The sequence below is a fragment of the Schistocerca nitens genome, chromosome 2 (assembly GCF_023898315.1).
Source record: "Schistocerca nitens isolate TAMUIC-IGC-003100 chromosome 2, iqSchNite1.1, whole genome shotgun sequence".
Classification (NCBI taxonomy): Eukaryota; Metazoa; Arthropoda; class Insecta; order Orthoptera; family Acrididae; genus Schistocerca; species Schistocerca nitens.
In genome coordinates, this window is record NC_064615.1 from 32228639 (window position 1) to 32372817 (window position 144179).

At 38.9% G+C, this 144179-nt stretch overlaps 1 protein-coding gene across 2 annotated transcripts; it reads left to right on the forward strand.

Annotated features, from left to right (window-relative positions):
* The first annotated feature begins 1205 nt into the window (after positions 1-1205).
* LOC126235692 (DNA excision repair protein ERCC-6-like) lies at positions 1206-120836 on the forward strand. 2 transcript variants are annotated; one of them, XM_049944433.1, is made up of 19 exons: positions 1209-1851; positions 15358-15565; positions 16498-16673; positions 29564-29818; positions 37334-37446; positions 42121-42276; positions 49046-49196; positions 54272-54424; positions 54770-54897; positions 63697-63854; positions 63953-64150; positions 65976-66269; positions 77089-77226; positions 94741-94851; positions 95139-95342; positions 95473-95643; positions 106122-106878; positions 111459-111663; positions 119360-120836. In XM_049944433.1, exons 1-19 carry the CDS (start codon positions 1511-1513, stop codon positions 119826-119828), a joined length of 4386 nt encoding a protein of 1461 aa, XP_049800390.1. In that variant the 5' UTR covers positions 1209-1510; the 3' UTR covers positions 119829-120836. The 2 variants fall into 2 exon arrangements, with proteins under 2 accessions (XP_049800392.1, XP_049800390.1); XM_049944435.1 differs by lacking the exons at positions 111459-111663; positions 119360-120836 and adding an exon at positions 109807-109942 and having other exon boundaries at positions 1206-1851.
* Positions 120837-144179: the final 23343 nt, after the last annotated feature.

Below are 144179 nucleotides of genomic sequence, written 5' to 3' on the forward strand. Positions count from 1 at the left end.
TATTTCCGTTCACTGCACTTCGCTTTCGCAATACGGTACTTCCCCTAGTTCTACAGCCACATACACCACATACGGAATACCAATGCTCACGGGTAATGTGTCAGCAGAGACAGACGACAGGTGATTAGACGAATAGCGTTTGAAACGTTAGGCAGTTTGTTGTGGAGCCATTAGAGAAAAAGATACACTAGTTGACAGTTTAATTACTGTGATGTCTGTTCTTTTGTTCAGAATGAACGAAATATTGATAGCCTGTGGTGAATGGTGTAGGAGTTTCGGAAGCGATATTCATTTCAATATGGGATTCGCAAATTGTGTCGTGACTCTTAGAAGTGAAACTCATATAGAAAAGTATAAAAGCTTTTCAGCGCTCAAAGCTGCAGTTCAGCAGTCGGCTTCGAAAACGCAAAAAAAGGTAAGTACATGTTTCATTCCCCTTGGCAGCAAGGGGAGTTCCTTTTGTTTCATTCAGCTACGCTTAGGTACTGTTGTTTTTCCGCTGTGAGAGCAGTTGTTTTCTGTGATTTTACCACATCCACAGTTCTGTGAGAAACAGCAGATAAATAAATAATAAAATGTCAGTGCCAAATTTACTATTGCATTACGTTAGCATAATGAAAACTGCAGAACTTCATGTTCTGATGCGTAAATTGCGATAATAGGGTATCCAATGAAGAAAGATTAGTTTGCTAGTGGTGATCGTACTCGAAAGCAGTCTGAATGAAGTGTGAGCAAAACGAGAAAGCAGAACTTCTGTTGTGGCGCTTGAATGTTCATTTCGGAAAAAAATGTCTCTCCTACTTCGAAAAAGAAAAAAAAAAGAACAGGTCTCATAGTTCGAAAATTACAATTACTACATTTTATGAAAATCCAATCATATTACCAGAGATTCAGAATTAATGCGAAGACCAGAAAAAGTTTGAGAAGTTGGAACAGCAAAATCAAGGATGCTGATATCGGGTAACTGCAATTCTCTGTCTCCACAATATATAACTCGGCGCAAACTTTAATTGGGATATGGGTGTTGCACTAGCGATATCATGTATAACAGAAACGCAAGAGTATGCCTACTGGTAGTATTTGAATAAAAACTTTGCTATCCACAAATTTAAAAGATTTCGTGACATTGCGAAACTCCGGTGTCAAAGATTATACAGATGCAGCTCAGTGTAGTCAACTATAGAGTTAAGATAAATAAAGTTGTGGCAGGTTAAGAGCAGAGAAGTGGTTGTTGGCAATTGTTGTTGTAGTTCATTGTTAATGCAGCGCATTATGTATGATGTGTGATCAATCACAGTGTACCTAATGACTTGTCACTTCGACTTTTAGTTTATGTTAACCATTCTATGACATGCAGCCGAACCGTAGCAGTAAGGAGCAGTATTTACAGTATTATTCCAAGCTGCTCATGCATTTTCATTATAGTTAGACCTCTTAGGTTTCCACAGTAAGTACATTTTTGTGTCATTAAAAATTGTTCATTGAAAACGATCATTGGCATCGCCACACAATGGATCCTTTTGAGAGGATTGAAGCAGAACCAGAAATGAGTTCAGATGAAAACCAAGGAAGAAATCCAATGGAAAATGACAGCTCCCTGGATAGTGCACCGATACCTACAGTAGGGGACGTTAATTTAGACAAATTTATGGTAAATATGGCTGTGATAGACACTGTGCCGGAGGAACAGCAGGATTCAGAGCTGAAGGATTTAGGTTTGTCAGTTTACGATCAAGAAACTTTTGAAAAAGGAATTCTTCAGCAAGTTGACCGAGCTGTAGAAGATCAGAAGCGGAAACATGCGATGGGAAAAGTGGAAAAAGAACTAAAAAATGTGTCTGATGAGATTCAGTAAGTTCTAGCACAATAATTTTCTATCTTTTCGGTTGTATCTGTTCACTTGCCACCCACTCCCAGTTTCCATCAATCTCTGCACAGTCCCTCATTCTTATACAAAGGAAGAACATGTTGGTACCTAAATACGTTTAGTTTACAAAATGTTTTGATTGTGTTGGCAGTGCTAGACATTTTTTCTCCTGCAGGTAAATATTAACCAATCGTTTTGTCTTGTAGTAAATCTTACATTATATCTACATGGTCACTCTGTAGTTCACACTTTAGTGTCTGACAGAGGATTCATTAAACCACTTTCAGATTATTTCTCTGCCATTCAACTCTAAAATAGGACATGGGAGAAATGAACATGTAAATTTTTCCATGAGGATACTAATTTCTCTTATTTAATCAAGATCCCCACCTACATAGGTGGGAGTGACAAAATGTATGGGCAGTTGGAGAAGATTGTCATCTGGTGGAAGTTATTCACATAGTTTTCCTACACCTTTGACTGTAGGCCTATAGTGAGGAGATTTATATTTTTTCTATAACGTCCTCATTGCTTAAAAATATGTTAATCTAGAGCTCCCCTGGGCTGCTGTTGAATACCTTGAGCAGCTTTTCGCCAAAAATTATTTGTACTGTTTCAGGAACAGAATAAAGTTTTAAGTATCTTGTTGACAATTAGCCTAGTTGAACATAGATATAAAGGATTCTGCATGAATCATTCTATTGTAATTAGGATATGGAAAAGTGTATAACATATAATATTAGATAAATGCTACAGTACTGTTTTCTTCGTGTAGCCTAATATAAAGTGATTGAAATGATTTAGGAGTGTGTGAAGAATAGAAAAAAAGACAATAACACACAAAATAATAGAAATCAGGCATAAGCTTAATAAAGCTATGGTGAAAATTTTTCACAACTGAGACATAATTTCAAGTGTTTTTAAAATATATCCACAGGTTTGGGTAACAGGTATTTTAGCGTTGGTGTTGTGGGCAAGAGAAATGTTGCTCATACCCTGCCAGTGACAAGAGTCTTGTTCCACCATACTAACATTCATGAACATCTAGTGGCTATAAAACATATGTTGAGTTGTAGAACATTTCAATAACAACTACATCACTCTCAGAGCAGATATCAGCCAAGTGTAAAGTCAGTGACATAAGTGATCATTGATTAAAAAAAAAAAAAAAGTGATAGGCCATTGGATTTCATACTCAGTTATCCAACATAGAAACTCATTTGTAATGTATTAATAGAATGTGGGACCACACGTCCAACCACTTTGTGATCGTTCAGTATCAGATGTCCTTGATATGCTGTTAGACATTACAACAAGGATTTCCTCCTATGAAAGTACGATAATGAAAAAAGCAAAGCAGCAGCATTTGCTGTTAAATGAAGTAAAGTTGGATTTTCTTACTAATCACTCCCAACCGAGCATACAACTTTATTCCCATTATGTGTGATCAGTTTGATCAGAGTTGATAACGTGACTTGTATTATTTCGTATTTCCAATTTTCTTTCTTTCTTTGTTTGGGTCATTGAAGGGCCATGCACCAATTTTGATGCTTCCTTCTTTGTTGTTTTTTCTTTTTCCTCCATCTTTTCACTATGTGTCCTCTTTCTTTCCTTGGACCATTTTGACCCTGTCTTCTTCTCAATCTTTCCTTGGAATCCTTCCATTTTTAACACTTTCCTCTTGAAAACCTCTCTTTCTGTTGCATCTTTTTCACTTATGTTGTTTCTTTCCAAATCTTTCCTAAATTCTTGAATCCAGGCTATTGTTGACTTCTTGTTACAAAGATATTTAAAAATCTTTTTGGTTAACCTGTTTCTGTTCATTCTGTAAAACTGTCAAAAAAATAGCAATTCCCGCTTTCATAGTTTTTCATTTACATTTTCTATGGTGCGATAAATTTCTTCATTGCTTCTTAATTTCCATACCTGTGTATTTTTTGGTGGCCCAAGTATTTTTCAAATGATTTTTCTTTATCAGACTTCAAGTTTGTGTAATTTGTAGTTCAGTATTAAACATTCCCTTGCATAAAGGCGTTCTGGTTTTACTACTGTGTTGTAGTGCTGTATCTTCAAATTTTTAGACAGACGTCTTTTGTTACCATTTATTACCAGACCTTCATCGTTCACCAGTCATGGCTGGACAGACTGTATCAAAGTTACAATCAGGTGGTTTACAATGTAATGAATTACAGACAACAGTTCCGGCGTCTCGGACCAGGGACGGCTGTATGTGGAGATGTCGTAAGGATAACAGGTCAAGGGAAGTGTTCGATCCCATATGATATTGTGTTTAGTGGTATTTGGGGAGTTTTGTGATGTCGGTTTTTTTCGTTGTTTTGCGTGGTTTTGTATGGGGGTGGGTGTCTAAATTTGTTTATATTTAGTTTGTCCCCACCCAAAAATCCCCTATTTCCCATGCTTGTCCCGTTAGTGTCATTAGGCTTTTTGTGGAACGTGTGTGTGTGTTTGTTTTTCGATGTATTTTCATCCTCATAATTTGTACGTAACAATTTTATATGCGCCATATTGGAATCGTGGTTTATGGTCGTTTCCGCCATATTTGTGACATCGTGGGTCAAAGCAGACGGGCGGGATCGGACGCTTCTGTATTTCCCAATATGGGATATAGTGACCCTGTCTTCTTCTCAATCTTTCCTTGGAATCCTTCCATTTTTAACACTTTCCTCTTGAAAACCTCTCTTTCTGTTGCATCTTTTTCACTTATGTTGTTTCTTTCCAAATCTTTCCTAAATTCTTGAATCCAGGCTATTGTTGACTTCTTGTTACAAAGATATTTAAAAATCTTTTTGGTTAACCTGTTTCTGTTCATTCTGTAAAACTGTCAAAAAAATAGCAATTCCCGCTTTCATAGTTTTTCATTTACATTTTCTATGGTGCGATAAATTTCTTCATTGCTTCTTAATTTCCATACCTGTGTATTTTTTGGTGGCCCAAGTATTTTTCAAATGATTTTTCTTTATCAGACTTCAAGTTTGTGTAATTTGTAGTTCAGTATTAAACATTCCCTTGCATAAAGGCGTTCTGGTTTTACTACTGTGTTGTAGTGCTGTATCTTCAAATTTTTAGACAGACGTCTTTTGTTACCATTTATTACCAGACCTTCATCGTTCACCAGTCATGGCTGGACAGACTGTATCAAAGTTACAATCAGGTGGTTTACAATGTAATGAATTACAGACAACAGTTCCGGCGTCTCGGACCAGGGACGGCTGTATGTGGAGATGTCGTAAGGATAACAGGTCAAGGGAAGTGTTCGATCCCATATGATATTGTGTTTAGTGGTATTTGGGGAGTTTTGTGATGTCGGTTTTTTTCGTTGTTTTGCGTGGTTTTGTATGGGGGTGGGTGTCTAAATTTGTTTATATTTAGTTTGTCCCCACCCAAAAATCCCCTATTTCCCATGCTTGTCCCGTTAGTGTCATTAGGCTTTTTGTGGAACGTGTGTGTGTGTTTGTTTTTCGATGTATTTTCATCCTCATAATTTGTACGTAACAATTTTATATGCGCCATATTGGAATCGTGGTTTATGGTCGTTTCCGCCATATTTGTGACATCGTGGGTCAAAGCAGACGGGCGGGATCGGACGCTTCTGTATTTCCCAATATGGGATATAGTGAAAGAGGAGACTGGTAGAACCAGAAAGGAACAGGAGCAAATAGCATTAAGGGTAGATGACACATTAGTAACCGATGGGCATAGTGTGACAAATCTATTTAACAAGTACTTTATATCCGTTACTGATAGATTGGGATTGTCAGGATCAGTACATAATGCCCTTGAATATCTGTAACTAGCCTTTACAAATAGCTTCAGGTATATGAATATTTCACTCACTTCACCAAAAGAAATAACTTCCATAATAAAATCTTCAAAAACAAAGCATTCTAGTGGTTGCGATGAAATATCAACAAAGTTAATTAAGGCATGTTCTTGTGAGTTTAGTACAATTCTAAGTTACTTGTGTAACCAGTCAATTATAACTGGGACATTTCCTGACTAGCTAAAATATGCAGATATTAAGCCTCTATTCAAGAAAGGGGATAAGACCGATTTCACTTTTGCTAGCATTCTCAAAAATTTTAGAAAAAGTAATGTTCAGGCAGCTTCTCAACCATCTGACCACAAATAACATATTATCAAGAACATAATTGGGACTTCTGAAGGGTTCTGATATCAAGAAGGCTATTCACACCTATAGTGAAAATGTACTTAATTCATTAAATAACAAATTACAAGCAGTAGGTATTTTCTGTGATTTGTCAAAGGCATTTGATTGTGTGAACCACAACATCCCTTTAAATAAATTACAATTCTATGGTGTCAAGGGCAGTGCTGCAAAATGGTTCAAGTCATTCCTCGCTACCAGGAAACAAAGGGTGTCAGTGCAAGGGACTAGTGAATTAAGTCATCATCAGAATGGGAAGAAATTACATGTGGTGTCCCACAAGGATCCATCTTAGGGCCATTGCGTTTTCTTGTGTACATTAATGATCTCTCATCAGTTGCACTGCCAGCAGCAGAGTTCGTTTTGTTTGCAGATGACGCAAGTATTGCAATAAATAGTATGTCGAGTGTAGTTCTAGATAGATCTGCTAATGATATTTTCATAGATATTAATAAATGGTTTAAAGCCAACTCACTGACATTAAACTTCGAAAAGACTCGCTATATATAAATTCCTGGGATTACAACTTGGTAATAAATTCATTTGGGAGGAACACACCACAGAACTGCAGAAACGCCTTAACAAATCTGTATTTGTGTTTTGAGTGTTAGCAGTCATAGGCGACATAAAAATGAAAAAGCTTGCATACTTTGCCTACTTTCATTCCATAATGTCATATGGTATAATATTTTGGGGTAACTCTTCAAGTAAAACAAAAGTTTTCAAAGTCCACAAGCGTGTAATACGTATTATTTGTGGAGTAAATTCACAGACGTCCTGTAGAAACCTCTTCAAAGAACTGGGTATACTAACTACTGCCTCTCAGTATATTGACTCCTTAATGAAATTTGTCCTAAATAATATATCTCTTCTTCCAACAAACAGCTCAGTTCATACATACAATACCAGGAACAAAATTGATCTGCACAAGGACTTAAAAGCACTTACTTTAGTTCAAAAAGGGGTCCACTACTCAGGAGACCGAGCGAGGTGGCGCAGTGGTTAGCACACTGGACTCGCATTCGGGAGGACGACGGTTCAATCCCGTCTCCGGCCATCCTGATTTAGGTTTTCCGTGCTTTCCCTAAATCGCTTCAGGCAAATGCCGGGATGGTTCCTTTGAAAGGGCACAGCCGATTTCCTTCCCCATCCTTCCCTCACCCGAGCTTGCGCTCCGTCTCTAATGACCTCGTTGTCGACGGGATGTTATAACACTAATCTCCTCCTCCTCCACTACTCAGGAACACTCATCTTCAATAATTTGCCAGCAAACATAAAAAATTTAGTTACAAATAAAGATCAGTTTAAAAGCATCCTGAAAGACTTACTAGTGGCCAACTCCTTCTACTCCATTGACGAATTCCACATCCACAAGGATCTCCTCAGCACAGATCTATGGAATGAAAAACTAATCTAATCTCAGGTAATGTATATAGACTATGTCATGTTCGCTGTGTCCATTCGCTTTCTTCATAGTCAAAGAATTTATAGTGGGCATTGCTTTAGGCCTTCAGCAATTTGTTTCTTGAAGTTGTCCAGTGGCAGGGTCTGCAATTCAACAGGTACTTTGTTGAACATCCTCACAGCATCACCGGAAACCTTTCTCTTGTTTTGGACAGTCGGCAAGTTGGTAGATTTATGTCTTCATTGCCATGGGTATTATGTTTATGGATGTTATGCCTCTTGCTGTAGGTGTCTAGGTTTTCTCTTATGTGGATGAGGCATAATAATACTTAGTGGCTATAAACAGTCATTATTCCAAGTGTTCTGAATAACGGTCTGCAGTGCTCCTGGCTGCTGCACGATGTAATAATTCTTATCGCCTTCTTTTGCAGTAGCAGCACATCCTTCCAGCCTGCCGAATGACCCCATAGCTGTAATCCATACAAAATGTGGCTATGGAACAAAGCATAGTAGACAGTTATCAGAAACTGGTCTGTAACACTTTCTTAATCTTCGTAGAAGGTATATTACATGAGAGAGTTTCTTGCATATGTGCACAGTGTGTCCATTCCATGAGAGTTTGTGGTCTATTGTGAAGCCTAACAGTTTCACAGATTCTATATGTTTAGAGTATGTGTTTTTTCTAAGGCTACATACCATACACTGGGTATTTTCTTCGTTTACTTTCATCTTGTTGGGAATGAACCACATTTTAGCATTTTCGAACTGTGCATCAGACTTCATAACTGCTTGGGCAGAATTTTCCCCTTTAGCAATAAGAGTGGTGTCATCCACCAATTGTAGTGTCTCACCAACTTCACTTAGATCATTTACAAAAATGAGGAAGAGGAGTGGGGCTGTGACCAAACCTTGTGGCCCACCGTGTTCTACCTTCTGTTCCTTGGAAGTTGCTCCTTGGATTGAAACAATTTGCCTTCTGTTTCCCAAAAGACTGAAGTGTAGCTAGGGCTGTACCTCCCACACCATAGCATTTTACTTTTTTGAGCAAGATCTTGTGGGGGATGCAGTTGAAAGCTTTGCTTAGGTTGCACAGTGTGAATGCCACAAACTCTCTCTCCTTGAATTCTTGCATTACTTTTCTTAATAAGTCTAATGGTGCTGTGATACAGGATTTTCCCTTCTGGGACCTGTGTTGTGCATCTTTGAAGAGATTGTTTTCTTTAAAATAAGTTAGGATCTGATCTTTCATGATGAATTCAATTACTTTTGGTAGTACAGGAATGATTGATATTGGCCTAAAACTTGACACATTGTGTGGGTTTCCTTTTTTGTAAACTGGTACTGTCCTTGCAAGTTTCAAGAAGTCTGGGGAACCTCCTGCAGATAGGCAGTTGTTTATAGCTGTTGCTAATGGCTGTGCTATTTCTCCAATAATTTTCTTTAGGATAGTATGGGACATCCCGTAGATATCTTGACACTCTGAAGTTTTGTAAGATTTTACAATTTTCACTATGTCATTTGCAGTGTTTTCTATAACTTCGATAAAGTAGTGATTAAAGTCATCAGGACTGCAAACATTAGAACATTTCGAATGGAGCTGCTTTGCACGGATTATAGGCTTCTCTTATGAATCCATCATTCCCCCTCCTTTTAGCTTCTCTACTTTTTTTCTGTAAAATCTTTTCGCATCTAAGTAATTGCTGTGTAACAATTGTTTACCATTTAGATCTGTGGCTGCTTTGGCACAGTCATTCCACATTAAGACAATGTTTTGTTGTAGACATTCCTAGTTATTCCATAAGCTGTCTCCATTTTATGTACTCTTTCATCTACAGCGATTTTTTTCTAAGCTGTTTTCTTGGATCATTTCTCCCAGATATGTAAATTTATTTATCCTCTTTATCTGGCCAATATCCGTTGTTAGGGATTCCGGAACATTTTTTATATTTGTCATAAATTTTGTTTTTTCTACAGATATTCTTAAACCTGCTTTGTTGGCTATTTCTCCTAAGAGATTGATTTGTACTCCAGCATTTGTTAGGTTTTCAGAAAGACTGGCAAATCATCTGTAAATGCTGAACAGTGAATTTCAATACCTTTATTTTAGTTCCCAGTCTGATTGGTGGTAGGGTCTGTTCCTTTAGTTTTTGTTCCCATTCTCTTACTATTATCTCTAGTATGCAGTTAAAGAGGAGTGGAGACCGGCCATCACCGTGCCTTACACCTGTTTTATGTTGAATGCCTTCGATATTTCACCCAGTTTTATTTATTCTGAATTGCTGATATATTTCTGTAAAGTGGTTATGAATTTGTTGCCCAATGTCATTTTCGCAGGAAGTTGTTAAATTCTGTGTCATTAATTCACTTAGAAATTAGATATCTTTTCACAAATGTTGTGTCCCGTTTCCTACCTAGTCTTCCATTAGGTTTGTATTTTTATTTCAATTATTTGCTGTACACTGTCCAGCAGTATTTATTTTGTTAAGTGGATTGTGCACTTTTGCAATTCAGAAGAGAATATTTTCATCTTGAGACAGTATTTTGAGAGAACCAAACTTATGCAGTTTGGGATGTTTGCCACTTACTTTGTAATACAGTGTCACCATTGGCACACCAAGTATGATTGCGTTAGCTGTTAAGGTCAAGCACTAAATGAAACACACTATGTAAAATTTCATCTGGTTCAGCCAGGTAACATGTGAAAATGGAGTCGACATTGGATAAACTAATCAGCGTGCCCAGTTTAGTATGTTATACTCTTAGGAGCGTCCCTCATTGTGTGACCTAAAAGACAATGAGTGCTAGGTTACTTTGCAAATTTTCCATCACATTTATTTTACGGGGATGGGCAGTGCAGCTAAAGTAAATAAATTATTTATTCAGTGGAAAAAAAGCAGTAAGAATATTCTGCAATGTAGATAAGTTGTAACATGATTTTTATTGGTGATATTAAAAATCAGTTTCTGCCATATTGTGATTTACACAGCCACAATACAAGACACAAAAATAATTTTCATGTAGAGACTCCCCCCCATGAACCATGGACCTTGCCGTTGGTGGGGAGGCTTGCGTGCCTCATCGATACAGATAGCCGTACCGTAGGTACAACCACAACGGAGGGGTATCTGTTGAGAGGCCAGACAAACGTGTGGTTCCTGAAGAGGGGCAGCAGCCTTTTCAGTAGCTGCAAGGGCAACAGTCTGGATGATTGACTGATCTGGCCTTGTAACAATAACCAAAACGGCCTTGCTGTGCTGGTACTGCGAACGGCTGAAAGCAAGGGGAAACTACGGCCGTAATTTTTCCCGAGGGCATGCAGCTTTACTGTATGATTAAATGATGATGGCGTCCTCTTGGGTAAAATATTCCGGAGGTAAAATAGTCCCCCATTCGGATCTCCGGGCGGGGACTACTCAAGAGGATGTCGTTATCAGGAGAAAGAAAACTGGCGTTCTACGGATCGGAGCGTGGAATGTCAGGTCCCTTAATCGGGCAGGTAGGTTAGAAAATTTGAAAAGGGAAATGGATAGGTTAAAGTTAGATATAGTGGGAATTAGTGAAGTTCGGTGGCAGGAGGAACAAGACTTCTGGTCAGGTGACTACAGGGTTATAAACACAAAGTCAAATAGGGGTAATGCAGGAGTAGGTTTAATAATGAATAGGAAAATAGGAACGCGGGTAAGCTACTACAAACAGCTTAGTGAACGCATTATTGTGGCCAAGATAGATACGAAGCCCACACCTACTACAGTAGTACAAGTTTATATGCCAACTAGCTCTGCAGATGACGAAGAAATTGAAGAAATGTATGATGAAATAAAAGAAATTATTCAGATTGTGAAGGGAGACGAAAATTTAATAGTTATGGGTGACTGGAATTCCAGTGTAGGAAAAGGGAGAGAAGGAAACATAGTAGGTGAATATGGATTGGGGCTAAGAAATGAAAGAGGAAGCCGCCTGGTAGAATTTTGCACAGAGCACAATTTAATCATAGCTAACACTTGGTTTAAGAATCATGATAGAAGGTTGTATACATGGAAGAACCCTGGAGATACTAAAAGGTATCAGATTGATTATATAATGGTAAGACAGAGATTTAGGAACCAGGTTTTAAATTGTAAGACATTTCCAGGGGCAGAGGTGGACTCTGACCACAATCTATTGGTTATGACCTGTAGATTAAAACTGAAGAAACTGCAAAAAGGTGGGAATTTAAGGAGATGGGACCTGGATAAACTGAAAGAACCAGAGGTTGTACAGAGTTTCAGGGAGAGCATAAGGGAACAATTGACAGGAATGGGGGAAAGAAATACAGTAGAAGAAGAATGGGTAGCTTTGAGGGATGAAGTAGTGAAGGCAGCAGAGTATCAAGTAGGTAAAAAGACGAGGGCTAGTAGAAATCCTTGGGTAACAGAAGAAATATTGAATTTAATTGATGAAAGGAGAAAATATAAAAATGCAGTAAATGAAGCAGGCAAAAAGGAATACAAACGTCTCAAAAATGAGATCGACAGGAAGTGCAAAACTGCTAAGCAGGGATGGCTAGAGGACAAATGTAAGGATGTAGAGGCTTATCTTACTAGGGGTAAGATAGATACTGCCTACAGGAAAATTAAAGAGACCTTTGGAGATAAGAGAACCACTTGTATGAACATCAAGAGCTCAGATGGAAACCCAGTTCTAAGCAAAGAAGGGAAAGCAGAAAGGTGGAAGGAGTATATAGAGGGTTTATACAAGGGCGATGTACTTGAGGACAATATTATGGAAATGGAAGAGGATGTAGATGAAGATGAAATGGGAGATACGATACTGCGTGAAGAGTTTGACAGAGCACTGAAAGACCTGAGTCGAAACAAGGCCCCCGGAGTAGACAACATTCCATTGGAACTACTGACGGCCTTGGGAGAGCCAGTCCTGACAAAACTCTACCATCTGGTGAGCAAGATGTATGAAACAGGCGAAATACCCTCAGACTTCAAGAAGAATATAATAATTCCAATCCCAAAGAAAGCAGGTGTTGACAGATGTGAAAATTACCGAACAATCAGTTTAATAAGCCACAGCTGCAAAATACTAACACGAATTCTTTACAGACGAATGGAAAAACTAGTAGAAGCCGACCTCGGGGAAGATCAGTTTGGATTCCGTAGAAATACTGGGACACGTGAGGCAATACTGACCTTACGACTTATCTTAGAAGAAAGATTAAGGAAAGGCAAACCTACGTTTCTAGCATTTGTAGACTTAGAGAAAGCTTTTGACAATGTTGACTGGAATACTCTCTTTCAAATTCTAAAGGTGGCAGGGGTAAAATACAGGGAGCGAAAGGCTATTTACAATTTGTACAGTAACCAGATGGCAGTTATAAGAGTCGAGGGACATGAAAGGGAAGCAGTGGTTGGGAAGGGAGTAAGACAGGGTTGTAGCCTCTCCCCGATGTTATTCAATCTGTATATTGAGCAAGCAGTAAAGGAAACAAAAGAAAAATTCGGAGTAGGTATTAAAATCCATGGAGAAGAAATAAAAACTTTGAGGTTCGCCGATGACATTGTAATTCTGTCAGAGACAGCAAAGGACTTGGAAGAGCAGTTGAATGGAATGGATGGTGTCTTGAAGGGAGGATATAAGATGAACATCAACAAAAGCAAAACGAGGATAATGGAATGTAGTCGAATTAAGTCGGGTGATGTTGAGGGTATTAGATTAGGAAATGAGACACTTAAAGTAGTAAAGGAGTTTTGCTATTTGGGGAGCAAAATAACTGATGATGGTCGAAGTAGAGAGGATATAAAATGTAGACTGGCAATGGCAAGGAAAGCGTTTCTGAAGAAGAGAAATTTGTTAACATCGAGTATAGATTTAAGTGTCAGGAAGTCTTTTCTGAAAGTATTTGTATGGAGTGTAGCCATGTATGGAAGTGAAACATGGACGATAAATAGTTTGGACAAGAAGAGAATAGAAGCTTTCGAAATGTGGTGCTACAGAAGAATGCTGAAGATTAGATGGGTAGATCACATAACTAATGAGGAGGTACTGAACAGGATTGGGGAGAAGAGGAGTTTGTGGCACAACTTGACCAGAAGAAGGGATCGGTTGGTAGGACATGTTCTGAGGCATCAAGGGATCATCAATTTAGTATTGGAGGGCAGCGTGGAGGGTAAAAATCGTAGGGGGAGACCAAGAGATGCATACACTAAGCAGATTCAGAAGGATGTAGGTTGCAGTAGGTACTGGGAGATGAAGCAGCTTGCACAGGATAGAGTAGCATGGAGAGCTGCATCAAACCAGTCTCAGGACTGAAGACCACAACAACAACAACAATGTAGAGACTGCCTATCTAGGTTCCATGTATTAACAGGGACAGTAAAACATGATTTTGTTCATAGCTGTAATTCGGCAGCTGTAAAATATTTCAAAAAAAAAAAAAAAAAAAAAAAAAAAGTTACTTGTCAGCTGTACAGGAGAATCTTTATCTGGCTCAGTTTACCGGTTTTGAAAGAAAGTTTAAACTGTCATCTTCAGAAGTGAAAGAGGCTCAGATCATTGGAAAGGCAATGTCAAAATAAGAATTGGGCAGTAGTAGCTTTTGCTACAGAATCAGTAAAACAAAGTGACATCACAAAGAATATACGATATTCCATTCGGAGTTGCCAGTAGTAGCGGTCGTGTGTATAAGGGGTGCTTGTTTGTGTGAATGTGTGTTCCCTTAGGTTTTGGCCAAAAGCTACAATGTGTAACAGTCTTATTGTTGTGCATATATGCAACTCAACGAGTCATCTTTTACACTGAGTAGCAGTCTATCCTTTACCTAATATTGTTGATATTCTAGCCTGAAGTTTCTACTTTGGCCATTATCAGTTACCTTCCTGTCCAAATCACATAACTCGTCTACTAGTTTCAGTGTCTCATTTGTTAACCCAATTCCCTCAGCAGTGCCTAATTTAATTCGACTATATTCTGTTACTCTTCTTTTACTTTTGTTTTTATTCATCTTAACAATACATTTTGAAGACACTATCCATTCTGTTCAGTTGATCCTCCTGTTCCTTTGATATCTATGATAGTATTACAAAGTCAGCTACAAACCTCAAAGTTTTTATATTTTCCCCGTGAACTGAAATTCCAGCGACTGGCAGACAAGGTTGAGAAAACCAGCCTTGTGCATGAAATTTCAACGAAGCTCACAATTAGCAGCATTTTCTCCAGAACTGATTGTGGCCTTTCGCTTGTTAGTTGAGTGAAAGGACTGAACCAGAGACTTCTAAAGTTCAGTGACAAGCTAGGCTGTGACTTCCTGGACTTGTGCAATAGGGGAATCCAGCAAAGAACTTCTGTAGTTTATGTGCCATCTAATCACCTGCCTACATGTCTTGCCCAGCTCCATTAATTAAAGTCATAATTATGTCTTCTACTCAGTTTGTTTTGTAATTGTTTACAGAATGCCTGCGGGCGTTTCTGAACTGGAATGGAGAATATTGGGATCGTTATTACAAAATACCACAGTTGATTCCTTATCTCTTCCTGGACTGTCTTACAAAGTGTTCTGCCTCTGGTGAGCACCCTGAGAGAGGGAGTACTACATACAGGCAATGGACTAACATCCAGGTTTCACAGGTTCAAATCCCTGCCTATCTATCCAGGTTCATAGGTACTGGTGCATATACCACTCACATATGAAAGCTGTTGCTGAAAATTCATTCCCATTTTTTCCCATTCTTGTCCATTCCAAGCCTTGGCTCCATATCTGAAGACCTCATCATCAACAAAATGTTAAACTATTAACTTGCCTCCTTTACTCTAATGACAATAGGGTCAATAAGGTATAAGAATCTAGTATATGTGTGCACTGATACTACAGTCTGTGGAAAACTGTGTATTATATTTTTATAACATGTTTTAGGTCCCATGAACAAACCATAAGAAAGAATGAAACATTGGCTAGAGCATTACTTGCTGCAGGAGCCGAAGGACTCCAACGGAGTATCCTTATTAGGAAGGACACAGAACTGAAACAAAAGCAGCTCAAAGTTCTTCATGTAAAGCAAACAGGTTTGGAGAAGAAGAGACTACAGCTTTCATTGCCAGAGACAACTGAAGACAAGTTGGAAGTGAGTTTAGTTTTTAAAGGCAAATTTGAATTGGCCTTAAAATCACATATACTTTCTTCCCTGCAACATTTGAACAGATGGTTTTGTGCCTGAACAGAAACTTATCCATAAATTTCATGACATCAGTGTTTATTAAATAAAATACAAACTTTCTCTACTGTCAGTTATTTTTATTTACTAAGGAGAGACTCCATTGTTAATGGTAGTGTATGTACCACCAACTGTTTTGATATTTTATTTTCATGTAGGTCTTCTTTTCTGTCTGTTTCCTTTGTATTCAACATATTTATTTTCCCTTATTAGTAATTATCTTTTTTTTTCATTTTGAGTTTTTTCTGTGTGTCTCTGTTTCATTTCTTGATTGGTTTACACTCTCCTTTGGCAGGCCATTGTTGGGAAGTTCCTTACCATTTCTACTGAATTTTGCCCTCTTCGTGCTTTCTTCATCACATTATTGATTGATATCCACCAGTAACATTGGTTGAAAGATCAACAAAAGTCCAGTCTAGAGTTGTAGTGTAGATTGTTTAAAATCTTAAATGTAATGGTAATGAGTAACATTTTGTAATTCTTGCTCAAGTGATTACAGTTAATGATCTCTCTCTTATTTCTTATATGTTCCCCTGTCTACAGACATAATGTATTATTTTGCAAAACAAAACGGTGGGAAGCTATGAACAGCACAGAAAACAGTGGATAATTGTATTTTGAATAGCCTAGATTGTAACTTTCTAACTTTCATGCAAGGTAGAGAAAAAGAAGATAGTTTATACATTCTGTTTTTCTTTGTTTACTAGTTCATACTCTTTGTTCTTGCATGGAAGTAGTGTGATTCAGTAACTAAAAATACCATACATGTATTGTATATTAAGAAAAAGTTTTTGATACACATGTGATAATGTTCAACAGTTGCCTTCTTTTCTTTCACATAGAATGTTTTGTCAGGCGAGGATGATGATGATGATGATGGCGATAACAGACACTGCAAAGGTCTGGCAGATTTATTGGGAAATGATGGTGGGAGAAAAGAGACAGAAATGGAGAAAAAGATTCGTCTTGGTGAAATGACTCCATTTGGGACTGTTTTAGGAAATACTGGTAACAAAAGGTAAGTTCTTAGTGTTTTCTCATTTGTCTGTAATCAACCTCGTTTGATACTGTCAACTAATTTTTGTGTATTACTCTTGTCTTTTCTTTGCAGGAATAAATTACAACCCCAACATTAAGTGGGTATTCCTTTGATTATACTTTGTATCTTCCTTTGATTGCATTTTATTAAGACAAGGAATGAAACACATTCATTGTTTTATCTTCTGTCTCTGTTGCTTGAAAAATTGTCTGACCTCCAGTTTTCTGCTGTTGTATCTACTGCCTTCATGTGTATGTTCTTGTACGCACAGCACTTAAATTTGGAAGACTTTTAAAAATGGCACATTCCAATCCCAAAAATGAAGTAGTGAGAGCTACAGAAAGGAATAAAACGACAAGATTTTTTAATCAACCAAGATTGTACATTGTAGTATGGACAAATGGAATGTAATGGGTGAAGGAAAACATAAAAAATCATTGCATTTAAAAGCAGCCAACAGATAAAAGATAAGGGCACTTGTTAAATGGTGAAAATGTCTGATTAAAATATAAAATGAGCTACATTTGATCCTCTATAATTATTTCAAATATTGCTGTCCTATCAAAGAAGTTCAGAAGGTGTGAACATGTCAGACTGCTGATAATGCTGGGTTGAAACCTTCAGCAGTCTGATTAGGCATTGAAAGAATATAAAGAATCTTAGCCTCGTTTATGAAGCAGTAGAACTGTGTAATTTATTGAAATACAGTTTAGCCTCCTTTTATGTTCCCATAATTATCATTTTCCCACTGTTTTCAACATATTTTAAATGCCCCCATTAAGTTTCCTATGTTCACAATATTAAATATGCACCCATTTATGCGTTAACATATTTATGATTTTCCTGCAATTTAAGCTCTACCAAACATTGTAAGTGGAGGAGCAACTGTCACAAACATAAAATGATGCTGACATAGTGTTGGCTTACAAGAAGTGTTTACAAACGTTACGCAGTTGAGATTCTCAACACCAGGGCACTCTACTCAGCAGACCCAGATCTGTAAAAGTTTGAATAAATTGTGCTTGCACTCACGCTGTTGCCTGGCTGTACTCGCCATGGTGGCGGGTGGGAGTAATTAGGTTTGTTCCAATAAAGATATCAGATGGATCACAAAGTTTTCAAATTGTGTGTAATGCTCATGTGCTGCTTAATGACATCTTTGTGTCACATCAATGTGTAATTTGCCTGTTTTGTTCTTAGGACACTTGCAGCACTGTTTCTGGTTTAAATAATGAAACACAGCAACAGTTATGTATTTTTCATTGTTTAAATAATGAATGAAATTAAGTTAAACATTTCTACTTTGCGGATTGTTACCATTTCCAGATACAACAATGGCTAAACAAAGCACATATTTCTGGTAATGTTTATTAAGTCCTCGGTGAGTATTTTGATGCCTGTTGTGTACATATATCGTAAACTGTGAAAATGAAAATGGGGGTGGGTGTGGGGTGGTTCCTGTAAGTAACTTTTATTGCTTAAAATGTTACCCTTGAGAATCAAAAAGCACTGTGTTTGTTACCAGTAGGTGTGACGAACACACAGGTTATGGAAATGCTCCATGAACTCAGCTGGGAATCGATAGAGGGAAGAAGACATTCTGTTCAGGAAATGCTATTGAGAAAGTTTAAAAAATCAGCATTTGTGTCAACATACCTCATGAAAGCACCACCAACAAGAGGTCTCCAGCAGTATGATTGACTTTTAGAAACTAATGATATGGTGATGTAGGGTAAGATCCCAGGTATCACACTCTGCAGCCATTCACCCTGGTGTTCCCTCATTTGCAAGTAATTGATGATGGAAAAAAAATTGGAGATGTGTGACATCAGCAGTGTTAAAAAAGTTGCATTATATAGTCTGTCTGTGTGGTATAATGGATATGATAACAGCTTCACATGCAGGAGGGAGTGTGCTTGAATCTTATCATGAGCACCAATTTTTTATTTTTTTTATTTTTTATTTTTTTTTAAATCTTCATCAAAATGTTTTGATTATCGGGTGTTGTATGGAAGCATGTAGACAGCCGTTTTCCCTCACTCCATTTGCAAGTGAAACAGGAAGGGATTGAACAGCTGTAGTACATGTACATCTGTAATCTGCGAACACTGTGAAGTGCGTGGCAGAGGGTATGTTCCATTATAACAGTTACTAGGGCTTTTTCCCATTCCATTTACATACGGAGTGCAGGAGGAATGATTGTTTCAATGTCTGTGCATGTGCTGTAATTAATTGTGTCCTCACAGTCTGTATGGTAGTAATTTGTAGGTAGTTGTAGTATATTCCTGGTCTGATCTTTTAAAGCTAGTTGTTGAAATTTTGTATTTAGACTTTCTTGGGATAGTTTCTGTATGTCTTCAGTCATTTCAACATCTCTGTGACACACTTCTGCAGGTCAAACAGACTTGTGACCATTCATGCTACCTGTTTCTGTATATGTTAAATATATCCTGTTGGTCCTATTTGGTACATGACTCAAACACAAGAGCAATATTCTAGGATGGGCCACACAAGTGCTTTATAAGAAATCCCCGTTGTAGTCAGATTGCATTTCATGAGTATTTTATCAATAACTCGTAATCTGCTCCATGCTTTACCCATGACAGCTTGTGTTATCATCCCATTTTATCTCCCTGTTGTTAACTGAGGTATTTGTATGAGTTTACTGATTTCAGCTGTGACATAATGGTATAGTATTCATAGGCTACTATATTTTTTAGTTTTGTGAAGTGCACAGTTTTAAATTTCTGAACTTTCAAAGCAAGTTGCGAATCTTTTTAGCACTGTGAAATCTTATCAACATCTGACTGAGTATTTGTGCAGCTGCCTTTGGACTGTACATCATCTATAAAAAGTCTGAGATTACTATTAATATTGTCCATAGGTTGTTAAGGTACAACATGAACAGCAAGTGACCAGACACACTTATCAGGGTACACCTGTAGTTATCCAAATGATTGTCCTTGTGATAGTAAGTGTACCAGTGGTACTGAATCAAATGCTTTTCTTAAATTGAGAAATACTGCATCTACCTGACTGCCTTGATCCATGGCTGTCAGGATATTGTGAGAAAAGTGCATGTTGGGTTTAACGTGGTCAGTGTTTTTTAAATCAGTGCGGGTTGGCATGGAGAAGGCTGTTCTGTTTGACACATCTCATTATGATTGAGGTTTGAATATGTTCTAAGATTCTACAGCAAAGGGATGTGAAGAATATTGGATGGTAGTTTTGTGGATCAGTTCTGCTACCTTTCTTGTGGGCAGTTGTGACCTGTGCTTGCCTTCAGCTACTGGGCATGGTTTTTTGACCGAGGGATTTAATGTAGATTGTAGTTAACTTGGACACAAATTGAGTATAGAATGTGATGGAGATTCCATCAAGCTCTGGAGCTTTCTTCAGTTTTAAAGGATTTCAGCTGTTTCTCAACACCACTAACACTAATATCTATTCCATCATCTTTTCAGTGCTACAAGGATTAAATTGGGGCAATACTCATGGGTTTTCCTTTGTAAAAGAACATTTGAAAATGGAGTTGTGCATTTTTGCTTTTGTTATACGGCTGTCAATTTCAGTTCTGCCCTATTCTTGAGTGACAAGACAGTAAATTTGGTACCACTAACAGCCATCATATATGCCCAGAATTTCTTTGCATTAACTGACTCAGATTTCCAGCTAGATAAGTTCATTAACTGACTCAAATTTACGGCTTATCGCACACTGCTGTGCAGCATCTTTTGTCCATTAAACTCACAACTCGCAAATCCTGATTCTCATAGGTGTTCAGATATGTATATATCTGAGTGATGTCTGTTCTGTTGAACATGTCCGGTCACTTGTGATGACATGACTGGTACATAACGTGTAAACATGTAATGATGGAAGGGAAGGATAGGGAAAGGATGGGTGGGAAACACAAGGCATTGTTGTAATGCAATGCCGAAAGTTGAAAATTTGTGCCAAACTGGGACTGGAACACAGATTTACAGCTCCTCATGACTGACTCAAATTTCAAATTTATCACATGCTCTATTGCAGCATTCCCAGTTTATTAAACTCACTGTGTGGAACGTTGGCACCATCTTTTCTTTACGAGAGCCCCAAAACTATTTTTGTGGTCAGCCAGGAAGCGATGGAGAACGTACTGACCATAGTTTCCAGTGTGCAAGTCCATGTTCTTCTTTTGTTCACTGAAAGAAATATTTCTACTCTCTGTTTACTCAGCAGGATCAGAAACTATGATTATAAATGAAAGTTTAGAGTTCTATCTGATTGATATATTTGATAAAAATTTCACATGCACAACATATATCATAAACAGCACTATGAGCATTTCGTAGCCTCAACTTCCTATGGTAAGTTCCCAATAAATAGTCTTTCACCCTGTCTTATAATAAAGTTAATTGCTCGCCTCAAAAGAGGAACATAATCCCACCACGTCAAGCGGTTTTTGGTGTACAGTCCTCGTGAGTGCAATTCCTATTTGTATCGAAACCATGCATTTAGTAGCAGCACGGTTGTGATGTCATCCAAGGCAGCGCATAAGTAGGCGTTTTCACTGACGCGGACCTTATGTAGCTGGGTGTCAAATGAAGTGAAGTGAAATCTAAATGATCCAGTACGGTGTACAGTCCTCTGACTTATCTTTATACTCTTACTGAACAGGCTTTTAGGACCAGCCTGACGTCACTCTAGGCAGCACATAAGCCGGCATTTGACTGACGCATGTTGACTGATAGTGGGGTGCGAAGTGAGTCGTCACTGCCTCTCAGGTCGTATTTATATATGGGCACAGTGGACGGCCGAAGGGAACACCTGCCATCATCCGCTATATCCCCTATTAGCAGCATCTAAATGGCCGCTTTGTTGGACACACATTATTTTATAACGCTCTCATGAACCAATTTAGAATCTTCTACAAAATTATTTAATTGGCTAGATAAAAAATCTACTCACCAAGTGGTAGCAGAACACACACAAAATAATGTTGTAATTGGCAAGCTTTTGGAGACATTGGCTCCTTCATCAGGCAGAAAGGTTGAAGGGAAAGGAAGAAGGGTGAAGGAAAATGACTGGAGAGGTAGGGGTAGGTTTCAGGAAAGTCACACAACCCCGCAGGTCATGGGAGACTTATCGTACGGGATGAGAAGGAAAGACTGATTATTGGGGACTGCATTGGACGAGATTTGAAAACCTAAGAGCTTAACGGTGGAAAACAGGACAATATGCCAGAGAGAGATTACTACTAAAACATCATGCATGAGTTAATAAAGAGTGAAAAGCTAAGTGCATTGTAAGTAACAGAGGTGGGAGGGGGTGGTGAAAAATAGATGAAATAGGCAATGAAAGATGTAGAAAACTAAAACAGAGTGAGGCAAAGAGTAGTTACAGTGAAGAAATCCTGAGACCGAAGAAATTAATGTAAATTAATGCCAGGTGGGTGGCAAGAACCCTAATTGATAATTTATTGGTAGTCATGCCGATGTAGAAGTGTTTACATAGTAGCAGGTATATGATGTGTCATATTACTGGTTGCTCTCCCTTCGATAGTATATGTTTTACCAGTTACAGGGCTACTATGGATGGTGGTAGGAGGGTGCATAGGGCAAGTCTTGCAGCGGGTATTGTCACTGGGGTAGGAGCCATAGGATAGGGCAGGGAGATAGGTGCAGAAGGAGCATAGGGTCTGACAAGAATATTGCAGAGATTGGGAGGGCAACAGAAAGCTGTTCTAGGTGTGGTGGGCAAAATTTCAGACAGAATGGATCTCGTTTCAGGGCATGATTTTAGGAAGTCATGGCCCTGGTGAAGTAGCTGAATAACACATTCCAGCAGACCGGGATAATACTAAGTCACCAGTGGCATGCTCCGAAGCTGTTTTTTGGAGGGATCAGCAGTAGCACGATTGGATGTGATAGCACGGTAAATCTGCTTTTTAACTGGGCTGGTGGGATAATTACATGCAGTGAAGGCTGAGGTGAGAATGGTGGTATATAATGTAAACACTTCTACATCAACAGGACTACCACTAAATTATCAATTAGGATGAATGGGCATAGGCAGAGGGTGTATACTGGCAGTTCGCAATATCCTTCTGCAGAGCATGCTCTGCAACATGACATTTGTGACCTCTGCACCTGTTTCACCTCAAGAGCCATCTGGATTCTTCTCCCAGGCACCAGTTTCTCAGAACTCCGCTGGTAAGAACTAGCACTACAACAAGTCCTTGGTTCTTGCCACCCACCTGTCATTAATTGACGTTAATTTCTTCCGTCTCAGCATTTCTTCACTGTAACTACTCTTTGCCTCACTCTGTTTCACTTTTCTACATTTTTCATTGTCTTTTCCATCTATTTTTTCACCCCCCCCCCCCCTCCCCCTCCCACCTCTGTTACTTACAATGCACTTAGCTATTCACTCTTATTAACTCATGCATGATGTTTTAGTAGTGATCTCTGTTTTGCATATTGCCCTATCTTCCACCTTTAAGCTCTCAGGTTTTCAAATCTCATCCAATGCAGTCCCCAACATTCAGTTATTTCTTCTCATCCCGTACGATAAGTCTCCCATGACCCGCAGTTCTGAGTGACTTTCCCGAAATCTACCCCTACCTCTCCAATCCTTTTCCTTCACCATTCTTCCTTTCCCTTCAACCCTTCAGCCTGAAGAAGGAGCCAATGTCTCCGAAAGCTTGTGTGTGTTCTGCAGCCGCTAATCTAATTTAATCTAATCTAGATTTTTTTATCCATCCAATTAAATAATTTGTCAGTAATTTGTTGTTTTCATTGTTGTAATGTAGTATCTTTGTATTTTTTCTAGGAATGGAGTTAAGTTGGCTTTAATCTCAGAAAAAGTTTTAGCTTGACTGCATTTAAGCTTTGCCATGTAGAATTTTTGAATGGAGCTGACAGTAGAACATGACATCTGAACCACATCTTTAAGAGACGTTGTATCAATTGTTATTTACATCAAAGTCTTGAAACTTGTCATACCTTCATTATTTAATAGATGTAATCAAGTGCTGTAGTTAAAGCTCTCTATCTTTAGTATAACTGATACCTAATCCACTACAAATAAGGAGGTTTTTGTTCCAAATTTAGTTTTCATTAAATTACTTGAAAACTGTTAAAGGTAGCCTAATGGGGTCCCATAGTTAAAGTCTTTATATTGAACTGAAGCTTCATAAAATTTTTCATATTTCGAAGTCTGATATTTAGTGCCTTCAATTTTTCGTAAAAACTCCAGTTTTGACCAAAATATTGTTCTGATCAAGTTGAAACTTGAAACAGTTGATTTTGACATGCATTTGCACATTCTGACCAATTTTTGGCTTTCTGGCTTTATTATTTAGTACCACTTATTTTTTTCTTAAAACAATGTATCTAGGGAAAGATATTCATCTGATCACTCTGAGATTTAACAATTTAAACATTGATATGCTGAAGCATATGTTGACAGAGTTTGGAAAAGCAACTTTAATTTTTTATTTCATCCTTATATTATGGTGCAATATGTGTACTCTTAAGCACAGGCGCGCTATGATGACATGGTGCTAGTAGCAGTGAACTGGGCTACGTCCTGGCACACCCGCTCAACTCTGTATCTCTCAAATGATACACCGCTTGTTTCACCACAACTGCTCGCAAATCCTGAGTCCCAGTTCGGATGATATTTGCATATTCGCACTGAAATAGGCAAGGAGCCGTCCCTCCCTTTTTCATAAGTGTACATAATTGGGTGTGTCCATTCTGTCAGACATGATCAACAGAACAGACACCGCTCAAATATATACATATAGTAATGTTTCTGTGAACGTCATTCACACCTACCAATAACAAAATTGTAGTTATCCAAATTGATTGTTGGATGGTTAAAGTCTCCTCCAATTGTTCCAGTATGGTTAGGGAACTTATGAGAGAGTGAACTGAAGTTTTGTCAAATGTTTTCATTTATCAGGCAGTAGACGTGATAGTCAATCTCTCTCTCCCTCCAAGTTCAATTTACGTAATATGTACCACAGCTGTGGACGTGTCCAAAAGAACAGACACCACACATTCATATTAGATTCAATTACAGTGTTATGCCTACTGTTGATATTGAGTCTTGCCCAGATAATCTCAGAAGAAGGTTCTATTTCTATTTCGGTGGATTTGAGTTTCTTGTCTTGTAGGACAAACATACTACCACCATTTCCGTATCCTTTCAGCATAGGCTTAAATTTTCCCCGAAGATCTCCAGTGTGAGCTTCAGGTTTTAACCAGCTTTCTGCACCTAGTATTGTGAGATCTTCAGTGCTTTATAAGAGAGCTTCAAACTCTGATGCTTCAGCAGTTAACCAGATTTTGATATTCTCGCCTGTGGGAGGCAATTCTTTGGATCTTCACTAATAGTTCTGAATTGTCTTCTGTAGCTGTCATTGTCTGAATTGGATGGAGAGAATCACCTAATCAAAAAAAATGAAAAACTTGTGTGCACCCCACACACAGCGAGTTACTTGGATACTTACATACAACTCTCAAGCCTGTGACACAAGTCTAAGAAGTCACACCCTAGCTTGTCACAGAGTTGTCACAGTGTCTGGTTCAAGCCTTCCACTTGATGCAGAAAATGTGTGTGTGTGTGGGGGGGGGGGGAATCTGTTCTGGGGACAATGCGGCAGACTGTGAGATTTGTTGCAGCTGTATGAGCAAGGCTGGTTCAACCTTCTCTGCTAGTCGTTGGAATGATCCAAGTATGATCTCGGGTCCCAGACTGCAGGCATTGTTTATTCCCATGTGCATCACAATATGAAATATTGCACACAGTTCCCACAGTGGCTGCCGCAATAGCCGTTTACAACATGCTCCACAACATTCCCGCAGGTGTACACTCTTGAGTGCATCTGGTGTTCCTTCACATCCCTTGCTGCCATTTCCCTAAGGGGTACCATTATTCTCTGTAGTTTGAACTGCTGACGATTTATAGACCTCTGCCTTTAACACAAGATGCAGCAGGTTTCCCAATAGGTGAATCGAGTCGCAGTGGGCTAGTTGTTGTTTCAGTGGAAGACAGCACCTCAGATGTGTTGATTAATTGGATGGTTGCAACATCCTGAGTTCTTCCTGATCTGTTTACCCTTTATAGGACACCTAGACCTATGTGATAGTTACATTCTGGCCCGGCCTGCTGGAGTTGGCGGTCATTTGTGCATGAGATGTTTGCTTTGGTGAACGAATGGTGTGTGTTTCTCTTTTTCTGATGAAGGCTGTGGCTGAAAGCTTTGTGTAAGCGTCCTTCAATTGTGCCTGTCTGCAGCTTAACATTTCATCTTTATGGTAAGTAGCAACTCATTTGCAGTTAAGTGGACCAGTAATGATGGGTCATTTATTTCCTGCAGGAGAAACAGTATCGACAAGAGAAGGTAATACTTGAGGTACCTTTGGTATCTCTGATAAAAATCTCTCTCTAATGACCTCGATGTCGAGATACCTTTGGTATCTGTGGTACAGAATCTGTCTTTAATGATCTCGATGTCGATGGGATGTTAAACCTGATCTTCCTTCTTTTTTTCTGGTATAAAGTTCTTGGTAACCCTCCTAACACAACCATTTGCAGCAGTTTCTAATCACTTGATAGTAATCAGGATGTTTTCCGGTTGCTTACAAACAGCAACCAACTCATCCACTGCCTAAGGACGACAAACACAGTGGGACTGAATTATGGCTTGGGCAATATTTTCCAGAACAGTAAACAAATAACATGCCTGGTGGAGTATTTTACAGATGAGCAAACTAGTAACTTTATATTAAGCTTGTTGATTTCTCTTTTAATTTATGAATTTGGTATGGTACAAGTATTACAAACAGTCTTTTGAAACATAAGTGACTTACAGCCAAAAACAAGATATCTGCTAAGATAACATTTTTCAGGTTATAGTCACTAAGAAAACTTGACAGTAGTATTATTTATGATAACTGTAGACTATGTACACTCATGTTAAAGAAGAGAACTAATGTAATGCAATATGTTGCATATTTAGAGTAATTGTAAATCACAAACACCAATTTATTATGAAATAGGTTGTGCAAAACACTTGTAATGTATGAAAATCTTTGCAGGCATGTGGAACTTCACAAAAATATACCTTTTTCTCATAAATACATAATTAAATTACGGAACTGTTAGTTGTGAACAAGGATACTGCGGCCAAAGTTCCTGAAAAGCACAGTTGAGCTCGCAGTGGACATTATAATACTGTTCAATATGTCATGTTCCTGAAAAGCACAGACTATGTTTGCAATGTTTAAATACTAAATTTTTGATAAAATCAACACGAAAAACAACTTTAAATTTTATGTTGTGTTTCTGTACCACAGTTTTCAAAATGAATTTATGTGGCGCACGTGATTTTACTTGAAGACAAAGGAATAACAGAAGTCTGTGTATATACACCAGTATAAATAAACAAACATGCAAATTGCATGAATTTTGCAACTTGACTGATTTTGTGTCCTCTTTTACACTAGTGTGCCAAAGATGAACACTTCATTAGTACACCTCACAAGTACAATGTGAAACGCGGAGTACACTAAACGCACATCTGCTGTGGCAGCTAATGCAACATACTCTCTGCCCTATAATGTATGGTGGCGTGTGGAGTATATACTTAGATGTGAAACTACCAAGAACATTAAACTGGCTAAAATTATACTTCGAAGCTAACGGAATGAAAAATTTTAATAAACAAATTATTTCCCCTCTTCATTAATTACCTCCAAATGCTGGAAAGATTAAAAGATCAAATCATTGTATAAAAAGAAAAACCAGCAAATAATTTCAAATTATATACTAATATTGTTAATCAATACCTTAGTTAGTAAGGTATTTGAAACTCTTATCCTGTCTCAGTTCATTGCTTTCATGTTAATAGACTTCTGATAGTCATAGCATAGATTTAGAAAAGATCTAAACATTGTTATAGAAAATAAATTCTTTAGTCAACCAGAAATACAGACAGTAGGTGTATTTTATTGACATGGCACCTGTCAGGTAGAAGTGTGCTGTGGGTGTCTTAATGTGCATAACTGTCACAGTCACTGAAGAAGTTCCGCGATTGAGTGTATTCCTGGCATAAAAACCATGTCAACACAGTAACTATGTGTCAACTTGAACTAATAACCGTAAAAAACAGATATGTATTTGAGCAGTAGTGTTTATAATGGATGAGTAGCTGTAGTATGTTTTGAAGAAGAAAAAAATTTGTGCCAAGTTTGTCTTGCGCACCTTAACTCGAAAGCAAAAACCATGATACTTGGGCATCTGCCATGATTTCATTGATGTGAAACTGTGGACAATTCTGGGAAAAATTGTCATTTATGATAAGATAAAGTTTTCAGTACTGGTATTATTGTTCTCTGGTATTATTGTTCTCATAGTTGTTTGGATCAATACAGGCAGGTGAGTACATTTCAGTTTTTCTGAGAAACGCTAAGAGAATATAAGAATGTAAGTGAGAAAGATTTCTTAGTATAGAAAAACTGTCATGACTTCTACAGAACATTGGAGTAAGAGTTCTGAACCTTATACATCAGCAGGTGTAACACTCCAGTCTATTTGTCATGCAACAAATGTAGATGATAGGAGTCCCAGCACACTGTATTCAGGTGACACAATTCAGCCATACAGATCTGTGTGCATATGTTTGTATGTATATGTGTATATGTAATCTAGCACAGAAAAAAATTTGTCCAAAAGTTAGCAAAGTTTTCAGTATTATTTATGTGCTTGTCAATGACGTAGTGCCTCTACTATTCAGCGAGTTGTTACCTTCATTCTTAAATTATTTATGGTCTACCAGGTCTTCCAATTACCATAGCTGATAGTTCCTCAGAACTCAAAGCATCTGAAAGTGTTCATGAGACTCGTGGGAAGGTAGTATGTTTTAGCATCATGTTTGATTTAAGAAAAGCTGCTTTTCCAGCCAGCTGCACATGCACTTGATGGTTTGACATTAGTACACCCATGTCAGCTAGGTAATTATCATATTTCATGATGTTTATAATACAGTACATTGATGTCTATAGTAAATGAAATCAATCAATTTTACTCATACGCTGAAGCAAACTTGTCCATTTGTTGTTTTGGGGGGCGGGGTGGGGGGGGGGGGGGGGGTCCAGTATTAGATCTGGGGCTGAACTTCTGAATACTGCAGCTTTCAGTAAAAATATATTGCAGTAGTTTTACGTGTTTTGTTTGAGAATACTTCACTTTAGTGACAGGTCTGCATGTACCAGAGGGGCACACTGATTTAAAATTGGGATCGCCTACAGCAAAGTTCATGAGTTTTATTTGTATTAAAAGCTTTTCATGGGTGAAAACTTACGTAGTTGATAGTTCAGTATCTTTTAAACAATTATTAAAGGTATTTGAAAATCTACCTTTGTAACTTATAAAAATGGTCTTTATATCACTGTGTGTGTTTTGTTTTACTGATATAAAACTTCAGTGGTCTTAAATAAAACATATTTAAAATTTTGTTTAATTTTTGCTTCTAAAACAGTTTGTTTTAAAATATAATGAGAGATGATTTTTATTTACATCATTTTTTCTATGATTTCCACTCACATCTAGAAGTTTCATCTGCTTGCACATTTCCTTTGTATTCTTTGGTAGGGTCTTATTGTTCAACAGAAGAATTAAGCTTAATGAAATTGAAACATAAAATAGATTAAATAATTGGCACAGTTTAGAACATTGCACCTGAATCAGAATCAGTAAAAATGGTGTTTTCTGTTCTGTAATATAACAGCTATATAATCTAGATGTGGTATGAATTATTTTTTTATATAAACACTTTCTTTTTGAAATATAATCATCCATTGTATTTGTCACAGTGCGCCACGAGTGGATCAGACACTCTCAGAATTTGAAAAATATCTTGAGGCTCAGTCAAAATTGCAGCAGACACAAAGGAAGAAAGTTCTGTTGAAAAAGAAAGCTCTCAGCTTAAATTGTGAAGAGGCAGCTATTCAAGAAGGAAAATCAGTGACTCCTAAGAAGAAGTCATCACCTCTGAAGAAAAGTATTCTCCTACCAAAGAAAAGAAAGAAAAAAGAAAAACTTGGTTCTTCAACTAGTGAAGATTATCAGTAAGTCCATTGTTAATTTCCACCATATGCTTGCTTGTTCATTTGATATCAGTAATACTAGGGTTAAATAAAACTCCAGTGAGGGCATTTGTCATAGTAATTTGAGAGGTTGTGTATGTATTGCCTATAGTGCAACTTTATGAATTATAAGCTATTATACAAATTTACGGAACAAATATGAATCACTAAACTACAGTTGAGAAGACACGACAGCTACCTTGATCTGAAATAGTGTCTCAGGTAAACGCAGAAAAATGGATATGTTTGTTTGGCTTTCAAACCACTAGCTATAGTCAGAGAATCCTGTATTTATAGTGAGTGGCAGCTACTGTGTAAGAGCACTTTTGCAACCTCACAGATTTATTGTTTGTTGTGCCGTCCCCCCCCCCCCCCCCCCCAAGAATGTTGTTAAATGTAACATAGATGTGGTAATTTGAAAATAAGGCACTAAATCCGCCACGTTATGTGAAATTGGTACGCCTCTAAACTCTGTGAAACTTGGCATAAGGGTCGTGAGCATGCCTTCAGTTGTGCACGTTTAAGGTGCTTTTGCGCATGTGAAATTGTTGCCATATGGGCCAGATACATACAGATTCAATAAACAATGCCCACTGTTTTCATCATGCACAGCTAGCCCTACTGCTCAAGTACAAGTTCACGCCAATTCCGCCAGGTGGTAGCACACTGCAGCAAACTTACCCCATTTGCTTGGCATAAATCATGCTAGATGGTAGCACACTCCTCAGATGTGCCAATTCATTTATTATACTGTAAAATTGGGTAATATATCAGTATATGTTATAGTTGTACGAGGTGCATTCAAGTTCTAAGGCCTCCGATTTTTTTTCTCCGGACTGGAAAGAGATAGAAACATGAGCATTGTTTTTAAATGAGGCCACGTTCATTGTCAATACGTCCCAGAGAAGGCAGCACCGTACGGCAGATGGAATTTTACCGCCAGCGGCAAGAATGAGAACTGTTTTAAATACTTAAAATGCGACGTTTTCCTTACTTGAACAGTGTGCAATCATTCGTTTTCTGAATGTGCGCAGTGTGAAACCAATTGAAATTCATCGACAGTTGAAGGAGACATGTGGTGATGGAGTTATGGGTGTGTCAAAAGTGCGTTCGTGGGTGCTACAGTTTAATGAAGGCAGAACATCGTGTGACAACAAACCGAAACAACCTTGGGCTCGCACAAGCTGGTCTGACGACATGATCGAGAAAGTGAAGAGAATTGTTTTGGGGGGATCGCCGAATGACTGTTGAACAGATCGCCTTCAGAGTTGGCATTTCTGTGGGTTCTGTGCACACAATCCTGCATGACGACCTGAAAATGCGAAAAGTGTCATCCAGGTGGGTGCCACGAATGCTGACGGACGACCACATGGCTGCCCGTGTGGCATGTTGCCAATAGAGATGGGCAAAACTGTTCTTTTCAGAGATCGGATCAGAACTGTTCACTCCCTGAAATGAACTAGCTCTTTTTCATGACTCACCACTCATTCACAATAGAAAATAAATGGAAGGCACAGTGCCCTTTAAACTTGGTTTATTCCAATACTATACCTGTATTTTGATCTTATTTGATCCTATTTTGAAGTAACAGAGATAATGAGTAAGAATTTTGTATTGTTTATTGAAATTTCCACGATATGACAAAGTTTTTGATTATTGATTTATTTTGCACTATTGTGGTTTTTTGGGTGATCGGAAAATGTTGTAACTTGAGATTTACATTAACAATATATTTGGCTATAATGTATTGAAATTTCATTAACCTCGTACAAATACATCGCAAGCCATATATTTTAAAAGTGAATGTTTCCTTCCAAAGACGCCTAAAATCGCAAAATCCGTACCAGAATAAGAAAAAAAAATTTGACTGTAAGACTAAAGTGCTGCATATAGCCTTACGCAGAATAAAACAAGGAAAATTTTGGTGTATCACATTTTGCGATACGTTTATCGGTTCGCTCGCAATTAGAGTGTAAATTTGAGTGTCCATAATAAAAATCCTATAGTAAGAGGAGTCGTCAGGAACCTAATCTGATCAGTTTAAACAAATAAAAATAAAATAAAAACAAATGATATATACATAAAACAATAATGTAATATACATAGCGGTATTACTACGAAGAACAATATCCAGTAGAGACGAACTCAGATGCAGAGGCGCTGAGTCAAGCAGGTCGAGCCGCGAGCTGTATTACTGCGTGAGCTAAGACCGCAGAGACCGGAATGGCACCTGAGTTGCTTTGCTCAACGCTTTGGCTAGAGTCGAGAACGGTGGGATGAGCGTTGAGCGGTCGAGTTCTGAAGGCGGGGGGAGCGGTGAGCAGCCACCCGCCCCGAGACAAATCATCCGTTCTCTTGCGAGCAGGTTGTTGCAAGTAGTTCTTATGTTCTCCGCTAGGTGGCTCTCTGTCCTGCTGCTCGCATTCAACTGCCCAGAGAGCAGGACGTGCGACTGAAACGATCGCCGACAGAGTGTGATGCTAAGTTAAGGTGCGCCAGACACTACACGCGGCAGAGGAAGCACAGAGACGGCACGGCATACGTGACACACAAAATCCAATGGAGCACTGCACAATGCAGGCAGCCAAGGTAGAAGCAGGGCAGAGGCCGGCGATGGCTGTGTTGTGTGGCGTGTAGTGTGCTCTGACCAGCAGAGGCGCCGCTGATATGCTCCGTCCCTCTCTCTCTCTCTCTCTCTCTCTGCTGTGGGAAACGTTTGGAGCTACCGTTCTTTTTTCTGAATCACTGATTGTTCACTCCATTGAAAGATTCAACTCTACAAATCAGCTCAGGAGCGGATCCCCCATCTCTAGTTGCCAAGCAATGTTGACGCGCAACGACAGCATGAATGGGACTTTCTTTTCGTCGGTTTTGACAATGGATGAGACGTGGATGCCATTTTTCAATCCAGGAACAAAGCGCCAGTCAGCTCAATGGCAGCACACAGATTCACCGCCACCAAAAAAATTTCGGGTAACCGCCAGTGCTGAAAAAATGATGGTGTCCATGTTCTGGGACAGCGAGGGCGTAATCCTTACCCATTGCGTTCCAAAGGGCACTACGGTAACAGGTGCATCCTACGAAAATGTTTTGAAGAACAAATTCCTTCCTGCACTGCAACAAAAACGTCCGGGAAGGGCTGTGCGTGTGCTGTTTCACCAAGACAACGCACCCGCACATCGAGCTAACGTTACGCAACAGTTTCTTCGTGATAACAACTTTGAAGTGATTCCTCATGCTCCCTACTCACCTGACCTGGCTCCTAGTGACTTTTGGCTTTTTCCAACAATGAAAGACACTCTCCGTGGCCGCACATTCACCAGCCGTGCTGCTATTGCCTCAGCGATTTTCCAGTGGTCAAAACAGACTCCTAAAGAAGCCTTCGCCGCTGCCATGGAATCATGACGTCAGCGTTGTGAAAAATGTGTACATCTGCAGGGCGATTACGTCAAGAAGTAACGCAGTTTCATCGATTTCGGGTGAGTAGTTAATTAGAAAAAAAATCGGAGGCCTTAGAACTTGAATGCACCTCGTACTGATAGAAAAACCTATTTTGTGGATTTCTGAATTAGTTATAGTATATTAAATTTAGAATTTTATCATGCAGTGGTCCATTTGAGGCTCTGAGAACCATAAGGGCCTTAAATCATTGATTCTGAGACTAGCATTTATTCACGTTTTTCACATATGTTGATATTACGGCGAGTCAAGTTTATCTGTGCTGTAGGCCCGCATTGGATATACGAGTATCAATGTTCACGGAAAGCTGTTTCGTTCCTCCAGTATCCTCTTAAATGTGGGGTGATTACGATGTGCGTTTGGCCCTTATGGTTCTCAGCACTTCATTTGTATTCTAGTCAGTGACCATTTTGGTAGATGTTACTACTTGAATTTATTAATTTGCAAAAACAGCCGTTTGTGTTTGGAATTCGGTTTTTACTGTGCAGGAATCCGCTTTCATGGGCAGTGTCAATGTGAACTCTGTTGAATCTGTTTTAAGTGCTCACAGAAAGTAAATTACCAAGAAAAGTTAACCACAAAAGAACTAGGGCCTCTGAGACCAGATCCATTGGCCGAGAAAGTGACAAAATCAAATAAGCTTCAGTAGAAGCGAACATTTAACAGAGAAGTGTACAATAAGTGTAAGTTGTTGCATGGGTGCAGCATAAGAATGTCTGATTTTTCAGCCCAGAAGTTAATTTGTGGATTAATGCAGGTGTTAGGGATCTTGTACATTTTTCTGAAATAATGAAAAGCATGAAAACCGCCACTTACACAAATGTGCGAAACAGAGTGTAGAGAAAGCTTACATGTTATTTTGTTCTCGGTCTAAACTATACTTAGCCACAAAACAACAAAATTCCACAAAATCAATCCTTTCTTTTGCCAGAAAAGTAACGCATATTGTTATTGTTATTATTATTATTATTATTATTATTATTATTATTATTAACAGTGCCAGTAGTTGTATAAATTTGTTCATAAGCATAACTGTTATACAGCAGGTGCTATTAATTTCACACTCACAAATTTATCGGAAAGTAAGAATTTGTGAACACGTGGAATGTATACTCAATAGTAGCACCACTATTTGGAGCAAACCAGGTTTACTTTAAATACATGCTGTAACGGCTGTGTGTTAGTTACCTTTGAGATTGGGCGTCGTGAGTTGATGTTAGTCAAGAATACCTTTAAGGCGACAAAAACTCCATTATCAACACCTCACTGATTTTGTACGAGGTTGTGTAGTAGAACTACGAGAAGCTGGCTGTTCCGCCTGCAATACTGCAAAAAGACTTGGCAGGAGTGTAGCCACTGTACATGATTGCTGACAGCAGTAGTTATGAGAATCTATGGTGGCAAGATGCCTAGGTTCCTTACGGCCATGTTGTATTACCAAGAAGACCATCAGATTTAGTATATGACTCTGGCACATCATACTGTATCTGCAGCAGCAATTTCAGGAGTGTTTGGCACGACAATGACACAACAGACCGTTACAAATTGGTTACTTCGAGGGCAGCTCTGAGCCAGGTGCCCTGTAATGCATTTCACTGACCCCAAATCTCCGCCATTTGTGACTTCAGTGGTGCCAAGGGAAAACTCATTAGACGGTAGGGTGGACGTCTCTAGTGTTTTCCGATGAACGTTGGTTTTGTCTTGGTGCTGGTGATGGCCGTTTGTTGCGTAGGAAGGGGCCATTTGAGGACCTCACAAAACCTGCCAGCGTGCTGGACACACTGTACCTTCACCTCGACAAATGGTCAGGGGTGCTATTTTGTATGCCAGCAGGAGCACTCTTGTGGTTACCCGTGCACCCTGACTGCAAATTTGTATGTCAGTCTGATGATTCAACCTGTGGCTGCTATTCATCCATTACCATTGGATAATGGTTGCCCACATACCACTTAACCCAACTTGCTCCACAGAGTGTTGACATGTTGCCTTGGCCTTCTCGATCACCAGATACATCCTATCGAGCACATGTGGAACAACATCAGAGAATGCCTCCAGTGTCTTCGATAATCAGCATTGACTGTCCCTATATTGACCGATCAAGTGCTGCAGGCATAGAACTCCATCCCTGACATCTGGCACCTGTACAACACAATGCATGCATGTTTGCATGCCTGCATTCAATGTTCTGGTGGTTATACCATTTATTAATGTACCAGAATTTCAGATTTGGAGTGGCTTATCTCACACTTACATTAACTTGTGATCGTGCAATGTTAATCACTTCAATATGTTACCTAGACAGATGTATTCCCAAAATTTCATTATTTACATTAATTATTTTTTTGTTTTGTGATTTTTTTTCTGTTGACTTTCAAGTATGACACACAAACATTACACAATAAACTTTCTTGAGTTGCTGCGCCCCCTAGCTCTGAATCAGTAGAAGTCATTAAAACTGGAACAACTCATATTGCTAGTGCTTTGTCTTGTAACAATGTCAACCCAACAATTTATACTTTATATGGTGTTGCTCATAATTGTGAAATCAAATGAAATATTGGGTTGAACTAAAACTTCAGTATTAGTGGAGGTGTTATCAAGTAGTGTCAGCATACTTCTGTTTTTTTATTTAATATATATCAATTTACAAAGTGGTGGTTAATCTGGGAACTAATGGCGAAGCCTAAACAATTGAAATACAATCATAATTGTATATACTTTTCACACTCGTTTTGGAATGCATCCCAGTTTCTGAAGTGTTGATTGGGATTGGACCTGACAACAGAACATTGTTATGTATATCATGTCCTACAGAATTATATTGCGTTATGCCACAGTGTATATACATACATTTAACTTCTTGGTGACATTTATAGGACATTATTCTGTCATTGGATCCACTACCTTATGTGATCAATCATCTGTTACTAATGGATAACATGTACACCACATATTTTTCTTTAAAATTCATTTTTAGCATACATTGTAACAAGTTTTGTTATTTAAAGTTAGAAAACTTTTTCGCTCTTTCTTTGTTAAGATCCTGCCTTTATTTTCAGACAATCTTAACTGGAAATTTCACTTTACCACATCTTCTCAGGAGTTCCTTATACTGAACCTATAATTGTACTATGATTAAAACACTATCTTCCCACTATCATTATTTTCACAAGGCTAGTGTCTGCAAATATTTCAGGAATCTCTTACATGCAGCTTGATCTCCTCATCCTTACAACATTATCTCATTATAACCGAAGTTTAATCACAGGCTTTTCATTCCAGGTAAACTGATAGTTGCATGGTTAACCTCACAGGTGAAAAGGAATCCTCAGCTGTTTGATTTGATATTTGTTCTGTCTGCATTCAGATGATTAGCAAACTGACTTGGTAACCACACCATATTTCTAAGGCCCAACTTCTGAATCCATAGTTTTTTTCTTCTGTCTCAACCATGTACTTCCAGTTCTACTTTCTTCCACAGGTCTGCAACATAAACATGGTGTAGTTGCAAACTTCAAAATAACTGCTGAACACTTCTGTACCTTTGTTGTTAATCATCTGCAACCTCCTGTGTAGCAGCTTTTTCCATGTGTTAAAAGACACTAACCATTTTCTATACCATCTGAAATCCAAACACATCCCACTGCCATTCTAGTCCCTCCTAGTCACCACCGATGTTACCTCTTTCCTTACAAATACAGTATTCCACAAATGCATGACTTGCCTGGTAATGAACTTACACCAAAACAGTGCCCTGTTGGAATAAGCTAATAATACCCTTATTGTAATTAATTTTATGCTCACCTTTAAGAATCTCTTTAAAAGTGGCATGCAAAGAAACTGATCAGGGATCACTGGTACAGCCATGGAATTAGGGATGGTCCCTTCTTGTCCAGGCCTTTTAGGTTACTTACAGATTGGCCTCTTAGAGTCATTGATATCGGGCCCTTAATTCTAACACTGTAATACTTAGAAACCATTTGATTGATTGGTAAAACTTGGGTTATATTTATAATTTAGTCTTCATTTTTAAATTAGGGACCAGTTAAAGAGGCCAGGAAAGCTGCTATCTGAGAAGACTGCACTCGAAGATAGTGATGAGGGTAGTGAATACATACCATCAGAAGATGAATTACGGGAAGCAGAAGATGGTAAGTTCAATTTATTTCATAGGGTTTGTAAATTCTTATTTTATTGCAGATTTTACATAAGTCTCGTACACATATGTACTGTTAACCACCATTTTCTTTCTTGCATAAAATTGATATATTTTTCTGTAAATTACTTACCTGTGGTTTTTCTTTCCTTTCTTGACTTTCAGTATTGTTATAACAAATATTCTATCAAGCCTTGGAGATCCATTCATTTGCCCACATTCGAGCTGCTGCTGAATCACTAGAATTACTTCTTTGGCTTCACAAGCAGTCTGTAGATTGCTCTGCTCTTGTGCAGTTTTGTTCTGGGCTGCCAATATTTAAATATATGTAAATAGTCTTCATTTTTCGATCACATCTTATATATGATTTGATTGAAGATTTTTCACCAAAAATAACTTATAACATTATTCTCAGTGAGAATAAATCATCAGAAGCAAAAATTGTACTCAACATTCCTTGGGAAATTTTACATAATTGTTACAGTTCACTTTATAAATTACTTGTTGAATAATCTTGATAACGCTCAGAGACAGATCTTGTGGCATAGGGCAAGAACATCGATGGTCATGCCATATATAAAAAAACCTGTTGATTCAATGTTTACTTGGGGCCAAACTCTTTGTCTTTAAATATGTCTGCTTGTGAGATGTCTGCTTGTGTCTGTATATGTGTGGATGGATATGTGCGTGTGTGCGAGTGTATACCCGTCCTTTTTTCCCCCTAAGGTAAGTCTTTCCGCTCCCGGGATTGGAATGACTCCTTACCCTCTCCCTTAAAACCCACATCCTTTCGTCTTTCCCTCTCCTTCCCTCTTTCCTGATGAGGCAACAGTTTGTTGCGAAAGCTTGAATTTTGTGTGTATGTTTGTGTTTGTTTGTGTGTCTATCGACCTGCCAGCGCTTTCGTTCGGTAAGTCACATCATCTTTGTTTTTAGATATATTTTTCCCACGTGGAATGTTTCCCTCTATTATAGAAATATGGATTAATTCAGACATGATAATGTAGTCTCTCAAATTCTGCCAGGGTGTCTACGACCCAGGACAACCGGGAGAAAACCGTGAATTTTTTCATCCGGGAGAAAACCGGGAAAAACCCGGGAATCTTTTTGAGTTCCGGGAATATTTCATTGTTTTAGTTTTCAGTTAAATTTTTGTGATTTTGACTGGTGAGAACCAATACTCTAACAAAAAAATTTACTCTATCCCGCTTCTGCAGAATAATACAGCAGCAACAAAACATGAACGAGAGAAAAAAACGAAAATAAAACTTAAGTCGCAAAGAAAATGCGCCATATACAACGACAAAGCACAGTGCTCATACAAGCGTCTGCCAACAGCAAAGTGTGTCAAAGGCTTCAGGAAGACTGTGCAGTGCTTCTTAACAACAAATTGCCTCCAATGAGCATGACGTGACAGTTTTTTTTTACATTAGATTCGTTTTAATGCAAGATCTTTTAACGTTTCACACGTACAGACGTGCAGGCTTTCTGCGTCATCGTAGCTGCGCAAATGCAGTGACGCCTGTTATCTGGCGCTCTCTGGCAACTGCTGAAACGTACCTTTCAAATAGGTCACGGAAAAATATTGCGAATATTGCTTTGAAAAGCGTTACTTTCAAAGTAAATTTCCTTTTATGTAAGATAAACTGTGAGAGAGTGTACGACGATTTTCTTAAACCACAGAGCGTTTGGCTCTCATTTAAAAATCAGCTCTTTGGGGATGACCATATGAAGAATTTCGAGCCCAGAAGATCAGACATTTACGTCGTTATTAAAAAAAATTACTGGCACATTTATGTGATGTATAACGCGCAAAAAAGATCAACAATATATGTGGAAGCTTAGCTTCTCTTGCAGCTTATTAATCTTAGAGACCAGTACTGTATATGTGATAGCTTTGCTTTTCTTGTAGCAACAATTGTACATTTATTTAAGCCAGTAATTTTTCTTATTTGTGTGTTCGTGCTACTTAAGAGTGATCTTGCTATTGGCTGACTACATCGCGTGTCAAATTCTGTCATCAGCTGGCGAGATCAAGTGACATGAACTGTGACTCGCTTACAAAAGCGCGTCGCGATCTCGATTTTAATGCTTCGGAAAGTAACATGCGGTGTTTGGTGGAATTAGAATTTATACCTTCGTAACACGGAACTATGCAGTGTATATGTTGCTGCACATCAAAGAGCTTTCCAAAACGTGTTTCTTTCCCCTGAGTTTCATTTTCTAAAGTGCCGGGAAATTCTACGCCCGTGTATAAAACCTTAAACCATATAAAAGGATTGATAAGTGCCGAGAAAAAGTATACTGTCACTTAACACGGAAAAAGTGTATTTTCACCCGGGAGAAAGTGTATTTTTACTGACAGTAATTTCAAATTGTTGATTATTTGGAAATATCACTTAACATACATTTTCTTTCCATTTCTGGTATATAATAAATCAGTTATCAGCGACAGATTTAAAGTGCCCTTTCGGGATTACAAATTTGGTAGAACTTGCAGTTTATGTCTAAAACATGGTGATACAAGTGCAGAAAATATTTTGGTACTGAATCTACATGAATTATTGGGGTGAAATGAATGGAAAGTAAATGGAATGAGAAAGAGATAGGAAGGAAATAATGACTTCCAGCTGCACAAGGAATTGTGGCAATGCAATGATGGGAGCTGAAAATTTGTGATGGACCAGGAGTCAAACCTGGATGCTCCGCTTCTCTAGTATGGTTGCCTTAACCGTCTTGGCCATCCGGATGTGCTTTCTGTCTTGCCCAAATACCCAACTTTCTGCTCACCGCATTGCAGTGACCCCCACCCATTAACCCCTACTCACAGATTTCTAGTTCCCTTAGGAGTTTGGACACTATTTGTGCATCTGGCAAACATCTGTCCAACAGGACAGACACCACTCATATTTATAATGCTATGAGCTGTTCAATGGAAAAGTTTCAGTGCAGAGGCACAAACAGCGTCTGAACCCCTACGGAATTGGGAATTTATGTGTAGGGGGTTATAATGGGCTGGGATCGTTGCGAGCGGCGAGTGGTAAGTTGGCAATTTGGGTCATGTCCATATGGCTGAGGCGATTAAGGCATCGAAGTGGAGCATCTAGGTTCAAGTCTCAGTCAGGCACATGTTTACAGATCTTGCCGTTGCCTTGCTGCAATGCTCTGGCTGGCTGGTAGTCATTATTTCCCTCCTATTTCTTTCTCATCCTGTTTCCTTTCCATTCCTTTCACCCAAGTTATTCATCTATGTGGCCCAGCTGCCTCATCATGAGTTGTGTGTGTTCTGTCAGACACATCTATCATTGTGAATAGTTGCTTTGTGGTGTAATAAGGAGGTGTGAAATATTTTGCGTTATGTGCTAGTCAGTGGACAAGCATGTCGCAGCTAACAGACACAAAAACTAAATATCTCTCTCTCTCTCTCTCTCTCTCTCTCTCTGTGTGTGTGTGTGTGTGTGTGTGTGTGTGTGTGTGTGTGTGTCAGAGAGAGAGAGAGAGAGAGAGAGAGAGAGAGAGAGAGAGATGTTTCTGATCAGTGCTTCCAGTTTTTGGTGGGTGGTGATCTCTCCTCTCACGGCTATTACCTTCCTTTCAGAATTCACCAGTATTGAAGTAAACAGTATTTGTAAATAGTTTGTTTCATGTTTATCAAACTGCTTGTGTGGGGATCTTGTCCAGTTTCTGAGAATTGTAGTGCTCTATGTTCATCTGCCTTCAAGGGTTTAGATTATTAGAAAAAAAATTTTAACTGAGGTGTCGTATTATGGTAGGAACAATATACACGTCTTGGAACTTTATGAGATATTTGAAGAGATTGGCGGAAGAAAGTGCTAACCCTCATTTTAGTAAGTATTACTCAAATCACTTTATCTGTTGTGTATTAGATTGCAGCACACACTGGTAACAGTTTATGTGCACCCCTAGAAAGTGCAGCATACTATTTAAATTATTTCATCCTTTTCTATTTATGTTGTTATCTTTGAATTTAACCAATCAAGTAACACATAACAACTCAAAGTACTCTCTTGTGGGTTAGCACTTTCTTCTGCTGACCTATCATTTGGGAACGAACATGTCTAAATTATATCATCACGATAAAGGATGACAGCCAAAAACAGTTGCAGGATAAAAAATTTTATTAAAATTTCTTGACCAAGGTTTCGGTACATATAAATATACCTTCATCAGAAGTAAAAAATCCTGAACAGGAAGACACTTTGATTAGAAAAGCCATAGCATCGGAAGTGAGAAACAAAAGCTTAAGTAACAGTGAAATTACCAAAGTAATACAGGCACAAAATCTTTAGTTACTTACTGAAATTACATCATGTAATGGAGATTAGTAAAACAATTGTGCCAAAGGCGTCGTCAATAATTAAGACATCTTCTCCATTAGTACAACATGACTATGGGCACAGGGTCAAAGCGAACAGTTTAGCACCATTACTTCGCCTATGAACTATCGAGACAAGAGTGTGAAAGCGCTAGGGCAGATGGTTTCGCCGAGAGAGGGCACTTGTGTTTATTGATTTAAATAGATATTTATTGTCTCCAGTTGCTTGATATGCATCAACAGGCTTCCAAAATTCTTCCTCATTAGAGAAACAGTTTCTCACGTCTGTATTACATTGACATTGTTTGATGTGTGTTACGTTATTTCCTTTAGATGAGAAGAAAACGAGAAAATGGGAAGCACCATCACTGCATCATGTAAAGAAACGCCGACGACAGAAACTTATTTCACCACCTGAAGAATGGTGTTCTGATGACAGCGACTGGGATTATTCTGATGAAGAACGAAGACTGAAAAAAAGGAAGAGAAGTAAGGATTCATTTCCTGTCAGTCCAGTGCACTTCTGTGTAAAATGCTGTATTTCTTTCTTATTTAATTTTTGCCATTATCACTATACACTTATGGCCTTGTTCACATTAATGAGATTCTATGTAGTACGCTTCGCAATCTTAATTCGTATTGTGAGCATTGTAAATAATTAACCAAGATATAGCGTAGACACCCCCTTAAAGGCTAGGGAAAAAATGGTCTTTCCTTTTTGAACAATTGTTTTTGTTTATAAATATTTCTATTTTCCCCAGCTTGACAAGGTATCAGCTGCTTTTGCAGAGCAAATTAAAAAGTTTAATTTTAGTCATCCTAAAGTCACCCCAATAAAAAATCAGAGATAATATCTTTCAACATACCTACACTCATGATGTGGCACCAATTGGGCTCTGAAGAGTGAGAGTATGTCCAGCACGGCCATGTCCTCCAATCGGTCCTCACAGGTGGACAGCCCAGTTGCTGCTCGCACTGAGGTTGGTCCCTCAACTGTAATCGAGTGGGAGGTCATCCCGGGATGTAGCAGGCGTCGAAAGACTTCACAGGCGGCCGCACGTAAGGCCTCCTTGGTTTGTCTGACAAACAGATTCCAGGCGCTGTCAGTGGCTGACACCATTGCTGAGCCAGATGCTGTCGCCTGTCTTTTTCAGAGGAAACCTCTCAGCCTGCAAGATCTGGACAGTCAAAGAGGGTGGGATTACTGATAGTTAGGAGCTCCAGGCACATTATGGGGCCTCTTAGGAACATGGCTGTCAAGAAGGGAAGGAAAACCAGTGTGCATACTTGGTGGAGTCATTCCAAATGTGGAACGGGTCCTCCCGGATGCCATAAGGAGCACAGGGGGAGACAACTGCAGGTGGTTACTCACGTCGGTACTAATGATGTGTTTCACTATGGATCAGAAGAGATTCTCTCTGGTTTTGAGCAGCTAACAGAAGTGATAAAGGCTGTCAGTCTTGCTTGCAAGATGAAAGCAGAGCTAACCATTTACAGCATAGTTGACAGGACCGATTGTGGACCTCTGGTACACAGCCGCATGGAGGGTCTGAATCAACGGCTCAAACGGTTCTGCGACCGTGTAGATTCCTCAACTTGCACCAAAGGGTGGTTGGGTTTTGGGTTCTGCTGAATAGACCAGGTGTTCACTATACGCAGGAGGCGGCTACAGGGGTAGCACGGGCTGTGTTGTGTGGACTGGGCAGTTTTTTATGTTAGAGGGTCTCGGAAAAACACAAGATGGGCATCAGCCACAAAGGGTGCAGGCCAAACACAGGAAGAACGTAGAGACAGGAACCATCGGTATAACAGTTGTAAATTGTCTAGCTGTGTTGGGAAAGTACCAGAGCCCCAAGCGCTAATAGAAAGCACTGATGCTCAAATCGTTGCAGGCACGGAAAGCTGGCCAAACCCAGAGATAAGCTCAGCCAAAGTTTTTGCAAAGAACCTAACGGTGTTCCAAAAGGATAGGCTAAACACGGTTGGCAGTGGCGTGTTTGTTGCTGTTAGTAGTTTATCTTGTCACGAAATTGAAGTAGATAGTTCCTGTGAGTTAGTATGGGTATAGGTCATTGTTGGCAACCGGAATAAAATAATAGTGAAAATAATAATTGGATCCTTTTACTGACCTCCCAATTCAGGTGATACAGTTGCTGAAAGGTTCAAAGAAAACATGAGTTTCAGTTCAAACACGTACCTGACTCCTACGATTATAGTTGGTGATGGCTTTTATTTACCCTTGATATGTTGGCTAAAATACATGTTTAGTTCCGGAGGTACACATAAAACATCATCCGAAATTGAGCTAAATGCATTCTCTGGAAATTATTTCGAGCAGTTAGTTCATGAGCCCACGCAAATAGTAAACGGTTGTGAAAACACACTTGACCTCTTAGCAACAAATAATCCTGTGTTAATAACGAGCATCAAAATGGATACAGGTATTAGTGAACACAGGGTTGTCGCAGCGAGATTGAATATTGTAATCCCCAAATCCTCGAAAAATAAGCGAAAAATATACCTATTCAAAAAAGCAGACAAAAATTCACTTGACGCCTTCCTAAGAGACAATCTCCACTCCTTCCAAATTAATGATATAAGTGTAGACCAAATGTGGCTTGAACTCAGAGAAATAGTATCGGCAGCAATTGAGAGATTTATACCATATAAATTAACAAACGGCGGAGCTGATCCTCCTTACTACAGAAAATAGGTCAGAACACTGTTGCAGAAACAAAGAAACAAACATGCCAAATTTAAAGAGATGCAAAATCCCCAACAATGACGATCTTTTACAGAAGCTCGAAATTTAGTGCGGACTTCAATGCGAGATACTTATAACAGTTTCCACAATGAAACTTTGTCTCAAAACCTGGCAGAAAATCCAAAGAGATGCTGGTCGTATGTGAAGTATGTTAGCGGCAGTGAACAATCTATGCATTCTCTGAATGATAGCAGTGGAGATACTATCGAAGACAGTGCTGCCAGAGCAGAGTTACTAAACACAGCCTTCCAAAATGCCTTCACAAAAGATGAAGTAAATATTCCAGAATTTGAATCAAGAATAGCTGCCAACATGAGTAACATAGAAGTAAATATCCTCGGAAAAGTGAAGCAACTTAAATCACTTAATAAAAGCAAGTCTTCTGGTCCAGACTGTATATCAGTTAGGTTCCTTTCAGAGTATGCAGATGCATTAGCTCCATATTTGACAATCATATACAGCCGTTCGCTCGAGGAAAGATCGCCGGCCGCGGTGGTCGTGCGGTTCTAGGCACTTCAGTTCGGAACCGCGTGACTGCTACGGTCGCAGGTTCGAATCCTGCCTCGGGCATGGATGTGTGTGATGTCCTTAGGTTAGTTAGGTTTAAGTAGTTCTAAGTTCAAGGGGCTGATGTCCTCAGATGTTGAGTCGCATAGTGCTCAGAGCCATTTGAACCATTTTGAAAGATCAGTATCCAAAGACTAGAAAGTTGCACAGGTCACACCAATACTCAAGAAAGGTAGTAGGAGTAATCCACTTAATTACAGGCTCATATCATTAACATCAATTTGCATCAGGATTCTGGGACATACATTGTGTTCGAACATTATGAAATACCTCAAAGACAACGGTCTATTGACACACAGTCAACAAGGGTTTAGAAAACATCATTCTTGTGAAACTCAACTAGCTTTGTATTCACATGAAGTGTTGAGTGCTATTGACAAGAGATTTCAGATTGATTCCATATTTCTGGATTTGCAGAAGGCTTTTGACCCTGTATCACACAAGCAGCTTACAGTGAAATTGTATTGGAAAATTGTGAATGGAATCTCATCTCAGTTATGTGACTGGATTTACGGTTTCCTGTCAGAGATGTCACAGTTCGTAGTAATTGATGGAAAGTCATTGAGTAAAGCAGAAGTGATTTCTGGCGTTCCCCAAGGTAGTGTTGTAGGCCCTTTGCTGTGACTTATCTGTATAAATGATTTGGAAGACAATCTGAGCAGCCATCTTCGGTTGTTTGCAGATGACAGTGTCGTTTATTGACTAATAAAGTCATCAGAAGATCAAGACAATTTATAAAATATATCTGAATGTTGCAAAATTGGCAGTTGACCCTAAATAACGAAAAGTGTGAGGTCATCCACATGAGTGCTGAAAGGAATCCGTTAAACTTTAGTTACGCAATAGATCAGTCAAATATAAAGGCTGTAAATTCAACTAAATACCTAGGAATTACAATTACGAACAACTTAAATTGGAAGGAACACACAGAAAATGTTGTGGGGAAGGCTAACGAAAGACTGCATTTTATTGGTAGGACACTTAGAAAATGTAACAGATCTACTAAGGAGATAGCGTACACTACGCTCCTCCATCCTGTTTCAGAATACTGCTGTGCAGTGTGGGATCCTTACCAGATATAACTGACGGAGTACATCGAAAAAGTTCAGAGAAGGGCAGCACATTTTGTATTATCGCGAAATATGGGAGAGTGTGTCACTAAAATGATACAGGATTTAGGCTGGACATAATTAAACAAAAGGCATTTTTCTTTGTGATGGAATCTTCTCACAAAATTCCATTCACCAACTCTCTGCTCTGAATGCGATAATATTTTGTTGACACCAACCTACATAAGGAGAAATGATCACCGCAATAAAATAAGGGAAATCAGAGCTCGTACGGAAAGATATAGGTGTTTGTTCTTTCCGTGCGCTATACGAGATTGGAATATAGAGAATTGTGAAGGTAGTTTGATGAACCCTCTGCCAGGCACTTAAATGTGATGTGCAGATGTAGATGCAGTGCAGTGGACACAGGCTTATATTCCACTTTGGGAATGGGTGTAGATTTTAAATGTGCCTTGCTGTGGATTTCATCTACAAACGCGGAAAAAACGGAAATAATTATGTAAGTGTATCTGATGACTGAAGATGATAAAACCTGTGAAATTAGTCAACTTAACAATAATGTCTAATGAGTGCATACAAGTTGTTATAAACTTCAATGCTATTGAGTAGGGACCTGAAAAGATAGCATCTATTTTTGGCAAAATTCATATCTATTTTTAGGAAAAGTTATATCTAGGGGCCGTTGTAATGAAATGTTTGCTTTTGCAAAAACTTCAGTAGCTTTTTTCAGCATGGTCTTCTCTTTTTTTTCTTTTGGCTCTACTTAAACTATCAACAAATGATTGATTGGGTTGAGAAGCAGCACCAGTTTCATGCCTCTGATTGATGGTGTTTCCCAACATTATTTTTCTTTTATTTAATAATTACAGAATCAGCAGAATATTGATTTTTGCCTTTTGTGGGCATTCATAGCCATGTGACCCATACTTGACAGTGCTACAGATTTAACTGACAAGATGCTTAGTGTGTAAGCAGAACCAAAAATAACTTCATTCTTACATTAGGGAGAAACTTTTGACAGGTTTTGTTTTCCATCACTATAGTGAAGAATGGTGACACCTTAAACTGGCAGTCGGATGTGAGTGTACACAAATTAGACTTATATCTTTCAGGGAGGGAGAGAGAGTGTGGGAAGACAAGCCCTGTTGCACGCAGCAAACCTACACCCATGTTCTCTGTTTCTGCAAAAGCGGAACTTGACACTTGCTCATAGGGATCACTGAACCCTTTTGGTGTTTTGATAGTTGTAATCAAACTCTATGATGAACCAGAATTAGTTTCTTCATGCATTTCAAAATAAAAGAAAACAACAAGCAACACACAAAATTCGGTAAGAGCTATTACGCAATTGCTTGCAAATGTTGGAAGTTTCTTAAATGAGGCAATTCTGGTCCAACCTCATATCAGAATTTGATGTAACCACAGCTCAAAACACCCACCACCTAAAACTGCCATGTTAAAATGCCCGAATTATACGAACTTTTGACAGACAAAGGTACATGTTTATTTGCGATGCTGGGTCCCATAGTTGAGTCTTGTGTTGCCTTAAGGTGGCTACTCACGCATTTGCATGCTTGATAGTGAGCAAGCACACAAGCACAGAGTGCTTGACAATGTGTAGGATGAATTTGTGCAGGCATCAGGGCTGTTCAAGCAGCTTGATGCTTCATTGAATTTCATTTATGCATGCTTGTGCAAAGCATTCAAACATAAGCATTCTTGAGCATGTGTACCAAGAATAGGGAGACTTGTGCCAGCATTTTGATTTGATTTTACTTAATTTTTTAATTAGGTTCTGCTGAATTACATTCTATACAAATGTACTGTAATGTAGGAAAAGTTAAAGAGTACAATATTACATGGCGAAGAAAAAAAAGAAGGAAAACAGCAACACTGTGAGACAGTTTCTGTAACTGTATATCACGAATGTTTAATATGAAAATAATATTTTTGTTTTTTAACCACTCTTTACTCCACATATCACACTTGTGAAGCTTGTAGTTACCTGTGTAGCCACCTTTACTTGGCATGTGGCATATACTGCTCATAAATGTTGTGACAAAAGAGCATCAAATGCACTGATATGTTGTTGCCTTTGTGAACTTTTTATTTTGGAAACACATTCTTAGGCATTTTATCTTTAGAAATCCGGGTTCGCTAGATTTTTGCAGTGCCTGTAACCAAAAACCGAGTACATTTTCAATATTTATAAGCACAGAAAATAAATATAATAATTCATCTGGATACAGTTCGCTGTGAAATAATGTTTATTAGGTAATTTTGTACTTTGAGCTGAGTTCAAATATATTTTAATATTTATCACAAATTGTGAATATTTCAGGTCCCTGCTAATAAGATGGTTGTGTGGCCTGGTAGCCAACTTCTGTCCATTTGAACTACATTACCATATCATTGCAGCTTGTCTTGCTTACGTCTATAAGTGGACAAGGTGGCTCAGTGACAATACCCTGGGTTAATATTCAGGAGGAAATTTCCATCCAGCTACCCACATTTTAAGATTTCCATTGTTTCCTTAAATCACGTAAGGTTCCTTTGAAAATGCCGTGGCCATTTTCCTCCCCTATCCGTCTCCAATCTGAGCTTGTTCTCCAGGTGTGGTGAAGTTGTCGCTGGCAGTACGTTAAACTGTCATCTTTCTTCAAACAATGGAAAGTCCACATTGAAATATCAACAATATTGAAAAGGATAGATTGCTACGCACCGTAAAGCTGAAACGTTATGCCTGTCTGCACATTAGAAATAGAAAGCACACATAGCTATGGAGGGTTTTGGTATTTTTTATGTGTGTCATTGTTATAGTTTTGCATATTTGATATATTTTGTTTTATTTCACAAGGTAAGAAAGAGATAGATGATGGGAATGCAGATGATTACATGGAGCGTTTGAAGCTGTGGGAAAAGACACGTACTGAGGAAACTGTCAGAGGAGATCAAGAGTTGGAGGGTGGTTACAGGATTCCTAAGTTCCTTTGGAACAAGCTATATAAGTAAGTACACTGCTGTTGCTACGTTTCGTATAAAGGATGCATTGATAGCTTGAAAATTTTGGTACCTACAGCTACACTTTATGAAACTCTGAAAAGTGCAAGGAGGTACTAGCCATCTCAAGTATTGCTGTGAGTGCTCATCCTTTCCATTTTCCAGATAGAGTTTTAAAAAGACGTTATTGGTACACAATTTTTCTTACTGCAGTTAATTCAAGAAGAGGGGCTCAATATTCACACATTGTAGTATGTAGACAGCTGCAAAATCTCTTGAGATCCAAGATTGAAGGTTAGTTCCTTTAATTTTGTGGATTACTTCCTGCAGCATGATAAGAATTTCCAGGCAGATATCGCTTAAAATATTGAGTATTTCTGTAATATTTTAACTTTAGTGATCATTGGTGCACTGTGAGAAGAAAAGTACTTAGACACCCAGAGTTTTCAATTCAAAAGCCAGAACATGTGGAATCTGTAGCATGTAGAATTTCATTTTCATACTGTTACAGTGTTTAAATCTTAGATGGACAGGCAAAAAATAAATAACACAACTAGATGGGCTGGGTCTGACAGACCCAAAATTTTATTTACATTCCAGAATAAGTAAGACAAATATTTTCAACAGCTGTGCCAGAAATACTTCTATTACTGTTTCTTAAAAAGTAAGGTTGTATTCATCCAAAAATATGAAAATCAAATTACTAAGTATTTGAAAACTTTCTTGAAAATTGAAAACTTTTTTTAAGTTCACATCCGTACACATTATGAATTTAGGATTGTTGCACACAGTATTATACAATTCAGTGTTTAGTACTATCTCATTACGATATACATGTTACTGATTTGTATTTTCTGCCGAGTCTTCACATAACAATACTGAATGTAACAGACACAGCCATTTTCCACATTCTTTACAAAAATAATTTGTTTTATTGTCTTTGCATTCATAACAGCCACCTCATTTGCCTTCTGGAACAACTTCCTTCTGAGTGGTAATCCCAGATAGCCGTGCTGCCAGCTGGCTGATGTACCTTGGGAGATTCTTCTGGTTATCTCTCTGTGCCATGTGTTGTTTTATCAGTTGCCGAGAAATATCCATCTGGAAATATCCAATCCTGTGTTTGATTTGTACACTGCAAATATATTTATATCAGCAGTGTTCAAAATGGCATAAAAATGCACAATGGCCAGCGTCTTGTTTGCCTTCAAGATTATATTATGAGCACTTCTCATCAACCACATCCACTCCAGTATTTGTTGAATTACAGAAAGTAATTATTCAGATTTCTTGTTTCTTCATTGATTTTGTTGTTTGTATGCATTGATGACAACAAAGTGACACCTTCATTTTTCTTTGGCACATATAACACCAATGCAAAATTGGCACTAAATCTGAATATGGATGAATGTATTTCTGTTTTCTGTAAGAGAAGAGATTTCTCTTTTATTTTTGCACAATGTTAAAACGAGTGTAAGCTTACAATTTGTGAAAAGTTTTCTAGCAAGAGTGTAGCATGTGAACCAACTGTCAGGTAATATTCCATCTTGTATCCTTCACTGGCTCTACAACTCTGAGCACAACATTGTCAACTACATTCTCTCTGGGAAGAAACCTGCTGGTTATAGTCCCACATACACTTCCAAATTTTGTACGTAGAACGATTTTGCATATCTAATGTTACTCCAACTGCTGTTCTGGCCAAAATATTTCTCACTGCAAAAGACTCATCATAGCATGAGAGTGAAGTAGTTTTTGCAGTGGAATACATAGCTTTGAACAATCGAATCTCCTTCACCAATTAAGTCAATTGGGGGATGTGTATTGCAGATTTGCCTGGATTTCGGACATGATGAAAACTTGGATGTTAAAATAATGTTTTCCAATACACTGATCATTATTTTTAACAGAAGATGTAGTTTTCTGTAGGCATTAGCAAAGGTGTGTACACATAAACATGACCGACAAAACAGCAACTTTTAAAGACATTGCATCATTACATTAGCCAAACTGTGACTGACTTTAAGCGCTTTGCACCACTCAATATATACCTTGTCTGAACAATGTGCGTTCTTTGGCCTGTTGGCAAAAACAATTACATTTACTTATAAATAAAGAAAATGTATTGATTGACAACAAACTGTTAGTACGGATTTGAAGAGAATAAATGTCGATTTATTCTAAATATATTTCTATTTTTTTTATTTTTTTTTAATGAAGTTACAGTAACAATGCCTATTGTAAAAGCATTAACTACATCTGGATTTCACTTTGGATTTTTTTCGTAACATTAATTGAGGTACTGTACAAAACGCCAAAACGAAATTTCAGGTTAAATTCTGTATTGTTTTGTAGTATTAGAATGATTGAAAACCTGTAGTGTTTACATCATAATGTTGAAGAATTGTTAATGAAAAAATTAATTATAACTGACCTAATTTTTTGTTTCATTGTTTGCATGATACATAAAGTGCACAAGTCATGTTAAATATATCATATGACTGATAAATGTTCCAAAAATTTGTTTTTAGGTAAGTTTAAATTTACGAACATTGCTAATTAATTATTTGTTTAATTACAAAATAGATATTTCTCTTAACTGTTCTGTGGGAATGTAATAATGCAAGCGTGAGAATGAAGTTATAAATTTTGCTGAAATTTATGACAGTATGGTAATTCAAAAGGACCTGGAAGAGCAGTTGAACGGAATGGACAGTGTCTTGATAGGATATAAGATGAATCAACAAAAGCAAAATGAGGATGATGGAATGTAGTCAAATTAAGTCGGGTATGCTGAGGGAATTAGATTAGGAAATGAGACACTGAAAGTAGTAGATGAGTTTTGCTATTTGGGGAGCAAAATAACTGATGATGGTCGAAGTAGAGATGATATAAAATTTAGACTGGCAGTGGCAGGGAAAGCGTTTCTGAAGAAGAGAATTTTGTTAACATCGAGTATAGATTTAAGTATCAGGAAGCCGTTTGTGAAAGTACTTGTATGGAGTGTAGCCATGTATGGAAGTAAAACATGGACGATAAATGGTTAGACAAGAAGAGAATAGAAGCTTTCAAAATGTGGTGCTACAGAAGAATGCTGAAGATTAGATGGTGCTACAGAAGAATGCTAATGAGGAAGTACTGAATAGAATTGGGGAGAAGAGGAATTTGTGGCACGACTTGACTAGAAGAAGGGATCGGTTGGTAGGATGTGTTCTGAGGCATCAAGGGATCACAAGTTTAGTATTGAAGGGCAGATAAAAATTGTAGAGGGAGACCAAGAGATGAGTACACTAAGTAGATTCAGAAGGATGTAGCTTGCAGTAGTTATTTGGAGGTGAAGAAGCTTGCACAGGATAGAGTAGCGTGGAGAGTTACATCAAACTAGTCTCTGGACTGAAGACCACAACAACAACAACAACAACATGTTAATTCACATCAGGTTTTCTAACTGATTATAACTTTCTGTTAATTACAATTAAATGATATGAAATATTAATGGTGATGATTCGGTACATAAGTGAACCATACAGTTTAATTTGCTGATAGAAATGAAGAAAAACCATACTTTCCAAATTTTTTTCCATTACATATTGTGGATCAGTTAATATATAATCTGCTAAACTTTTAGTGGTATCGAAGCGTTCATTAACTACCCCATAACTAGTCCTATTACTATCTGCTATGATAAATATTTTGTCCCAAACTTTACAGGTCTTGGAGGAATGTACATTCTGGAAGAATGACATCCCCGAACAGGTAATAACATGTCATCCACTCTTAAAGTATTCACAAGCGGTGTAAGGCCTTGTGCAGTTCTTTGCGAATCCCTCCACAACATGATATACAGGGTCCAGCATATCAAAAGAAAACGAAATATTTGCAGTGTCTTACTTGGAGGGAAGATGTTACTTGGAGGGAAGATGTTTGTCCCTATGCCTCAAGTGTCCAAAAGTTCTTCCATATTCATTGTGTATGAAAGACCCAAAAATGCTCTGAACTCCTCCTTTCTTTCCCCCAAGTTTCTTGCAGTATTTGGGTCACTTTTATGAAGGGGTTTTATATAATCTATTGAAGTTGTTGTGTTCTCTATTATCAAATCAAGCAAATCGTCGTCAGTGAACAGTTTTCAGGTCTTGACAATGGTGTTAGGATTTCTAGCTTCTTCACTAGCATGAGGCAAATGCAAAATTATATTGAGAGATCTGGTACATATATTTTGGTTGGGAAAGTTGTTCAGCCATCTAATTTATCTGTCTCTTGACAGATTGCAAGGTAATGGTTCACTGGAAGAGGGATCGCATCAAACCACACTAGTCGGTAGGGAATCTCGATTAGTGTTAGTAAGTGAATTCATGTTTCTGACAGCAATAACAGTGTTATCTTCTCTGTCCAACTGTTTATTACTCATTTCACTTTCTGTCTCGTGATAACTTTCAGGAACAAAACTAGGATCTACTGGCAAATTGGCATTATCAATTTCTAATAATAGTTTTTCAGTTTGTTCCTCATTTAAGCGGATGCTGCTAAGCCGTTTTGGAGCAGTTTCATTACTTTCTGTCACAATAACAAGAAAAGCGCATAATTTTAAAAAAAGCAAATGTAAGTGGCCTGGATCTCTCAGGCTCAGAACACATTTCTTCCCTTGCCAACAGTCAACAGGCAAACAAAGAAGAATGGTGAAACAAGTATTGCCCTCTAGGAAATTTAACTGAGAGCTACAATGAATGGCTTAATCATAAACAGTGCACTCTTGTGGAATTATTAAAACAAAATCCACCTGGCTCTGGGAGATCCAGCCCTTCGATTCTAGAGTTAATAACCTTTCTAAATCCAATAGACTTACAGTGGAATTTGTTTCCATTAATTCTAAAACATAGTGGAGCATGTCTTTTGCAATTTTAGGATACTATATCTTCATTGCATTTAATTTTGTTAACAAACATAGGCAATGTGTAAAGGGGCAGACAGAAGACAAATGTCAATAACTGTAAGTCCCCTGCACCTTGATACTGATGTACAGATTTTGTAAGAAGTTTCATGTCGAAGAGAAATATTTTCTCTTAATTATAACTTTGCATTTCAGTTACCAAAAAGTTGGTGTACAGTGGCTGTGGGAATTGAATCTGCAACGATGTGGAGGTATTCTAGGTGATGAGATGGGACTAGGGAAAACAGTGCAAGTCATTGCTTTTCTGGCAGGCCTTGCACATAGTAAATTAGTTGCACGTCATGGTGGGTAAGCATCTTAAAATTAGAAATCCTTAAACTACATGATAAATCAGAAATTGAATATTTTGTAACTTCACTATTTGTACGTGTTTTGATTACTTCACCAAAATTTTAAAGTGTTTTTTGCTTGCATGTTCTGCCTTACTAAACGAGACTTGACATTCATCCATGGTTGTTAGTTTTATTATTGGTTAAAAATCAGTTATTTCGTTTCCTTTTTCTTTGTTTGGATTCTGTTCTGATATTTAGTTAAGAATTCTTATTGAATAAATAAATAAATTAAATTAAGTTATTTTGATTAAATATGGTGTCATACTATCAAATGTTTATTTATATTACCATGCTCTTATAGCTATCGAGGTTTGGGACCTGTTTTGATTGTGTGTCCGACCACTGTTATGCATCAGTGGGTGCGAGAATTTCATACTTGGTGGCCACCATTCCGAGTAGCTGTGCTGCACGAGTCTGGTTCTTTTGATGGTAAGGAGAAATATATTTTTATTTAAGTTGCTCTTTTTATACTGACTTCAGTATTGTGTAAGTTCCACAGTAACTCTTAAGTTCTAAACTAGAGATGATATAATTGAGAAAATTTTCTTCTAAGTAGGCAGTTGAGCAGTTTTGTTTTTAGTTCCTGGAGAAAATTGTTCTTACAGCTCTTACATAATGGGACAGCCAAAAAAACCTTGGATAGGTAATGCCAGTTTTCAATAGAAAAATGTTGAGTGCAAACACTGTTACCTTCAGCAGAGGTATTTCAGTCAAGCAACATGTAATAGGCATGCACCATAGAAAATATCATTCTTGTCAAACACAACTGGCTCTTATCCACATGAAGTAACAAGTGCTATCTACAGGGGATCTCAAATTGATTTCATATGTCTATTTTTCCAGAAGGATTTTGACACCATTCCTTAAAATTTATGTGCGTTGATGGAAAGTCATAAAGTAAAACAGAAGTCTGGCATTTCCCAAGGGAGTGCAATAGGCTGCCTACTGTTCTTGATCTGTATAAATGATTTAGGAGGCAATCTGAGCAGCCCTTTTAGATTGTTTGCAGGATAAGATATCTGTATGGTGCAAAAAGTGACAATTGTCTCCAAAAAAAAAAAAAAAAAAAAAATTTTGAGGTCATCCGTTTGAACACTGAAAGCAGTCTGTTAAATTTCAGTTACAAGGTTTAAAGGATGTAAATTCAATTAAGTACCTAGAAATTACAATTATGAACAACTTAAATTGGAACCATTGCATAGAAATGTTGTAAGGAAGATCAGTCAAAGACTGTGTTGTATTGGCAGAACACTTACAAGATGCAACAAATCTACTAAGGAGACTGCATACATTGCCCTTGTCTATCCTCTTCTGGAGTATTGTTTCACCACATAGTGTCATTATCAGTTAGGAACGACAGAGGACATGAAAAAAGTCCAAAGAAGCTCAACTCGTTCTGTATTATCATGAAAAAATGGAAAAGTGTCACAGATGTGCTACGCAAGTTTAGTGGCAACCATTAAAACAAAAGCATTTCACGTTACATCAAGATGTTTTCACAAAAGTCAATCATCAACTTTCACACACACAAGCATCTGCCAGCAGCAAAATGTGTCAAAGGATTTAGGATGAAGACTGTGTAATACTTTATAACAACAGACTGCTTTCGATGAATGTGACACCACAAAGGTTTACATTAGGTTCGTTTGAGCAGTTGCCAGCGGGTTCATGTGCATGCACAGTTGAGTCGAGTGAGAGCAGTACCTTCTCCCACTTCTGGCTACTTGAAGTGCGACTGATAGCTGTATCGGCATCAGCAACAAGCAGCCAGATGCTACCCAGAAAAAATTTTCTGTCGTACCCAAGATGGCAGATTTGTGCATGCGCAGAGCAGCCTGAGTTGAGCTGTAGTGGTGGGAGGGGGATGGGGAGTCTCCAGTAGTGCGTGGAGGGGGGGAGAGTCTCCACATCTCCCGTGTTTAAATTTAGTGATTTTGCTGTTTCCTCTTCGTATACAAGTCTCATGTCAAGTGAAAAGAAAACGGATTTATGTGGCTAGGAGCTATCACGTCTGTTAAAATACATTCACATAATTGTGGAAGGCTGAAATGTGTTACTAGTTTCAGTTTGCTGATTTTATTTTATTTCCAGGTTTGTGGGTGTCAGGCATTAATTGCCTTGCAGAACAATGAAGTTATTTTTGTCAGTTTGCTGAAGAAATTTGGCTTTTAGTAATCTTTTTTGCGGAGGCATTCAGTTTATTTGAAACACTGTCGGCTAGTGTCAACTCTTTACTGAACTTCAAATGCACGTTTTTATCTTCTGGCATGTATTGCGTTATGTCATAATAAAGAACCAAACATGAGTTAATACTGTACCAACACTCCAAGAAAATTTGTTTCCCGAAAACCACACTGAAAAGCTTAATATCAGGTTGCGGCCTGCTGCTTTGTAAATCTGGATATATGAACATTCACTGTAAGACGAGTTACTCATTTTAGTATGGTTTACAAAATACTGATGCTCTTGGAGTATCCTCTGATGTCCTTCTTTATTTATGACCTAACATAAGACATAATGTTATATACATATGAACATATGGCCTTCATACGTCATCGTAGCTGCGCATGCACAGTAACGCCGTTCCCTGACACTCTCTGACAACTGCTGAAATAAATTCTTACAGATTGTGGGAAAATATTGTGAATGGTGGTTTGAAAAGTGTTACTTTCAAAATAGATTTCATTTCATGCAAGATGAATTATGTTATGTGTGTGAACGTGGTTCGAATTTCTTAAATAGCAGAGAATTTGATTCTCATTTAAAGCTTAACACTTTGAGAGCCAGCCACTTCAAAGACTTTTGAACCCAGAAGACCAGACATTTATGTCATTATTTAAAATTTTACTGGAACATTTTACTGGTGTATCTTAGAAGGAACCCATTACCTAAAAATGCTTGAATTATTTGACGCATTTAAGGTGAGGCGGAGTCGTGAATGTGGCGACATGATGATGTAAAGGCTTAACACCACCCTGATAAACCTCAAACCCCAAATGCGCAATGGATGATGAAAGAAATGTGACTTGCCAGGTTGCATTTCAACCCTTCCTTATGTAAGACCATGAGAAAGGTGTAAGTTATGTAAATGCTCTTCCATGGATGCATCTGTCACAATGACGTCATCGAGATAGTTCAGGCACCCCAGAACACACACTACAAAAATGCTGAAAAATTGTCGATGCACTAGCCACACTGAACGAGAGACACTGATATTGGTCAAGGGCTTGTTAAGCACAAGGAGTCATGTAGATTCTTCAACAGAACCGTGTAAACAGGCTTCACATAAATCATTTTGAAGATAATCTGACCCTCAGTGAATTTAACCAATAACATGTCAAGACGGGGCAAAGGATAAGTTTCTGTGACAGATTGAGTTTTAAGTGAAACTTAAGTTTCTGCAGAGGGAAAGCTAACTGTTGTGACTGACAATTCGCAATTTTTCACAAACACAACTTATATTGATGTAAGTTCACAAGATTGATGACTGAACAATAAACAAAAGGTAAACACACACACACACACACACACACTAGTAACAGTCCAATTCAGAGACGAAGATGTAATCTTCCATGGTCGCAGTACACGAGGTCGGCATCCGGCGTGAACTGAACTTCGGGGCTGGTTCTAGCCCCTAAATAGCTGTCTCCAGTCAATCATGTTCTGGTGTAGTGATACTTACTGCAGGCCGTGGCTCGAGCTCCGCCTGCAGGAAGTAGTGTTCAGAATGTTTGTTTCCATTACCTTGTATGTAAATAGCCGGTGTTTACCATGGTGCTGTTGGTACGCCTTGGCCATTGACAACCTTGTCCTCTATGGTGTAATATGGGTTGCCATTCCTCAGGGGCTACCTTGGCTCCAAACACCCCTCTCCCCCTGGAAAAGCTGGTGTGGCACGGGCGACCACAGGGGAGAGAGTACCAATGTAGCCCGGTGATGTAGGCTGATCTGCAGCTAAGTCCTCCTGAAGGAGATGGTGGGACCCGGCCGCCGGAGAGTAGGGTGCCGCTTTCGGCACGAGGCGGCTGGAACGCCGCAGTGGTGGTGGTTGCGAGGCGACGTCGGGCTGGGCAAGCAGCATGGGGACGTCCGCGTTGTCCAACCGAGGCGGCGCCGAAGAGTGGCCAGGAAGTGGGTTCAGGGGAAGGTCTCGGATCTCTCCTGGGTCCGGAGTACACGGCAGTGCAGGGCTAGCAGCCAGCGTCTGTTGGCTATCTCCGGGAAGATCTTCCACCAACTGAGGAGAGGGCATCAACATAGGCCCCAAGGAAGGCACCGGCAATGGAGAGAGAGGAGCCGGCGTTGTGGGCTGCGGTTGCTTGAGGAAACGAGGACGCAGTTGGTAGTGGTGACGCGAAACCAACCTGTCGCCCAGGTGTACGTTGAACAGTGGTCGACCACGGGACCATATAACGATCCCCAGAAGCCAACTGGGCCGGGGCCCGAAACCGCAAGCCCACACCTTGGAGCCAGATGAATACTGGGAAGCACCTGGCAGGGCGCGAGGTCCAACCTGTGGCAGGAGGAGATGCAGTAGGGCGACCACGGAGCAGTTCGGCTGGACTCTTGTCACCCACTGGCGTGCCCCTGTAGGTACTGAGAAATAACGTTAGAGCTTCTTCCGGAGAACGGTCCTCCATGTACTTCTTCATCTGAGTTTTAAAAGTGCGAACAAGGTGCTCCACCTCTCCATTGGATTGGGGATGGAAAGGAGTGGTAAAGACGTGGTGGATGCCATTATCGTGACAGAATTTGGCGAACTCTTGACTGCGAATTGCGGGACTTTGTCTGATACCAGGGTGATGGGAAGGCTATCAGTGGAAAATATTTTTGATAGGGCCATGATGGTAATCTCTGTGGTGATAGAGGAGCATCAGATAATGAAAGGGAAGTGGGAGTAGACACCTGTGAGAAGTAACCAGTAAGCACCGAGGAAGGGTCCCACATAATCCACATGAATGCATTCCCATGGGAGGGAAGCAGCCGACCATGATTGGAAGCACCGGGGCAGTGTGTGAAGGGCTGGGTACACTGCTGACAACCCCGAACCATGCGCTCCATGTCCACTGTCATGCCTACCTAGAAGAAATGGCGATGTGCGAGGGTTTTCGTCTGGGCAATACCCCAGTGACTTTGATGTAAGACGTGGAGAATGCAGGACCGCAGGGAAGTTGGTACGATGACTCCTGGAGTGGCGTCATTTTCCGCACGGAGGAGCACTCTGTTGACGGCCGCCAGATGATGGCGTGTGAAGAAGAAGAATCAGAGGTCAGCCTGGGGACAGAGGAAGTGTCGGCCAGCTGCAGAAAACATATCGGCGCACCAGGTGGAGGAGCGGATCTGCGGTCGTCGCTGCGGCCACCCTCTCAGCTGTGACTGGGAATACAGCTAAAGCATCCTGTATGTTGTCATCGACCTGAAAAATTAGCAGGTCCGATGAATCGAATGCCGAATCGTGGCCAGAGGAGAGCTGAGACAAGGCTTCGGCGTTGGCATGCTGGGAGGTGGGCCGGAAATGGATGGTGTACCTAAAACATGAAAGGAATAGGGCCCATCGCTGCAGGTGATGGGAAGTCTTTGTGGGTAACTGGTCTGATGGGGAAAATAAGGCCACGAGGCGCTTATGGTCAGTGATTAAGCGAAAAGGCTTACTGTAATGGTACGGGAGGAATTTGTTACAGGCAAACACGATGGCAAGGGCCTCCTTCTCAATTTAAGAATATTTGCATTGGGCATCCCAATCCATCCAGTAGACGGTGCAAAAGGACAGCCATAGCCAAGAGGAGAGGAAGAGAGGGGTTATATGGCATGAGACAGGCCGCAGAGTGCAACCTCCTCTTTAAGGTTTGGAAAGCTGATTCACAAGCAGGGGACCAATGAAAAGGCACATTCTTTCGGCATAGGTGATGGAGGGGCACTGTAATGTGGGCAGCGGAGGGAATGAACGTTCGATAGGGGGGGGTCACCCCAACCTTTGCATAAGAGGAATAGTTGATCAGTGAGACCGCTGCTCCAGTATCCACCTGCATCTGCAGCGGCTGACCGTTGACCTGAATGTCAATCATCAGCTTGGAAGATCCCGAAGACTGTACCTGGTTGGCATCCATGAGTATAGGCCCCCAACGGTCATTGGCCCGACGAGGAGGGGGCTGCCAAGATCGGCAGACTGAACTGACATGTCCGTTACGGGTACACACTGCACAATACGCCGTCCTAAGGCGCAAATTCCTGGACAGGGCGGCTGCCCTGTCGGCGCTGTGCAGAACAGGATGGCTGTCACAATTCATCGGAACGGACGGCGGCAACGTCTTCGACCTCTGCCAGTGATGCAACGGGCTCCAAGGCATCATGGTCGCGGAGGGCCGCCATTTCCATGCAGGTTTCCAAACGCTTGTCGGCTGCCATAGAGACTTTGTACTTGAATGCTAGATCAATGAAGTGCCATTTCCAGCTGAGACCTTGCAATTTCGCTTCCCACTGGTGGTAGGATTGGCCAGCCTTCTTGCGACACTGGTAAAATTGGACACAGGCAGCCAACACATGGAGCCATCGTCAATTGTAAGGTGCGTAGAAGTTCACAAATCTGGGAGAAGTCAAATAATCCAGAGGTCAAGGTTGGAGTTTTGTCAAGAGAACATACACTTTGGGCTGGTTCCCCGACAAAAAGTAGGAACGACGAGCAGCCTCCTGGACAACCTGGTGGATTTGAAAATGCTTCTGGAGCCGCTTCTCATATGTTTCCCAGTCTTCAGCATCCTCGTTGAAAGCGGGAAACAGTGGGGGGCGGTTTTGCCAGAGTTCCGTAAATAAACGTTCCTGTGTATCCAGAGAGTTCTTGCAAAACTGTTGAAAACCTTGTATTAAGTCATCCACACTTTGGACCAGCTGCTGTAGGACAACTTCCACCATGAGGAAGAAACATGCAGGCACCAACTCGTCGCCACTTGTGTTGTGACAGACAATTCACAATTTTTTACAAACACAACTCTTATTGATGTAACTTCAAAAGGTTGATGACTGAACAACAAACGAAAGGTAAAATAACTATGCCAGTACTAGTCTCCTAATTGAGGCAAACAAAAGTTCACTTCTAATTTTCCACAAAGGTTTGTGGTAAAACACACACACACAGTAGTAAAAGTCCAATTCAGAGACGAAGATGTAATCTTCCACAGTCACAGTACACGAGGTCAGCATCTGGTGTGAACCTAACTTCGAGGCTGGTTCTAGCCCCTAAATAGCTGTCTCCAGTCAATCAGGTTTTGGCGTGGTGATACTCCCTGCAGGCCGTGGCTCGAGCTCCCCCTGCAGGAAGTAGTGCTTGGAATGTTTGTTTCCATTATCTTGTATGTAAATAGCCGGTGTTTCCCATGGTGCTGTTGGTGAGCCTTGGGCATAGACAACCTTGTCCTCTGTGGTGTAATATTGGTTGCCGGCCCTTCAGGGGCTACCTTGGCATCGAACACTAGTCAATCTTATTCATCTACTACTACCCTTTTCCCAATCGCAAGGGGGGAAACCACTCACTTGGTATAATAGGCTGGCACGGAGAAAAAAAAAAAAAAAGTGGCCGCGCCATAGGTTTCAGCGTAATGTGGGCTGCACAATTAGCGGCAAACCTAACCCATCTGAGAAAAAGAGACAAAACTTGGAACACAGAGAATGTAAGTGATGGTAAGGGATTGGTGAGAAATGAGGTGCACCATACCTGAAATGGAAAAACAAAAATAATTGAAAGCATACAGACTGAACAAATTTGCAGTGTCAGCATCATCCTCTACCAAAAACGTCAAGGAATGAACCACAGCTTTATACATAATGGGAGCCATAAATTGCCCCAAAATTGGAATATACTGCTTGCTGTAACTCAACAAACATAAAGTAATAGGAAACAATGCTGGAGATCCCAAATCCACATGAGTTTGTGACTTCAGTAAAGTTATGGCAGCACCCATGTCCACTTTTAGCCTGAGCTTTTTGTCCATCACTCGCACCTCGATATTAACGTCCATGGAAATAACACACAGACGCTATATGTCCTTTTTTCCTTTAATCATTGCAAGTAGCCATGCACCTGTGCACACAGCCCTGTGTCATGTTGCACGAAGTGCATAGGTAAGACGAGAGTGCAGAGTGCTGCTGTTGCTGTGGTCGTTATTTTTGCTTGGTGTGACGCTGTCCTGCATGGCGCTGAGGTTGTGGTTGGATGGCTGCCACACCACCCTCTCCTCGAGAACCGACTTACGCCCGATGACCAGGAACAGGAGCCACTGCAGTGATATCACACCAAGCCTCAATCTGATCACTTGCAGCTCGAGACACCTCAAAAGATTGAGCACTATTTAACACTTCAGCCAAAGATGGATTCTGTCACTGTAGTGCGTGTTGATGGAACTCCTTGTCAGGAACTAATCGACAAACCGACCTTTGCGACGGAGGCCATGGAGTTTGGGCGTCGAATCTCGGTAGGACTGGTGAGGCTTTTTAAGAAAATGATGAAATGCAGCAATGACATGCATACATTTACAATGACGACTTGACAACAGCCAACTCATTTTGTCAAAATGAAAGCAACTTTGGTGCCTGGAGAGAGGGGGTAACTGGCACAACAGTTGGTAGGTACGAGGGGAAATAGAAGAAAGGAACAAAGTCTCACACCTGTTAGCATCAGTGACACCAGAGGTGAGGGATTGTTGCCAAAGCTGCTTCTTATAAGCTTCCCTGTCTTCGGCCACATCATCATAATGGGGAAAGATCAGTGGGTATGCCAACAGCATGGGAGCCTCCAAAGCTATTGTGGCCAACAAGTTGCTTGAGGTGAGATTTGAGCACTGCCTCCATGGCCAGAAGAACCGAAGGAACAACCAATATACCGAGCACATGGAAGTGAACAGCACACTCGCCACCAATTGTCATAATGTGGACCACCACAGGCAGCCTCTGGTGGTTGGCCTGTGCAGATGCTGCTGCCAGAAAATTCAAAGTGTAGTGCACTGGTGACCCGGTGCTGTGACGTATATCCAAGTATTATGTACAGGATTATAGCAATCTCCCTCTCTAAGTTTCACATCTGGTGCAGTGTGGTTTCCATTTTCAATCTTTTGTAAGTAATGGACTTAATGTACTTCTAATAATATTCTGCTGTTTTGCATCTTAACAATTGATATGTTTCCATTCGAAGTATTTGATAGTAACTCTAAAGCTGACACTGTTGCACTGATTTTGCAGGACGAAGGGAGTCACTGATTGGTATAATAAATTCGAATAAGGGAATACTTGTTACATCATATGTTGGTGTTGTACAGCACAAGGATGCCCTGACAGCCAAGAACTGGCACTATGTAATACTTGATGAAGGCCACAAAATTAGAAACCCTGATGCACAGGTAACCTGTATAATTTCATTTCCACACAATTTCAGGATGAAACCTACAGAATTATATGTGGTTCCTGTTTAGCAAGCTAAAGAACATTTTCTTTTCAGGTTACACTTGCAGTAAAAATGTTCCGTACGCCTCATCGTATTATTTTGTCTGGGTCACCAATGCAAAATAGTTTGAAAGAATTGTGGTCTCTCTTTGATTTTGTGTTTCCTGGTAAATTAGGCACTCTTCCAGTGTTTCTGGCACAGTTAGCTGTTCCAATTACACAAGGTGGATATGCGAATGCTTCAGAGGTACAGGTATGTGAATATCTCCATGTTTTACAGTTAGTGATTGCTTTTGCCAAATATTAGTGCTTTGCAGTCAGTTTGGGATAAACATTAAATTTAAATCTCTTAAATAAATAATTATTTTTTGTCATTGCTCTTTAATGAATGCATATATTGTCTAGAACAATGTTAATTTATATTTATTTGGAATGATAAATTGCATATAGATCTGAACTCATCTTGAGCATGCAGAAATGTGCACTTGTCAGCTCTTACATTCTATATCTGCAGGTCTTGTGTAACATTTGTCATAGTCATTCTGTGTTTGATCCATTTATGTGTGGTGCTACAAACAGATTATCATGATAAGCTTTCTCTCTTTTTTTTATTAAGTAACAAAAGAGGTCCCTTTTCCCATAAATTAAGCCTCATCTATAAGAACTGCAATTGGATTCATATGATAACCCATATTTCAAATTACTGCAGACATACTACCTCCCTTCCCAGAATAATGCAGTGTTAATACAGATGTTATAGATTTCATGTTACCTTTTCATTGTGGAAGTACAGTTATGGGGAACCCATCTGCAGTTTGGTAGATTTTGTCTTACTGGCCGTTCTCAGAACTGTAAGTAGTACAACTCATTTAGGACGTTACGCATCATCTGTAAACATATACCATGAGTAAATTACTGGACAACAGAATCACATGTCAAATCAGACAAAACAAAGGGTGCCTAATGTTGAAAACATAAACAAATAATATTTAAGCAAAACAACATACAACACCACTATGAATGCTAGGGAAAGGCTACAAGTGAATATCAAAATAAAGAAAAATTGTACAAAAAATTATAAGCTTTGAAATGAAAACAAGAATGGGCTCAACCTCAAGACAATGTAGCCCCATCAAAACATAGTGCTTCAAAGTGAAGCACTACAGCTCCTGTAGTAGAAAATCAAATGCATCTAACACCAAAATGCCTCCAACCCACATATTACTCTTGCACATAGCAAATCAATTTACAATTAGTTAATAAATTCTGCAGCTGTGCCTTTGATATGAATACAAGTAAAACATGCAATACATATATGTACTGTGTTCAAATATTGATACTACATCTGGCTTACGTTTGATCAAATACCTAAAATGAATGTTTTTAATCATAAGACAAATGTATGTCACCTATAGACTGTTCACAGTACAGGATAGTGAGAAGTATTTTGTCATGGTTTTAATTAGAATATTTTAATGTCTAAACATGACACTTGAGCCACAGCTCTCATATTGCTCTCATTTTCAGTGGGCAGCCAATGTCAAGGCTTAGTTTTCTGATTGACTTGTTTTTACTACTAAACATTTCTAGTATGTCTTCACTGTCAGCACAATGTCTTGTGTTCAGCAGCATAGTTCAGATTGCCATTCAGCCATCCAATTTTAGGTTTTCCAGAATCAGTGAATGTGAATGCTGGTATGGTTTGTTTGAACCTAACTTGGCCAGTTCCTTCCCTAGCCTTGTACAGTGTAAGCCTATGCTCATGTTGCTAGTGACCTTGTTGTCAACATGTTGTGAATTCTTAATCTTCCATCCTTTTAACTGTCAAGCAATGGAAAATCAAGAATGGAATTTAACAATATAATGAAAAGACAATGCTACTCACCATATAGTGTAGATGCTGAGTCACAGAAAGGCACAACAGAAAGACTCTTGGAAAGATGGCTTTTGGCCAACAAGGCCTTTGTCAAAAGTAGACAATATTCACACAATCACTCACTCACACAAATGTAACTGTGTAGATCTGACTAGACAGTGGGAAGCAAAAGCATGCCTGAGCAATCTTTGTTATTTTTCAGGTTGCAACTGCGTACCGCTGTGCAACAGTATTGCGAGACACCATTTCACCATATCTTCTACGACGCATGAAAAGTGATGTGAAGGCACACATCCGTTTGCCTCAAAAAACTGAACATGTTCTTTTCTGTCGGCTTACTGATGAACAGCGTCAATATTACAAAGCTTATTTGGACTCTGGGGAAGTGGAACGCATACTTCAAGGCTATACCAAAGTTTTCCTTGGCCTTATAAATCTCCGTAAAATCTGCAACCATCCAGATTTGTACTCTGGAGGACCTAAACTTTTCAGAGGTGTAAGTTACTGTATTCTTTTAGTAATAGCTTAGCTAAAAAGTTGATACTTGGTATGGATTTAAGCATTCCAGTTGTATCTTTCCTTTTTACACATTGTGTTATAGATTAATATACAAAGAGAAAAGAAACTGCAGAGGTGGGCAGATCGGAAAAAATAATTTTATTAATGAAGCCTGCAGCAAAAAATAATAAGAAATTTTTAAAAAAGTGGTGGCTTTGAGGGACTTTTCAGCTTAAAGTTGACTGTGCCTTCTTTTATCAGATGTTCGCTCCAGCTTCTGTTAATGCAGTTTGGATGAAACCAATTTAATATCCAGAATAGATTTATACAGAGTGATTCAAAATACATCCAGAATAGATTTATACAGAGTGATTCAAAATACCTGTTGCAGACTTCTAGAGGTCATAGAGGGGATTTAACAGATGAATGATTTTGATAAGGAATCCATGTCCGGAAATTTACCATTTGGATATAAAATAAGTTTGAAGACCAGATCACTTTCTAATCTCCCACTTACAGTATGCACAGAAGCTGAGAAGAGGGAAGAGGGAGCTGTTGTCAATTCCTATTTAGTTATGATATCACAGGAAAACTTTGTCTGACTACAACAGCAGCGAGAAATTGATGCTTGAAACCAGAAGGATTGGCTGTGGTTTTCCACAGGCACACTACACTCTTAAGTTTGAAGAGAAAGCCCTTCATCACATAGACGAGAACCCAAAGACAAGTACTTGAAACATTGCCCATGCCATGTGCCTCTGCAGCACACAGCACAGGGCTCATTGTGTCCTCTGTGTGCGTACCGTGAAGTGGGAGATTTGAAAGTGGACTGATCCTCAAACTAATTCTACATCCATATGCTACATTTCTGGAAGTGGGTTCCTTATCAAAACTTCATTTACCTAGTCCCCCTACAATCCCTAGAAGCCTTCAGTAAGAATTGTGAATCACTCTTTATATCTTGAAATAATAAATTGCATGCTGTGTCATGTAATAAGCTAGTGAATTAGCTCAGCTGTATGCATCTTACTTCTTACATTAGATCGTATTAAGATTTCGTATTACTGTACAAGTTATCTGTTTGAAGAGCTATCTATGAATAATCTCCACACTAAATCCTTCTGAATTGTTCCGTTGTTAATACATTGTAACATAATACAGACTTTTACATGGAATAGTGAGAAGTACAGGAGCCTCAAAACTTAAAAATGTAGTCCCCGTAGGATACAGTATGAATGAACGAACGTATGCCTGACAACAAACTTGTCAACCAGTATATGCAACCACCACCAGTTGTTGCAGGTGTCCCCAAATCACACATTAGTTAACTCTTTTTATTTAATTTTATCCCAATACAGACATGAGTTTCAAATTGATCATCAATCAGTGTTAGAAGCACTTGTGAGAAGTGCCATGAGGGGCTCATCCCACTACAGGCTTCACAGAGTTCAATGAAGTTTGATGATGATAACTTGGACCACTGATGAGCAATACTTCTACATGAATTGTTTGACTAAAAACAAGTTTCCTACCTGAGTGGAGATCAGTAATCTTAAAATGCTGTCGTGAATCACAGTAGAGCAGCGATTTGCAGTCTAACAACCCTTTATTTCATAGTCACAGAACATACAATACAACATGTCAGAGATACATTGTCCTAAGAGTAAACAAACAGTCTCTCACTTGCCCAAAGTACATCACTCTGTGACATCCTCCCCATCCTGGTTGACCTCCAAAGGTACGGCCAGCTGCACAGGATGACTAATGATGTGACCTTCTGGTGTCCGGAGTATTATCGTCCTTACCCTGCCGTCTCTGCCTGGTAGTACCTTTTCTATCCTGGCCTTCTTCCAGATATCTCGAAGGTCCTCTTGGATCAGCACGATGTCGCCAGGGCGAAAGGGGATGACTCGTCCCATGGGCGTTTTAACTTCATGGTAGTTCCGGAGCTCCAATAGGTATTCTTTAATCCAACGGTTCCAAAAATTGTCACAGTTGCTGTCTCAGTCGGAATTCCTTTGTTAAATTGGTGTTCGCTGAAGGCTCTGGTCCCGTCGGAGTAGTCGTAAGTTTTTCTCCCGTCAGAAAATGGGAAGGTGTGAGTGCATCACAATCATCTGGTGTGACGGGCCTGGAGTTCACCGTGGCTTCAATACTGATCAAGGTGGTTTTCATCTGTTCCTCAGTGAGCTATGCGAGTCCCAATACCTTCCGTAGGCAACGCTTTATAGTGCCCACCAGTCTTTCCCACCATCCTCCCCACCAAGCCGCCCGGGAAAGAATGGATTTCCAAGTAATACTGTGGTGGGCGAGGAACTGATAAGTTTTTGTGGTGGTTAATGCCTTTCAAAGTTGGGCTAGTTCCATATTCGTGGCATGGAATGTTTTCGCGTTATCTGTATATATCGTGTGGGGTATTCCGCGGCTTCCGGCGAATCGCTGAAGTGCCATAAGAAACTTGTCCGTTGACAAGTCTGTACAGAGTTCGAGGTGTACAGCTCGTGTGGTAGCACATGTGAAAAGAGTGATATATGACTTGTGCATTTCCTTCCCCACTTTGATGAATAGTGGGCCAGCAAAGTCTATTCCGGTTACCGCAAATGGTTTGGCAGGTGAAACTCGTTCAGGTGGCAGCGGTGCTTCGATCTGTTGCCCTCGTGGATTCTTCAGTACCTTGCATGGGAGGCATGAGTGTAGGATTCTTTTGATGGCATGACGAGCTCTAAGGATCCCAAATTCGGTTCGCAGTTCGGATAGTACAGAACAAACACCAAAGTGATGGAGGCGGAACTGTGTCTCTCGAATAACCAATTGTGTGAAGTAGTGGGAACCGTCAAGGAGTACAGGATGTTTTTGTTCCCTATTTAGGCTAGTGCACTGCAGTCGACCTCCTAGACGTATCAGTCCATCTTCTAAGAAAGGATTGTATCGTGCAATTTTTGAATCTTTTGGCAGTGGTAAGTTATTCTGAAGTGCATGTAATTCGCTATGGAAGGAATCTCTCTGGCCCACTCGAATCCAATACATTTTGGCAGCTGCTAATTCGGGGCTGTAAGCTCTCCTGAAGATTTATTCTTCTGACGAATGTTGTGTAGGAAGCGAAGAGACCATGCTGTGATACGAATGAGCTTCCAGTAAGAGCTGAATTTAAGTAAGTTCAAAGGGCTGGTTGGCGTAGATATCGACAAGACTTGGTTCTGGGTTTTCTTCGTCTTTTCTTCGGGAGGAAGTCGTACCATCGTTGGAGTATCGTTTGGCCAGCATTCAGGAGGGCGTGTAAGCCAAGACGGCCCATGCCACCAAATACCCAGAGAATTCATTTGGTAGCCAAGGAGTCCACGTGAGAGGTGGTCATCAGAATTGTCTGGTCCTGAGCAGTGTTTCCATTGCGTGGCAGTCATGTGTGTTTGTATCTCAGTTACACGATTACAAACGAAGGTCTTCCATCTGTTAGGATCACAGCGAATCCAACTTAGTGTTATTATAGAATCTGCCCAAATTATTGCATGGGCAATGTTAAAGTCTGTTGTGCGGCAAAAGTAACACAATAGTCTGGTCCCAACTACTGCCGCTAAAAGTTCGAGTCGAGGCAATGTCACCTTCTTAATAGGAGCAAGTCTGTTCTTACTACAGACTAAATGGATTATGATATTATCATCCAAGACAGTACGAATGTACAAAGCTGCTCCATATGCCTTTTCCGAGTCGTCACAGAATACGTGCAGCCGAGAGTTTCTTCCATGAGCTGTAGCTATCCAGCTAGGGACACGTATATGTGACAATGAAGGTAAGCTAGATATCCAAGTACGCCATCGTGCCCCTAAGTCCCAGGGCATAAGTTCATCCCAGCCAATTCCTCGGCACCATGTGTCCTGGAATAAAAATTTCCCAACAAGAGAAACGGGGGAAAACAGTCCGAGTGGGTCATAGAATTTAGCCGTACATTGTAAAAGGAGTCGTTTGCTGGCTGGCTCTTCTGACGACCTTCTGATGATTTCGCTAAGGTCAATACAGAAGTAGTCACCTGCGGTATTCCAGTCTACGCCTAAAACTTGAGTCTGGGTGTGGAGTTCTCGCCCTTCTGCTCTCCAGATAGTGTGGAGTTGTTCACAGTTGGTAGCCCATTTTGATAAGGGGAGACTGATCAATTTCATTAGGGTTACAAGTTCATAGTATATAGTTATCACCAAACTATTACCTTCTACTGAGATCACAAAGTCGTCCATGTATGCAGTCTTGTTTATAAGTGGCATCCGGTAAAACGCATAAAATTTTTGGCGCGAGGACTTGGCTCTATCCGTTCACGTCTTCCCCAAGTGCCCAGAGAGCTTGAATACGTCGCTGGCATTCAATGAATGTTGAATTAAGTTCCTCTGGGGTGGACAGCTTAATTGGGTTTATGGCTTCGAGATAATCTAAGTGGGCTTGAATTATTCGATCCTTGTTGCCATAACGCCCTCGGAGAATCCTCTTCGTTTCTGTGTACGTCTCGGCCATCACTGCAATACCGTCCACTAACTGCTTTGGTTCTCCCGAGAGATAGCCGCGAAGAAAAATGTATTTATTAATTGTAGTTACCGTCGGATCCTTGTCAACCGACTGCTCAAACTGCTCCCAGAATCGTGCCCAACTCTCGATATCGCCTGAAAAAGGCTCAAGTTTGATCGGCGGAAGTTTTACTGAAGCCGTGGGAACACTCATTGTTACAGATTGTACTGGCGGATTGTCGGGAATCTTTATGTCGGCTACCGATTTCGCAAGCTGTTTCTCTATTTCGTGAGAAAATCGAGAAATTGTGAGTTTCGCGTTGTCTATATAATCTTCGCATTTAAGAACATCTTCTTCGTATTCGTCATCGTCTAACAACTCGTGAATGTCCTCATCTAATTTCGGTTCAGAATGCTTCCCAGTCTGTCATTGTAATATTTATAATCCGCTATTTCCGATGTGTCTGACAACCTTGCAACTTCCTCTACAAGTCGCGTAATGTTTGCTCTTTCTCTCATACGCTTTCTCTTTAGAGAGTGTAACTGTGCTTCTGGTTTGTGATCTGGCATGTCCATTCCGTCCGATTACTCCAAAGTTTAAAGCAGTGTCGGCTAGCGATCAGCTGTACCTAGTAGGGCGTTATCTTTGGATTGCTAGTCGAAGTAGTTCAATTGATGGTCGCTAGATGGCAGCACTAGTCATAAACAATCTACAGGTGTAGCGTAAGATCTGATAATTCGTTAAAGCGCTAATCGAACAGCTACAATAGCAGTACACAGCGGCAATAATGTAATCAGTTGCCTTTACAAATGGCACTACAAAACGTGTTGCGTGATAATTCAATTGAACTTAGCTGTGTATGCAGCCGGTTGTCGTCGAAGAGCTTCTTGCCTGGTGTGACAAATCGCTGCAGTAAACCACCTCGTAGTATTGCCGCGTGACGTGCGTCCAGAATTCGTGTTTCACAACGGCAATCGTGGAAATTGTCTCCCGGGTTTCGGCACCAAATTCTTATATCGTGAATCACAGTAGAGCAGCGATTTACAGTCTAACAACCCTTTATTACATAGTCACAGAACATACAATACAACATGTCAAAGATACATTGTCCTAAGAGTAAACAAACAGTCTCTCACTTGCCCGAAGTACATCACTCTGTGACAAATGCAGTACTCCAGATTGTTTTCTTATGACTTGTGTGTTTGTATTGTATGCATGGTTGTCATTAGGCAATAAAAATATTAACTAATAATTACGTGCTCCCTGTCATTGAAAACGGTATGTTTTTGTCCAGCGTAGAATCTGTCATTCCATGCTTTTTCAGTATATTGTTTATCACAGTTTTCATCCATTTACAAATAAACTAATGTAGGTATTCCATTGTAAATAATTCTGTAAGAGGGAAATGCCAAAAGACAGTGATCAAGCATTAATTTTCTGAACTATTGTATAAGAGATTGTGTAATGCCAGTTTCTCATTTCCAGGGTGAAGACAAAAATGGAGTAAATTCAGGAAACAGTTTAAAATAAAATAACTGTCAGTGAAAAGTGATCAGAATTAGAGTCTTGGTGTAAGTGTTGGAAAATGTAACACTTATTTATCGTAATTGTTAGTATTGCAGTAACTATTTTACACTAGTGATTTAAATTTGTTCCCTGTAATAACATAGAAATGACAGCTGAATCACAGAACTGTTTAAACAGTGTAATTTGTTTCAAATGTTGTTTCCATTGAAGATCAGTGTTTTTTGCCCTCTGTTTTTCTGACATTTTCATTTGTTAACAAGAGTGTTTCTTGTGATAGAAACAATAGTTTTCTGGGAGATCGTTAACCTTGTAGTGGATGTGTAACCTGTAACATGTCAGCTTTTAACATTTTTTCGTTAGTGTGATCATTAATTTGACACACATTCTGCTTTTGTATCTTGTTGTTGTTGTTGTTGTTGTTGTTGTGGTCTTCAGTCCGACTGGTTTGATGCAGCTCTCCATGCTACTCTATCCTGTGCAAGCTTCTTCATCTCCCAGTACTTACTGCAACCTACATCCTTCTGAATCTGCTTAGTGTATTCATCTCTTGGTCTCCCTCTACGATTTTTACCCTCCACGCTGCCCTCCAATGCTACATTTGTGATCCCTTGATGCCTCAGAACATGCCCTACCAACCGGTCTCTTCATGTGCCACAAACTGTTCTTCTCCCCTATTCTATTCAATACTTCCTCATTAGTTATGTGATCTACCCATCTAATCTTCAGCATTCTTCTGTAGCACCACATTTCGAAAACTTCTATTCTCTTCTTGTCCAAACTATTTATCGTCCATGTTTCACTTCCATACATGGCTACACTCCATACAAATACTTTCAGAAATGACTTCCTGACACTTAAATCTATACTCGATGTTAAAAAATTTCTCTTCTTCAGAAACGCTTTCCTTGCCATTGCCAGTCTACATTTTATATCCTCTCTACTTTGACCATCATCAGTTACTTTGCTCCCCAAATAGCAGAACTCCTTTACTACTCTAAGTGTCTCATTTCCTAATGTAATTCCCTCAGCATCACCCGACTTCTTTCAAGACACTGTGCATTCTGTTCAACTGCTCTTCCAAGTCCTTTGCTGTCTCTGACAGAATTACAATGTCATCGGCGAACCTCATTTTATTTCTTCTCCATGGATTTTAATACCTACTCCAAATTTTTCATTTGTTTCCCTTACTGCTTGCTCAATATACAGATTGAATAACATCGGGGAGAGGCTACAATCCTGTCTCACTCCCTTCCCAACCACTGCTTCCCTTTTATGCCCCTGGACTCTTATAACTGCCATCTGGTTTCTGTACAAATTGTAAATAGCCTTTCGCTCCCTGTATTTTACCCCTGCCACCTTCAGAATTTGAAAGAGAGTATTCCAGTCAACATTGTCAAAAGCTTTCTCTAAGTCTACAAATGGTAGAAATGTAGGTTTGCCTTTCCTTAATCTTTCTTCTAAGATAAGTCGCAGGGTCAGTATTGCCTCACATGTTCCAACATTTCTACGGAATCCAAACTGAACTTCCCCGAGGTCGACTTCTACCAGTTTTTCCATTCGTCTGTAAAGAATTGGCGTTAGTATTTTGCAGCTGTGACTTATTAAACTGATAGTTCAGTAAGTTTCACATCTGTCAACACCTGCTTTCTTTGGGATTGGAATTATTATATTCTTCTTGAAGTCTGAGGGTATTTCGCCGTTCTCATATATCTTGCTCACCAGACAGTAGAGTTTTGTCATGACTGGCTCTCCCAAGGTCGTCAGTAGTTCTAATAGAATGCTGTCTACTCCCGGGGCCTTATTTCGACTCAGGTCTTTCAGTGCTCGGTCAAACTCTTCACGCAATATCGTATCTCACATTTCATCTTCATCTACATCCTCTTCCATTTCCATAATATTGTCCTCAAGTACATCGCCCTTGTACAGACCCTCTATATACTCCTTCCACCTTTCTGCTTTGCCTTCTTTGCTCAGAACTGGGTTTCCATCTGAGCTCTTGATATTCATACAAGTGGCTCTCTTTTCTCCAGAGGTCTCTTTAATTTTCCTGTAGGCAGTATCTATCTTACCCTTAGTGAGATAAGCCTCTACATCCTTACATTTGTCCTCTAGCCATCCCTGCTTAGCAGTTTTGCACTTCCTGTCGATCTCATTTTTGAGACGTTTGTATTCCTTTTTGCCTGCTTCATTTACTGCATTTTTATATTTTCTCATTTCATCAATTAAATTCAATATTTCTTCTGTTACCCAAGGATTTCTACCAGCCCTCGTCTTTTTACCTACTTGATCGTGTGCTGCCTTCACTACTTCATCCCTCAGAGCTACCTATTCTTCTACTGTATTTCTTTCGCCCATTCCTGTCAATTGTTCCCTTATGCTCTCCCTGAAACTCTCTACAACCTCTGATTTAGTCAGTTTATCAAGGTCCCATCTCCTTAAATTCCCACCTTTTTGCAGTTTCTTCAGTTTTAATCTACAGTTCATAAACAATAGATTGTGGTCAGAGTCCACATCTGCCCCTGGAAATGTCTTACAATTTAAAACCTGGTTCCTAAATCTCTGTCTTACCCTTATATAATCTATCTGATACCTTTTAGTATCTCCAGGGTTCTTCTATGTATACAACCTCCTTTCATGATTCTTGAACCAAGTGTAAGCTATGATTAAGTTATGCTCTGTGCAAAATTCTACCAGACCGCTTCCTCTTTCATTTCTTACCCCCAATCCATAATCACCTACTATGTTTCCTTCTCTCCCTTTTCCTACTCTCGAATTCCAGTCACCCATGACTATTAAATTTTCGTCTCCCTTCACTACCTGAATAATTTCTTTTAATCAATTTCTTCATCATCTGCAGAACTAGTTGGCATATAAACTTGTACTACTGTAGTAGGAATGGGCTTCGTGTCTATCTTGGCCACAGTAATGCGTTCACGATGCTGTTTGTAGTAGCTTACCCTTACTCCTAATTTTTAATTCATTATTAAACCTACACCTGCATTACTCCTATTTGATTTTGTATTTATAACCCTGTATTCACCTGACCAAAAGTCTTGTTCCTCCTGCCACCGAACTTCACTATTTCCCACTATATCTAACTTTAACCTATCCATTTCCCTTTTTAAATTTTCTAACCTACCTGCCCGATTAAGGGATCTGACATTCCACGCTCCGATCCGTAGAATGCCAGTTTTCTTTCTCCTGATAACGACGTCCTCTTGAGTAGTCCCCACCTGGAGATCCGAATGGGGGACTATTTTACCTCCGGAATATTTTACCCAAGAGGACGCCATCATCATTTAACAGTAAAGCTGCATGCCCTCGGGAAAAATTACGGCTTTAGTTTCCCCTTGCTTTCAGCCGTTCGCAGTACCAGCACAGCAAGGCCATTTTGGTTAGTGTTACAAGGCCAGATCAGTCAATCATGCAGACTGTTGCCCCTGCATCTACTGAAAAGGCTGCTGCCCCTCTTCAGGAACCACACGTTTGTCTGGCCTCTCAACAGATACCCCTCCGTAGTGGTCGCACCTACGGTACGGCCATCTGTATCGCTGAGGCACGCAAGTCTCCCCATGTATGTTATGTACAGAAAATTAGCAGTGTTTGGTTTATTCGAGTACCTTGATGGCCAAAGTTCTTCGCAACTTACTTTTATATTAGAATTTACTATGTAATTGAGAATGAGGCAGTTAGAACCATGATTCTAGTAGGAAACTTCCTGGCAGATTAAAACTGTGTTCCGAATCGAGACTCAACCTGGAGACCTTTGCCTTTTGCGGGTGGCAAATTCTAGTAGGAACTGAAGAAAGTATTGGCTGCAGCTGTTTCAAAGAAAAAAAATTGTTCCCCAAGGGAATCTTGGAAAATATAAATCAATCATAATCTGAAGTTTTCTAAGTGTAATTAATTGATGGGATGTTTTCATATTTCCAATATAGTTTATGATTCAGTTTTAGCACACAATATTTTAATGATTGACCAAGTCGTTATCTTCAGGAGCTGTATGCAGTGGTCTTACTTCTGCTCACTACCTGGAGTCCAACCATTGTACCTGCAGCACCTGTAAAATACAACTAAATCAATCATCGAAATCCACATTAAGCTGAGGCTGCCCCTCTACTACCCCTCCCCAATCATTGAATGGATCAGTGAGCAAAGCGGCTAGAGAAAGGTGGTGAGTTACCAGCTCCAGTGAGACCACACCTAGTAAAGTATTGTGGTGTTAGACAGGTGTACTTATGTTGTATTCTACACTGGCTGTTGTTGTCTCTTCCCCGAACACTTAACAGTTTCACCATACTAGTTCTGTTTTACCACACTCCCTGTTGACAACTACAATTATGGTCTAGTTGTACATTACAATTTCTTTTTCGAGGTGGTGTTGTGTCATTCTCAAGACAATGTGGAGAATCTGATTCTGTATTTTTCTGTGATATTCAGATACGGTAAAAAGAGAGAGAGAGAGAGAGGAATTGAGGTAAATAATAGATGATCACATGGAATATCACTATGAATCATATTAAGTCAATTTCAGCTTGTAGTGGATCTTCAAAATACTGATTTCATGTGTTTCTGTTCACCTCTAGAATGGGCTTGTTTTTTGTCATGTTCATTTTGTTATTTCTGGTTTACAGTTTTCACTGTCCTTTAAGTTGATATTTTCCATACTTTTCATTTCTATTTAGCTCATGTTGAAGGAATCTGAAACTCATCATGTAGTACGTGGTCCACAGTGTGTAAGGTTCTTCATATTTAATGTTCATATTTTGCAGACATTTAAAAAAAATACTTCATTGTTTCAGGAAAATGAAGAAGATGTGCCAGAAGAGCAAAGATATGGTCACTGGAAGAAATCTGGTAAAATGATTGTCATTGAATCACTTCTGAAAATTTGGAAGAAACAGGGGCATCGAGTATTGCTTTTTACCCAGAGCCGTCAGGTTTGTATTGAAGCAATTTGATTCCCCACTGTTAATAAATATAATATATATGCTACAGAACACGGATACAGGGTTTTTATTTTAGATCCAACAAATTTATTATCGAATGGAACTAAGGTAGTAACCAAGTGCGCAGCTTAAGCACTTACATGTTAAAGAGCTTTATTCCATTTTTGCAAGACATGTGGCATTTCATGTTTGGTCAAGTAAGTCGTAAAGATTGCAGTTGTCCGTTAGGTGTATTATGATAATTGAATATATGAGATGATATTAAAATTCCTTTCATTTAGAAAATATGAGCACACACAACTATCAAGTGACAGATGGTATTTATTTGTGCAAAATGTTTTGTAAAACCTAAAATATGTTACTCATAAACACTGCTTAAAGTATTCTCCCATTGAATAGCTTCATGGATTTTCGAATGCTGCTTAATTATAACCCAAGGGATACATGTGTATTGTCTGTTGGCACTTACAGTACTTGTGGAATTATTAAATGTTGTGTATTGATAACCCCTGACGTACTCCCCGAGGGGGGAAAAAAAAGAGCTCTTTAATACCGTTTGATCACAAGAGGCAGACATATTTACTACCAAGACAAATACCATGTGTTGTGAAGTTTATTATGCAAGAGATTTGTGATATTTTGGTTGCACAGATTGTGATCAGTATTTTGTTTGTTGCCTCATTGCAGTTGGTCTCTTTAGAACTTGTATATTTCCAGCATGTGCCCGTAATGGACCCTTTCACTAAAGAGAGTGACAATAATTTATCACAAGTGAGTCTATATCATAACATTTATGTAATGAGTGTCTAAATATTAAGAGTTTCCTCCATTGCTGGTATTGAAAATTTATGACCATTTGGTGATGCATGTAGAATCATGTTCTGCTTGGAAAATATTGAATCTAAATCTCCAACTCTTACAGTAATTGCTATGGCGACCAGGGGCACAACCCTCATGACAGTTATGTGCGGGTCAAAGTAGGTGGTGCTTGCACACTCTGTAGCAGCCACATGGAAACGAGAAGTATGAACACAGACTGCTAGGAGGCAAACAAAGAGCTACGGACCACCAGAAACCTCGCCAAGCATCAGCAAAGGTCGCTAGCTGGACCACCAAAATCCAAGCTGCGACTACTGTCGTGCCATGGTAGACCCTGATCTGCAAGCACCCCACCATGAGAATGAGGTCATTACCAAAACTACACAATTTGGTCTCAAAAGCGTGCAGTGTAGGAGACCCAGTAGCTTGTTACATACTCCAGTTGATGATTGTAGCTGATGATCCAGTATCAGTCTGTAAGATGAATGGTTGTTTTCCATCTCAAACTGTATAAACATCAGTTTAATGGACATTGGGAGGACAATCTGTACAAACTTCACATCTGGAAAGCCGGGCTTGGAAGACCATTTTTTGGGTCGCCTTGCACCCAGTCCTGGGACATTGGAGTGGAGGAGCTACTTCGTCCTTGTGTCCAGAATTACTGCAGGCGGTACACTTTGCCATGCAGAAATGCACTTGTGTCACGAATGGGTAACAAAACACTGCTCGCAGAATGGTAATGGTTTGAAATGTGTGTCCTGTGAGGGTCTTTGTTTAACTCGGGCACAAACTACTGTTGGGAGGCTTCCAACTCTTGACAGAAGGTAAATACCAGGACTGGATTTTGGATAGAAGCTGCTGCCCTGACTGACTTCTAAAAAGCCCAATTGATGGAAAGGCATGCTTCATGCAATGGGTCCTTTAAATTCAAGAGACCCTGATGCAGATTTTCATCAGGTGCACAAACTAAAATCATGTCTCTGACTAGAACTGGTGCATAATAGAGCTTGTATTGTTCATTTGAAACATTGAAACTGGCTTTCCTGGGAGAGACCCTCTAGCATAGCTTCCATTCCCTATAAGTTTTAGAATGTCTTTGAGAGCTAAAAAATTTGTATTGCATTGCTGTGTGTGTATCTGAGTGTTGATATAGTCAGCTAAGCTTTGCTTTAAGGAAGTGTATGCTCTGCTTTGGGATTTAACTGTTTTAAAAGCTGGTAGATTGCGGGTCATGCATTCTCCAGTAGGAATGCTCACTGCCGCACGTTGCTGCAGACATTGTACACGTCAGTAATGTGTTCGTTGTAAATAAATGTTGTAGTAGTACTATTATATGTTTATTACCTTATAAATAAAAAAAACTTTTTTTTTTAAATTTTAAATTCATTGAAAAAAAAAAGACGATCATTCCTCTTGGAAGCTATGGAAGGTACATTAGCTTATTTATTTGAGTTGTAAATATTTGCCATGTATTATTGTTTTTCTGACATGTTCTACATCCTGGAGTACCTCTTCACTACGGATCAGTTGGAATGAACGTAAATCTAATCTAATCAAAATGTTGTCCTAATCGAGCTATGTAGCAGGCCCAATGATTAATATTCCTGCCAAAGAGTTGACAGGGCGGTGGTGCCCATGTGCTTACGTGTGCATGGATGACAGGCCGGGAATTTATCCCTACGGGTACTGGAGTGGGGATTTTCAAGGTGAGATTTGGTTTTGTTAGGATCTTATTTACCTGCTGCTACTTGTGGAGTAATAGAAGCACCAGATGCTTAATTTCTTATGTTTGGGCACGCATGTTCTAAAGTTCAAAGAAGGCAGCCCGTTTCGTGCTATCGCGCAATAGGGGTGAGAGTGTCACTGATATGATACACGAATTGGGGTGGCAGTCACCGAAACAAAGGCAGTTTTCTTTGCGGCGAGATCTATTTATGAAATTTCAATCGCTAACTTTCTCTTCCGAATGCGAAAATATTTTGTTGGCATCCACCTACGTAGGGAGAAATGATCATCATAATAAAATAAGAGAAATCAGAGCTCGAACGGAAAGATTTAGGTGTTCCTTTTTCCCATGCGCCATCCAAGAGTGGAATGGTAGAGAAGTAGTATGAAAATGGTTCAATGAACCCTCTGCCAGGCACTTAAGTGTGAATTGCAGCGTAACCATGTAGATGTAGAAAACCCAAAAGTCACCACTGAAAAATTCTACTTTTTGTTACTAATAGGGGAAATCTGTGGTAGTTCTTACAAACATCTTCTTTATTTGCTAGCAAAAAGCTGGTGATTATAATAGGAGCAACAAAAAATTAACTCCAACCCCTCAGAAGTTTCAGCTACATACTATTCTGAGGTATAGGCTCCAAACTAACTCCCAGGATATGGAACTAAAAGTGGAGAAACTAGCACTCGAAGAACTGTTGTCTACTGCAAAAGCTAACTTCTTGGTGTGACACAGTCTTTATCCGATGCCACGTCAATAAGAGCTTAAGTGATGGACTGCAAGCACTCGGCGCTTGACTTGTCCAGCCTTTTCCGATTGGCACTGTCAATAGCAGTTTTTGGGTTGGCTTAAATAGTCATTCTTCAGGAAGAGACACGCTGCCCCCCCCTCCCCCCCCCCCCCCCCCCAGATGGCGTCATGGTTTTGTGGTGCAGCCGGCGACCTCTTGCTAATGCTTGGTGAAGTACTCTGTGTCTGTCACCCTCGATGGACATCCTGGCAGTCTGGTTTGTGTTTGATGTTCCTGTGTTGCTGCTACAAAGTGTGCAAGCATCATCTATTTAACCCACAAATCATAACTGTCTTGAGGGTTGTGGGTTGTGCACATGGTCACAATTGATTTCAGTTCGTCGGCTGTAGACTGGGAGAAGCATACATTCAGAACAGTTGACAGACAAGGATTCGTGTAACGTTGTGTTAAAAATAGTCTCCAAAAATTATATTGAGCAATTGTTCATGTCACCTACTTATAAGGAAAATGTACTAGATTTCCTGGCAACAAACAGGACCAAACCTATTAATTCATGAGACAGAAAGAGCATGTACAGCCAATAATCATGAGGCTGTTACATCCTCTGTGTCACCAGGTTGAATGTCAGCAGGTTGAATGTAAAGTTAAGAAAGGTAGAGGGTATGTCTGTTCAACAAGTGTGCCAAGACAATAATCAAGCACCTCTTGATTTTTAAGCCACATCTGTTGAATTATAGTTGCACCAGTAAACCTCACATTCTTTAAAGAATAGAACTCCCACGTATAAAACAGCTTCTAACTTTTCATTAAGTTGCAAGTGAATTTTTTGTGTTAAATAGTTGACATTAAGCACATAAGAGAGGAAAAATTTAGAAAAGTTTTGAAATTATGTTTAAAAGTTTGTTGGAAGTCACTAAGTGTTCCCATTTACAAAACTAGATAATTATATTCTGAGTAATTTGCATTCTGTTGTAAGCAATGTTCCCATTTACAAAACTAGATAATTATATTCTGAGTAATTTGCATTCTGTTGTAAGCAATTTTTTTGACATCATGTCTCCAAAACCATATGTCGTACAATACTGTAATTTTGTAAGTGCATTCAGTGATATATGTGGACGCTGTCTGCAAAATGTGTTGCAAATACAATTAGTAGTAAAGAAATAATAAATTAAAACATCGTGCCTGATGCGGCAGTTTTACTGCATGAGAAGCAAAAATGTAGTAAGCAATAAACTTTTTTCCTTTCCTTTTGTACACAACTTTCAAACCAGACATTGTAGCATCAACAGCAGAAATGTTTTATGGGAGACATAACATCTGCTGTCTGAGATTTTTCCAGCACAACAGTTGTCAGTTGAACCAGAGCTACCATTTTTAGTGCAAAAAGTCAAGATCCAAATCTCTAAGCTGCGCTCTTCACCAGTATCTCACCATGGATACCAGAAAGTTGTCATCCACACCTTAAAACGTGCTTGCATGCAAAGCTAAGGATAGATGCAGTGCGTGCACTGTTATAGCAGCCATACTCGGGACCTCCCCAAGCACCCGTACACAATGAACATACAGTGCAGATAATGTGCAACAGCAAACCACTAACAGTATCACTGGACTGGGTCAAACTGGCATATTTTCTGACACCACTTGCACGACAGGAAACCTGGGACTTTCATATCAATGACTTCAAGCCAATCCAGTAGCTGGACTGATCACTCAATCCCAGTGTTGTCTCCGCTTCAGCAAACAAGCCTGCAGAAAGCATCTGATATACCAGGAATGTACACTAGAGCAAGGCAACAGGTTCATTACAAATATCAACACATTCCAGAAGCTCTGCTCTATTGTCGGGGGGTGACGTGTGGGAAGCATCGACTTTTACATATGACAGTTTTTTGTTTACTCACTGTTGTCAAGTTGTATTTTCTTAACTGTAAGAATAAAATCTGTTTATTCTGTTATGTGTATATTGGATTATTATGATATTGATATTGGAAGAAACCTATAAATGTTTTGCTTAGTGGTTACTTTTTAAATAAGTTTGTTTGAGTAATCTGTTTAATCTTGTTGGATGCTTTATTGTGGGTTCTGTTCCTTGACAGAAAATGCTGATTTGCTTTTTCTGTTTATTCTTTCTTGGTAAATGTAAGTCAGTCACCCACTTGTTCCACAGTTATTGACAGAGCTGTTTGTGCTGTGATTATCAACATTATTTTTGGTGTGTAAACGTACATGTAGTTAAAATGGCCAGTATTTTGAACAGATCTTTACAGTGAGCTCGACTATGTTGATTATTATTCTTATGGCAAGTTTCTGTAATTTGAAAACCTCACAGTGTGTTCAATGAACCTTAAAATCTGGAAAATATGGGAATTTTCAAAATCTGAAAAAGCTGTAAACTGTTTTTTTTTTCTTCTTCCTTTTTTTTTTTTTTTTTTTAACATTTTCATCGTATTCAATTTGTATCGATGTATCATCAGTTTAAACTGCACATGATATTTCAGATAGCATTCATATATTCAAAAGGGAAATCTACACGTTATATACGTACTACCCTGTGATGATACAGTGTGTATCCAAAAGTTTGTAACATTTTTATACCTGTCGAGCTGTCTCATGAGGCAGGGTTAGGAGGAATTTGATCGGTGCCATCGCGAGAGGTGGGGAGGGTGGGGGAGGAGGATTCCTTGGTTCCAGATTAGGCACGAAGTACCGATCAGTTACTGGTAGAAATAACACACAGAACTAACAAGTTTTGTAAAAGCACTATGTGGAGACATTCATATTCAGTTTAGTACTATATGTGACATTAAATTAATCTGAACAGATCTATGTTGCCAAATGAGTGCTCGACAGCAAGAGACTGATATAATGTTATGAATGGAAAAGCTAGTCTTCAGTTTAATTGTGGGATAATCCACCATCTTGCATCAATAAATCTACAGCTTATGAATGTTTGCTTGACTATTTCACTGCAACTTTGCAGGGAAGCAGAATTGGCAACTTCATGCTTCGTACCAGTCGTTTGCTATAGTAGAAATGACACGGGGGAATAACAAGCTTTCATGTAAGCACTATAGTATAAATGACACATTGGAATAACAAGTTTTCATATAAGCACATTTTTATGTGATACTCATTAATAGTAATGAAATTAAATCAAGGCTGTTGTAACACATTAGTTCAAACAGGAGAAGACAAACGACATTTTAAACATTGTGTCTCACTTCACATCATTAATACAGTTATCAACAATTAGTAAATATACTCACTTGTTTCGATTTTCTTTCATTTACAGCACTGCAAGACATTAATAATAATGTTTCTCACTTCACCCTTTGTTAACAGAGTCATAAATATGGGTGGACCAGGAGTAGTGTCTTCATTCATCATTTTTCTACTCAGGTACTCACATAGATCAACTTCACACAAGCAACTGTTCACTGCTTAAAGATTACGTACTACAATGCCACACACTTTTGAATTGCGTTGCTCGTCAGTAATTCCAAGCAGCATGAAGTACAGGGCTAAGGGACCAAGAAAACTACTTTCCTTAAAGTGCATTCTTGAATTCGGCAGTTTTTTCACTTTTAAGCGGTCGATTAAATATAGAAAACCCGTTAACAGCATAAACAAAGAAAATCTGTAACTGTGCAGACCATTAAATAAAAGAACTTGGTAATCACAATTGGTAATGCTGTATAACCAACAACAAATGGAAAGCGAATGAATGGAATGAAATTAAAGTACTGCTCCAAACAAGTTCACACCAGCGGTTTATTTAAATTAGTGATTTTTTTTTTCCCACCTTGTGGCTGTTGAAATCTCAAAATTGTCGAATTCACATACAAGCACAATATGATATCAAGCCTTATGAGTTTCGTTTTGATGGGTTGCTCCTTGCTCCTGAACTCAAAAACAGTACAAATGCTATTTGTACTTTGTGCAAGGAAGTGATGATTGTTTTCAGGATGGGGAAAAGTATCTTTTAAAGTGATGCTAAGAACATAAAACACCAGGGTTTCAATGCAAATTTGCTGCCACTACTTGCTTTCATGCAACATTCCGAACCTCTAGTAACAAATTTCGACACAATTAATCATACATAATGTTCAGGGATTTGATTTAGTGCTGAACCATTAACCCCCAACCCCCATTCTTCATAGAATTGAACTCCCATGTGTAAAACAGTCCCAGATGCCTGAAAGAAATGTAATAAAGAAGTAAAGACGTAAAACATCCTGCTTGAAGCTAAAGTTTCACCAAATGAACTGCTAACATCTAGTAACGATAAACTGTTTCTCTTTCATCATTTTGCGGGACTGTAATCCAGAAAAAGTTTAAGAAATGCATGAAATAATTTGTAGAGTTTGTTGGAAGTTGCTAATTGTTCTCATTCTCAAATACTGGATGAATATAGGCTGGGTAATGTGCATGTCATGAATTAACACATCTGTGGCAACAGTCTTGCCGCAGTGGATACACCGGTTCCCATGAGATCACCGAAGTGAAGCACTGTCGGGCGTGGCCGGTGCTTAGATGGGTCACCATCCAACGGCCATGCACTGTTGCCATTTTTCGGGGTGCACTCAGCCTCGTGATGCCAATTGAGGAGCTACTCGACCGAATAGTAGTGGCTCCAGTCAAAGAAAACCATCATAACGACTGGGAGAGTGGTGTGCTGACCACACGCCCCTCCTATCCGCATCCTCACCTGAGGATGACATGGCGGTCGGATGGTCCCGGTGGGCCACTTGTGGCCTGAAGACGGAGTGCTTTTGAGTGCAACATGGCTGCAAAGTTTTTAACTTAAATACTTGGCTTGTTGTGTTAAAAAACTTCAGAAACTTAATGAGTAGACTATGACAGCACTTTAAATTTTCAAATTCAGTCAATAAGTGTATAAAATACTGAAAATGAATATTTTGTTGCTGTTTGAAGTTGTTACGCAATTGCAACTGGAACTAGGTTTGACCATTGGTCATTTAGTAATAAAAATGAACGTGATTTTCAAGTGTGAGGTAAAAGCTTGAACCGAAAGTGAGTTCGGATTTCATACGAGTTGAGACTTGACAGTCACATTCGCCATGTTATGTACACCATATTCTTGTCAATAGTAAGTACGAAAATCCTCATTTTCTTTCTTAAAATAAGCGACAAAGAAGGTTAGCTCCAGACTTGGGAAGAATGTGAAGATAGGAAGAAACCTTCCAGTTGAGTTGTGCAGCAGTTTCTTAAGGTGCGAAGTAGGAATTTGTCCTAATTTTTAGAAAATTATATTATAAACCATTTTAGCAGAAACACAATTCGTCAATTCATGAGTGTGTTATTTACTAGTTAAATAGGAGTTCCAGCATCAGTCAAAGCAATATATTCAAAGCCGTAGAATGATCCGATGAAACAGTCTGCAGTGTAGTCCCTGTTTACTAGGAGATGACATTACGAGCTGAACTCTTGTGGTCATTTGTCAATTCTGGTCTCGGCAGACTGTATAGCATTATTTCCTTCATTCTTTTTGGACAGTTAAGTTGAGAAGAAAACGCAGCTGCAAAAATGAAAAATTTGTTACAGCATTGTATATGGATTGGCACCATACATGAGATGTAAACTTGCTGATCTCATTGACAAGTGTGAAATGATCGTAATTGAATTTGATGCAAGCATGAATTTTGTTTTTGGGACCATGATAAAATTAATGATGACATATTTTTTTGAAATGTTCAAGGGCAAATAATTTGCTTGAAGGCGTAGAAAGAGTGTTAGGTTTGGAAAAACCTTAAAAAATTTACAGCTGTCAGAGGATGGGCCAAACATGAATTTAAACTCTTGAATGACTAACAGTGAACTAAAAGAATCCCTCAATCTTTTACAACTGCTGCAGTTTGCACATATTCAATGGCGTTTTCAAAACGGGAATATCCAAAACCAGCTGGAAAGTGTGCTATTTTTGACAGAACTTCATTATGCTGTTCAATATTTGGAACACAACCTATGACCAGCTTAGAGACAGAAGTGATGGCACTTTCTGCAGGACCTGACCATCATTTTGCTGGACAGTGCTCAAGCATGTACAGTGCAAGCTGTTACTGATTTGACAAACTGCCTATTGGCTTCTGTCTCGGGTTCTTCGGCCGACGTTCATGTAATGGTTTTTCTGACGTTTCGCCAGCACGAGTGGCTGGCATTGTCAAAGCTTCACCCTCCATTGCCGGTGGTGAACTGGAGGCGAGCTCGTGGCCGCAGGCTATATGTACCTGGCGCGCCAACGTCCGAGGGCTTCTCCGCGGTCATTTCCAGTGCGGTTCTCCTCTTGCTACCTGCGACGGTCGTTCGCTGCAGTACGGGAAGCCAGGATCCGTTTACCTTAAGGCTTTCCTCTTTCTTGTTGAAACTGTTCGCGTGTTTTTGGATTTCTACAGCTTCTCTGAACGAGCGCGTGTGATAGTGCTTCTCTACAGCCAGAACTTCCGTGTCGGCGAATTTTATAACGTGGTCGGTCTCATTCAGTGCGCGCTCTGCCACGGCCGATTTCTCCACCTGCCCCAACCTGCAATGTCGCTTATGCTCTTTGATCCTGGTGTTAATGGATCGTCCAGTCATTCCGACATAAACTTTTCCGCAAGTGCAAGGTATGCGGTATATTCCCGACATTGCAAGTGGGTCTCTTTTCTCCTTCGCCAATCTAAGACACTCTTTTATCTTCCTTGTCGGTTTGAAAATCGTCTTTACGCCATGTTTGCGCAATATACGGCCGATTCTGTCCGTCACTCTGGGAATGTATGGCAGAAAGGCCGTACCCGACATTTCCTTTTTCTGGTTCCTTACTTCGCCGAGTGTTTGGCTCTGTTACACTTCTAATGTAATTTGTGGAGTACCCATTGCTCCTCAGAACAGTTTCCAGGTGTTGCATTTCTCGTTTGAAGTGTTGAGGCTCACATATTCGTCCTGCTCTCGTTACGAGCGTACTAATCATTACTGATTTGTTTGACTGATGGGGCTGCTAAGTGCTATACCACCTACTGCACTCCCCTGGCTTAGCCCTCGCTAGTTCAACTCGATTTATAAACTGAAGGAAACACTTCAAGGCATTCGCTTCAAAACTGCTACAATTGTCGAACAATAGACTGTGCTGCTTGAACTGTCAACACAACTGACACTGCTAAGGGTATCATACGACTTCCAAATAACTGGCAACCGGTTATACACAACAATGGTGACTACTTTGAAGGTCAGTAAAACTTTGACACACATATCTATTTTGTACGAGCTGTAAATAAATAGTTACCACTCTTGAAGTTCCAACCCTCGTATTTATTTCATGATTCACGTGTATGGAGGCCACAGTATACTGAGATAACTGGATCCTCATTCTTTCCTACGCCATTTTGTGGAACAAGATAGATCGAAAGTGCCAGTACAGTTGAGAAAGCTATTGAAATTCTTGAACGTTTTCAAATTTATGTTACTGAGATAAAGAAATCGAAAACCACTTCTCAGTCATCAAGTTTCAGAATTGTTTTTAAAGCTGTCCACGACAAATTGCCGTCTCTAAAACTGACATTCTTCAGTTCAACAGCACATTTTTTGGATCCATTTTTACTTGAATTTCTGAGTGATGTCCAGATGGCTCCATTTCTATATGATGAACTACTACATAGTCTTATAAACAATTTGATGCAGTGAGTTGTGAAACTAGGCATCTTAAAAAACAAAAAGGCCATGTTAATGAACATCTACTTGAAGGATTTACAGAACCTGATTGCGACAAGAGTGTGCAATCTGGAGTCTGCTGCAAGAAGTGCAATAAAAAAATTAAGAAAATTATCTGAAGAAGAAATATTGTTGCGAACATACATTATCGGCAATCTAGAGGAGTTGCGAGAAAGATCAGCCCCCCCCCCCAAATACAAAACACGTGTGATTTCCTGCTTAAATCCAGAAATCTCATTAAACCATGAAGTAACTCACAGAAGATTCCCAATGTGTCTTGAAATTTTGGTTTCAAACAGAAGAACGTCAGATTCAAAGCTAGACTGTGTCAAACTTGAATTTGTGGAGATTTGCAGAGAAAAAAAAAAAGAGTTGGAGACAAGATGACATCTTACAAGGAAGTAAAAATCGTCTCGAATGCTGGATTAATATCATGAAATTATTTTCAAAACCATGCAGAAATTTCTGATACTTTATGCAAATAATTTTAGTAATCTCACATGGTAATGCTGTTGAGAGAAGATTCGTATATGACATGGTCAAGCACACTAATGGAGTTCTCAATTTCAACATCTTACACATTGGATTAAAACTGTGTGCCCGACCGAGACTCGAACTCGGGAACTTTGCCTTTCGCAGGCAAGTGCTCTACCATCTGAGCTACCGAAGCCTGACTCGCGCCCAGTCCTCACAGCTTTACTTCTGCCAGTATCTCGTCTCCCACCTTCCAAACTTCACAGAAGCAGGAGAGCTTCTGTAAAGTTTGGAAGGTAGGAGACGAGACACTGGCAGAAGTAAAGCTGTGAGGACTGGGCGTAAGTCGTGCTTCGGTAGCTCAGATGGTAGAGCACTTGCCCGCGAAAGGCAAAGGTCCCGAGTTCGAGTCTCGGTCGGGCACACAGTTTTAATCTGCCAGGAAGTTTCATATCAGCGCACACTCCACTGCAGAGTGAAAATCTCATTCTGGAAACATCCCCCAGGCTGTAGCTAAGCCATGTCTCCGCAATATCCTTTCTTTCAGGAGTGCTAGTTCTGCAGGTTTGTAGGAGAGCTTCTGTAAAGTTTGGAAGGTAGGAGACGAGATACTGGCAGAAGTAAAGCTGTGAGGACCGGGCGCGAGTTGTGCTTCGGTAGCTCAGATGGTAGAGCACTTGCCCGCGAAAGGCAAAGGTTCCGAGTTCGAGTCTCGGTCGGGCACACAGTTTTAATCTGCCAGGAAGTTTCATATCAACGCACACTCCGCTGCAGAGTGAAAATCTCATTCTGGATCTTACATATTGTTACTGCAGTGTACATTTTTTATGCAAAAACGGTATGAAAAATAAGAAGGAATGAGAAAGCGAAAAGGAAGAACAATTATTAAACAAACAAAAACAAGCTGAAATCAAAGACTTGGGAACCAAAAAAAAGCAAGTATGTTGAATGATGTCTGAAAGAATTCAAAAAGAGATAGAAAATTTAAAAAAAATTATGTACTCATTTTTTATTGTGATACTTTCTAGAGTTTGTTCCCTTTGATTAGTAAGTAATAATGTGTGTGTATATATATAAGAACAGAATTTGTAATTTCTATTTCATATTTTCTGTTACCTGTAAATAAAAATGTAGTACTTAACATTTTATAAGTATGTTATTTCGTGTCTGTGATTAATACTACCAAAGAAATATTTTGGAATTAATTATTGAGATTCTAATAATTATCAATACATACTTTTTTTTAAAAAAAGGATGTTTTACTGTCATATTTTATTTAAAAAAAGGAACTTGGAAAAAATTTGTTCTGAAAAACCTGGGAAAGACCTTGAATTTGAAAAGACTAATCGTTGAAAACCTTAGTCCAATTTATTCAGGTTCCATCTCCTTAATTTCCTACATGTTTCCTATGTCTTCAATTTTAATTTACACTTCATAAGCAATAAATTGTGGTAAGAGTCCACATCTGCCCCTGGAAAAGTCTTACAATTTAAAATCTGGTTCCTAAATATCAGTCTTACCATTATATAATCTCTCTGAATCCTTCCAGTGTCTCCAGGCCTCTTCCACGTAAACAACCTTCCTTCATGATTCTTAAACCAAGTGTTAGCTATGATTAAGTTATGCTCTGTACAGAATTCTACCAGGCGGCTTCCTCTTTCATTCCTTAGCCCCAATCCATATTCACGTATTACTTTTCCTATTCTTCCAGTCCCCCATGAGTATTAAATTTTCGTGTCCCTTAACTATCTGAATAATTTCTTTTATTGCACCATACATTTCTTCAATGTCTTTATCATCTGCAGAGCTGGTTGGCACATAAACTTGTACTACTGTGGTAGGAGTGGGCTTCATGTCTATCTTGACTACAAAAATGCATTCACTGTGCTGTTCATAGTAGCTTATCCGTGTTCCTATTCCCCCCCCCCCCCCCCCCCAATTATTAAACCTACTCCTGCATTACCATTATTTGATTTTGTATTTATAACTCTGTATTCAGCTGACCAGAAGTCTTGTTCTTCCTTTGACGGAACTTAACTAATTCCCACTACATCTAACTTTAACCTATCCATTTCCCCTTTTAAATTTTCTAAGCTACCTAACCGATTAAGGGATCTGATATTCCATGCTCCGATCTGTAGAACACCAGTTTTGTTTCTCCTGATAACGATGTCCTCCTGAGTAGTCCCCGCCCGGAGATCCGAATGGGGGACTATTTTACCCAAGAGGACGCCATTGTCATAAAGCTGCATACCCTCAGGAAAAATTGGCTGTACTTTTCCCTTGCTTTCAGCAGTTCACACTACAAGCACAGCAAGGCAGTTTTGGTTGATGTTACAAGGCCAGATCAGTCAATCATCCAGACTGCTGCCCCTGCAACTACTGAAAAGGCTGCTGCCCCTCTTCAGGAACCACATGTTTGTCTGGCCTCTCAACAGATACCCCTCCATTGTGGTTACACTTACATTACGGCTATCTGTGTTGCTGAGGCATGCAAGCCTCCCCACTAACGGCAAGGTCCATGGATCACTGGGGGGAGTACCAGAAATAAATGGAGGAACTTAACATCAGGATATATATGGTCATGAAGTAGATGAAGTTAAGGAATTCTACTACATAGACAGCAAAATAACCAATGACGGGTAGAGCAAGGAGATCATCAGAAGCAAACTAGCACTGGCAAAATGGGCATTCATGACCAAGAAAAGTCAACTAGTATCAAACATAGGCCTTAATTGAAGGAAAAAAATTCTGAGAATGTTTATTGGGAGCACAACATTGTATGGTAATGAAACATGGACAGTGTGAAAACTAGCACAGAATAGAATCGAAGAATTTGAGATGTGGTGCCACAGACGAGTGCTGAAAATTTGGTGGGCTGATAAGGTAAGGAATGAGAAGGTTCTATGCAGAATCGGTGAGGAAAGGAAGTAAGGGATGAGGAGGTTCTACACAGAATCGGAGAGGAAAGGAATAGGTGTAAAACACTGACAAGGAGAAGGGATAAGACATCATGGAATTACTTCCGTGGCACTAGAGGCACCTGTACAGGGCAAAAACTTTTAGAGGAAGACAGAGATTGGAACACATCCAGAAAATAATTGAGGGCGCAGGTTGCAAGTGCTTCTCTGAGATGAAGAGAGGAATTCATGGCATCAAACTAGTCAGAAGACTGAAAGAAAGAAAGAAGGGCCGATTCTGTACTTCAGTCACTTCAGAAACCCAACTGTGATTCACTTAAAAAGTTGTATTTATGCACAAAATTCATTACTCTGTCTTTCGTAATTGATTCTATTATTTTTGAGAATGCTGACAACAGGGTAATGGTCTGGTGGTTTTCTATGTCTTCTGCATGATCTTTCTGTTGCAGAGTCACAACTGTTGCCTGTTTTAAATACTCCGTACATTTCTCTGATGTGAATGATTCATTTATTGCATTTGTTAATAGAGCTGGTATACTCCTTATGCATCGTTTCAGCATGCACATTGTTGTATGATCTGAACATACTGACCTCTTTTTTTTACAGTTCTGTTAACGTCATGCATTGTTGTTTTTTAGTAACATCATTGTACTTAGTGCATAATTATTTAAGGTGATATGTTGGTTTTGGGGCATTTTTGTTCTTATTTCTCTGTAATGCTTGAAAAATGCTCATTCACATAGATTGGTAGTTGGTGTGGATCATTTATTACTTTACCCTTCTTCCTTGTCGGTTTTTGAGAATGTAATGTAATTGTGTAGATAAAAAATCTACTCACCAAGTGGCGGCAGGTGAACACACACGTAAGAGCTCTTGGAGCCAGTGGCTCCTTCTTCCAGCAGATTGGCTGGAGGGGAAGGAAGAGGGGTGAAGAAAAGGACTGGAGAGGTTTAGGAAAAGTGTTAGAGTTTGGAAAACCTCTCCAGTCCTTTTCCTTCACTCCTCTTCCTTCCCCTTCAACCCTTCTGCCAGTAGAAGGAGCCAATGGCTCAGGAAGCTTGAGTACATAATACCTTTTATATGTGGGTTCTCCTGCCACCACTTGGTGAGTAGATTTTTTTAACCATCCATTTACATTATATTGTCAAAAATAGATTATGTAGGTTGTTATATTATCCTGTATCAGTTTCTTATTACACCTTTGTGTCTGCCCATATCATTTTTAGTGATTTCCCACACTGCTTTAATTGTATTCTCTGCACTGTGATTTATTTTGTCATAAATGGTTCTTTTTGGAGAAACCTACTCTTTCCTATAAATCTTTTCGTTCCTTTGATAGAATTTTAAGAAACTTGGCTCATTGTGGTTCTTCTTCATGGAACTAACAAGGGAACCTCCCCATCGCACCCCCCTCAGATTTAGTTATAAGTTGGCACAGTGAATAGGCCTTGAAAAACTGAACACAGATCAATCGAGAAAACAGGAAGAAGTTATGTGGAACCGTGAAAAAAATTAGTAAAATATACAAACTGAGTAGTCCATATGCAAGATAGGCAACATCAAGGAGCGTGCGAGCTCAGCACCGCCGTGGTTAGCGTGAGTAGCTGCAGAACGTGAGGTCCTTGATTCAAGTCTTCCCTCGACTGAAAATTTTACTTGCTTTATTTTTGCAAAGTTATGATCTGTCCGTTCGTTCATTGACGTTTCTGTTCATTGCAATAAGTTTTGTGTCTGTGTTTTGCGACCGCACCGCAAAACCGTGCGATTAGTAGACGAAAGGACGTGCCTCTCCAATGGGAACCGAAAACATTTGATCGCAAGGTCATAGGTCAACCGATTCCTCCACAGGAAAACACGTCTGATACATGCTACACGACACTGGTGACGGCATGTGCGTCACATGACAGGAATATGTTGTCAACCCACCTAACTTGTACACTTAGCGAATGGGTAAAAAGATTCTTCTACCTTGCCCGATTTAGGTTTTCTTGTAGATGTGATAATCACTCCCAAAATAGTGATGAAAACGTAAGAGTTTGTCACATAAACTGAAAATAAAAAATTAAAATTTTCACTCGAAGGTAGACTTGAACCTAGGACCTCTCGTTCCGTAGCTGCTCTCGCTAACCACGGGACCACGAAGCAACTTGCTTCTTAGTGCCCCTGATTTTACCCATCTTGGCATGGACTACTCAGTTTGTATATTTTAATAATTTTTTCCATAGTTACACACAACTTCTTCCTGTTTTCTCGATTGATCTGTGTTCAGTTTTTCAAGGACTATCCACTGTGCCAACTTATAACTAAATCTGAGGGGGGTGCGATTGGGAGGTTCCCTTGTAAGGTGCTTAAGAGTTTGCGGGGACTTCTGAATTCCTGCATTTGTTTTTTTGAAACATTGCTAGTGATCGATACCAATGTAGGTACTTCTGAAAATGCCAGTGTGTTTATATTAGTATTACTGACAGTTAAATGCATGCATTCACTCATTTCATTTGATTACATGTAGTCTTATTATGAAACTGCATACTATGGTTACCAAAGACTTATTTGAGTACCTTGTTGTTCGATATTTGTTTTTGATTATTGTGTTAATACAGCTTTTATTTTTATAGTTTGCTTTGATATGTCATAAGTAACGTCCAGTGGTTTGCATTATTATAATTTTTGTGTTGCACAGTGATAGAGACTACATTTGTTAAGTTCCTGTTTCTGGTCTTCTATATGACCAATTCCTGCACAGTACCAAAAAAGCTTGTGAAATATATCATATCAGCAACATGGCCATTTGGCTGTAGTTGTATTTCCATATATTTTCTGGTTTTATGCATTTTATATCTAGTCTTTTTTTATATGTGACCCACGTATATTCTATGCCTGCTTAAAGTTTGTACTGTGGACTACTTAATTAATTCATGTGGTTTATTATGTCATCTGCTAAATAAATAAAAGTTGTAACCAAGGATTTAGTTTTTTTTATATATTTTTATAAATAACTCTTCTTAACTGTGTACCTCTTTTGACTGAAAATTATCCACCATGTTTCACTGTGAAGTGCTAGTGTTTTATTGTTGCTATTGTACTATTGACTGTCATACTTTCTTTTCTAGATGCTTTGTGTTCTGGAATCATTTGTTCAGAAGCAAGGATATAAGTACCTGAAGTTGGATGGTGGTACATCAATTGCAGCACGACAGCCACTTATAACAAAGTACAATGAGGTGAATGGTGACTTCATATTCTCATAACATACATAATCTGAATCATTTGATTCAAGTGCTAGATACGTGAAAAACTTTTTTTGTAAAATTAGTGTTGTGAAGTGTTTCTTTGAATGTATTGCTGTAATGAACTTGCATCCCTCACTTGTTCCAATAACAAATATTCAGTATTAACTCTTTATTAGTTGTTGGAGTATAATAATTTTAGTTAATCTGAATTTGATATTAATTGATTTATTAATCTATGGAATTGTTTACTTACAAGAAGACCTCTTATGTTTGAATAGGACAAATCATACTTCCTGTTCTTGCTAACAACACGTGTTGGTGGCCTAGGTGTAAATCTTACTGGAGCCAATAGAGTGGTAATCTACGATCCAGACTGGAATCCGGCCACTGACACTCAGGCCAGGGAACGAGCATGGCGAATTGGTCAGCAGAACAATGTTACAGTGTACAGGCTAGTGACAGCTGGTACAATAGAAGAGAAGGTTTGTCGCTTGAGATTTTGAGCTTTCTTTTGAGGACTAATTATTTCTGAGAATAATGATTTTTCCTTGTTTTATTTTGATTGTTAGAATTATATTCCTCTAAATACTTTTTAATATGTCTTTTGACTAGGTTTACCACCGCCAGATTTTTAAGCAGTTTCTTACCAATAAAGTCCTACAGGATCCAAGACAAAGACGATTCTTCAAGTCTAATGATCTGTTTGAACTATTCACACTAAAAGAAACAGATGTAGAAGGAAGTACAGAAACCTCCGCCATCTTTGCTGGCACAGGTTCTGAAGTAAGTGGCAACCACAGTAGGGACAATTATTCTTTATTATCTACAGGAATTATACAAACTATATACCAGTAGTGGTATAAGTTGTAATTGAGGGCCGCAGTTAATTGTGGTAAGGTTATATGGCTCATTGCAGTTTTGTTTAAGGTGACTAGCATTGATAGAAAATTTCTTGTATTTAGTTCAGTTCATCACTTTGAAGTTTCTGTGTAAGGAGTGTTATTGGTCACATGTCCCCAATCTCCCATAAATCACCTTTCCCGTTCCTAGTAGAATATCCAAAGCTTATGACTATTTAATTTTAAGATTGCCAGAATTGAGTGTAAGTGGCCATTGCTGAAATTGTCACACTTGAGGCTTGAAGGTAATTGCAGATGACTTTGTTTTTTAAGGTGGTGTAATACACTAATTGCTTGAATGTGCAGTACCATCTGTGTTGCAGAATAATAGTGATTGAACTCTGTGTCAGTAAAATGTTCATAATTCATTAATTCGTGTGAATATAGCAATATTTTACTACGCATGTGCTTGTACCTTAACTTTCTTCCCTTCTGTAAACCAGTGCAGCACTTGAGAATGACCAAAAATTTAACACAAAATGAAGCACTTGGTATTGTCATTGTCCACATATTCATACTCATTGTCAAATAAAACCTATATTGCTTGTTCAAAATATGCTAGATTCAAATTACATAATATCTTACACCAGATGGTGCCTTTTTCACAAATCTTAGACATTGGAAAACTGTATCAGAACATCCTATTCTTCTGTGCTTCATGTGCAGAGTATGAGTGTCAGTCACATTTGCTGCATCAAGCAAGCTAAATTTCTGGTGAACTTTTAGCATAAACAAGACAAAGGCACATTCAGATGTTATATTCTGGAATAAAGCACTGTTGCTTCAACAAAGTATAGGTATTCTTTACGATCTCATAAATAATTCATTTTCAAATACTTCTTTTGTAATATAGTTTATTAGTGCCTACAATTTTTCTTCATGTTTTGAAAATATATTACATGAATATTTGCAGAATTCCTGAGGTTCTGTGCACTTTATTACTGAAACACTTTATTCATTCATAAATAATTTAATGAGTAAAGGTAACAATTTGCCAAATAGTAGAGGCACTGAATCATCGGTGCAGAAACAAGATTGAAGACATTCTTAGCTTTTGAATGAATCCCGTAAAGCAAGATATGAAGCATGTGATCACGTGCACACTCTCTCTCTCTCTCTCTCTCTCTCTCTCTCTCTCTGTGTGTGTGTGTGTGTGTGTGTGTGTGTGTGTGTGTGTGTCACTCCAAAATGTTGTTTATGTGCCATTCACTGCTCAGCACCTGTACTGTTCAATGAGTGGTTAGCTTTACTCTGTCAGTTATTTAAATTCTACCAGGACTTTCCATTACTCTAGTCATTCATTAATTTATTGTGTTTCATAGATTCCATTGTGAAGAACAATCTTCTGAAACATGGATCCAGTCATGGTGTACATTGGCAGATATAAGCTACTGTTAAATCTGAACACTTTATTAATTTTGTCACTACATAGCTTTATACAGTTGCCATTTGTAACTGCATAGTTTTAATTAATGGATCAGCAGGAAAGTCAGTGTTTGGGAGTAAAGCTACTGGTCATCCAGTTTTATTCCATGGCAGCTGTGTATTGACAACTGCTAGCTTAATGTCCACTTGACCGCAATGATATACATACTGTTTAAACAGAGACTTGTTTTTAATGAATATTGTTGCTTGCCATGCAGCCGACAAAAATTGTCAGTGCATATATATTAATATTTCTTTTACAGAAATGAATTTAGGCTCCTTGTAATTTTTTTTCCTCCTCCTTCTTCTTCTTCTTCTTCTTTTCCTCCATGAGCAGTTATAATTTTTCTTTAAATTCAACACAAGAAACTACAACAGAAAGATATTAAAATAACTGAAAAGATTATTCTCCCTCCTTACTTCATTCACAATTTAGCTCATGCCTCACCTCTCGTGGAATCTCAAAAATTTTCCAGTAATGTGTCTTACATATTCATTAAAATGTGCCAGAAGAAAAATCAAAATAAATTTATACCATTTGTTTGCTGACTGAAGCAAAACAGCAAAGATATTAGATTATAAGACAGGAAATATACAAGTGCTGCAGCAAATAGTTAAACATTTCTGTGAACTAACTTTGCATGATTTTGGAAGAAAGTAATAATGAATTACAATCATCTACATATTATAATTGGTTGTGTGTGTGTGGAGGGGGGTTGTGGTAGTGAATATCATATATGTAACTCTTGACATAGAGAGAGAAACCTGTAAACCATTGATTCTTTAAAAATGAAGCTCCCGTGTATAAAATAGCTTCCAACATCTGATTACTTTACAAATGAGTTAATGTGTTAGAGAGAGAGAGAGAGTTTGTTGGAAGTTGCTAAGTGCTTTCATTGTGAAACGGGATGAATATAGTCCATATCAAGCAAGTTTTTCATGCATCTGTATGCCTATAAGATTATTCCTTCCAAACTATTGCCATACAGTGACATAATTTTGCAGGCACATTCAGTGATGTACATGGATACTGTCTGCAGACAAATCCAAATAGATTTGGTAGAAAAGAAGTAATAAATGTCTGTTACTGAAGTTTTACTACAGGAACAGCAAAAACTTGGTAAGGGATGAACTTTTTTCTTTTCATCATTTTCGGGGGGGGGGGGGGGGGGGTCATCAATGTGAAAAAGTTTAGTAAAGATTTGAAATTGTGTGTGACATAATGCTTGAGTAGGTCCCTCTTAGGAAGTACATGCAGAAATGAGTAGTAACATATGTTCAGTGCAACGTGCCATTCGTATGTTTGACACAAGATACTGTCCTTTTTAGCTGTTATCAGAGAGTTGCGGAATGGAACAAGTTTCTCTGGTAACAGGTCGATATAAGAATCCTTCAGTGACCACCATAACAGAATCTGTGCTCTGTAAGCCACCTTTGGGGGTGTGGTAGAGGGCTCTTCTGGATTTTTATATTTTCACCTCTTCTCTCCTCGAGTTATGAATGTTTTATAGGGAGAACAAATGTGTCATGAAACTTCCACATGCAAGACATATGTGGAAGGAAGTAATGTGCTTCCAAACTTTTTTTCGAACTTACTCTCTTGGCAATGCAATAATGTGCTTCCAAACTCTTTTTCGATCTTACTCTCTTGGAAATGCAACAGTAAACCTTTCCGTGATGCACAGTGCCTCTCTTGTAGGACTGCCACTGGATTCCATTGAACATCTTCATAACAGTTTTGCACTTACTAAAAGATCATTTGATGAACTAACTGCTCTTCATTGGGTCCTCTCTCTCTCTCTCTCTCTCTCTCTCTCTCTCTCTCTCTCTATCTATCTATCTATCTATCCATCCAATGTGGTAAGGATCTCAGGCTGATCAGCAACATTCAAGAATCATCCATACAAGTGTTTTGTTAGGCATTTCTTTCATGGATGAATTCCATTTCCTAAAGCTTCTTCCAGTGAATCTCACTGGTAATATGCCTTTCCTACAGTTTGTTTTATGTGGTCATTCCGCTTTAGATCATGCCGAACAGCTGCACTACAGTATTTTACCATTGTGTTTGTTGCCATTGATTTTTCATCAGTAGCTGTGTTTCACTATAGCCTTGTCACTGTGAGCTTCCTAAACACTCATATACTGTAAACAGTAACAGTGTTATAAGACACACGTAGGATACTCTCAGAATTACATTTATGTATGTCAGTTTCTCCCTGTTAAGAACAGTGTATTGAGTTCTTCCTGCTAGAATATCCTGTATCCAGTCATGAAACAGTTATGTTATTCAGTGAGTTTTTATTTTGTTCATTAAATGACAATGTGGAACTATATCCAGTGGCTTCTGGAAGTCAAGGAACACAGCATCAACATAGCCACCTTTCTCTAGATTATCAGGGAGGATATTTTTTTTTCTACAAAATCATCATTGAGCTTGAGCATAAAACATGTCCTGTAATTCTACACCAGATTTATGTAAGTAATATAGACCTATAATTTGTGAATCTGTCTGCCAACTATTCTTGGAAAGGGATTAACTTGTGTTTTTTCATTGTTTAGTACCCTTTGTTGGTCTAGCAGCCTGCGATAAACTGCTGCTAGAAGGGGGAGCAAGTTCTTTCACATGATATCTGTCGAATGTCACAATTACTTCATCCTGCTCAGATCTCTATGTATTCTTGAACATTTTAGTTTATTTTATATTCTGCAATCACGTATCTCATAAAACCCAGAGAAATTCTGGTTGTATCTAATGGTGGTCAGTGAAGCCAAAATTAACATCCAGACATTCTTGGAATAAGAAAACCAAAATTGAAGGTGGCAAAGCAAAAGTAGAAATACTGATCTCCATTTTCAAATATTACTTTATGAAGCAATACATAGAGTACTGCCTCAGTTTAATTCTCATACCAATTTAAATGTGTGTGCAATAATATTAGTGTCAATGACATTGAGAAATAGCTGAAATTGTAAAACTTGGACAAGGCTCAAAGGGTGTAACTAAGTTACCCTCTTGTAACCATAATATATCATAGATCACTCAAACAAACAAACAGTGCCCAGTGATCAGAAGAAAGCACGGGTCACAACTATCTGCAGGAATGATAGCAGAAGTGATTCACAAAACTACCATCCATGATCATTCATATAGATCTACTGCAGAATCTTAGAACATACTTATTTTATTTTATTTGCACGTCAAGTTCCATAGGACCAAATTGAGGAGCAAATCTCCAAGGTTATGGAATGTGTCAGTACATGACATTACAACATAAAAGTAATAACAGATAAAAATAAAATGTTTATGAACTCAAAAAACATCAAGCCATAAGTTTAAGTAAACGCAATCAACAATACAGAATATGAATAGGCTTAATTTTTCAAGGGACTCCTCAACAGAATAGAATGAGTGACCCAGGAGGAAACTCTTCAGTTTCAGTTTGAAAGCACGTGGATTACTGCTAAGATTTTTAAAATCTTGTGGTAACTTATTGAAAATGGATGCAGCAGTATACTGCACACCTTTCTGCACAAGAGTTAAGGAAGTCCGATCCAAATGCAGGTTGGATTTCTGCTGAGTATTAACTGAGTGAAAGCTGCTTATTCGTGGGAATAAGCTGATATTGTTAACAAGAAACGACAGTAAAGAATATACACACACACATCAAAAAAGTTTTGCATCAGCCCTGTTCTCAGAACTCCTGAAGATAGATGTTGACTGTGGATATTGTATCACAGAACAGTCCCTTTGACTATTCAGAGATGTCAATAAAATCGTCCAAAGATGTAAACAACCATGCATGAGCAGTGCCTATCATATGGAAGGTGTCCGACAGCTGATCGGTTCCAGCCATTGCATCAGGAAGGAGGTACACAGCTCATATTGTCTGTAGTTCACCCATGTCTAGAAGATCAGTACCATGGTTCAGTCGTGTCCACATTGTTACTTTGTGCCAGGAAGAGCTCTCAGCAAGGCAAGTGTCTAGGCGTCACGGAGTGAACCAAAGCGATGTTGTTCGGACGTGGAGGAGATACAGACAGGCTGGAACTGTCAATGACATATCTTGCTCAGGCCGCCCAAGGGCTACTACTGCAATGGATGACCGCTACCTACGGATTATGGCTTGGAGGAACTCTGACAGCATCATGTTGAATAACCCTTTTCGTGCAGCCACAGGACGTCGTGTTATGACTCAAACTGCACGCAATAAGCTGTGTAATGCACAGCTTCACTCGCAACATCCGTGGCGAGGTCCATCTTTGCAACCACTACACCATGCAGCACATACAGATGAGCCCAAGAACATGCCGAACAGACTGCTCAGGATTGGCATCGCGTTCTCTTCACCGACGAGTGTCGCATATACCTTCAACCAGACAATCATCGGAGATATGTTTGGAGGCAACCTGGTCAATCTGAATGCCTTAGACACACAGTCCAGCGAGTGCAGAAAGGTGGAGGTTCTCTGCTGTTTTGGGGTGGCATTGTGTGGGGCCGCTGGTGGTCATGGAAGGCACAGTAATGTCTGTATGATACATGAATGCCATCCTCCGACCGATAGTGCAATCATATCTGCAGCATATGGGCAGGCATTCATCTTCATGGATGACAACTCACAGCCCCATCATGCACATCTTGTGAGTGACTTCTTTCAGGATAACGACATCGCTCGACTAGAGTGGCCAGCATGTTCTCCAGACATGAACCCTATCGAACATGCCTGGGATAGATTGAAAAGGGCTCTTTATGGACGACGTGACCCACCAACCACTCTGAGGGATCTACACCGAATCGCCGTTGAGGAGTGGGACAATCTGGACCAACAGTACCTTGATGAACTTGTGGATAGTAGGCCACGATGAATACAGGCATGCATCTCAATGCAAGAGGATGTGCTACTGGGTAATAGAGGTACCGGTGTGTACAGTATTCTGGACCACCACCTCTGAAGGTCTCACTGTATGGTGGTACAACATGCAATGTGTGGTTTCCATGAGTAATAAAAAGGGCGGAAATGATCCAATTTTCTGTACAGGTTCCGGAACTCTGATGGCTGAGGTGAGGCAAAACATTTTTTGGTGTATGTATATTGAGAGGCCAATGTCAAAATACCCAGGCCAGTGAACAGGGGTCGACAAGAGGTTCATGAACTTACACCACTTATTGCCTGAACCACCCGTTTCTAAGCCAAAAATATCCTTTCAGAATGGTAGGTGTTACCCCACAATATAATACCTTATGACATAAGCGAATGCAAATGAGCAAAGTAGATTAATTTTCATGTCGAATGATCACTTACTTCAGATACTGTTCGAATAGTAAAAATGGCAGTATTAAGTCTTTGAACTAGATCCTGAATGTGGGCTTTCCACGACAGTTTACTATCTGTCTGAACACCTACAAATTTGAACTGTTCAGTTTCACTAATCATATGCCCATTCTGTAAAATTAGAACATTGGGTGTTGTTGAATTGTGTATAAGAAACTGTAAGAACTGTGTCTTACTGTGATTTAGCATTAGTTTATTTTCTACAACCCATGAACTTATGTCATGAACTGCACTACTTGAAACCAAGCCAATGTTGCATACAACATTGTTTACTACCAAACTAGTGTCATCAGCTACTACCAAACTAGTGTCATCAGCAAACAGAAATATTTTAGAGTTACCCGTAATACTAGAGGGCATATCATTTATATAAATAAGGAACAGGAATGGCCCCAACACTGGTCCCTGGGGCACCCCCTATTTGACCGTACCCCACTCAGACCCCACTTCACAGCCATTCCCAATACTGTGAATAATGACCTTTTGCTATCTGTTGTTAAAGTAAGAGGTGAACCAATTGTGAGCTACTCCCCGTATTCTGTAATGGTCCAACTTCTGGAGCAATATTTTGTAATCAACAAAATCAATTGCCTTCGTTAAATAAAAAAATATGCCTAGCATTCAAAACCTTTTGTTTAATCCATCCAGTACCTCACAGAGAAAAAAGAATACAGCATTTGATAGCAAATTATGTGATATAAAATGATCCATAAGCCTTACATACAAAGCCTTTTCAATAACCGTAGCAAACATTGGCAGCATAGAAATAGGTCTAAAATTGTCCACATTATCCCTTGCTTCCTTATAAAAAGTGGCCCTACTACTGAGTACTTTAATTGTTCAGGAAACTGACCATTCGTAAAGGAAAAATTACAAATATGGCTAAGTACAGTGTTAACATGTGCATCACATTACTTTAGTATTCTGCTAGGCACTCAGTCATATCCATGAGAGTCCTTAGTCTTCAGCGATTTAATTATTGACTCTATCTCCCCCTTGTCTGTATCACAGAGGAGTATTTCAGACGCCGATCTCGGAAAGGCATTTGCCAATAGATTTATAAGATTCCCTGTAGAAACTAAATTTTTATTTCATTCACCAGCAATGCTCAGAATGTGATTGTTAAATTCTGTACATATACCTGATTTATCAGTAACAGAAATATTTTTACTACGAACTGATTTTACATCATCAATCTTGTGCTGCTGACCAGACACCTCCTTTACATCTGACCATATGGTTTTAATTTCATCCTGTAACGGGCTACTGTAGCTTGATTGTGACTACTTCTAACATTTTCATATATTTCCCAATTTGGTTGCCTTTTACTGCTAGTACCCCGTTTAGAACATTCTAATGGAAAGCAACCCTCAAAGAGCATGAGAAATGTATTAAGGAAAGCATTATATTTGTCATCAGTGCTATTGGCACTATAAACATCGTGCAACTCTTGTTCCTTGACAAGGCTTAAAAAAATCTCTGATGCCAATTGATTAACTTGCCTACATAGTATGTAATTATATGTGACATTTTTTTTTAGTACAGAAGCCTTTTAGTGTTAAAATTTGTGCATCATGGCCATCTAGAATGCCCATCTAGTGATGAAGAATGAATAAAAATATTGTCTATGGCTGTGCTACTGTTCCCGTTCACCCTAGTTGGAAGAAACACTGTCTGCATCATATCATATGAATGTAGGAGGTCTACCAACAGCCTTTTTCTTGCACCATCATATAAAAATTTTGTATTGAAGTCACCACCTATAACTAATTTCTGATACTTCCTACAATGTGAATCAAGAACCCCCTCTAGCTTGAGCAGAAATCCTCTGAAGTCAGAGTCAGGGGATCTATAAACAACAACAATTAGAAGTTTAGTTCCACTAAATTTAACTGCACTTGCACTCAAATATTTGTTCAGTGCAGTGCCGTGATACGTCTATGGACTCAAATGTAATATTGTTTTTTACTTACATAACTACTCCCCCACCCTGCAAGGAACTCCTTGAAAGGCAGCCAGCTAATCTGTAACCTGGTAAAGGAAGTCTCTGAATTGTCAAATTATTTAAGTGGTGCTCCGACATACCAATAATTTCAGAGTTAACATCTATCAGCAGTTCACTAACTATCTCTAATACGTTTTATATTTTGATGAAATAAGCCAATTCCTTCTCTACTTGGAAACATGACGTCCTCTGAAGATGATCCCTTTGTTAGATGGACTTTCTTTGAGCAGATTTACCTTTCAGCTAACTTCAGTCCAAAAGAAGGTGCAGCTCTAACATCAAGTACTACAGGAATTTTTCCAAAAGTGATCCCACCACCACCCGCTACACTTCACCTGTAAGCTTTGCCAGCCTCCCCTTTCCATACCTATTGAGGTATGACCTCAAACATAAGAAGGCATCTCAAACAAAGTTACCTCCACTATGCCACCCAATACAAATTCCGAAAATATTGTTCTTGTGAGAATGTAACTCTTGCTGGAAGTTGTAAACCAAATTAGTCAGTTGGATACAATATTTCTTTATGCATATTGAAAGTATGATTATGTGGGGTAGTCAAATGAATTTTTTTTTTTTATTAAATTGATGATTTCTTCATGGAAATAACTTCAGGTATGCCCCCAGGAAGTGTGCTGTGATTCTTACTATTATGTGTCTGACAGTATTACTTGTAACGTCAGATTTTTGCAGAAGGTGCAGTTATCTGTAATGAAGTACTATCTGAAAAAAGCTGCACAAATATCCAATCAGATGAGATTTCAAAGTGTTCCAAAGGCTGGCAGTTTTCCTTAAAGGTTCATAAATGTTCGGTGAGTTCTTCAGAAAAACACAGCATCCTGTGACCACAAAATCAATGAATCACAACTGGTATTAGTCAACTAATACAAATACAATTTGTGGGAATATGAATTGGGACGATCACAAAGGCTCAAGTGTAGCTAAAGACTGACATGCTTCAGACCATTGTTAAAATATAAGGAAAATGCACTCAGTGTACAGAAGAGATTACTTACAGGACACATATGCATCCATCTTAGAATATTGCTCAAGTATGTGCCACTCTTACCAAATAGAATAATTGAGGCTGTTGAATGTAAACAAAGGAGGGCAACATTAATGATTACAGGTGTTGTGTTGTTGTCATCGTCCCCCCTGCCCCCCGTCTGTCCTCTTGTTGGAGAGTGTCACAGAAGTACTGATAAACTGTAACTGGCAAACACCTCAAGATAAGATGCCATCTACCCTGCAGATGTTTACTTGCTTAGCGTCAAGAACTAGTATTAAGTGAGGACTCTAGGAATATACTAAATATTCCTATTTACCACTCCCTTAGCCATTGATAGTCCGGTAAAATCAGTGGTAAAATCAGAAGTACCATCTGCCATGCAGTTCACAGTGGTTCACAGATAGATGTTGATTCAGGCATATAATTGTGAATCAGAAAATAATTTTGCTATGCGTATATATTCACCAAGTATGTGTGTTTGAGGAGGGGGGGGGGTTATTGTTTAAGTAAGGTTTGTGTGTTGTTATGACTTTCAAATTAATGTGTGAATCTGTAAGTTAGTTACACCACGAATTAATTTATTGTGTTAATTTCAGGTGAAAGTCAACTTAAAGAAGGATAAGAAGATACTGAATCACAAAATGCAGAAATACAGTGATAGTGTGGTTCCCAGAAAACCAGGAGATTATCATAAAAGTGATTTGTCAGTCCCACTTTCTCAGTCCAAGTTAAATTATATGAAAGAATTAGCCCAGAAACTAAGCAAAAAGATAGGGAGCTCCGCTGGAACAAACTTTGGTGGAACTCCCACTAGTCCTGGTGCCAGTAAAGAACAGAGTGAAAAAGAATCACAGATTAAAGAAGCATCTGACACTAAAAATACATCACAACTGCTGCAGAATAATCAAAAAGAGAATGACAACAGTACATTTTCAAGTTTGGGTGAGAAAGACCAAGATGAAGTATTTATCAGTAAACAAGTTGAGCTGGAGAAAACCAAATTTGAAAAAGGACATTCTAGTAAGATGGAAGATTCATGTATGCAGAATCTGGGTGATAACATAAATGCATTAAAGGAAGAGGGGACTGATAGAAAAATAGTTATAAATGTTGATGCAGAGCACTCTTCTAGCAAAATAAAAGAGAAAGCAATGAAACACAAGAGAGAAGAATCACAGAAGAAACATAAACACAAACATAAGCATAAAAAGAAACATTCAGATGTATTTGAAGGAGAAAGAGTTCCACATCTTGTTGGTCAAGGTGAAACAAAACCATCAACACCCTCTGATGAAGAAGATACTCATGCTCAGCAAGATGATTATGTGCTGAAACAACTCTTCAAAAAGTCAGGTACATTTGCTTTTTATACATTTGAAATATTACGAAAAAGAATTTAATTTTTGTTTGAAAACTTGTTGCAAATTCTGGGCTGTTTCGTAGTCACATATTTATTGTTATTCTGAATTCTTTCTGAACATTCCCTAATTTAATTAACATTACACATAGTAGGCACATGACATGGAAGGCAGTTATGTAACTGGATCAGAGGTGAATTGGGAATCATTCTAGCAGTGATACAGGCCAAAAATGGGGAAACCGCTGACATTAGTGATGTCAACAAAGGGCAACAGTGGAACTGGTCAGATGGTCGCATGCTACTACCACCGAGTGTGGTTGAAAGAAACGAATCCACGACTAGGCAACAAGGTGTTGGACATCAACACTTGACCACAGAATGTGGAGGTCAGAGCCTGCACGCTGTATAAAACACTATGTGTGGTGCAGGCATAACTGTCACAAAGCACACTGTCCTGTTCACACTACTGAATGTGGGGCTCTGCAGCAGACGACCCTAACATGTTGCCAGGTTCCTGACATTGTCAGTTATGATGGCAGTGAGTACAGTTTCATTGAAATTGGACTGTGGATCAGTGGAAATATGCTGCCTAATCTGACGACTTTCTATGTTTCTTGTTATGTCCAGATACACCACTATCCAGGCTCTCAGCTGTTCGGCACAGCATCACATACACACACTGGTGGGGGCAGTACATGCTATGGCCGTGACGTTCACCTGTAGTAGAGATCAAACACACCATGACAGCTGTCAACTATGTGAGCATTATTGTTCACCATCTGTATCCCTTCATGCTTGATATCTTCCTTGTTAGTACTGACATCTTCCAATAGGATAACTGTGCTTTTGACAAGGCCAGAACTGTGCTACAGTTGGTTGAGGAGTGTGCTTTGTCATTGACCCCTTTTTGCAAGAGGGTCTCAAAAATTGTCACTTCAGATGTTTACGAACCTTCCTTCACATTTTGGGTACAATTTTTCGTCCCAGAATATGCAATGCAGGTACCCAACAGGATGATAGGTTTACTGTGTTTGAGTGCTAAATTGTTGCAATTTATGTATTGGTTACTATTATCGAATTCTAGTCGCCCATCAAAATTAAATTTTCGTCTCCCTTAACTATAAGAATAATTTCTTCTACTCATGATATATTTCTTCCATCTCTTCATCATCTGCAGAGTTAGTTGGCATATAAACTTGTACAACTGTGACAGGTGTGGGCTCCGTGCCTATTTTGGCTAAGATAGCGCATTCATTATGCTGTTCATCAATATGCAGGCCATCTAGCAAACTTTTGGTGAACCTTACTCCGTGCAAGATGGGGTTAAAGCAACGTGATCCTCTACACAGTGGCAACAGCTGCTATTTTCTTAGTCATTATTAAACCTACTGCTGGATTACCCCTATTTTTTACTTATGACCCTGTATTCACCAAACCGCAAGTCTTATTTCTTCTGGCAACAAAATTTACTAATTCCCTCTATATCTAATTTCAGCCTACCCATTTTCCTTTATAAATTTTCTAACCTATCTGTGTGATTAAGAGATCTGACATTCCATGCTCCTATCCATAGAATGCCACTTTTGTTTCTCCTGATGATGACATCCTCCTTAGTAGTCCCTGTCTAGAGATCCAAATGGAGGATTATTTTACCCAAGAGGATGCCATCATCATTTAACCGTGTAGTAGAGCTGCATTTCCTTGGGAAAAATTGTGGCTGTACTTTCCCCTTGCTTTCAGCCATTTGCAGCACCGTTAACAGCAAAGTCGTTTTGGTTGTTTACAAGGCCAGATCTGTCAATCATCCAGATTGCAGCCCCTGTAAGTAATAAAAGGCTGCTGCTCATCTTCAGGAACCACATGTTTGTATGGCCTCTCAACAGATACCCCTAGGTTGTTGTTGCACCTGTGGTACAGCTATCAGTATTTCAGTGGCACGCAAGTCACTCCACCAGAGACAAGGCTCACAGTTCATGGAAGTTGGAAATTTTTAGTACAACTGAAAAAAATTAAATTATACTTTTTTGACACAAAAAATGCCCAAGACAGACTTTTAGAGGCAGTATCATGGGTGTGATATAACTTAGGATATTGAATATGATAATAATTGTAGAATGAAGTGGAAACATCTTAAGATCATTATTTGGGAAAATGAGAAAAATAAACAAGAATGAACTTTTATAAAGTGATGGCTGTGTCAGTTTTGATATAAAACTCGGTGACAAATACTTTATGTGTTAGTCAGGGATCAGAAACAAGAGTCATGAGCTCATTGAAACGCTACACTAGATAGATTTAAAAATGAAAACGAGTGTAGATAAAACCTTCTTTTTATTAAAACATTGAATCAAAGAAAATCATTAAGGGTGGCCCTCTCTAACCCCCTCTCCCATTGTGATTGTGATGAGCATTAATTGTAAACTGGCAGCTGTTGCCACCGTGTAGAGGATTATGTTGCTTTAACCCCATCTCACACGGAGTAAGGTTCACCATAAGTTTGCTAGACGGCCTGCGGGACTGCCGGCTACCAGATGGGGGTAACAGCTACCTCACGTGCTGAACCTCACACACAGTGTGCAATTCGGTGTGGAAGCCAGCTGGTTGGCTTGACTCCGCTAAACAAAAAGTGCTAATTCCATTTTACCAAGTTAACTTTCTTACATGTGAAACTGCCAGAGTGATCTTCTCACGCAAGACCCACTCAGAGTGGGAACTAAACCAGTAATTCTTAAATATGCAATGTGTAGAGACACTAAGCCACAATATTGTATGATATTACAATGATGACTTACTTCAACCCATATTGGCCAAGTAATCATTATTTTAAAGTTTCATATTATTGTTTATTTTGGAAGTTTTATGGAACTGTATGGCCTTTGCTAGTTCATCTAATGTCTACAGATTGCATCATCTTTCTGTAGCTCCCACAAACTGCCCACAGAGGTCAAGATGACAATCATAACTTTGCGTGACGTTAACATTGGTTAGTGATAATGCCACTTTTGACTACATCCAAAAGTGCGGCATAACAGCTGCTGCCTGATTACTGACACTGTCATTCTTGGTAGGTTTCAACTTTTTATTTAACCTAACTTGGCACATTTTAAATGTGGTTAACATTTTATCTTGCATGGTTGAACATAATAACTAGTTATTGCTAAATTATACAAAAAATGAAACAAGTATTATGATTACTTAATCTAATCTATTTTGCAGATCATTGTTTCTCATTATTATATTACTGTAGATCCATTAAAGTTAATATTACACATATATGTCATCTGATGTATTTGCCAATGTGTTCACTCAAGCAGCACAGTCAATGTAGAACAAAAAGTTGTTGTATACAGGGATTCAAAAATAAAATGAAGAGTTCTACAATTACACTATCATTTTTGTTTCTCCAGCCAGTCATCATATTCTTAACCTAGCACTATCTTTCCTAGGCATTGTAGCATTATTACTTTCTTGAATTGTTAAGGTAACAGTAACAAAAGAGTTGAAAATTTAAGAAACTGATACCTAATTTTTTCAGTGTTATCTATTCCATTTGCTACACTTTCATGTTAAAAGCAATAAAAATTGTGTGTTGGCGTTGTAGGGTTAAGTATAGGTTTCCTTGAAGATTGGCTGATTGTGAACACATGCTATGTTGCACATTTTAGGAGCACTAGGAATTCTACATCGTTGCTTAGGATAGTCTTATGGAGTGCTCCATAACATCCATGAGAATTCTGCAGTCCCTTTTTTCTTTATTCTGTAATAGAAGCTCATTATTTTCATACAAAAAAAAAAAGTCGGCAAGTTGTTTGGAAATATCTTGGGAGCACTGGAAATGGATTGCTTGGAAAGAAAGCCAAAGAAGTACTGAAGCAATCCTCTACAGAATTCTTGAAAATATTATATTATCTTGCCATGTGTGTTACAGTGTTGCTTCCGGGGCAGGGAGTAACAAGAGTCGGTATGCTGGACAGCCTGGATGTGGTTTTTAGGTGCTTTCCTATATCCCACAAGGTGAATATGAACTGGTACCCAAGTCCTGCCCCAGTTACGGTGTACACAAAGACAGTTGGGGTACATTTATTTTGTCTGAGGGGAGGGGGCTTAATAGGGTGGCTGCAGGAAGGGTGTCCAGCCACCCCTTAAATTAACAATATCAAATCTGTCCTGCACCAGTGCAGGGCAAAGGCACAATTGGCTGAAATTTGCCATGGAAATATTCGTGAAGTGTGCATGCCAATTATCTCTCAAAGCAGAAGTGTATTTTCTGAGCTGTCAGAGACGGCAATACTTTGTGTATGCCAGTTCCAATTCAGCCACGACACCAACAGCCACATTTTACTGGTATGGTTTGATAAATGTTGCGGCACTGTAGTAGGAAAGCTGAGATGGGATAGAACCAAAGTAATGGCTAAATCAATGCTAACAACCATTTTCATTTTTTAAAATTCAATGAAGATTTATTTCTGCAAGCTATAAATATTTGTGTCTGGATATAATATCTATCATCATTCATAATCAAATGTCAAGCATTATTATACTGAAGACGATTAATTTTAATGCCATTTTGCAGGACTGCAAACAGCATTACATCACGATCGCATAATGGAAGGCAGTGAAGCAGATTACTCATTGGTAGAGGGTGAAGCTCAGCGTGTAGCAAAGGAAGCAGTTAAAGCACTGAAGGAATCACGGCAGCAGTGTTTCAATGCTGGTCTGGGTATGCCTACATGGACAGGGCAGCATGGTGTCATTCGAGTTCCTGGGAAAAAGCCATGGTACCATTTGTTTACTTTCATAGAATTTTATTCTGTTGTTGTGGAATTTAGAGTAAGCTACGTAACTACTTGGATGTTCATCTATGTTCTGTATATGAGGACATTAATACCTCAACTAAGTCTTGTATTGGAGCATAGCTGCTGGTCTCTCTCTCTCTCTCTCTCTCTCTCTCTCTCTCTCTCTCTCTCTGTCCTAGGCATGTTTTTGTGTGATTAGAATTCTGTTTTTGGCTTGTCATTTCGAAGCTAATATGTTTTTATGATGGGTATCTTCATTAAATATGTTACAGGAAATGAATGTTGCTAGTCACATATTGTTGAGTAATTTATATGAACACCAATACTCCCAATAGTTAACACACACGATTTACATATTTAAAAAAGCACAGAAAACTGGTGTGTAACACGTAATGCATCCATCCCAATACCCTTGTTGTTGTACATCATCATGACGTGGCAGATGTAAGTGTCTCATAATGTATGATGTCCTAGTTGCCATTATCATATTAACTGACATTTAATTATAAAAAATCATACAAATATGGTGCATTTTTTATATATCTTCTATGCACCATTGCTGTAAGGCACACTTTCATAATATGCAAGTTATCATATCTAAACAATGAAATACAAAAAATCTTTAATCACCAATAAGACATTTCCCATAATTTTCCTTGTACAAATTGTATCAGTAATGACATGTTTTCAAGAGGTCCTGATAGTACTAGTGCTTTGAAACAACATTTATTCACAGGGTGTTATTGTAGTATAAAACCATGTATAAAACCCACCAAATATGAGCTCCAACAAAACCTCATGTGATTTCTCCTAAGTTATGCGTGTTATCTGTACATGACTTAACAATTGCCAGGCTGAAGGGACTGAGCCTTCAGGAAGCCTATAAGAGCTGTACTCTGTTAAGCCACGCCCCCAAACCTCTACTACATAAAGCTTAACCTGCATTTCAAGATGGAGCATCCACTCACGTTATGTAAATTCATATGTGAAATATTCAAAATGCATACTGATATTTAAATTCTGTAATCAGTTATGGAGAAACATATTTTAATATGTACAGGGTGTACATAAAGTCCAGGAACACTTTCAGTTATTTATTGCACAAGAACTAAACATTGTACAGATGTCATACATATTGCATTTTGAAGAGAAGCTCTGAAAGTATTTTTACAAACATTCGATATGTGAACCATGAGTGACCCAGCAGATGTCAATACGGTAATCGAATTCTTGCCATACCCGTCCCAGCATGGCATCATAGACTGTGGCAGTCGCTTCCCGTATTCTCTCCCGGAGCTCTGCTACATCACGTGGTAGAGGAGGCACATACGCCAGATCATTAATTTGTCCCCAAAGAAAAAAGTCACACAGAGTGAGATCTGGTGACTGGGGAGGCCATTTCATGAAACAGCTGTCCCCGTCTGTAGCACGCACTCCACGTCACTTCTCTCACACTGGGACGTCCGCTTCTCTTTGCTGGCCACAAGCAACCAGTCGTAACGAATTTGTTGTGTCAGTGGTAAATGGTCTTCCTTGTTAGTGGCTTCTTATCGCACTTTGTTCTAAACATCCATTGAACTGCTGTAGCACACTTGTTTTTGTTGAACTCCAACACACAGAAAGCTCGCACCGCACCTGAACCTGCCATGTTTGCGATGAGCGCTGACTATGGGCAAATTACCAGACTATGCTGTGGCAGTGTACATGGCAGAAAAAAAACCTTTCAGGGTTTCTTTTCAAAATGACATGTGTATGATACCTGTTCAATGTTTGGTTCCTGTGCAGTAAATAATTGAAAGTGTTCCCGGTCTTCATGTACACTCTGTGTTTTGGGATGGCTCCACCTCAGAGCCTGTAACCATGAGCTGCACTTATCCAAATAACGGAACATGTAAGGCAGTGACTTGGAATGTTTGTATCGTACATACTTCACATACGAAAATTATCTCTCCTTCTGCAGTTAGTAAACATCAGATGGTGTAATATAACCTACACCTTCAGTCAAGGCTAATATGCAGAGACTTATCAGTCTGATTGCTGCTCATTGCATTGCATTGCTTAACTACTCGAACTGCCAAAACTTCCTTGTAGATTAACAAATAGCTGTGGGCTTATATTTAGGATTTGCAGGGAGTTATGAAATTTCTTTTTGGTGTATGTTTTGATATAGTCCAAAAAGTTTATCTCAAGTTTATGAGCAGTATAACATATCCTGCTGCTTAGTATCATTAATTTTTGCAAAAAAAAATCAGAATTGCATGAAAGCAATCTCTGTCATACTAAAGAAGCTATCTTGATTTTGTCTGACACATACTTAGTCATACTTTCATACATGACAGCAATTCATTTTATACAAATAGCTGGTAGATACAATGCTTCCATCTGAACAGCATAGAAATGTCCTACAAATACTGACTTTGTTGTGGAATTGAGAATGCTGTACGAAATTTTGAAACTGGAAGAATGGACTACTAATGACAGATGTTACTAAGTTTTATGTATTCTGGACCTTCCAAGATGGTGAAGGCCTTAAGGTGTGCATATTCATGACATTGAGATCTGCTTTTGTGACATACTAGTTCCTAATTACAAATCTGTAAATGGAATAGGAGTGTGAAAAAGAAATGTTAATAGTTACTTCTAAAATTAACTTGCTCTCAAGCAAGACTACAGTCTGTTTCAATTACTTGATAGTTGACATCTGTCACTTAAAGACAGTACAGTGTTGCCACTTCGGCTACCACTTGGTTAAAGGAGACACACAAATGTGGCTGGTTACTTCACAAGTTCTGAAATGCTGTTCAAGTAACGTGGGGCAATGTTGTGCCATCAGGTACGACAGGAATGTGAGATACTATGTCTGCAGCTGATTTTAAATGACCGGTGATTGAACTAATGCAGACATTGTGTTTTATAGCCTTGAATTTACACTCGTGTCCTAAGCTAACTACAACCTCTTGACGTGCAATATATCCGAGTAAACAGCAGTCAGTTACCTGTGGCAGAACTATTAATTACGCTCGCTTTGCTCATGACTTTTAAAGTTGACCTGTATGAACAAACTCAAGACAAAAAAAAAATTGGTTTAGTGCTAAAAGCGGGCTGTAACTTCTCACTTTTGCTACACGAACTGGCGCGATACCGACTGATGAGCAGTCCCGGTTGGAACTCAGTTACAGGTTATAGGCGGCACAAGCAGATTCCAAAAGAAAGAAGAATAACAGGAAGAAATATAAGAGCAAATAAAACATTCAGTACACTGATGAAAATGATGCACCAAAAGATTAAAAGTAAAAAATTAGACTGTAACCAGTTAATTGAAAATAATAATAATCAGAGTCATTTTGGCAAAGATTTAAAAAATAAAACAAATTATCACCTGGCGATATTCGAACTTTTATACTTTTACACCATAGACTGTGGCATTACCACTGCACTGTAGAGGAAGTTGAGATTATGTTGTTACATTTATTTATGGAAGCTAGATGTAGTGGGAAACAGTGAAGTTAGCTGGCAGGACTTCTGGTCAGGTGAATACAGGGTTATAAACACAAAATCAAATAGGGGTAATGCAGGAGTAGGTTTAATAATGAATAAGATAATAGGAATGCAGGTAAGCTGCTATGAACAGCATAGTGAATGCATTTTCATAGCCAAGATAGACACGAAGCCATGCCTACCACAGTAGTAGAAGATTACATGCCAACTACTCTGCAGATGATGAAGAGATTAAAGAAATGTATGATGAGATAAAAGAAATTATTCAGATAGTTAAAGGAGACAAAAACTTAATCGTGATGGGTGACTGGAATTGAATAGCAGGAAAAGGAAGAGAAGGAAAAATAGTAGGTGAATATAGACTGAGGGAAAGGAATTGATAAGGAAGTCACTTGGCAGAATTTTCTACAGAGCAAAATTTAACCATCTTTAACACGGTTTCACAATCATAAGGGAAGGTTTTATACGTGGAAGAGACCTGGCAACACTGGAAGGTTTCAGATTGATTATATAATAGACAGAGATTTAGAAACTAGATTTTAAATTGTAAGACATTTCCAGGGACAGATGTGGACTGTGACCACAATTTATTGGTAATGGAGTGTAAATTAAAATTGAAGAAATAGGAAAAAGGTTGGAAATTAAGGAGATGGAACCTGAATAAGTTGAAAGAACCAGAGGTTGTTGGGAGCTTCAGAGGGAGCATCATTCAATGTTTGACTAGAACAGGGGAAAGGAATACATTAGAAAGCAAATGGGTATCATTAAGAGATGAAATATGGAAGGCAGCAGAGGATCAAATAGGTAAAAAGACATGGTCTAGTAGGAATCCATGGATAACACAAGAGATGCTGAACTTAATTGATGAAAGGAGAAAGTTTAAAAATGCAGCAAATGAGGCAGGCTACAGGGAATACAAAAATTTAGAAAATGAAGTTGACAGGAAGTTCAATATTGCTAAGCAGGGATAGCTAGAGGACAAATGTAAGGATTTACAAGCATATTTCACTAGGAGAAAGGTAGATCCACCTACAGGAAAATTAAAAGAGGGTTTTGAGGAAAACAGAAGTAGCTGTATGAATATCAAAGAGCTCAGATGGTAAACAAGTCCTAAGAAAAGAAGTGAAAGGTGGGAGGCGTATATAGAGGGTCTATACAAGGTAGATGAACTTGAAGGCGATATTACAGAAAGGCTTGAAGGCGATATTACAGAAAGGGAAGAGGAAGTTGATGAAGATGAGATGGGAAATATGATACTGTAAGAGGAATTTGACGGAGTTCTGAAAGATCTGAGTTGAAACAAGGCCCCAGGAGTAGAAAACATTCCATCAGAACTACAGATAGCTTTGGCAGAGCTCTTCCATATGGTGTGCTAGATGTGTGTGACAGGCGATATACCCTCAGACTTCAAGAATAATGTACTAATTCCAACTCCAAAGAAAGCAGTTGCAGACAGATTTGAAAATTACCAATCAGTTCAATAAGTCATTGTTGCAAAATACTACTACAATTTCTTTACAGGAGAATGGAAAAGCTGGTAGAAGCAGACCTTGGGAACATCAGTTTGTATTCCAGAGAAATGTAGGAACATGCAAGGCAATACTGACTTGACTGCAATACACTCTTTGAAATTCTGAAGGTAGCAGGGCTAAAATACAGGGAACAAAACGCTATGTACAACTTGCGCAGAAACCAGACCATAGTTATAAGAGTTGATGGTCGTGATTGATAGGGAGGCAGTGGTTGAAAAGGGAGTGAGGCAGGGTTGTAGCATATCCCCATGTTATTCAGTATTTATACTGAACAAGTAGTAAAGGAAACCAAAGAAAAATTTGGAGTAGGATTAGGTTTGAAATGAGACACTTGCTGTAGTAGATGAATTTCGCTATTTAGGTAGCAAAATAACTGGTGATGGCCAAAGTAGAGAAGATGCAAATTGTAGACTGGCAGTGGCAAGAAATTCGTTAATGTTGAATATAGATTTAAGCGCCAGGAAATCTCTTCTGAAGGTATTTGTCTGGAGTGTAGCCATGTATGGAAATGAAACATGGATGATAAACAATTTATTACAGAGTTATTATTATAGAGACTTTAAAAATGTGATGCTACAGAAGAACGCTGGAAATTAGATGGGTTGATCAAATAACTAATGACGACATACTGAATAGAATTGAGGAGACAAGGAATTTGTGGCACAACTTGACAAAAACAAGGGATTGGTTGATAGGACAAATTCTGAGATATGAAGAGATCACCAGTTTAGTATTGGAGGGAAGTGTGGGGGGGTAAAAATCATAGAGGGAGACCAAGAGATGAATACAGTGAACAGACTGAGAAAGATGTAGGTTCCAGTAGTTATTCAGAGATGATGCAGAAGGTATAATAGCATAGAGAGCTGCATCAAACCACTCTTCGGGCTGAAGACCACAATAACAACATTTAAACATTTATTTATATATAAAACCTGTTGCAACGAACATTTTCTGCCTCCAAAATCTTCGGTTTTGTGTAATGTTGTATGAAGTTTACCTGCCGTAGGCAGTCTCTCTTATGATAATTGAATATGTGAAGGTGAATTGCATCTTATGCGAACGAATCCTGCAGTCTTTGGCTAGTTACGTGTAGCAATTGTGCATATTGTATTACCATCGTTGGGTGTAAGTGTGTGTTGTTTTGAGTATTTTATCATATGTGAAATAAAAGGGCCAGATCCAGGATTCGGGCTCCAAACATAACATGAGAAAAAGAAAAGCCAGACAGGGATTTGGAAGTTAACAGACCATTTGTTGTGGCAGTTTGGCGGTGGTGAACATTTCAGGCATGACATAGAGCCCTGTAATTGGAGGAAGTCACCTCCAACATGTGAACGTCAACTGTCAAGTAATTTAATCAGACTGTAGTACAGAACTGAGATGATTCACAAAAAGTAATAGTAGGGTACGATCTAGAGTTACATAGATGTGTTTGAGTTCATTACTTTGACAAAAACATTAATTGTAAAATTATGAAATGGTACAATAGTTTTAATTGTAAAATTATGAAATGGGACAGTAGTTTCTAGTGACAATTGGTTTGGGCTCCTTCATGACCAGGTTATACCACAGAATATAAATAAACTATGATGAATCATTGAATAAGAGTTTATTTGGATTTTTGTGGCCCACTGTTGCTGAAAAAGCAATAGATTCGTAACAGCTAATGAATAAGTGTCAGTAATGCATGAGGTGCCATTAAATTTATATGCTGAAATGATTGATGACAAAGCTTTAAGATAACCAGTATTGAAGTAGTGACAGTGAATTTAGTATTTGGCTTAATTTAAGACAAAGCTTTAACATACCAGTATTGAAATATTGACAGTGAGTTTGGTATCTGGACTGATTTTGTTGTTGTACCTTGACTGTAAGAACTACGTAACATGAAAAGTTTAGGAAAGTCACTTATTACACTGTTCGCAAAACTGTGAAGGATGTTGCCAGAGGAACAAGTTCCGCACCATCATTACTGGATAGACATTCATTCCATGTCTGCAATTCTCTGATATCTAGGGCAACAGTTCAAAGTTTCCTGTGTAACACATTACAACAGTTTTCTTGGGCAATAGTTGTAGACACCATTCATTGCACACCCGTCACAGTTTCCACTGACATGAAGACTATTGCAACAAAATGCGATAAGTGATTTGTTTATTTGAAATTATTTGATATATTGTGGGGTGACTTCTTGAAAAGCTGATCATTAACATAGTATTTCCGTTCAGTACAAACTCAGCACTGGTTTATGAAATATGTGTACATAAAGGTATGTGTGACAGTTATATATTGCTCAATGTTGTTTGATACCACGCTGCTCATTTACCACCTTGTGCTAATAACTGGCCACATTATTATGCCCACTAGATGAAGAAATAGCAACACACAGCTTTTCCCTAAAGTTGTCATAGTATTTATGCTGAAGCTATGACTTCATGAGATGTATTATTTTGTTTAGACACTTCTATCCCGTAGGGAGAGAAGAAGTAAACTGAATTTGATATAGGTATCACACCTGGTTAGGCTGAGGATTTCTTCTTGTTCTGGTACTAAATGTGTAGTGTTGCAATTTGAGCAAGTGGAAGCATAAGGAAATAGTTCTTATGTTTCAAAATAATTATTTGTGTTCTTTTTCTCTTTTTTATCAGTCTCCAATTTGGCAAGAAGAAGAAGAGTGCAGAAATGTCTTCCTCTCCGGCAAGTACTTCAAAAGCTGGTTTAGAGTCAAAACCATCTAATGCATTCACTGGCAAACTAAAATCTGGACAAGGAAATATGTCTTCAGGTGAGCTTCTAGCTCGCATTCGAGCCCGTAATCGACTTTTGACACCAGCTAATGATTCACAAGAAGAAGGACAGCAACAAATAGTGCAGCCAACAACATCGAGTGACGATCCAAATGTTGAGCTGTTGACTGACATTAGAAATTTCATAGCATACGGAGCAGCAGTAAATGGCAGAGCTTCAACACAGGAAATAGTTGATAGGTTCAAAGACAGACTTCCTCCTGGTTCTTCTCCACTTTTCAAGTTCCTGCTGCAAGAAATAAGTGAATTTCATAGGACTCAAAGTGGAGAAGGTGTCTGGAAGTTACGAGCAGAATTCAAGTGGACATAATTGTAACCACTATTCATCACAGCGCAGTCAGGATTGTAAAGTTATATTTTTATTTTATTTGGGCAACACATGGAGCTTTGGGTTAAAACAGTACAATACATTCCAAAGAGTAATGCATTATATTTTTGTGCATTTTAAAAATATTTCACAGTTCATAGGATGTAAATGTTAGAAGGTTGTTTGTTATTAGGAATTCACACATTTCCTTTATTTCGTGTCATTCTCCAGTCTTCTTTCACTGTGATTCAACAGTCCTCAGTCTTACCAACACTGAAAAAAAAATTGTCTCACATTCTATTGTAGTTTTATCGACTTTTGTTATTTAACTGGATTTTTATAATTTTATTGTGTTACAAGGAAAAGATTTTAGTGATCTAGCATTTTGTATATGTTTATTTTTGTTGAACATATGTGGTTGTGAACTTCTGTACTCATATCCATAATTGCTCACGACATGGCAGAACTACTGACATGAGAGAGAGGGATTGAAACCCACTAATAGTAAGGTGAATGACTGCGAGACTTGTATTATTATAGGGTTGAAGTCAAAGACAAATTTCCTCCAGTTTCTTCTTCAATATTCAAGTTCTTCTGCAAGAAATGGTGAGTCTATAGGCCCCCAAGTGGATAAAAAGTTGTGAAATTTGTCACCAAATGTGTGTAAATCAAAAGAAGTAAAGAGTTATACTTGTCACTTGAAGGGATTATAAAATGGGAGTGCATTCAGTGCACTACACTATTGCTGAGCAATAGTTCATAAGAATTGCCTTCTTCTAGTCAATCTCCATATATTTTTAAATTCTTCCTTGCCCATTAAATAAGTCAGAATATATATTATAATTTATTTATACTCACAGATTAATTAAAAATATTTTTTATCTTTACTGAGAGATGTTAGAAAGATTATCAGTATTATTTTTTTGTCACTATATCTTTATTTCCTACTTCATCAGTTGAGTTGCAGCTGTATATTTTATTGCTATCAAACTAAGATTTTGAACTGCAAACTGAAGTTAAACAAGCTGTACATAAATTTATAAATATTGTTGTAAATTTTGTAATGAAATAAAAGCATTTTGTTATGTACAATCTTTCAAATCTTCATTCCCAAACACATTTAAACATATTACACCTTGTCCACATTCTAAATGTTTGACGTTAGTCATTGGCTGGAGTAATGAAAGGAGTAAAGGTAACAACTAACGGTATACATCTACACCTAGACCCCACAAACCACCATACAGTTTGTGAAATAGGGTATTTTGTGTGCCATTGTCACTTCCCCACTTTCCTGTTCCAGTAATTTTCGCTGGAAGGACAATTACAAGTCTCTGTGCAAACTCAAATTTCTCTAATTTTATGTTCATAATCTTTTCATGGTATTTGGAGGAGGGAGCAATTGATTGACTGTTCTAAGAATGTTTTTGCTCTTAAAACTTTGAACAGTAAATCACACTGATGTAGAACACCTCTCTTATAGCATCTGTCACTGGAGTTGGCTGAGCATCTCCATGAAGCTTTTGTGTTTACCTAATTATTTATTTATTTATCCATCTGTAGACAATCAGGATTGTACGGATGTTGTCAACATAATTATATACAATAGGTACACAAATTTTGAATTATCATAATCGGAATTCATGGGCATTGTAACATAAAGATACATTGTTAAACCACTTAATAACACAGTTGATAATTTTTACATATATCTATATATTTACATGATTCCAAGTAATCCTTGACAGTATAAAGACACTTTTCCAAGAGATTTTTTTAAGCAATTTCCTGGAGTTGTCTTTTTTGCTTATGTCTTTGATCCCTTGTGGAAGATTGTTGTACAGTTTAATTCCTTTATGTAACATGCTATTTTGATTCGTTTTTCTTATAGAGGTGTAAGTGTTGTCTGTGTCTGGTTTCATGTGCATGGATGGAACTATTTATTGGGAACCGGTCAATGGTTTTTTTTTTATGTATATTACTGTCTGCAAAATGTATCCACACGGAACTGTCAATATACCCAAAGATTTGAATAACTCCATGCAATGGGATCTCTTGTGGTCCTTTTTTGCAACTTAAATATTGTTTGTCTGTTCTGCCCTGTTGATCCCCAGAAGGATATGCCATAACTAATTATAGAGTGGACATACACACTGAATTTATTATCCTACGTGCATAGCATGCTGAAGCCATTTGCTTTACAAGTACCGCAGTGTGCTCGGTCCAATTTAGTTGAGAGTCAATATGCATGAGGATAGGGCCCAGCACACTTCCTTGGGGGACTCCTGTATTGTTGTATTCTGGGTGTGAAAGGTATGATTGGAGTTAGAGTGATCTCCACCTGTTGGACCCTGTTTTGCAGGTATGAATGAAACCACATGTTTGTTACCCCTCTTACTCCTAGTACATTTAGTTTATTTAGCAAAATTGTGTGGTCTATTGTGTCAAACGCCTTGGTCAAATCAAGGAAGATCCCTGTCATGTGGTCTCCTTTGTCTAGTGCTTCAAGGATAACATTTGAGAAATGAGCTACAGCTGAATGTGTGCTTTTTCCAGCCCGGAAACCAAATTGCTCCTTACTCAGAAGATTGAACTTTGTTAAGTACCCCATGAGCCTGTTTTTCATTGTTGTCTCTGTGGCTTTTGAAAAGGATGACAGTAATGAGATTGGTCTGTAATTTTCTATGATTTCTGGATCACCTTTCTTACATAGGTAGGATTTCTGCATGCTTTAGTATGCCTGGGAAGCCCTGTGGAGAAGGATTCATTGATGATGTGCACTAAAGGATTTTTGATGTTGTCTATGCAGTCCTTCAGTAAGCACACAGGTACTTCATCTCTGCCTGCTGAATATTTCCATTTTAGGTTACTCACAACATTGCATACTTCTGCTGTGGCTGGTCTTAGCATTATTGTGTGTGGTATTTTGTTCAGTAATTGTAAATGCTTTGTTTTGTTGAACTTCTGTCGTAGTTTGGTTGCTATGTTGCTGAAATACTGATTGGCAAAGTTTGCTAGTTTTTTTTGGGTCATTTATTTTGGAATCCTTGTGTTGAAACTGCATGTTTACTGGCTTTAATTTTTTCCTGTTAGTTTCCTGTTTGGTGATTTTCCATTCTGCTTTGGTTTTCTTATTAGCTTTTTCTATAAATTTTTCATTTTGGTACTGATGTGTTGGTGAATGTGCCAACACCTTGTAGATAGAGGAGGCCGAAAATGCACGCTATCTAACGCAGACGGGCGTGAATTCTGGAACAGGATAAGTAGTGAATTCTAATAAGAAAAGTATGCAGCTCCTCTAATACTTAACTTTTATTTATCCTTGTTGTGAATACAGCATTCTTGATGAGACATTTCATACAATAACTATCAAACTATGTAAGGCTAATGGCGCCTTGCTAAGTCGTAGCCATTAACTTAGCTGAAGGCTATTCTGTCTCTCGGCAAATGAGAGCAAAGGCTTCGTCCGTATAGGCGCTAGCAACGTCGTCGTACAACTGGGGCGAGTTCTTGTACGTCTCTCGAGACCTGCCGTGTGGTGGCGCTCGGTCTGCGATCACACAGTGGCGACACGCGGGTCCGACATGTACTAATGGACCGCGGCCGATTTAAGCTACCACCTAGCAAGTGTGGTGTCTGGCAGTGACACCACAGGTACCTTTTAGCCACTAACAATACTTTTCTATAGATCTTTCTGTATGTATGATAATAGTTATGAAATGCTGAATGATTACGGTAGTTTTTCATTGAGCTAAGGTGCTTGAGGGTTTCAGAGGATTTCATTATCCCATTGGTTACCCAGCTGTTATTGTTGCATGATTTAGTGACTCTTAGAACTTTAGGAAACACGTCATCAAATCTGAATTTAATTATTGACGGAAACTTTGAAAACTTCCCATTTATAGTAGGTTCTCTGCACACTTCCTCCCTTGTTTCACTGTTAATTAGTGACGGAAATAGAGCTCTTTTTGACTTAGAGAAAACCCTACTGTACTTGTGTATTTTAGTGTTATTATCTAATTCTATGCCTAATTTTAATAACTGACTGGAATGGTCTGAGATGCCAAGTTCATTTATGACAATGTCACACCTATCTTTCTCCTTGTCCATTAGCGTTTTGTCAGTACTTGATGCTGAATGTCTGGTTATCCTAGTGGCAGTGTTAATTAATGGTGATATACCACAGGTGTACATAATGTTCAGAAAACTGTTGCACAACATATCTGGGTTCATCATGTTAATGTTTAGATCTCCACAAATGATGATTTTGCCTTTGGGGCTGGAGACCATATCTAATGCTTGGGTTAGCTTTGTAGTGAATGTGTCCATGTCACAAGTGGGAGCACGATAAATACATAGTACAATTAGTCTGTGGAATACATCTAGGGTTTTTTATCTCTAAAGCTGATATTTCTAGTGTTTATTCTCACTTAATGCCATAACGTCATTTCTAATTTTATACATAATTCCCTCCTACACGTATATGCATCATCCAGTAGTGTTTCTACTGTAATGACAGGCTAGACTGTATGAATTTTGTGCTACATTTATTAATTCTGAACTGTTATACCAGTGTTCTGTTATGCAAACAAGTGAGCTGTCAATAGACTGCAGTTCCACTTCTAATTTTTGCACTTTGTTTCTTATGCATTGCATATTTTGGTGGAAGGCTGAGAAGCACTGAGCACTGCTTAGCTTGTAGATTTTACGTTTCTTTTGCCTTGGTCTAAAAATCCTACCGATTCATGCACTGGCCACTGTTTATTCCTTTGGATCCTCACATTTTGCTATTTTTTCTGAAGATAATTCTGGCGCTGCCTCTTCTTGTTCAAGTAATGATCCTGGCTGCACTGGTGGGTGTTTCTGCAACTGACTTCCTTGTTAAGGAGCTGTTATGGTGTTTTCGTATTTCCTCGATCGAAGCTGGCTATATAGCAGTTGTATTTCTTGCAGCATGTTCATCTTTCTGTATTAATTTTGTCAGCATTTTGCCGAAGCATGACTTCCCAGTGCTGTTATAGTGTCGACTATGTTTCGTGAACAGATCTCTTGAGTTGTGAAGCTCAAAAAATGTTGCATTTTGATAATACTTGCATATTTTACGAAATTGTCAATTTATTTTTGTAAGTTGCAAATTTACAATTGAGTTGTCCTGCAGACCGTGTCTGTGAGGCATGCTTGTCCCTACAATATTCAGCACTTTGAGGTTCAGTAGTGTTGGTTTTAGACACTGTGTGGCAAATTTACCAGTGTACATCATTGCTTCCACCCATGATTATGACTGTGTCATTCTTACATAACTCATTTAGTAAATTACTGTTTTTCATTATCTCAGCCATTATTCCCGTGGCTGTAAATGACGAACTGTATTCATTCATTTTTCTAAGCGATTCTCTTGGCGTGACTGTCTCGAAGTAAGAAGACTCGTTTTTTGTAGTTCCCTGTTTTATTGGTTCTACAAATTTTCTTGACTGTGCACTTCATTGGACACGTCACTGATTTTGGTTCGCCTGTGTTTGCTGTTTTACTACAGTCTTCATCTAGAACCAGTTCTTTATTTGAAACTTCCTGGCAGATTAAAACTGTGTGCCCGACTGAGACTCGAACTCGGGACCTTTGCCTTTCGCGGGCAAGTGCTCTACCAACTGAGCTACCGAAGCACGACTCACGCCCGGTACTCACAGCTTTACTTCTGCCAGTACCTCGTCTCCTACCTTCCAATTCTGGAGTTCTTTATTTGATAGCAGTATCACCAGAGCTGTACTTACTGTTTGTTTATGTGCTTTGATTGGCACACGCCACGTTTTCTGCATAGAAAGACCGTTTACAGCAACGTCTTGTGCTAGGCGATGATTTTGCTCCAATCCTTGGTATTTTATTTCCAGTTCTTGATATTTCTTCTGGCGTTCTTGGTAATTCATGGTTATAGTCACTAAATCGTCTGTAAGAACGCTTATTATTGTTTCTTTTGATTGTAGTGTGTTCAGTATTTCGTTTTTTGCAGAACTCGTAAAGCACTGATAGCATGTCCAGTCATGATCATATTTCATATACTTCAGACTCACTTTTATGCATTTATCGTGGTACTACGACTTGCACTTGATACACAGGATACCTCACTTAACCTTTTTTGCGCAAATTTTATGCACATCACTATCACATTGTATAGTAACTGAGACATTGTTACATGAGGTGGTTTCACTGTATGCCTTATCTACAATTAGTTTCATGTGGTCCTTTTTAAATCACTTCTTACAAATACTCTTAGAAATGGAGATGATTGTTCTGCAATTGTGTAATCGTACAGTAATGAATTGTCTTGTCTGCTTATGTGCACTACACAACATTTATGTTGAGGGTCAACTCAATCCATCGCTGGTCTTGCTGCATTACACTACAATTTTTTTAGTGTTGCAACATTTATGAATACAACAGCATCTTTGTTGAAAGGCACAATGCAACTTCCTGTGTTGTCCGCTAGATGATTTCTCTTCAATCCAATCACATAGCTGGTCTGATATTCCATACACTTGAATTTTGTTCATTAGGCAGCAGTGTAGAATTGTACTGACCTGAGCCCCTACCATCTTCGAAGGATGCCATGTGTCTGATGATGGTCATGTGATATGACCAAAACTGGTCACTTATGTTCTTGTAGCATACGTGAAAATTTTTGATCACTGTTCCAAAAATGTTTATTAAAATTGTCTGAATGATGAGTTACTCTTATGGCTGTCAATAACTCCAGATCTGTCCCCAATGGAGGATGTGAGACCAGCTTGTATGTCAGTATCCTGGATATCAAGGATCATTTACTACAGGTATGGGCCAGCTTGTCTCATGAGAGGACACAATGTCTTCATGAAACCCATCCCAGCTGAATCGGTATGTGTATCCAGACTAGAAAGGGTGTAATGTCTTACTGGTAAGTGGGCGTATACTGCTAAGTTCTTTGTAAATTTGTTTTTGCAATCACTGAAGTAACATCACATACTCTCTCAGCCTGTTAAGTTTAAGTTCATTTCCCCAGCCCCCTTAATGGGTGCTTTTTGGTGGGCAGTGTGGCTATGGTAGAGAGGAAGACATTAATATTGGTGGCCATAAGTATCACTGATTGTTTCAGTTCAGTGGTACAAAACATTTTACACCTGGTACAAACAACCAACTACAAATACATTGATCTACTCTGTCAAATTGTTTTTTTCCCCACCAGCAGATATTAGTTTAAAAAATACAGCCCCTACGGAAGTTACAAAATTAATTATGCCACTAAAAATTAGCAAATCCTCTGGCTGTGAAAATGTTTCTGGCAGAATATTAGAATCATGAACTGATGTGATAAGACCATCCTTTTGCTATCTTTGTAACCATTAAGAGTTTACATGTTTTATCACAATGATGTGAAACAAGTTAGTTTAATGAGCATTAACTTAATTTGCATTTTAATATGACTGCATGCTGACCACTTACAGATGAGCTCACATAAAGGAAGACAAAATTTAGTGCAATAACACAATGAAATATGTAACACTTGTACTAAATACACTAAAGTTTCTAAGTAAAAATTATGCTATCTAAGAACATTACCAACTTACTTTCAAATTCAGTTTTGCTATCTGTCAGGCATTTAATGTAATTGGATAAGTGATTAAAGAGTGGTAGTGGGGATATGCCTCACAGCCAAATTGACAACAATATACCAAGTTTGGTAATAAAGGAAATTGGCACACCTCCATTCCACAGCAAAATTCTATAATATGGAAGAGAAAAAGATTAACAAAGGAAGGGAAGTTGCATTCCATTTTCAAGTTCTGATGTTATCCTTCCTCACTACTTTCTGACTGAGATGTTATTGTTCTCACCATAAACTTCTTTAAGGGGATACGGAATCGGATTTTGGGTTAAAAAATCGAATTTTTTTTTATTGGCGTATTATATTCTGCCATGTTTCCTCTTTAAAATGACGTATCATACATAGCTCTACTACAATTATAACTATTTTATTTTTATATATTTGTGAGATCGGGTATTGCGCTTTAGTTATACACGTCTCTCGTGGCTGACCATGAACTTTTTGGCAGTACCTTTAAAGTGACATGAATTCAAATATCCCGGTTTCCAGCGACTATTTATACACTAGTTGCCCGAAAATGTTTCTCTCTGGTTTCCTCAAGTTACTCTTTGACTTTGTGGCGGGACTGTTTTGTAAACAGTGTGATATAAGAAAGTAGTTGTTGTTGAGTTATTTCGTATTTAGTGCTTCATTTTTCGCAGTGAAAATGCCTAGAGCTAAAGCAAAAGTATTTAAAAAGCGTGTGAACTGGCAAAAGAAAAGAAATAATGATTCATTAGCAAAGCAAAGCAGTTCATCATCATCACTGTTGGAAAATGTGAATCCACTTATTACTGATTTGCCGAACGAACTTACACCAAATGAAAACAGTGCTTCTCATAAAAAACTAAGAGATTTGGAAGAGAAATATAATTTACTTGATAGAGGGAATGAAGTTTTTGAACTCATTGATACGAATATATTGTGTGAAGCTCTTGAAAACAGTTTGTGCTGCAAAAAATGTCATGGAAACGTTTCTCTGAAAGTAGAATCCCATGTTGGCCTGGCTGCCCAGTTTAATTTAATATGCAGTGTTTGTAAATACAGCTGTAAGTTTCCAAGTTCGGTTTCAGTAACTGTAAATAATGGATACAAGAAAACTGAACTTTATAGTGTAAATATTAGGTTAGTTTATGGATTGCGAGCAATTGGTAAGGGCAAAGCAGCTGGTGATATGCTATGTGGTGTTCTAAATCTTCCAAGTGCACCTTCAAAGTTTGAAGCTTACAATTATGTACTAGGATCTGCAGTTGAAGATGTAGCACAGAAGTCAATGCAGGTTGCTGTGGAAGAAGCAGTGGAAGAAAATGACGGCAGTCGTGACCTCACAGTGGCGTTTGATGGCACGTGGCAGAAAAGGGGCCACACCTCCAACAATGGTGTTGTAACAGCAACTAGTGTTGATACTGGCAAGGTTATTGATGTTGCAATAATGTCTAAATACTGTAGGTGCACAGGCAGGCTGAAAAATGAACACAGTGATGACTGTATTGCTAATTATTATGGTAGTAGTGGTGGCATGGAGGTTGCTGGGGTGAAGAAAATTTTTCATCGCTCTTCACAGTGGTATAATGTTCGCTATGTCAAATATCTGGGAGATGGTGACTCTAAAGCATTCAAAGAAGTTTTGGAAAGCAAACCATATGGGAACAGTGTAAATATAAGCAAACTTGAATGTATAGGACATGTGCAGAAGAGAATGGGTGCCAGGCTGAGAAGGTTAAAATCAGTTATGAAAGGGAAAAAACTAGATGATGGGAAAACCTTGGATGGCAGAGGAAGATTGACTGATTCCATAATAGACCACATTCAGAACTGCTATGGCCTTGCAATCAGGCAAAATACAGGCAATCTTGAAGAAATGAGGAGAGCTATATGGGCTTTATATTTCCACACCGCATCCACGGATGAGCATCCACAACATGGTTTGTGCCCCAAAGGTGAAAACAGCTGGTGTAAATACAATAGGGGACTAACAACAGGAGAGAAATACATTCACCACCACAGTCTACCATCAGCCATCATGGCAGAAATAAAGCCCATTTTCAGAGATCTGGCTGACAGAAGTCTTCTGATGAAATGTCTTCACGGAAAAACGCAGAACCCCAACGAGTGCTTGAATAGTGTGATATGGCATCGTCTCCCAAAAACAGTGTTTGTCGGAATTAATACACTACATTTTGGTGTGTATGATGCTGTGGCAACCTTCAATCTTGGAAATATAACTAAATGCCAGGTCCTTCAAAAGTTGGGTATGTGTGTTGGTTCCCGTACGGTACGTGCTATGTTCTTTTTAGATCAGCACAGACTAAGGCATGCTGATAATATAATCAAGACATTAGTGAAAAAAGCAAGACAGGTGCAGAGGGGTGCCAAAAGAAGACTTGAAGATGATTATGAAGACTGTGAAGGGGGTATTAGCTACGGATCAGGAATGTTTTAATCTTCTTTCTCCGTTTCCCGTAAGTTTACTTTTTACTTCATCTAGGAACATTATCTCAGGTACTGGTCAACCTAGAAGTCTGAAATTTTTATGACGTAGTGACATAGGTCCCTATTACATACTGAAACAACGATTTTTTATTTACTTGATTTACAAAAGACTTAGGGGTGATAGTCTAGTAAAAAGCGATGGAAAAAATTTACTTAAAAATAAATGTACAATATCTCTGTAAGAAAATACTTTGACAATAAACTGTTGTTTCAGTATTGTTGTAACATATGAATGCACATACAGTAAAATTTTTACCTCTCTGTCTCCAGTAGTTTGTGAGAAAATGTTCCCTATAGTAGGCGTATATTAACATTGCGGGGATAGGTGATTCCGTATCCCCTTAAATGAAACCCAACTTTCTTACATATGTCGAGTGTGCCAGTAGGTTACAATATTTGTAATTTTAATTCTGAATGGTGCTGTCACCCCATCAAGACAGGGAATGTGTCAGCTCATGGATATGGTACTTTTTCAAACATGATGAAAATGTTGTGTGTTTTTCCTACGTTTAGCATAAATAATAGCATGTTCTATTTCTGACTGATTTGGACTCACAGCTGACACATGGAAGAGCAGTACTAAATTAATGGCCAAGTTCATTCTCTACTTCAATTGTTCTGCTATACATACAAGTACTAATGAAAGCAGTTTCTGCAAGATGCCACAGGAATAACTTAAGAACAGACAAAAGGTATACTGCTATGTTGATTATGTTTTGGAATGAGGCAGAGGTTATCATTGCAGAAATTGGTGACAGATATCAATCAGCTATCCAACAGTCATGATTACACTGAGCAGGTGAGAGAGGAGAGGAATCTCCAGGATATTGTGCTTGACCCCAAGCACTGGGATGTTTAAAAAAAAAATATTTTGCAGCTTGATAAGAGTAGGTACAAGAAAATGGCAATGAGAGAGTGGAGGATTATATTTTTGCCCTATTCACGCCTGTCTTAATTGTAGACTGGGGATGGATCTGCTGCTGAACTCAAGGAACTTGAATAAATTAACCAACAGTATGGCTGTGAAACAAAGTTAAGAAGTGATTGTTAAAACCACAGTGAGTCACATCATGCCTGGCAGTGTAAAGCCAAAACAGGCTAAACTTGGGAAATAAAAATCAGATAAAAATTTCTGTAAGTGCAGGAGACATTACTTTATACTCCACGAGAGAGCACATGGCCCTCTTCCCCCCCTTCCCCTTTTAGTCCATTATGAGTGCCTGTGGCAACACTTATTAATTATACTGCAGGACTAACAGTGGACCCAAAATGGCCAAACATAAAAGAGCTTGTATGTTGAGTCAGCCCCTATTTGAAACGTACTTAATTAACTTTCCAGTGATTTGCACTAACTGTTCAAAAATTGTGATGTTTGCTGATGACATGAAAACAATAACAATGGCCCAAACTCAACCATGGCAGAGACAGCCCATATTATAGATCAAAAGGTGTACAGATGGTTCACATGAAGTTTTAGCCACACAATCCCAAATAAATGAAAATGGTCTCATGCTACCAGAAATAGACAATAATCATACATTAAATTAAATATGAAACTCTATGTGTAAAGTTCATTGGATTACAGCTTGATAACAAACTACAGTGGAATACAAACTACAATGAAATCAGTGCACAAATATGTAAAATTTGTATTGAATTGTTGGCTGGGAAATCCCAAAGGGTGGGCTCAGCCATTTGTTGGAAAAGACCGTTTTTCCTCAACTCAGACTGCCCATTTTCCTTGCAGATAGGTAAGATTTGTGTCATACAGATAGTTGCTACTCACCATATAGCGAAGATGCTGAGTCGTATATAGGCACAACAAAAAGACTGTTGGAAAGTGAGCTTTCAGCCAGCAAGGCCTTCATGAAAAATATACAACATACCCACACACACACACACAAATGCAACTCACAAACACATGACCACAGGCTCTGGCAGCTGAAGGCTGGATTTTCCATTGCTTGATTTTTGTCACATGTATAATTGTGGAGTGTAGGTGAATGTTATGGATGCATGTACAGTGCGGTGTTATATTTCTGTTGTATGACAATGTTGAGAGAAGGGAGAGGGTGAAGCCTGGTGCTGGCACATAGCCTACACTTGTCAGAAAGCACCAGGTTTAACATCTGTATCCAATTGATGGATTTCCATCAAACATGTCGCATGTTCTCACTCCATGAGAAATTGCAGATGGGTTTGGTATTTAATCCCGGTCATTGGCGGAAAGACTAGTGATCACAGACTCTACGCTGTCATCTCTGCTCTGGCCAAATACTGATGTCGAAAATGTCATCCTCCACCAGGTTTCAAACCGGTTTACTTCAGAGTAGAGCATCACCAAACAGTGACCTCAGTTATGGATGAGAGTATCAGCACATAGGTAAGTGATGAAGAAGCTCAGTTCATCCTGTGTACTCTTATGTTGTCTTGAGCACCACTGTCTAACTTATTTTGCATACTTTCTATGAGGGCAAATGAAGAAAGTATTCATTCAGTAAAATTGGTCAGCAATACTAGAAAAGTATATAACCTCACCCTTTGCACTGGCCTCTTCCAAACTCTCAAGACTTTTTTTCCCATTACATTTACTATTTAATAGTATGTGCCGCTAATAATAAAAATTTGTTTCAGTAGGATTGTGATTCTACAAAACCATAACACAAAATAGTGAAATAGTTTCCATGAATATTTTTCCCTCCATGCCCATGATTCAAAGTTAGATTGGGAACTGCTTTTCAACAAGCTCTAGTAAACTCAGAATCACTACAAATTAAAAATGTGTTTTATGAAGTACTTCTACATATTATGTATATTGAATAATGGAAGATCCTTCTCAACTGCGTGATGAGTGGAACTACAGGTTGTAACTGCCTCTACTTTTATAGCATATAGACAACTGTTACTATTTGATAAATATCAGCACAGCCACATAAATATTAAGTTGGAGAAGCACTCTATAAAACACCACACATTTAGCATAACAGGAGAAATAGCAACTCCTTTACTTGAAGTAATGGCTTTTCTCTTAATTTTACAGTGTTAAACTTAGCATGAGTTGGCACACACAGTTCATAGCAGTTTAACATAATTTAATTATAAATATACTTTCTAACAAGTATTTCACTTTGATTTTGTAACAATACGAGAGAAGGAAAGTTGCTACTCACCATATAGCGGAGATGCTGAGTCGCGATAGGCACAATAAAAAGATTCACACAATCATAGCTTTCAGCCATTAAGGCCTTTGTCAGCAGTAGGCACACATACACACACTACACTGAGTGTAGTTTCAGCTCTCTGAGACTGCAGACGTGTGTGCAAGTTGCACTTGTGTGTGTGTGTGTGTGTGTGTGTGTGTGTGTCTACTGCTGTTAAAGGCCTTAATGGCTGAAAGCTATGATTGTGTGAATCTTTTTATTGTGCCTATCATGACTCAGCATCTCCACTATATGGTGAGTAGCAACCTTCCTTCTCTTGTATTGTTACATTCCATCCTGGATTTTCCATGTTTGATTTTCACTTTGATTTTGTTAACATGTAACCTCAATTCATCCTACAGCCCTGAAAGTTCTCCCTTCATTATGAGAGCTACAGAACACAATGAATGGTTGAATAGCTTCATTATTTCATCACAAACATTGTTAGTAACCCGCCTCCATTGTGAAGTGAAGATACTGTGAGAGCACAACATTGGTTCACATATTTTTTAGGTTTGGAGGATGATTTTATTAAGAAATTTGCCCAAAAAAGAAATATCTGTATAACATTGTTGGCTGGGAGACTTACAAAGCATTGTTGGCTGGGAGACCTACAAGGATAGTTCAACTGTCTAATTGTAACAGATTTTCTTTGTCTATCCACAATGGCCCCTTTTCTCACATTGTATGAGAATTGTGTCTGTTACATGTAGGTGACGGAAATGGATATGTGTATAGTGTTGTGTCTTGTTGGTGTTGTATGGTGATGAGAGAAGGACTACTTATAGATTTCATGGGCCCCTAGACAACAATCTTTTATGAGGGCCCCCAAGCCTTCTCAGCCCATAGGAGATGATTGTCACAAATATTGATTCTTCAGTGTGTTGTTTTACATTTGAGCAGTAAATAAATGATGCCTGCACAGTGCAATGTCAATAATTTGTGCCATATTTTAATAGGCACAAATACACTTACAAAAAAAATCACAGCTTCAAGAAGGAGTTATGTGACATAGACAAAAGTTGTTAGGTGCGTTTCTACATCTGAAAGGTGAGGTATGTTTGAATTTTGCACAAATTACGTAAGAGTGGTGCTACTTGCACCACTATGAGGATGCAAATCAGGTTTGCTTTAAAAACACACTGCAATGGTCATGAGCATTAGTTACCTTTGAGATTGGAAGTGCCAAGTTGATGTTAGTCAAGAATGCCTCTAAGGTAACAAAGATGCCATTATCAACACCTTGCCAAGTTTCAATCAGGCCGTGTAATGAGAAACTGGATGTTCCTTCTGAGATATTGCAGAAAGACTTGGCTAGAATGTAACCACTGTACATGATTGCTGGCAACAGTGGTCACAAGAATGTACTGTCACAAGAAGACTGAGCTCTGGATGGCCACATAGTGCTACTGAGAGGGAAGATCATAATGTGTGGCATATGGTTATGGCAGACTGTACTGCATCTGCAGTAGTAATTTGAGCAGCAGTTGGCACCACAGTGACACAATGAACTGTTACAAATTTATTGTTTCAAGGACAGCTCTGAGACAGATGCCTACAGCAGGCATTCCACTGATCCCAAACCACTTCCATTTGAGATTTCATTGGTGTCAAGTGAGAGCTCACTGGAGGGCAGTGTAGAGGTCTGTCATGTTTTCTGATGAAAGCTCATTGCCAGTAATGGCTGTGTGTTGGCTAGGAGGCGGCCATTTGAGGGCCTGCAACCAACCTGTCTGTGTACTGGGACACACAGGACTTACACCCAGAGCTATGGTCTGGGCTGTGATTTCCTATGACAGCAGGAGCGCTCTCATGATTATCCCACACACCCTGACTGCAAATCTGTACATCAATCTGGTGATTCGACCTTCATGCTACCATTCATGAACAGCATTGCAGGGGATGTTTTCCAAGAGGGTAATGCTCACCAACATATCTTTGTTGTAAATCAACATGTTCTGCAGTGTGTTGACATGTTGGCTTGGCCTGCTTGATCACAAGATCTATGTCCAATTGACTACATATGGGACATTGTTGGTCGAAAACTCCCAACATCATCCACAAACAGCATTAATTGTCCCTGTATTAACTAGCCAAGTCCAACAGACAAGGAACTCCACCCAACAAACTGACATCCAGCACTAGTAAAACAAATTCATACACGTTTGCATGCTTGCATTCAACATTCTGGGGATTACATTGGTTATTAATGTACCAGCATTTCACATTCGCAATGACACCATCTCGCACTTACATTAACCTGTGCTCTTGCATTGTTAATCAATTAAAAATATTACCTAGACAAAGGTATTCCTGAAATTTCATAATTCTACATTAATTATTTTTTGGTGTTGAGATTTTTTCCATCATTGTAGTAGTGTACACAATAACAACAACAACAACAACAACAATAATAATAGTAATAATAATAGCTACTAAAAGAAATAAACCTAACATTTAGTGAGAAACCTTTCAGCATACTTCATTATCTTGATTTAAAAAGTCTGATTGAAAGTGTCAGTTGAACTATTTTAGACAGATGTAGTTGGAACACTGAACCTTTTATTCTTGTAACTGATGAAGTCACCCACTATCTCTGAAGCTCATTTTAGAAAGAAGTTCATGCTCTATTGATCTTCACAGATTTTTAAATAATGCTAATTTACTAAATCTTCTCTCATCTGAAGCAGCAGTCACCGGTAGGCCAGTTAAAATCCTGAGCGCAATGTAACATCCAGGAAACACAGATTGTAATCTCAACTTACAAATTTCATTTAAAAAAAGAAATTGAAAGTCTCTGTTTTCTGTTGTCTTTGTCAAATCCTGAACACTAGCTGCACTCACTGACTTAAACATTTGCATTTGTTTGATAAGATTATCCCTCAGATTGTCAGGATAATTTCTACTTATTTTCTTAATCATATCAAAATCATCCAGAATTATATTTAGTCTGAGAATAGCTTCAAAAGTTGTACAAAACTTTCTCATTTCTTCATACCAAGTATCCATCTTAGAAAAAATCTTGTCCATAAAACTGACTGCTTGAGACTTCATCAGAGGCTTTAATGACCCAGAAAGCTCTTACAGACTCACATCAAGCTCAGAAAACTGAACTGTTAATATGTATCCACACAACAGTCGGCTCATGACATCATCGAACTGCTGTCTAAGACTGCGGAGTCATGCTGACGTACACCATGGAGTTTGTAGAAGGGAAGAGTTGGCACTGTTTGTTTCATTTAGTACTAGAGCCCACAACTAGTCTAATTTCAATGCTTCTTCTTTTCTGTTGAAATTGTTTATGTGATTTTGAATTTATATGGCCCCTCTGTACAGCCTAGTGTAGTAATTATTAGATTTTGCTATTACCACAGCGTCAGAGAAATAAATTTGGTGGTTTTCCAGTCCTAGTGCATGATCTGTTACCAGTGATTTATCAATCTTGCCCAGGCAAAAAATCACTCTTGTGCTGTTTTATCTGGATGTTAATGCTTCTCTTTGTAATTCACATGCACACTTGGCCACAAGAGCATGGGATTTTATATACTCCTGCTGAGGCAAGCAGTGAGCATAGGTCCTTTGCAGTGTTCAAATATTCACACACCTTTCTTGTTAGTTTAAACACCGTATCAATACTATGTTTTCTGGGTATTTTGCTGATGCAATCTGTGGTAGTTTTTACAAACAGAATGAAAACTTTCCTTATCAAAGGATATCGTAGATCACTTCAGACATTGTCTCACATCAACATACTTTCAATTGTGCAACAATGTCTATGAGCAAACTGATGGTGTGACTGTGGGGAACCCAATCAGTGGAGCTGTAGCAAATTTTCATATTGGAAAATTTGAAGAAGCAACCCTTCACATGACTAAGAAGAAATACTCTTGTTGGCTTTGGTATGTGGATGATAGATTATATCATTTTGTGGAGAAAAATAACTCTCTGAAATTCTAAATTTTCTGAATAATATTAATTCCAATTAAAAGTTTACTATGTGCAAAGAGAATGATGGTCATATTTCATTTTTAAATGTACAGATAATTAGAAAACCTGATGGAACTTCAGGGCATGAAGTCTACAGAACGCCCACTCACATAGATAGATACCCTCACAAAGATTCGATCTGCCTTCCCAAGCAGAGAATAGGAGTGATCAAAATGTTAGCAGAATGGGCTAAAAAAATCTATGAATAAAGGTTCTTGAAGGACGAGCTCAGTCAATTAAGAAAGGCCATCAGAAGAAACAGCTACTCTGATAAACAGATATATAGGATCCTACATCCTAAAAGGTCTATAGTTTATAGTGATAAAAGCCAACTAAAGGAAAAGTTTTCCTTCTACTTGTAAAAGCTATCACAGATTGCATCAGCAAACTACTCAGAAAACATGATATTTGTACAGAGCTCAAACCAACAAGAAAGGTGCATGAATATTCGAACAGTGCAAATAATCCACACACACTGCTTGCCATAGCAGGAGTATATACACTGAAGGGCCAAAGAAACTGGTACACCTCCCTAATATCATGTAGGGCCCCTGCGAGCACGCAGAAGTGCCGCAACATGACATGGCATGAACTTGACTAATGTCTGAGGGGAACTGACACTATGAATCCTGCAGGGTTGTCCATAAATCTGTAAGAGTACAAGCGGATGGAGATCTCTTCTGAACAGCACATTGCAAGGCATCCTAGATATGCTCAATAATTTTCATGTCTGGGGAGTCTGGTTTTCAGTGGAAGTGTTTAAACTCAGTAGAGTGTTGCTGGAGACACTCTGCAGCAAATCTGGACCTTTTTGGTGTCGCATTGTCCTGCTGGAATTGCCCAAGTCCATTGGAATGTATGATGGACATGAATGGATGCAGGTGATCAGACAGGATGCTTACATACAGGGTGTTTCAAAAATGACCGGTATATTTGAAACGGCAATAAAAACTAAACGAGCAGCGATAGAAATACACCGTTTGTTGCAATATGCTTGGGACAACAGTACATTTTCAGGCAGACAAACTTTCGAAATTACAGTAGTTACAATTGTCAACAACAGATGGCGCTGCGGTCTGGGAAACTCTATAGTACGATATTTTCCACATATCCACCATGCGTAGCAATAATATGGCGTAGTCTCTGAATGAAATTACCCGAAACCTTTGACAACATGTCTGGCGGAATGGCTTCACATGCAGATGAGATGTACTGCTTCAGCTGTTCAATTGTTCCTGGATTCTGGCGGTACACATGGTCTTTCAAGTGTCCCCACAGAAAGAAGTCACAGGGGTTCATGTCTGGCGAATAGGGAGGCCAATCCACGCCGCCTCCTGTATGTTTTGGATAGCCCAAAGCAATCACACGATCATCGAAATATTCATTCAGGAAATTAAAGACGTCGGCCGTGCGATGTGGCCGGGCACCATCTTGCATAAACCACGAGGTGTTTCTCAGTGTCGTCTAAGGCAGTTTGTACCGCCACAAATTCACGAAGAATGTCCAGATAGTGTGATGCAGTAATCGTTTCGGATCTGAAAAATGGGCCAATGATTCCTTTGGAAGAAATGGCGGCCCAGACCAGTACTTTTTTAGGATGCAGGGACGATGGGACTGCAACATGGGGCTTTTCGGTTCCCCATATGCGCCAGTTCTGTTTATTGATGAAGCCGTCCAGGTAAAAATAAGCTTCGTCAGTAAACCAAATATATCGCCGTCATCAATCCTGTGCACTATATCGTTAGCGAATGTCTCTCGTGCAGCAATGGTAGCGGCGCTGAGGGGTTGCTGCGTTTGAATTTTGTATGGATAGAGGTGTAAACTCTGGTGCATGAGACGATACGTGGACGTTGGCGTCATTTGGACCGCAGCTGCAACACGGCAAACGGAAACCCGAGGCCGCTGTTGGATCACCTGCTGCACTAGCTGCGCATTGCCCTCTGTGGTTGCCATACACGGTCGCCCTACCTTTCCAGCATGTTCATCCGTCACGTTCCCAGTCCGTTGAAATTTTTCAAACAGATCCTTTATTGTATCGCTTTTCGGTCCTTTGGTTACATTAAACCTCCGTCGAAAACTTCGTCTTGTTGCAACAACACTGTGTTCTAGGCGGTGGAATTCCAACACCAGAAAAATCCTCTGTTCTAAGGAATAAACCATGTTGTCCACAGCACACTTGCACGTTGTGAACAGCACACGCTTACAGCAGAAAGACGACGTACAGAATGGCGCACCCACATACTGTGTTGTCGTCTATATCTTTCACATCACTTGCAGCGCCATCTGTTGTTGAAAATTGTAACTACTGTAATTTCGAAAGTTTGTCCGCCTGAAAATGTACTGTTGTCCCAAGCATATTGCAACAAACGGTGTATTTCTATCGCTGCTCGTTTAGTTTTTATTGCCGTTTCAAATATACCGATCATTTTTTAAACACCCTGTATATGTCACTTCCTAGAGTCATATCTAGACATATCAGGGGTCCCATATCACTCCAACTGGACACACCCCATACCATTACAGAGCCTCCATCAGCTTCAACAGTCTCCTGCTGACATACAGGGTCTATGGATTCTTGAGGTAGTCTCCATACCCATACATGTCCATCCATTTGATACAATTTGAAACAAGACTCGTTCATCCAGGCAAGATGTTTCCAGTCATCATCAATCCAATGTCGATGTTGATAGGCCCAGGAAAGGGTACATGAGTGAACCTATTGCTCCGAAAGTCCATATTGATGGTGTTTCATTGAATGGTTCACACGCTGACACTTGTTGATGACCCAGAAATTTGCAGAAGGGTTGCATTTCTGTCACATTGAATGATTCTCTTCCTTTGTTGTTGGTCCCATTCTTGGCAGATCTTTTTCCGGCCACAGAGATGCCGGAGATTTGATATTTTACTGGATTCCTGCTATTCATGGTACACTCGTGAAATGGTCGTATAGGAAAATCCCCACTTCATCACTATCTCTGACATGCTGTGTCCCATCACTCATGTGCCACTATAACACCATTTTCAAACTCAGTTAAATCTTCATAACCTGCCATTGTAGCAGCAGTAACCAAACTAACAACTGCGCCAGACACTTGTTGTCTTATCTAGGTGTTGCCGACCGCAGCACCTTCTGTCTGTTTACATATCTCTATATCTGAATATGCATGCATATACAAGATTCTTTAGTGTTTCAGTGTAAAATCAAATTAGCTGTAGCAGGTAATGCACTAGGACCAGGAAACCACCAAGTCCTTTTCTCTGATGCTGTGTTATTAGCAATGTCTCATAATTACTATGCTAGGACGTACAGAGGGGCCTTAAAAATTCAAAAGTGTGAAAGCAATTTCAGTATAAATGAAGGAGGACTGAAATTAGACTAGTTTTGGGTCCTAGTGCTAAATAAAACAAGCAGTTCCAACTCTTCCCCCTCTACAAGCTCCATAGCATATGTCAGCATGGCTCTGCAGTCTTAGACAGTGGTCTGATGACATCATGAATCAAATAATGTGTGGATACATGTAAACAGTGAGGCTTGCTGGACTTGTTTTGAGTTTGTAACAGATTTATGGGTCATTAAAGCATCTGATGAAGTCTCCAGCAGTAGAAGACAAAACATTTGGTAGGGAATTATGCCCATAAATCACAGCTAAACTGCAAATACCAGTTGTGAAAGACTATGTTGTATAATCTTGTGTATGATTATGTCAGAAACCTTTTCTTTGAAATTGTTGTTCTTCAGGTTCATCTGGGAGTATGACAGATACTCCGCTACTATCCCGGTCAGATTCATTCAAGAAAACCTTCCTCTTCCTTTCTCTTTTTGAAAAAATCTTCCTCAATCCCAATTTCAGTTATCATTCTTTTAGTGCTACTTAATAATTCAGGCCAAAAAGCTCTTACAGATGAGCTTTAATTTTCTTCATTTCAGTATCAATGGAAATATCATTTGACTGCACAATCAAACTGCTTTCACGTCTTCACCAAACCACCCCTTCAAGCACTCAAGAGAATCAATGTTTCAGACCTGGAGACATATCTAATCAGACTGGTTACCTTTGCTGTCCCATCAAGAGATAAACTGCACTGACTTGTTCTGTCTCAGTTCATGCACTCCGTCTCGTTTCAGACAGGCTTTGAAGAGATTGATTGGCTGTGTATTTTAATAACTCTTCCCATCTTGTGAGGGGTGATCTGAAGAATTTGTGCAGCTGGTTTGGACAGCTGAAGGATGTACCTACTACTTCATTACTTCTTGTAGAATGTAATCCTACTAAGTTCAGAGTATGAGCTGCACAAGAAGAAACTGTTGACAGGTAATTTTTGCTTGCACACATTTTATTTGCACAGACATATTTGATCCATTATCAAAGCAGTGACCACTATAGTACTGTAAATGAATTTCATGCTAATTAAGGAAATCTACAATAGCATTACTAATTGCATATTTTTCTGTAAATAAAAGCATTTCAAACACCTCTCATGAATTACCCATTTATTTTCCTCTTTGGGAACAAAAACACACCTTAAAATCAGAACTTGCTGTTTGGTCTTAGACACATCGGAAACAGCATTGGTTGGATGGGGTGAGTGGGTGAGGGAGAAGAGGAAAAAAGTAGAACTTGTTTCTTGTAAGATTTTATTTAATATATCATCACCACACAAATATAAAAGTTCTTTTTGTGCCCTCCAGGCTAAATAGTGTACTATCTTTTTATGTTTCTGTTAGCAGGTTTTAACATAAATTGTATAGTCTCTTAAAAATAGGTCATATTTAACCAATAATTCAGTTAACCCCAAGAAGTTACCATTATCTAGCTATCCTAACTGGTGACTACTTGCCCTAAAAGGAAAATTTTGTGAGGCTAAAAAGATAGCAACATCTAAAATTCTTTTTAACAGTTCATGAGAAAGTCTTCTTTTTTTAAGCAATAATTTCTTGAACATGGAATCAATACTTAAAACACCTGTTCTACCAAACCTGTCTCTATCGCTATTATTAAATGGATATGTTCTTTGCCCAGTCACAGTCACAGTCATTGCCTCTCCTTCATTAGATGGCAAAATGACATAATCAGAAGCAGTTATAAGAGGCGATAAAAAAGTTTCTGTTTGAGGGTCTTGCTATAAAATATATGCAATTTAGCATGACTCTGATGTATGTATGTAAGCACTGAATGTAGGCAAGGGATTAGTGTGGCATTCATGTCTTTCCGATGTGCATGCAGTAAACAGGGAAACTTGAAATATGGCGATGTTGTTATTATCAAATCCGTCTGAACAGGGCCAATGTGCTATTATTCTTTTCTTAACTGCCAAAGGACAAGCATTGATAGAAATCAGTTGGACAATGAAGAATCTGTATTGAGTAGCATGTCTGTTGAAAACCACTGTTGTGGAATAGTGCGCCATGCTCATGATAATGCACATCCCCATATTGCAAATGTTGTAGTGCAGAAATTATGCCAACTCAACTGGAAGACACTTGAGCATCCACCCTATAGTCCTGAACTCTCCCCATGTGATTATCACTCCTTCAGTCCCTCAGAAAAAGACCTTGAAAAGTTGACAATCCCTGTCAAATGAGGATGTGCTGCAGGCAGTTACAGACTTCTTCACACAGTAGGACATGGTGTTTCACCAAACAGGTGTCTTCAACCTGGTGCTTCAGTGGGATAATCGCCTCAGTGCTCAATGCAATTTTCTGGTCCCTTCAACCCCCCACAAACCAACCAATCAATACAATTTTCCTGAGTGGCATACTGATTCTGTGTTGTATGGTCTTCAATTCGAAACTTTCTGATTGCTTAAGTTTCTGCTCAGAACAAGTTTCTGCTGACACTGAAGGATTACTTAATTTGATATTGGATTATTTTTTGGTAAAAAGTGGCTACCTACTGGTTTCCTTATTTTATCTGGATCTTTCACAAATTTTGCATCATATTCATGTTTTCCTGATTACTTCTGTGCACCAGATTTATGTGCATAACCCAAAATTATCCTGGAAATAAATAATTAAAATACCTACTAAAATATGTTTACACAAATAAGGAAAACTTTAAATAACAGTGAAAGCAGTAGTACTAAACTGTTTTTAAAATTTTTTAATCCACTTCAGATTAATTATAAGATTATAAAGAAAATTTCCCAACAGATTCACGGGTATCTGTAGTGTCTGCACAGGCAAAAAAGCCTAATTCGTGTGAAAACAACTTGCACACTGCTGTCACTCCTAACATTAACTGAATAAATAAAAATAAGCACAGCACTTAAACACAACACATATAAAACACCAGGACACTGATGATAGAGCCAAGTGTGATAAAAACTGTCATCACTATTGTTGCTAATGCCATTTTCATGAAACTAGGGAAGTCACGGTGCTAGAGTCTCTATATTCCTGTCAAACATGTAAAATACTGAATGTGGAGATTTATTATTTAATCTGGCAATAGTGGTGTTCAGTCAACACTGCAGCTGATTATCAGTATGTGTTATAAAATTGATCTTGATAGTTAGAAGGTTGTAACTAGTCTAACATTTCTTGAGTCGTGCCAGAGGCCAGGATGGGGAATGAAGGTGTAAGTACCATGGTGGCCTCAAAGTAAGGAATGTTGTGTGAGGAATATTCTTGCTGTGCTGACAAAAATTGTAGTTGCACTACATTCTGACATCTTGCTGTAAAGGAAATGATACATGGAAGTACATCTCAATAGTTAGAAGGTTATAACTAGTCCAACATTTCTAGAGTCGTGCCAGAGGCCAGGATGGGGAATGAAGGTGTAAGTACCACGGTGGCTGCAAGGCAAGGAATGTTGCGTGAGGAATATTCTTGCTGTGCTGACAACATTTGTAGTTGCACTACATTCTGACAACTTGCTGTAAAGGAAATGATACATGGAAGTAACAAGGTTTCATGAAAACATATTAAAGGGATATTCATGTTCACAGGTGATACCTATTTGTAGCAATGAAAGTGGTTTGACATTAAAATTAAGGCCACAACTCATAAGCTGCAATGTTCATCTTTGGGACTCTAATGCATAAGACACTACTAAATTTTCT

Excerpts from the sequence above, each read along its gene's own strand:
- LOC126235692 (XM_049944433.1), top strand. The coding sequence starts at position 1,511 with ATGGATCCTTTTGAGAGGATTGAAGCAGAACCAGAAATGAGTTCAGAT. Across the intron at positions 49,197-54,271 it reads CTTTGGAACAAGCTATATAA|TTACCAAAAAGTTGGTGTAC; the intron begins GTAAGTACACTG and ends TTTGCATTTCAG. Across the intron at positions 64,151-65,975 it reads CGAATGCTTCAGAGGTACAG|GTTGCAACTGCGTACCGCTG; the intron begins GTATGTGAATAT and ends GTTATTTTTCAG.